Source organism: Protopterus annectens, chromosome 3.part1 (genome assembly GCF_019279795.1).
Source record: "Protopterus annectens isolate FY-2018-M chromosome 3.part1, PAN1.0, whole genome shotgun sequence".
NCBI lineage: Eukaryota > Metazoa > Chordata > Ceratodontiformes > Protopteridae > Protopterus > Protopterus annectens.
In genome coordinates this window covers 1553486152-1553630330 of record NC_056732.1, presented here as the reverse complement: position 1 = coordinate 1553630330, position 144179 = coordinate 1553486152, and positions in this window count along the sequence as shown.

Genomic DNA, 144179 nt, shown 5'->3' with positions numbered 1-144179 from the left:
TGAGAAGAGCACTCTTGGATAACATCAAAGACTGAAGCAATACTGATTACATAAACTTTAATTATGCCCTGAATTTCAAAAAAGAAAGGATGGTCCTACAAAAACCAAAGACAGTCTACAATGACAGATTAACCATATGTCCCATTGTGTTTTCTCTTTACCCACCCTGGCATTTCAGTAATGCTTTCTCAGAGATGGTCTTCATTTCCTCCCCTGGCACCAGATTATTTCAGGCATTTCAGTAAAGCTTTCTCAGCATTGGACTTCACTTCATTCTCTGACACCAGATTACTTCAGACACTTGGGTTCTGCAAATCATTCTAAAAGCGTACCACTGGCAGTACAAACCTCTTCTTCCAACTCAAGTGATTCTTATACATCCATCCAATAAAAACACCCTGTTTCCTCCTTTCCTAGATCAGATGCTATCTCAGGATGATAAAAAACATATTCCTCTTACCAACTGTTGATGAGTTTTTATTCAAGAATCTGGTACAACTGAAAGAAGGAAACCTAAATCTTCACATCAAAATCCCAATATTCAAAATGCTTTCTCTACAGTCTCTCTTGCCTTTCAGTCCACCTCTCAGTCTTCTAGTAACTCTGAATTTAAAAAGATTGTTATTATTACATTCCAGTTCTCAAATATTATAAATGGTGTGGTACCTCTTATTTAACCAGATTATTAAATAGATTATTAAGTCTGTGACTTTATCCAAGACAACATACTACATGGTTTATCTACTTCATAATCTGGTTAAATAAGAGGTAATAAGAAATAATAAGAGGTACCACATCATTATAAATTTTATTTAAAGTACATAAGGGTTATATTATTTTGACAGCTACTAAGTAGGGCAGGACTAGCTCGAATGTCACACTGTTGGGGGAAGGGATGTGTATTTAACATGTGTACCAATAACACTTTGCTTTACAGCACAATAAACTACTCCCTTGCCTGATAAAAAGTATATATATTTATGTTTTACTTAGATTGCTTGTCTGTGTACTTAATAAAGGATGTTCGACTGGAAACAGACTGCCTGCCTTGCTTGGATTAATTTCGAATACTTAGTAATTCTGTACAATTATATATATATATATATTTTTACTTAAGATGAGTTTAAGTTCGCTACTTCTACTACTGTTGCGTGATTTGATTAATATACAGTGATTAACTAGAGATATATGGACTGAAAATCTTCCACAGAGAGAAGTTTCTTGCACTGTTGTCTTTGATAAATATTAAAATTCCACCTTCTTTGGCTTTGTAGTCCTCCATTTGGGGTCTGAAAGTATGATAGGATGAGTAACCTGGTAAGGATGAGGTGCTCTCTGCAGCTTTGAACCAGGTTTCAGTGACTGCACAAAAGTCAGCGCCCTCCAGGGTGAAGAATGCTTGCAAGAGTGCAGTTTTATGCCAAGACGCTTAGTGTTTAGCAGCATGACCTTTACATTTCATTTAGAAGAATTTTTCATATTGGCAATTTTGTCCTATGACGTTGCCTAAACAATGCACTATGCAATGCAAACCAAACACATAAACACACAAAAACATACTCAGAGGCTCTAAATAAAAATCTGCCTAAGCAGCAGAGACCTCCAAAGCAGACACCCAAGCAACCGCTACCCCAAAACAAAACACGTGCAACACATAGCTCACAAAGCCAGTGTGCCGAACAGTCACAGCCCTTAAGGCTAACTGACGTCCCGCTCACCAGGCTGAACAAGGAGAAGGTCACGATGAGCTGCCTGTCGGGCGCTAGGATCCGCCACATAACACAAGCACTCAGGTCACTCCAAGGCAAGTACAAATATGACTCAGTCATTGTCCATGCTGGTGTGAATGACCTGAGACGTACCTCCCTGGACTACATGAAAAGAGACACAGAGGAGCTCTCTGAGCATGTAGCCCAGGCCGGTATGACCTTGACCTTGAGTAGCATCTTACCCTCACCGAGAATGATGCCACAATATGAAGACAAGATGATCAATTTCAACAATTGGCTTAAGTATTGGTGTCATTCAAAGGGGATCCAATGCCTGTCAGCCTGGGATGACATGCTCGACAAGCCACGATGCTTCGCTAGGGACGGCTTGCACCTGTCACCCCTGGGCTTTCGGATATTGGCAAAGGCTCTTGCTACCCCCATAGTGCCTTTTTTAGGCAAGGATCAAAAGACAAACCCACCTCCATAGGTATCACAAGGGATAAAAACTAAGAGTAATGCTACTCAATGCCAGAAGTCTAAACCTCAAGATGCACGCACTCGAAACTCTCCTTAGCATGCAGAACATCGATATCTGTGCAGTAACAGAAACCTGGTTCAAGGCTCCCGAGAGCAATCCAGCACTACCAGGTTATACCTCATACCATGCTTTTCAGCCCCAAAACTTGGACCGAACCACAAAAGGAGGGGGAGTATCAATATTCGTCAAAGATACCCACACCTCCAGGTTGGTGGCAAAGCACAAAGCATTAGAGACTATCCATGTGCAACTAACAGTGGGTAAAACTGCCTTCCAGTTTATAGCCTGCTACAGACCACCCTCCCGAACCCAGGAACCCCACCCGGCCTTCCTGAGAACACTGGAAAATATGAAGGTCTCTCCAAACACCATTATATTGGGCGACTTCAACTACCCAAACATAGACTGGGAGCATTACTCTAGCTCCAACACCCTAGCCCAAAGGTTCCTAGCATTTATAAACTCAAATGCTATGGAACAACTTGTTACCACTCCCACAAGAGGGGACAACATACTGGACCTGATCATCACCAACATGGGGACTCTATGCTCCAGACCAGAAGTGTATCCCTCACTGGTAAGATCAGACCATAAACTAATCTCACTGGATATTCACATCCCAACTCCACCCCCTGCCCTGAAAACCACAGTGAAATCTTCCCTAAAGCAAATTTCACACTCCTCAAAACTGAGGTGGAATCCTTCAAAGCCCCCGGGCCTGTGGAAAATACAGCCCAGACTGCAGAATCCTTTATAAATGCATTCTATGAACACTTTCAGGAATGCATGGATCATGCAATCCCAAATAAAACCAAGACCCAATCCTCCAAAGGCAGATGTCCTGTCTGGTGGACCCCAGCCATAAACAAACTATACAATAGAAGGAGGAAGCTACTACATGATAGAGCAAAATCCCAAAAAGGGAAGACATCTCTGATCAGTATTAGCAAAAAACTACGGGCATTCATAAAATCATCTAAGGCCAGCTTAGAGAGAAAAATTGCACAGGACACTAAGGATAATCACAAGGCTTTCTTTAGTTATGTTAGGAACCTGGGTGGGAATTCCCAGATATGCTCAGAATTAGTCCAAAATGACAAAAAATCCACCGAACCCACAGACATTGCCAACATCCTAGCTGACAGGTTCAGCGCAAACGTCTCCCCCCCCCTCACCAAAAGGGCAAATATCTATCCCAGCAGAGTGCTGCCCCCCTGACACCTCAGATGCTCAGGTAAGAGCTGCCCTCTCCAAAGCAAAAAACACAGCATCAATGGGACCAGACGGTGTCCCAGGCTGCGTCCTACATGAACTCCAAGAAGAGCTAAACCCAAACATAAAACTACTGTTCAATCTCAGCCTTACTACAGGATATGTACCCAAAGAGTGGCGTACAGCAACAGTGGTCCCTCTCCACAAAGGTGGTGCCTCAACGGATCCTGGAAACTATCGCCCCATAAGCCTGACTAGCTTGGTCTGCAAAGCTATGGAAAGGATCATCATGGACCTCATAAATAAAGATATTGGGAACCTACAGACACTGGATCCTACCCAGTTCGGCTTTGTTAAGGGCAGATCCTGCCTCTTAAACCTGGTTGATTTCTTTGAAACAGTCACCAAGGATATTGACGAGGGGAAGGTGGTCCACACAGCCTATCTGGACCTCGCAAAAGCCTTCAATACAATGACCCCACTCGGGCATTATAGATAAGCTCACCAGCTTAAATATAAACCCCTATGTCACTAGATGGGTTGCAAACTGGCTCAAGGACAGAAACAACATGGTTAGAATTGCTGGAGCCATGTCAGACTCCAAACCAGTTACAAGTGGCATCCCACAAGGCTCAGTCCTAGGACCTCTCTTGTTCGGTATATATTTCTCGGAGGTACAGGCCAACATGGAAGGACTGTGGCTGACCAAGTTCACAGATGACTGCAAACAGGGCGCCATAATCGACTCTCCAGCCGACACAAGCATCCTCCAAAAGGGCCTCATAGAAACAGACAACTGGTGCCAGAGCCATGGCCTCAAGCTAAACGCCAAAAAGTGTATAGTCATCCCCTTTGGCAAAAACAAAGTGCCCACAAATTACCACATAGGTGGTAATCCATTAAGTACAGAAGAAGTTATTAGGGACCTGGAGAACCAAGTTGATAGCAATCTCTCATTTGACAACCACGTGACCAAAGTGGTTAGAAAAACATTTTATATAGCCCACCTAATCATGAAGGGATTCACATCTAGATCAGGGGAGGTCATCGTGCCTCTTTACTCATCCCTCATCAGGTCCATAATTGAGTACAATTCCCCTTTTGGGATGTACCTTACCAGACACCTGCAGCAACTGGAAAGACCCCAAAAGTACCACGCCAAGAGGATCAAAGGGCTCAAACAGATGCCATATGCTGCCCGGTTAAAGAAACTCCAGCTCTACTCAGTGGCATACCGCCTGCTCAGAGGTGATCTGTGCCTGACGTATAAAGCCATGTCCAACCCCGAATTAATGGACATGCTGCACCTCAGAAAATCCAAATCCCATCGAGCTACGCGCTCGAGAGACTTGAACCGCAGCACTGAAATAAACAGGACATGCTGGAGGGACAGATTCATAACCCATAGGCTCCCTTCACTCTGGAATAAAATCCCAGTCCAGGTTAGGCAGAGTCCCTCATCGACTCTCTTCAAGAGGAATCTTGATGAGTGGATGGGAGATCGTAGGTTTACCCCGGGTATCACTTATGTGTCACTGTTAGACAGAGGCACAGTATACTAACCTCAAAAAAGGGCATAGCAAAATTAATTTAAAATGGGTGGCAAAAGCCAAACACACTCTGGCTAGGCTTATGCCTAGTATGAACCTATGAACCTATGAACCTATGAACCTATGAACCTATGAACCTATGAGGGAGGCAAGAGCCTTTGCCAGAAGTCTGAAGCCCAGGGGAGACAGATGAAAGCCATCTTTGGCAAAGCATATGGTCTTGTGAATCATTTCCTCCAGGCTGTCAGGTACTGAATCCCCTTGGAATGATACTAGAAAGTAAGCCAGTTGTTAAAGTCAATCATTTTATGTTTGTACTGAGGCATCATTCTGAGTGTCAGTAGGATGCTGCTTAAGGCTAGGGACATACCTGCCTGGGACACATATTCAGTGAGGTCAAACATGTCTCTCTTCATATAGTCCAGAGAGGTATGTCTCAAGCCATTCACACCAACATGGACTATGACAGATGTATAACAGTACCTGCTGTTAAGAGACTTGAGAGTGTGTGTGATATGGCAGATTCTAGCACCTAACAAGCAACTTACCGTGACTTTCTCCTTGTCTAGTCTGGTGAGGGACACATCTGTGTATCTCACATTAAAGTCTGCTTATGACTAGTATTTTGGGTTTGTGGCTGGGCCTTACAGGCTTTGAGACACAGGTGTGTGTACTATGTGTGGTGCTTAGTGCTGTGGGTTGTGATATGCGTGTGTGTTTTTATCTCAGAGGTCTCTTGATTAGGTATGTTTTTGTTGAGAACCTCTGCATATGTATGAGTGTGTTGTGCTTGTGTGGGTGATATTAAATGTGTGGTGTTTGTAGTGTTTGTGCAGACAACCTTCTCAGTGCCAGATGTAATGGCTTGTGATTGAGACAGTGAGGATTCTAGGTTCTTAATGTAATTGCATTTCTCACATATTGTGTTCCTAGGTGGTAGTAGTAGATGGTTGTATGTGTATATGAGGCAGTTACTACACTACCTCAGGATGCCCACATCAACCAGACTAGCATGAGAAACCATAGGAAATTGTCTGCCTGTGGTTGTCAGAATCTGTGGAAGAGAGGGCAGGGATAGTAGAGTGGGTATTATCTGAGGAGATTATCTATGGGTGTGAGTAGGGCTGGATAAAATCAGTACAGTAGCTGCAAAAGAGAGCCTCAATTACACAGGAATGCTGGTAAGGGAAAATGTAGCTGAGATACCTCACAAAGTATTAAAACTGTGCAGCAGTGGTGCGTGACTTGCAAACAAGTGCAAACCCATGCAAAAACAGGGATTAAATGCCACAAAAATGAAAGTAAAATAGAAACATTGGAACTGACCAATCAACCCTTGCCCCTGAGCTCTTAGCTAAACTCCCTATGTCAGACCAATTCCAACCAGTTCTCTTACTCCCACTAAGTGCAAGCAGGCCCCATCCAACACAATATGGCATAGAAGGAAACACAGGAATCACACAAACAGATCTGGATACAGCAAAACCTGTAACCAGACTATGCTAAATATATTTAAATACTGTTTTGGATGATTTAACAGAGGAGAACAGATACACCCTTAAACATAACAGTAGCAAACAAAAGCAGACTAATTTAAACAAATTTAATTAATCAAAAGAGTTCAAAACTGAGCCCTGTTCCAGCAAACTTCAATCAGACGAGTTCTAACTGCATACTCCTCTCACTAGGGTGCAGGGGAACCGTCTCAAGGAAACTGATTGACTGGTTTAGTGCTTGAGTTATACAAACATGGCTAGATTCAGCAGGTCTGAATCTAGTCTGTGCTACAGCAAACAAAGTTCTGCAATTTCAGAAAAAAACAGTTCAAATAACCAGGCACAATAAGCCTTAGACCAGCAATTCCCAGTTCAGAAGGGCAGAATCTACCTTTTCCTCCCACAACAGTGTAGACTACAAACCTTCTTAAATGTAAAATAACTGGCCTAAAGCCCAAGTGCTTAAACCAGAACTAAGTCACTTTAATAACAGACACACAAAGCCTTCAACTAGCAATTCCCAATTTAGAAGGATGTAGGCTACCTGTCCTGCCGCAAGAGTGTAGATCACAAATCTTCCTAGCATAAAACAACTGGCCTGAAGCCCAAGTGCTTAAACCAAAAGGCTTAGAATAATGGTTACAAATTAATCAGACTACTAAAAAGCAGTAATACATGCAGCAGAATAAACACAATTGAATAATTTTAAGAACAATCAGCAAAAGCAAAATAAAGTAAAGTAATAAAGCAGGAAGAGACACAAATACAGTAAAAGCAGCTGAATAAAGTGTGATTTTTTTAGGTTAAGTGGGAAGAGAGGAAACAGAATAATTCAAGGGTATGCAACTGGGGGGTGGCTTCCCAAATTATCTTTCTGCACTCACTAGAATGAGCTGATGAGATGGCAATGGGAGGACTGTCCAAAATGAGATTTATAGTAGGGGCAGCCAGCTCAAAAGCCACCAAATTTAAGAACATAACACGAATTTGGTGAGTGGGAGGGAAAAATGCAGCCAAAGATCAACAATATTCAGAGCAAGCAGGCCAAACAAACACTTCAGCTAAATAGAGATATTTCTAAACAAAAGAACAATGCTGTTTCTCAACTCCTCCCACTGATTAACCAATGTATTCACTGTTTGCAAAAGGAATTTGGTGTTAACTTTTTACCTCACCCTAACCAAGAATTCTTAAAACTCCAACAGAGCAGAAAACTAAAAACAAAACAAATGTAATGCTAGAATAAGATACAAAATAGAAGTGATAAAAACCTTAAATGAAAAGCTTCAATTCAAAATAAAATGCAGCCAGAGATCAGCAATATTCAGAGCATGCAGGCCAAACAAACACTTCAGCTAAACAGAGATATTTCTAAATGAGTAACAGTCATAGTTAACATTAGGAAGGTTAACACTCAAAAAGATCTCATCTAACTAAACAGACAACTAAGATGGCTAATTATGTCCAATGAAATAGCTTTTCAGATTAATAACAACTATAAGGTCTTCTTAAGCTCTGTCAGAAACCTCAAAGGCAGCACACAGCAATGTACCAAGCTGGTTGTTAATGGAGCCACATTCACAAACTCAGGTGACATAGCAAATTTACTGGCCAGCAAATTCAGCCCCAATTTTACACCCAACTCACCCCCCAGCAACTCCCAGGAAATACCTTCAAACATAACCCCGCCAGCTATCAATAGGGAACAGGTCCATGCTACTCTTACTCAAAGACCAAAAATCACAGTCTTAATAAGCCCCTGGGATCCCACCTGTGTCCCTGATGGACAGGGGAAACCGGTGCTGACTTTGAGGGAACATGGGCCAAATTCTTGGCTAGGCTTATAAGGGCCTCCGTGCTAATAGCCTAGTATCATCCTATGAACCTATGAACCTATAATATTCTAGGATGTGTTCGGAATAGCTTGAAATGTGACCTCTTATGGTCACTGGAATCACTATTCAGCTACAGCATCCAAACAGACTTTGTGCCACGGGAATGGTGGACTGCAATGGTCATCCCTCTGCATAAGGGCGATCCATCAACTGATCTTGAGAACTACTGACCCATTAGTATGACTAGTCTCATATGCAATTAATTATTATGGAAATGAATAACAATAACACAGGAAAATTTTAGACACTGGACCCAACCTAGTTTAGTTTTATCAAAGGCAGGTCATTCCTACTAAACCAGGTGGACTTTTTTGAGAAGGTCACCAAGACAATGGAGGAGGGAAAATGGTGCATACTGCCTACATTGATCTGGCCAAGACATTTGACACAGGCAACCTGTAAATGGTTCATCTCCCATCTTCCAAGCCCCTGCTTACACTTATCAAAGGTATCAGAACTTGTCAGAGATTTGGGATGCATGGCTAGGGTTAAAAAGGCCATTGTGGTCATTAGCCTAATAAACACCTATGAGCCTATGAACCTATGATACAATACTCCACTCAGACATTGTAAACAAACTCACAGAATTATAGCCAGCTGGCTCACAGATAGGACCCAGAAAGTTAGGATTGGTGAGACTACCTTCGGAAGGAGGCTAGTCACCAGTGTAGTCCCTCAGAGCTCTGTGTTGGGTCATCTCCTCTTTGGCATCTACTTTTTAGATGTCATAGCCAATGCTGAGGGCCTCTGGCTGTCCAGGTTTGCAGATGACTGCAAACTAGTATCAGTCACAGAATCCCCCTAGATATTAACATCTTACAGGAAGGTGTAGTAAAGAAAAATGGATAGTGCCAAAGCCTCAACTTAAAATTCAATGTCAAGAATTTCTTCATAGTCCCTTTTGGTAAGTTGGCCATCCTATAAATCTACATCATTGATAAAATACCCCTAAGAGTAGAGCCAGTAGTCAGGGATTTGGGAACACATGTAGATGGCAATCTGGCTTTCGAGCAGCATATGAAAAATCATTCTATTTTGCTCAACTTACAAATAAGGACATGGCATCTACGTCCAGGGAAGTCATCATGCTACTGTATTCTGTCCTCATTAGGCCCTTCATTGAGTATGATGCCCCCTTTGGTATGTACCTGACCAGGCATATGCAACAACTGGAACATCAGCAGAGGTTCCTCACCAAAAGAATACACGGTGTGAACACAATATCCTGCGCAGATCACCTCAAAGCTCTGTCTCTGTACTCCATTTCCTAAAGACTGCTGAGAGGTGATTTATACTTGGCATATAAGGCATCCTTGGATCCTGCTTTGATGGATCTTTTGCATATCTGTAGAATGAACAGAACAAAAATTACTGGATCTAAGGACCTAAACTTTGCTTATGACTTAAATAGGACATGTTGAAGGACAGATATGTATCTCCGTGAATTCCCATTTTCTGGAATAAGGTTCCCTTCAATGTGAAGCCATACCCTTTCCTATCTCTATTCATGTGTAATCCAGACCAGTGGATGGGAAATCAGAAATTCACACCTGGTCTGGCATCTATGTCTCTGATGGATCGAGGCATCCATTAAATCATCCCCTAGCTAGCAAAAACCTCTTATAGTAACATCTAAGGTATAAAAATGTGTGGAATACACTTTGGTTGCACAGTTAGACTTAAAAAGGCCCTAATATTAGTTAGCCTAGTATAAACCTACAAACCTAGGTAGGGTGTAGTATGGAAATTACAACACAGACAATGTCACATCATGATAGGTTTGTGGGTCTCAAGATAAAGTGGCAGTGGGTGGAGCAGGATGCATGTGAAAAAGAGATGCCATAGGGCAATGTTATGAACACTTCTGTAAGAAACTCACATGAAAGTCTAGTTGAAGCCGCACAGCAAGGGAAGGAGTAGGAAACAGTGGTAAAACTGACACAGGAATTGATAAGGTTGGTTAGTTCAAGAGGACCCATATGGAAACAACTGGGGTAGGTACATCTGAAGAGGATGTCTTAAGTCAAATCATTTGGACATACACACATATATATATATATATATATATATATATATATATATATATATTTATGGGTAACCATAAATTCACCTCGGGAGCTGAACCTCTGTCCCTCATGAAAAGGGGAAACATGTAAATGTCCCAACATGTCCTCATTCGTCCTATCTCTGGATTATTTGTATGCAAAATATATGGGTTAAAATCTACCTTGGGAATTAAGGCTGGGCTTCTTAATATCCTCATATATCAATGACCTAGTAAGTACCTATGAACCTTCATAAACATATATGAATTCACCAGATGGGACTTAAGGATCACTGGGAAAGTTCATAGGTTCAAACTAGGCTATCTGCCCTGGGGCAATTATAAGCCTAGCCCGATTTTGTTTGGCTTACGCCACCCCTTGATTTGAGGATACTGTGCCCTTTTTAAGGTTTAGTTTGCTGTGCCTCTGTCTAATAGTGACACGGAAGTAATCCCCGGGACAAACCTACAATCTCCCATCCACTCATCAAGATTCTTCTTGAAGAGATTCAGTGAGGTGCTCTGTCTAACATGAATTGGAATTCTGTTCCAGAGCGAAGGGAGCCTCTGGGTTATGAATCTGTCCCTCCAGCAAGCTCTATTTATTTCAGTGCTGAGGTTCAAGTCCCTCGAGCGTGTGGATGTAAGGGATTTAGATTTACTGAGGTGGAGCATGTCCATTAATTCTGGATTGGACATAGCTTTACATGTCAGGCATAGATCGCCTCGAAGTAGGCGGTATGCAACTGAGTAGAGCTGGATTTTTTCTAACCGAGCAGCATATGGCATCTGTTTGAGTCCCTTGATCCTCTTGGTGAGGTACTTTTGGGGTCTTTCTAATTGCTGCAGGTGTCAGGTAAGGTACATCCCAAAAGGGGCATTGTATTCTATGATGGGCCTGATGAGGGATGAATAAAGGGGCACGATTACCTCTCTTGATCTAGATGTGAATCCTTTCATGATGAGGTGGGCTATGTAAAAGGTCTTTCTAACCACTTTGGCAATGTGGTTGTCAAAGGAGAGATTGCTATCAACTTGGATCCCCAGATCCCTAATTACTTTCTCTGTACTTAATGGGTTACCACCTATGTGGTAATTTGTGGGCACATTGTTTTTGCCAAAGGGTATGACTATACACTTTTTGGCATTTAGCTTTAGACCATGGCTCTGGCACCAGTTATCCGTCTCTGTGAGACCTTTTTGAAGGATGTTTGTGTCAGCTGGAGAGTTGATTATGGCGCCTAGTTTGCAGTCGTCTGCGAACTTGGTGAGCCATAGTCCTCCCACATTGGCCTGTACCTCGGAAAAGTATATACCAAACAAGAGCGGTCCCAGGACAGAACCTTGTGGGACATCACTTGTGACTGGTTTTGAGTCTGACAGTGCTTTACAAACTTTGCCTCAGACAAGTTGTAAGTGAGAATGGAGCAATGCAATCCACAAATATGCAGTGTATTACTATGAATATTTAGTTTTTAAAGCAATTTTATTAAATTTTTGGTGATTCACTACAAGCTTGGCTGAATAAGAAATAAGTTATAACAGATCTGTGCATCAATATATTCTGCTGATTGACTTGGCTGTAACATTATGCTTCTGAAAATCTTTGTGACTGTGTCTGAAGCTTTTGTTTTGACATTTATACTTCACTTAATATTCTTCTTCTGTATATAACTAAGAATGAGTATCTAAAGTTTAATTAGTAGATACTAATTCTAAGACATCCTTGTCAAGTGATATTCAGGTGCACAATTCAGTGTGGCTTACACTTTCTGGTAAACTAAAATACTGCTTTCCAGTCATTGTTTTATAATTCAATGCCTAAAAATGATATAACATACTGTGGCTTATAATGCATGGAGAAACCAACATCTGATACTCTCTGTTGCATGACAGCAGTGTGTACATGCTATGGCCTAATTTTCTTATTTTTAGGCCTGTTCTGTAGCTTGTGTGCTAAGTCTGTAATGGCTGCTGCTGGCCTAACCCCTCTCTCTCTCTGCCTCTTATCTCATGTACAGGATTCTTAGTGTGGCCTTCTAGATGGTCTTTCTTTGTCTGTATACTATTGATTATGCTCACTGTGTGGTGGGGTTAGTATACTACTGATTATGCTCACCATATGGTGGGGGGTCAGTATACTATTGATTATGCTCACCATATGGCAGGGTCTATATACTACTGATTATGCTCACTGTATGGTGGAGTTAGTATACTACTGATAATGCTCACCATATGGTGGGGGTCAGTATACTATTGACTATGCTCACCATATGGCAGGGTCTATATACTATTGGTTATGCTCACTGAATGGTGGGGTTAGTATACTACTGATTATGCTCACCATATGGTGGGGTCAGTATACTATTGATTATGCTCACCATATGGTGAGGTCAGTATATTCCTGATTATGCTCACAGTATGGTGGGGTCAGTGTACTATTGACTATGCTCACCATATGGCAGGGTCTATATAATATTGATTTTGCTCACCGCATGGTGGGGTTAGTATACTACTGATTATACTCACAGTATGGTGGGGTCAGTATACTATTAATTATGCTCACCGCATGGTGGTGTCAGTATACTATTGATTGTGCTCACCATATGGTGGGGTTAGTATACTATGGATTATATTTGAGGGTGGCTGGTGATACAGTGGTTAGAGTTATCGCTTCACAGTAAGAGGTTCTCCAGGTCGATTTTTGGCTGGGTGCCTTCTGTGCGGAGTCTACATATCCTCTCTGTGGTCACTTGGGTTAACTCTGGGTGCTTCAGTTTCCTCCCACATTCCAAAGACGTGCAGTAGGTGGATTGGACACTCTAAACTGGCCAAAGGTGAGATTGTGTGCGTGAGTGGTATGAATTAAGTATTGGGTCAGGGCTAACCACCTGGCAGTGTAAATCATGGCTCGAGATGATTGTCAATGAGGATGTGACACCCTGACCCCATGTGCAAAAATGGAAAAAAGATTGAGGATGGATGTTGTATACTATTGACTATGCTTACCATGTGGTGGGGCATTATAGTATTGATTATGCTCACCATATGGTGAAGACAGTATACTATCGATTATGCTCACCATATGGTGGGGGTCTGTATACTACTGATTATACTCACCATATGGTGGGGTCAGTATACAATTGATTATGCTCACCATATGGTGGGGTCTGTATACTATTGATTATGCTCACCGTATGGTGGGGTCAGTATACAATTGATTATGCTCACCGTATGGTGGGGTCTGTATACTATTGATTATGCTCACCATATGGTGGGGTCAGTATACTACTGATTATGCTCACCATATGGTGGGGTCTGTATACAACTGATTATGCTCATGGTATGGTGGGGTCAGTTTACAATTGATTATGCTCACCGTATGGTGAGGTCAGTATACTACTGATTATGCTCACCATATAGTGGGGTCATTATACTATTGACTATGCTCACCATATGGCAGGGTCTATATACTATTGATTATGCTCAGTGTATGGTGGGGTCAGTATACTATTGAGTATGCTCACCATATGTTGGAGTCATTATAATATTGATTATGCTCACCACATGGTGGGATGGGGCATGCCAAAACTTCCTGAGGTCAAGAGCTCATCTTTATCCATCCTCAGCTGCATCTTGTTGAGCTTTTCCATTGTACACCTTCCATCTCTCTCTCTTCACTCACTCTTTCCCAGCCCCTATCAAAGTCTAATCATTTCTTTTGCCGTCTTCCTAAATATACTCCATCCACAATGAGCTCTGCACATCAAAGTGTCTTATTCTTCCAATGATACCTGTCAGGTTTCTTCTCAACAAACCCTCCATTACTACTGTTGCTGCCACACTGCCACTACCAACTTTTCATCACAACTGTCAATTTTTCATTTTGCCCATAAACATGGCAGCCTTTATCACATGTAGTCTCTATCTCATCCTTTTTCACCAGCCTTCCTTTCCTTCTACTACAATATTGGTACCTTCTTCAAAAACAATATACTTTTTCCTCTTTGACTTTTGTTTCTATGGAAAACTTAATTTACCCACAACTGATTTCCTGCACATAGGACAAAGCCAAATCAATTTATAGCAATTACTCAAGATAATTTTAGTGGTGGTGCTTTGGTACCATTGTCGCCTCACAGTTAGACGTTGCCCATTCGATTCTCAGTTAGAGTGTCTTCTGTGTGGCGACATGCGTGAATGGGTGTTCCTTCGTTGAAGGTTGTGCGTTAGGCCCGGCAAGCCAGCACGTAAAAATCTACTGCCAATCATTAGCGGACCAGAGTTCTGCTGTGGCGACCCCTAACCGGGAAAAGCTGAAAGACACAAACAAACTCAAGATAATTTTAACTTTGATCTCCAGTTGGAAACCTCACTTACCTGGTATTGCTAACCTTTCCAAATAACGTAATGTGGCAAGCATTGCTATACTCTGTCCATCAAGTTACCCACTGTTTACCTTTAAAAAATATATTATAGTTTTCTGGTGATAAAAAAAAAACTTGATCAAGGAACATTGTGATCAACAAATTCATCACAGAGTAATACTAAAGTCTCACTGTCGGACTTTTAGATGAAATTAATGCTACAATTAGATCACTAACTTACTCCCTGGCTATTGCCTCCTCAGTCTCGTTAGCATCTGCAATAAAATGAACCAGCTTTTGGCAAGGGCAAACGTATGTATATAAAATGCGCCTTGTCTTTAAGAGCTTAAACCAGACTCAATTGCTTCACTGTTGCATCTGGAACAAGTCACTCACCACAAAAGTGCTAGAATAGCATTATGAACAAGGTGATGAAACACTTATTCATAGGTTTTGTTGCCTGGGAAAGTCCAACTCTGCAACCTAGGTAGAAAAGATCCACAAGATACAGAGTTACAGTTACATTCATACATACATACATACATACATACATACATACATAGTGTGATGAATTGTCTGAGCACATAATAATGAGAAAAGCAATTCCTGAACATATAATACTGAGCAAACAAAAACATTGGCAAGATATATATATATGTATAGTCAATGTACAAGCCTCATAATAATGATACAGGCAATACAATTATATGAAAAGTCATTGAAGGCATTAAGTAAAGTTTAAAACCACAGTATTTTATAACAGTAGGGCAATAGTAAGGTAAGTGACTTTTCTTAACAATGCAAAGTTGAGGAGAGTGTGGTACAATCTATGTGTCCAAGTAGACATAGAATAGGATAAGTTAGAAGATTAATGGTCAGGTAGTAGAACAGGATGAGATAGACTGGATAAAGATATATTAGGGGGATTAGTCAGGGGTGGTGCATTAGCAAAGCCATGAGACCTAAAGGTGTTGCTTCAATAGTAGTTTGAAGGATTACAATTTGTTAGTTTGTCTGAGTAAGAGTTGAATGGAATTCCAAACTTTAAAGACATGAGAGTAATACAGTGAATCATTTGCAATATTGTTGATTTAATTGGGTGCAGGAAAAAAATGTTAGTACAGGGAAGAGTCCTTCATGGAGAGTAATTCTAGATATTATGTTTTAGTGCTTGGCATTTTTCAGGTTGGAAAATTAGACTGCGAACATTTTTTTAGTTGTATGAGTATTAAATATTCAGGGAATTCTAACCAATTGATCTGTTTTAGTATCATGCAGTGATGGGGTCTATAAAGAGCATCAGTTGTGAATTTAGCTATTTTGTTGTAGCATTTTTCTTGCATAGTTATTTACGTAGTTTGCAGGCTGACAAATATAGGAGCAGCAGATAGGAGGGTAAGCATCAATGATTTGCCTAGCCTGGTGAGTATATAAGTTGCCAACATGTTTGTGGGTTTTGTTGATAGCTTGCTTTATGTGGTCGGCAAATGCCACAATATCATCTATGATGACACCTGGGGGCTTGGTATAATTTACAAGTTCAATTCTTGTTTGGTCAGAAGAACTGATGGTAAAGCGAGGCTTGCATTAGAGCATTTTTAGGTGAGAACAGAATAAGTTTGGTCTTTTTGGTGTTTGATAGCAACTGAGAATTATGGAGTTGAAGGATTTCTGTGTTTGGGTATAAAGTTGTTGCAGGTTTTTGGTAGTGCATATGAGCATAAAATCATCAGAATCAAAAACCTTAAACGTAACAAAGCTCTCGGCATAGATGGCATCATAGCAGAGGTTTATAAGCTTTTTCCAGATTCAATTATATATTTACTTCATAATACCCTGGTTGAAGTACAAACTAAAAATTTTATCCCTCCCTCTTGGAGATACCCCTTGATGATCCCTATTCTTAAGTCCAACAAAGAATCACAGCTATGTAAATTGCATAGACCAATTTCTTTATTAAATAATGACTACAAAATCTTTATGTCTATATTTGTCAACAAAATAAAGGTTCCACTTTCACATTTAGTTCATAGTGACCAAACCAGGTTTATTTATAAAAGGCACACTCATGATAATATCAAAAGAATATTAACATTAATAAAATTCTTAAACAAGGAAAATGAAGAAGCCTTGTTGGTGAGTCTAGACATAGAAAAAGGATTTGATTCTGTAAACTGGGATTTTTTGTTTGAAACATTAAAAGGATTCTTGTTTCCAATACTTTTCATCTCCATGATAAAGGCTATTTATAAAGATAATTTTGCATACGTCAAATTAGGCCCCTTCACTTCAAAGTACATCCCCATAACCAAAGGCACCAAACAAGATTGCACTTTATCCCCAATATTATTTGCCTTTAGTGTCATCCGTAAGAAATAATCAAGAAATCAAAGGCATTAATATTTATAATCAATACATTTCTAAAATAGCGCTATTTATAGATGATATTCTGCTTACCTTACCTACATCAAATCAAAATTATTAGAACTTATCACAATAATAAATCATTTCAAAAAATGTCAGGCCTCCACTTTAATAAGCAAAAATCTAAAGATATTATTCTTGATGACAAAGGGAAATTTCAGCTAGTTAACCAAAGCATTATTGAAGAACAAGTTAATACAATAAACTACTTAGGGATAACCTTATGCAAAAACTTGGAAAAAAAAACAAGAAAAACAAATGACAAAAGCATATCTCAGGTCAATACATATATAAGTAACTGGAACAATATTTTTTTTTTATTCGAGGACAGACTGCAACTGTTAAAAATAGCTCTCCTTCCAAAAATTGTATATATTCTGGCTCTAGATGCATATCCTGGGAGTAATTATATTTAACTCATAAATAAAACTTTATTAAACTTCCTATGGTACCTAAACAGAAACAGGACTGTGTATGTGCATCAATTAGATTTTGGGATGATGGTGGTTTAAGATTCCGACTTGGAAACATATATCAAAGCATCATTACTTAAAAGTACATTAAATTGGATTAACTCAAATTATAACTCAAATTGGAAAGACCTTCATATTGCTATAATACAGAATGAAAACTCACTGTCATGTAAAATTCCTTCCAAACATCCCTCCAATAAGTTCTGGGTTTTTCTTAGTCACACTGTTCAATATAATGTGACAAAACCCATGAAACTGAACTATCTGAATAACATTATTAACAACTTCAGAAAAAATAATATACTCAAATGCAGATATCAAATCCTGGTTTGACCTAATAATCCCCTTTAAAGTCAGAAAAAAAAATTCTGGATAAAGTTCATATTAACATCTTTAATGAAAGGGAAACTAAAAACTTTATTTGTTGGAAACAATGTACTTGGAAACCTTACAACTTCAGTAAATTATGAAAGACTATCCCCCGGATTCACTAATCTTCCATGCAGGACTAACTTAGCCCTGCACGGAAGCACCCATGTAGGAGCAGAATGGCAGCACGCCATGCATATTAATGAAGGCGCGCTGCCCGAGCTCCCAGGCTTACACGGAGTGTGTACGAGTGCAGGGGGTGTGTCTGAGATCAAAGCTCTCAGAATAAACATGCCCCTGCAATGTAGAACAGCAGAACGTGTTAAGAAATAAGCAAGATCGCTCATAGGTCTCAGCATACCCACCAACAGTCCCCCATGTGTACAACAGCAACAGTACATATAAATTAAATGAAGAAACCCTCTTATTTTTGTATTAAAAATCTGAGTACAGCTAACCATAGGTGAGTGGGTTTGTCTATTGCTTAGCTACATTTAATGCAGCTTAAATAGCAGAAAGAGGATAAAAAGCTAAATATATGCAAATGAAGCAGTACAGCAATAGTGTAGTGGGCAGAGCATTTGCCTTATAAGCAGTCATTCCTGGTTCAAGTCCCACTGTAATACATTCCATTTTCCCTTCAAATCACTCCACGGTAAATAATTTTTGTGGCATAACCTAATAAATAACATACATTTATGAACTGTAGTACTGCATTTAATGCAGATGTGAGATGTCAGTGTCATAATGTTGCAAAGTCCACAGATAGTCACATGTGCTCCATGTAGTATCACAGATACAAATGGACGGTAAACTGTGTAATGAATGATAACTCATTACATTTTCCTAATCACCCACCTCCCCAAGAACCATTACACCATTACCATCTAAAATGTAGGAATAGTAACTGGTAGTAAGAGGTAGTAAGAATATTTAAGCACTAGTAAGTGGGTTTAAGCCCATTTGCACGGGGGTAAGCACTGCCTACACAGATTAAGCAATATGGAAGCTAAATGAGTATAAAAAACTGTAACCAGAAGTTAGCAATGCTTACCTCCACACAAATCCACTATCATCTTCTTTAAAGTGCCTTAATCACTCTGTATCCAACGGCCTGTGTTCTGCCCAGCAACAAAATAAACAGCCTCTGCAAGGCTCAAACCCAGGTCCCTATACACCCTATACAAAGTAATGTAACACTAAGCCATGACAAATATACATAAATATGATGTTTTCAGAAACATATCATCCAACCCAGTCACGCAACAGTACAGAGAATGTATACCATCTAGATGTATGTGTGTGCAAATATATTAATATCTAAACAGATACAGCATATCTATATATATGTATATTTAGAAATATTTACATATATATGGACATATATACATGCAAATGCCTACAGCGACACATGTATATGTCTACATATACACAGCAAGGTACATATATGTAGCTATATATGGACATAGTCATACATATGTAAGCTGATATATATATATATATATATATATATATATATATATATATATATATATATATATATATATATATATACACATATAGGTATATGTGGCCATGCATATAAGAAACATGTGAAACCTTCTCCACATTGGCCATAAGTGTCACACTCTCACAACCACCTCCACACAGGATACAAGTTACAAGCACACACACCTGTTATGTCTGGGAGTAGAACCCTTACCTAATTCATGTATTACACTACAGCACTATGCAGTTACAGTATGCGCCATGGAGATTACTGGAGTACTTGTTCCCCAAAGGTGTATATCACATTAGATGACATCAGCAGGATTGCCAAAGTAGGACATTCAAATTGTAGTGAGCATGACTAGCCTAAAATGCATTGCTCCCTACACAGTGACACACACACAAAGCATCCACAACTGCCATGTGTAAGTATAGAACCCCTAACAGAGGTCTGTATCACACAACAGCATGGAGCTGTTACAGGAGCACCATGGGGATTACTGGAAAACCCCTTCCACAAAGGTGTATTTAACAATGAATGACATCAGCAGGATTGCCAAAGTAGGGCATTTGAAATGTACTGCATCTGACTAGCCTAAAATGCATTGCTCCCTACACAGACAGTAACACACAAGACATCCACAACCAACATGAGTGGGTATAGAACCCCTAACAGAGGTTGATATCACACTACAGGACGGAGCTGTTATAGGATGCACCACAGGGATTACTGGAAAACTCCTTCCCCTAAGGTATATTTCACAATGAATGACATCAGCAGGATTGTCAAAGTAGGCCATTCAAAATATACTGAGTATGACTAGCCTATAATGCACTGTTACGTACAAGACATTGTAACACACACAAAACATCCAGAACCACCATGGGTGGGGATGGAACCCTACCCCAGTTGTAAATCACACTACAGTAGTACACAGTTATGGCATGCGCTACAATGATTAGTGGGCTGCAACCTTCCCAGAGGTGTATTCCTAGGTGGGTGACATCAGAAGCCTTGCCAAAGTTGAGCATATGAATTGTAGGCAGTGTGAGTACCATAAAAAGCATTGCTCTCTACACAGACAGGCAGATACACACTTGCCATGTCTGGGATTAGAACACCTACCTAACTACTTCATCACACCTACCTAACTACTTCATCACACTACAGCAGTACACAGTTACAAGATGCACTACAGAGTTACTGGGCTACAACCTTCCCAGAGGTGTATTTTTAGGTGAATGACATCAGTTGCCAAAGTTGAGCATTTGAATTCTTGGGAGTCTACACAGTCAGAAAGACACACACACAAACACACACAGTTGCCAAGTCTATATTAAAACTCCGCTACCTAACTAGTTTATCACACTACAGTAGTACGCAGTTATGGGACACACCATGGCGATTACTGGGTTACAACACTCCCAAAGGTGCATTTCACATTGGATGACCTCAGCAGGCTTGTCATAGTAGGGCTATGGGGAGGGCAGTGTGTGTGCGCAGGCCATAACCCATTCATCTAGGGTTGACACACCACATGCAGACACACACAGGGTCATATTTCACAGGTATGTGTACACAACTGCTAGATGACTACTTCCTTGTACAGTCATGTTGCCCAGTTGGCACATGCACCACATAGTCTGTAATGCTGACAGATACTGCTGGCTAGTATCTACAGTGAGTGACATCTGCACATCATGTGTTTGGGTCCCTTTGGCTGTGTGCTTGGTGAGACAGGCCTGGATGGCTGCTTGTCACACTCACCCACCCTCTTCCACACATCTGTGTCCGTCTACCTTTGGCTTATTTGTTTTATTTTTTAGTTTTTTACATTTGTTAACTGGGAAAGTCCGACTTGGAACAAAGCCAATTTTCAGCAGCAGCCCAGGGAGAAAGGCTCCAGATGCATGTCTTTGTAACATGGGAGGAAACTGGAGCACCCGGAGGAAACCCACATGAACACAGGGAGGACATACAGACTCCGCACAGAAGGCACCCCAGCCGAGAATCAAACCGGAGAACCTCTTGCTGTGAGGCGAAAATGCTAACACTGCATCACTGCACCATCTATGAGATTATAGTGTGTTGTCCTTAGATATATGTCTGTATTCCTATCCACTGTGTGTGCAAGTCATGAGTGGTGCATACTGAGTGTCTGCACTAACAACTGCGACTGCCAGATATGTCTGGTCCACTGGTGTTTGCAGAGATGGCCTTCATGTGTTAAAGTGTGTGAGCATGCCCAGTATGACTAACATTGCTTTCATTTCTCTAAGTGTGTGTGGCCATCTGTAGTGCATGTGTTGATCAAGTCCAGGTAGTTTGTACTGCAGTGCTGACCTTTGTGTTGTACACCAACAGGTAGCATGCTGTCTCTGCAAGGTATCCATCCATCATTTGGCATTGACTGTTAATACATTTCTGCATAGCAGTGGGGGCAAACCCGACTGTTTCTACATTTCTATACAGGTTTGGGGGGGCACACCTGACTGTTACTATATTTCTATGTAGGATGGGGGGGCACACCTGACTATTTCTACACAGGATTGGGGGGGCACACCTGACAAGTTACTATATTTCTATGTAGGATGGGGGGAGGGCACACCTGACTATTTCTACATTTCTACACAGGATTTGGGGGCACACCTGACTGTTACTATATTTCTACGTAGAATGGGGGGCACACCTGACTATTTCTACATTTCTACACAGGATTGGGGGGGGCATACCTGACTATTACTATAGTTCTACGTCGGATGGGGGGGGCACACCTGGCACTTGTACACATTTGCTAGGACTGTACTGGTATGTCGGGTACTCCATTTCAGTCTGCAGTCTTACCTATCATGATGGCTAGAGACATGCCAGTGTACTACAGATCTTAGCTTTTAATTACCTACATATTCGTTTCTGACTTCCTAGCCTTCAGAACTGATATCCCACTGCCTGACCTGCTGTAGTCTGTCTGTGTAGGCCTGGGGGGGAGGTTACCCATAGGACTCATTCAGAGGCCATAGCACAGCCTTTGTTTGTGTTTGTCTACACCTGTCCTGCTGGCTGTGACTGTTGTTGGGTATGTGACCCCCCCCCGAATGGCATGTGTGAGTGACTTACCTTGTGGGTGTCCCAGTATTGAGGGTGGTGCTGCAGGGCTGCCTATGTTGGATGCACATAGTACACTCCCTACACATGGTTAGGCACAGGTAGTGTAATGTTTGGCATCTCTTTTACTGTATGTTAGAGTCAGAGAGAGGTGTTATTCCTGGGTCCCTCCCATGTCAGTGTATGTGCTATGCGTTGCCTCTTTGCCAAGGCCAGACCATACTGGGCACGCCTCCTTCTGCCTACTGGGGCAGGCTCAGGTCATTCCTCCTCCAAGTCACTCTGTGCCTGTGCAGGCCTTGGCAATGGTGGGGGGCTGTGTGGCCCTGCCCCGTGCTGTTCCTGCTGCAGCTGTTTCCGCAGGATCATATTGTGTAGCATGGCACATACAAGGACAATTTGGGTACATGTAGCTAGTGAGTACTGCAAGACTTCACTGGATGTGTCCAGGCACTGGAACCATGATTTGAGAATCCCAAACACGTGCTCTATTATGATTCCTGTTTGTGCATGTGCCTCATTATGGAGTTCTTGTTTGGGTGTATGTGTATTTCTGATGGGTATCATCAGCAACGGCTCCAGTGCATATCCAGCATCCCCCACTTGGTGACTGTGTGAGATGTCCCCATTGGCAAATCTTTGGTACAGCTGCGTCAGATGCCAGGTGTAGGAATCATGATAGCTTCCAGGGCAGCCAGCACAGAGGTTCATTGTTATGCCCTGGGCATCGCACATGACCTGGCAGTTGGAGGGGAAGCCCTTGCAGTTGATGTGGACCCTACCCTGCTCACGGAGTGGTGCTTTGATGCATATGTGCATGCAGCCTATTGCACCCACTACCTCAGGGTATTCTGCTATTTAGTGGAAGAGAAGCATATTGCTGGACAACACCTCACAGGTGTTGGGGAAATATACGTGCTCACCGACATTTGCTGACATGGCATCCAGGAACTGGTGGAGTAACCTGGATGCTGATGTCTGTGAAATCCCTATCATATCTCCAGCTGGCCTTTGGAAGGTACCTGTAGCTAGTATTCTTAGGCCTACATATACCTTTGTATCCACTGGGATAGGTTCCCCTCTGTTAGTTCTGTGTGTCAGGCGTGGCCGGCACAGCTCAACAATTTACTGTAGGAGGTCCCTGTCCACCCTATAGTGCTCCACTATCTCCAGCTCATGTAGCCCTTGGTAGATTACCCTGGGTCTGTACACTCTTCTCTGTCTCCTCACTGTGGGTTGCTTGGCAGCATTCACATCCTCACCACCTTCAGCCTCTTCCACAAGGTGTATGATAGCTATTGAAGCCCCTAACATTTTGCTGTTGTGAGTGTTAAAAGTTCCCCCGCTTGTTTACACCAGTGGTGTAGAGTGTGGAAAAAACCAGAGGGGAAGGTGTTTGCTTAGTTTATAGTAGTGTTCTGGGCTGGGCTGGCCTGCTGCCTGTGTAATTGTCTGATTCTGATACATTTCACCTGATAGCTAAGCTAGTTCTTGATTAGCTTCCTACTGCTGTTTTCCCTTCCCATTACCTTCCTGTTTAAGCCCGTGTGAGTGCCTCACAAATGGAGTACTCAAATGTGCACACTGCTGCTATTTCCAGGTTTAGCCTCTTTTTTCTTCCTGTAAAGCCCGGTGCACGGCACGCACACCCGCTTAGGCTTTGTGAAGAGGGCTAAGAAGGTTTAGACACAGCCCTAGCTTAGCTATGCTAAGCTAGGAGCAAACCCGAGCCACAGGGCTCCAGTCCACTTACAGTATGCCTGACACACACCCCCATTATGTCACCTAACTCCTAGGCTTGCACCAGGCTATTCCTACTCTTACACTGTTGGGACCTGACTCTGGGATTCACTATTCTTCCCCTTATTTGCATAGGATTGCCTGCTAAAACATAGTTACATGTCTCACACTGAGGCTCCCCCCTTAGCAACCACTACTCACTGGCTGGATTGTCATCTGCCTGCTATTGATTTGCATGTCAGAATACTGATTTTAGTTGGAATGCTTATTTTAGGTTTATTTTATTATTTTCCCCCCAATCCCATTTGTGCACCACTGTCATCCACTTAAACGGTCGAGATCGGCTAAAAAAATTAAAGTTGATTTTTTTATTTTTTGAACTGTTTGCAATGCCAATGGTCTTATACTTGGTCATTGGCATGCTTACTACATGATATGCAGCCTTTATTTGGAGGTGTCATAGCTCCATTTTGGATTTTGCAGAAATGTACTCGGTTACTAACTGATTTTCTTTCAGCTTAATTTTCAGATAACTTCACATTAACTAAAGCTTTAATTTTTCTTAATGTTGATGAAATCTTTTCTTTGAATAAATGAGAGTCATACTTATTATGGACAATATTAGCAGTAGCCAGGAAATGTATTACAAGGAAATGGACCTCTACCACCTCTCCAAATCTTGGTGAATTTCTCTCCTTACTAGAAGAAACCATAAACAAGGAAGTCAGAACTAAAGAACTTAGAAAATATCTGAGGAGATTTACTAACAATCTATGGACAAAGGTTTCAAACCTAATTGAGACTTTCCAAACTGATTTTTAACCCTGTTTAATCATTATTTGTTTGCTTCACTGAAAGTTTCTTTCTTTAAATATTTGTAGTATTCAAACATTTTTCAGGCCTATGTAAATAATGTAAAGAGTTGATTTAATTTCACTGTTGTTAAAAGTTGTCTGTTCAGTATAATCAATGTATTTGACAGTGTTTATTCTCTTATTTTATCCTTAATAAAAATATTGGGGAAAAAAAAGAATCATCAGAATATTTAATAATGGCAGTTTGTTTACTTGTGGCATGTGGGTCATTTATAAAAACACTAAAAAGCGATGGACCAAGGATAGATCCTAGAGGCACCTGTATGTGCACTGAGAGAACTGGAGAGATCTCATTATCAAATTTTACAGCTTGAGGTCTATCGTTGAGGTAGTTGTTGAACAGATGAGAGACAAGCTGAGAGGGGTGGGAGGTTGGCATAATGATCAAGGTGTTTACCTTACAGATACAAGGTGCAGGGTTTGATTCTCACATTGGGCAATTGGCTAGGCTTAAAATGGCCCACAAGGGTAATTAGCGTAGTACTAATCTATGAACCTATGAGTGTTGAAGTCCTATGGAAGAGAGTTTACAGAATAGTTTTTAGTGAGACGCAGTGCCAAAAGCATTTGACAAATCAAAGAAAAGTGCTGTAACTAAATTCCTTGCTTTTCTGTTGCTGTGAATACTGGTAGTAAAGCTGAGAATACCTATTACAGTGCTGTGGTGTGGCCCCAAACCATATTGTGTGGGGCTCAGTAAGTGTTTTGTGATAAGTACCGAGGTTTGGAAACATTTTTCTAAGACTTTTGATAAGGAGAACAGAATGATTATTGGTCTGTAACTGGAGATATTAGTAGAGGTGCCATCCTTGTGTAGGAGAACGACAGAATATTTGTTTCCAAATTTTAGGGACATGGCTTTTTGTGATAAAGTAGTTTATTAGGATGGAGACTAAGTACACTAGCAGGTCTGCTGTAAGTTTAATATTCTATGCACTAAGATTGGAGTTGGTCTTAGAGTGATAACATATTTCTTGATGGTAGATGTGTGAATGGGCTCAAAATCCAATATTTTTATTTTATTTATCCTTTGTTGATTTGGATAGTCACACTAGGCTAATAGAGTTTTGTTTCTGGGGAGACCCAAGGTGGTATTTATATTAATAGGGAAAATTTGGCCAGGACATCAGAAAACTTACCCTAGTCTTTCAATAGGTACCATGTCATCTTTTATATCATCTGAACTAGCACTAATTCAGGCATATGGGATCTCAGTTTAGCATCTATTCTGAAGGATGGTATACTCAGGAGTGCAGTACCCCCCCCCCCTTATACTTCACTGCAGTGTTAGTAATCCATCAACTTGATGTGGGAATAGAGCCCATAGACTTCTGTAGCAAAGTTGAGTGTGTTACCTGTTGCACCACTGACATTGCAAATAATTAAAACATGCTGTGATTGTTTGTTGATTCTGGAGAGGGTTGGATGATACAGGTGGTAGTTTTGTTTAAGAGGGAAGTTACTGTGTTTATTAAATGTTTATTGAATTGTCTGGCAATGTTGTCATTAGTGTAGCTGACAATGCTGTATCTATTATAGTTATCAGAAGATTGAATTGGCTGACAATGCTGTCATTACTGTAGTTATTAGAATATTCAGTTGGCTGGCAGTGCTGTCATTAGTGTAGTTATACTAATTATGAAAAATCTTCAGATAGAAGTGATTGCCAAATATACATTTGATATTTTAAGTTTTTAGGTGGATGTTTCATTTACAGATGAACAGCAGAATTAATAGGCATGGATGTTGTCAAATATTATTAAAAAGCAGAAGACCTAACTGGCACATCGACAAGCACCTAGTCAGTAGAAGGTATAAAAGATGGCTTCTTGTTGATGTAGTACCTCACAAACTTCGTGACTCCCATGCATTCCTCTCCCACTATTAACTGAAAACATTCTCCACTCCCACTCCCATCTTTGTCACCTGTAAAAAGATCTCAGAGCATAAATTACCTGAACTCCGATCAACCCCTTCTAATTCACACTGGTCTCGACTTTCAATAGCAATACAGAAGATGCCTCCAGAAAACTATGCAATACACTCATAAGCCTTCAAAATACTAATCATAAAAATATTTTCTTTGTAGAAAGCAGGCATGCAAAACCAAATACCAAAGAACACTGTGGGTCTCCAAGCCAACAGACTAAGATAGCACCTTTGGAAGATGAAAGGTTACAGACTCACTGCACTAAAGGCACCAGTATCTTGACACGTGAATAATGTCACATAGCATTTAAACTTAATATATGTGCAAGTACCTTAAAGGTAAACAAAAACAGATCTCCATTTGACCAAAATAGTTCTAGATTGAAATTAGAATAGAGATAAAACAACTGGAATTGAGATGTTTAGAAAAAGGTAGAAACAAATTACATAAGAAAAAAAAAATGGGAATTGTGGAAACAATACATACAGGGGAGGAATGAGGTTTAAAAGAAGGCAGGACTTAAATGAAGTATGTAATGTCTGGCTGAAAATGATTGGGTAGATTATAAGTGATGTATAATGTTTGCAATTGGGAGTGTGTCAGTATGGTTTTGATGTAAAATGCTTACAACTAGGATTGTGTCAGTGTGGTTTGTTTTCATTTATATAAATGCATGCTTGTTTATGTCTTAAGTGATGATTTAATAAAGATGTTTCTTGTTTAAAACAAAAGAGGCAGGAACTGAATAATTGTATGTAATGTTGCTTATATATACATATATAGGAATATATGTGAAGCATAATGTTTGTTAATTTTAACTTGTCAATACAGTTGATTACTTTTATATAAATGTAAATGTGCACAGTGTTACAAGTGATAATTCAATAAAGGTGTTTAAAAAAAGAAAAAAAGAAATTAGAAAACTAACTGATGACTTCATAAGCACAGATATAAGCCCTCATTTGTTGTACCACTAATATTTTCGTATTCTCATCACTAGTCCAAGGGGTCTGGACATATAATAAATCAATTTTTATTTATTTCTGCAATATATACTTACATATATTCCAAGTAAGTGCAATATTTATTTATTATAGCAATAGTCACCGTATCATTTAACCCACTCGCGCAGTATTAGAAGACACTGTTCAGTCTGTAGTGTGTTTAGTATTACTTTAAATAGGGTAGTTAATTTAACTCGGGGAGGGTATTCTTTTCACATACTAGTGTTGGTAAATGTCTCCGCTCTTTCCTGCATGTATTGGGAGTAGTATATTTGTTAGTTATGTTTATTCCTCTACTTGTATGTGTTGTTTCACTTTCCATTGTAATCACAAGAACTGAGCTGATGCACACAATTTTGTTTAGGACACACGTATACACGTGTGTAGTTCTAAATGACAATAAAGTTTACGTTGACTTTGAATGCATTACTCACCACTGTTTTGTAAACTGGACATAATAAAAATAACCTCAGACAACAAGAGATTACTTCCCTGGCTGATGACAACATGGATAACAGTCTTCATCTAAAATTCCATTTCAAGAAGTTCCCGTTATATCTTAAAAAGTCCAGTTTGGAATCAACACTTTTTATCCTCAGTTCCTGCAAATGAAAGCATCATTCATAGCCACTCAACTGACTCACATTTTGAACCTTTCTACAATCCAATATGTTAATCCTCAACATATGAAACAAGTCAGTATCACACCTGATCCAAAACTTAAGAACCTAGATATCCTGAAGACTTTAGTTCTGTATCCCTTCCTCTGTTTTAAGGTAATATTCTAGGCAGAACACTATGCAATCAACTATTCAACTGTAGCACAGCCTACAGTCTTACTGATGCTGTTGCCTACTGATGATCCATGTAAATTAAGGCAACAGCAGTGCACCCACACTGCTTTTCTAGTATGAAAACATGAGAGTAATGTTGCCTGGAATTGCTCAAATATGCTGGTTACCAATGTTTTTCACATCAACAGCCAAGACAAAGGTTAGTATATATGAAAACATTATACACATGGGTATATGGTTAGATTGCATAATGTGGTTCATCTTCCACTTAAAGTGGATCATCAATAAAATTTGAACTCATCCAAGACTAGCCTACTATGGGATGATTCTACTTATACAGGAAACATATGCCACAATTAGGAAAATTATTCTGATGGACACAACAGAATATGCTCTCCTCATCTAACCATACATACTAGTAGGAAACAACAATGACCTCAAAGTCCTGCTTCATCAAATGTGCCAGTTTATCAAACTCTCTCTTCTCTTAAACAGCATTTTAGTGTGTTGAGTACTATGGCTGCTCTCCAAATTTATAGGAAAAAGATATCTTTTTTTAATTACTTTTCAGATATAAAGAAGCTGCTTAACAAAAATTCAGGACTGCTGACATACTCTCATTAACAATGGCCACTAGAGAACAGTTTATGATGCATTATCCCAGCTTTAAAGCTGTAATATACTTTGCTGTCACACAGTCATACACACACATGGACACATGAGAGCATGCGCGTGCACACACACACACACACACACACACACACACACACACACACGCACGCACGCGCGCACACACACACACACACACACACACACACACACACACACACACGCACATGGACACAGAAAAAACTGTGGCAGAATAAGGTATTTAATAGTAGAGGTGTAGCTATGGTGAGGAGAAGGGTCAGCTACCCCAGGTAAAAAGTGTTATGGGGTGTGACTGTTAGATCCCACTGAGTCTTCAGTGCATGTTAGTGTAATACTGGCACCCAGAAATGATTGCTGGTATTGCATGTGCAATCAGAAATTAAGTGGTACAACAATTTGTATGCTGAATAAAATGTAGCAAGCATTTTGCTACACTTTAAAAGGTGAGATTTTGTTGTTTGCTGCTGGAGTCCTGTAAGGTTTTTTGCTCCTCAACTTAAAATTACAGTAGTGTCAAATCTAGTGATCGGACTGGGCACAAGAATAGCTAGCTATACCTCTGTGTAATAGCTTTTAAAGTTGTTCATTCCTCAGAGGGGCACTTTGCCTATAGTCATTGCCTGTGTGATTGCTTTAAGTGTTTTATGGCTTCCAATGTTGCAAAACAATTCATGCTAGAATGTGTTTTTTTCTATAACTTTTAGTACATCAGGATACATAAATCTAAGTACTACTAAGAATTATGATCAAGTTTCTCCAATCTACTTTGTTATATGTTCTCAACAAGGATGTGAATATTCATCTTTGAGCTTCACTTAAATCTGCTCTTGAGATAAATTTCTTAATATCCATGTTTCGAAGACAATCATAATCCTCTGTGCTATGCATTTCTTAATAAAGGGGAGCAGTTACCTTTTTAAGTGAAAAGATCCTTCCTGCCAAATTTACTACAACTAAGATTCTTTTACAACTCATGTAATGTTTATTTCTGAGAACCCTCCTCACATTCATAACACACTTTACTCACTTGATACCCTGAAGATAGTACCATCATTCTTAATAAACATACAAGTAATATTCTACTTGGCAGGACAGCTAATACCTTATGCCCATTTTAGAAGTATACATTGGCAAAGTGCATTCCAAATTGACTTTCTCAAGTACTGCAACACAATCACTGCAATGTGTCTGCTTTTCTAGCAGAATTCATGCTACTCTCTCTCTCTCTCTCTCTCTGAAGTTTCTGCTCACCAGCTTCCTGATTTTAGAAACACCCTAAACTAAATGCAGTGACAATGATCTGACTTTATGCGATTAAATTCTTCTTACTCTTATACTGTCTACTGCATTTCTACATATCGTACATTATGAGATACTCCATTTCACATCAAACCAAAGTACAAAATATGTCACCTAAGTTGGGTCTTGGCAAATTAGCAACGGATTACCCATGCCACCTCCTTCCTTCCCAGTTTAATGCAGATTTAATACATATCATTGATATTTTAAGGCCATTTAGTCTTATGACCATTTACACCTTGCCAGAACCTTTCCTCTGGCCACACCTTTCTCCAGAAGGGCCATACCAGTCAATCCCAAATACTTCCCTTATCATTTTTACAGCTACTTGTTTGATTTGGATGAGATCTATGAAATTCTATGTTATACAGCTCTATGCCAATTGAATATGTTCATGGGATGGCTATCTAATAATAATGGAATTAATAAGATGGGGATGAACTTGACATAACCATGAATATTTTATTCATCAGGCCCATAAAATGTCTGCAGTAAATTTGACATTTATTTATGGTTCATCCCAAACAAACCTGTATTCAGACATGTATTAAATGGACATAAGGAGTGAAATCATATGTGGTTAACAATGAACCAAACCAGACTTGAAAACCCATAAGGCATATGTTTGGCTCTGGCAACCCTACAATTCACCAGTAATTGGTGATACTACTGTGTGTATAATAAGCACACTTCTCGGTAGACTTTGTAAGGACTTTAGGAGAATCACATGACTACATGGAGCCAAAATTAGAGACCTTTCAACTAAGTCAAAAATGATAAAACATAATTATGACATGGCCATTGTTCTTGTGGAAGTTAACAATCTAAGGATATCCTATTCATTCAAAATGCAACAGGATATTTTCGGATTACTAATATCCTAGCAAGCTTGGAAGATGGCTACACATGGTATCATATTTAAGGGATTCAGTGTATATGAACCACTTGAGCTTCACCTCTTTCTTCTGGTATTTCTAGTACTGAACTGGAAATTTTCCATCCCCAAATTTTTGCTTTTAAGACCTATTCAAATTTCAAGTAAAAAGATAAAAAAAACAGAGATGAACATACATGTTAGTACATTTTTTTCCAATCTGAAAGATGATTTGAGGGAATTTTTTTTTAATTAATCTTACATTTATTACACTCAGCTTTGCCTCTCATCCACACAACAATCTGTGCCAGTTGTTTACCATACTTGAAAAATGTGTTGAATCTATTTTCCATTGAATGATAAAGCATTAACTTAGGCTAAATCCAGTGACAACCAAAGCATTACTAGTGCATGCCACTCCACATTTTACATCTTCCTGTCCTATCCTATAAAGATATACTGAAGCAACTGATTTGAATTTATATCCCAAATCTATAGTCTTTGCATGATTTTGGACAACTGGTGGAAAATTCATCAAAGGACATTTCTCAGATCCAGAACTTTATACCCTCTACAAACCTCCTAAGAATGAGTCATGCATTGATACTGCCCAGACTAGGCCAGGTTTAGAAAAAAATGGTCTGGAACAGGTTTCCAGGCTCCTTCTTTCTTTCTTTGGTACAAGATTATTGAATAAATCCCTTTCCATAGTTGTTTGGAAGGATAGGTTCTATAACTCCATGAGATAGCGTTTGATCTAGGATAGAAGAAAACATGGAGGTTTGGTTGGATAGATGTACAGAAATCCCTTGAAAAGGTGGAAAGGACTGGTACTGCAGTTGTACCCTTTTTGAAGGATTCTCAGATCCCAAGTGTCAGAAGTTATCTATTGCTGTAGGGGGAAGTGAAGTCCTATACTATGAAAAAGAATTATTGGAATGCTAGGAGAAAAGCATGATGGGGCATATAGTCAGTTTATTCTCCCTGTTTTTGGAAGATCCTCCTTTCTTTCTTTTTTAAACACCTTTATTGAATTATCACTTATGGCATAGGCAGCCTTGCATTTATATAAAAGAAAACAAACCATATTACCATGTTCACAGTTACAAACATTATATATTCTTCTGTACAATATAATAAATCCAACATTATATAAGTTGGTCAATTCCTGCCTTCTCTTAAACCTCATTTCTCCCCAAAACATTTTTCTGCATGCATTGTTCCTGCAATTTCCATTTTTTCTATGTAAGTTGCTCCTACTGTTTTCTAGAGATCCTACTTACAGTTCTTTTATCTCTGTTACATTTGCTACTTCAAATACAGTTGGTTTAGTCTTTGATTTCCATTTTCTAGTAATTGCTTTTTGTTAGCCACCATAATTAAACTTAATAAGGCCTTACTATGTCTAAACAATTCAGATTCTGTATCCCAGCTAAAAAAAAAAAAAATAATTTCCTTAGTTACACCCATTTGTTTACCCAATATTTGACAGAGTATTCTGTAGTGAATTTTTAAAGTCTGCCGACTCATTATGCTCCCAAAATATATGTTCCAGTTACCAGTTTCTTGCTCATGAAACCTCCAACATTTGCCATCTACCGGAGTAAAAATTCTTTGGTGTCTGCTTGGGTATAAAAATACCTATGAAAATACTTCCATGCAAAAATCCTAAATCCTCTAGATTTTGTTGCACATTTGGGAGCCATATATATATATATATCTCCTCACAATGTTTCTTTGTGAACTGTTTATCCAATCTCTCTTCTCTGTTTGATTCCTATAATTATTGTGCAGTATTTTAATTGTATACTAATTATCCATTTTTTAACAGTACTGTCTGCTCTCAATTCAACTTAGGATTCCCCTATCCCTTTCTCTTTGCCTATACTCTGATATCAGTCCCTGATAGGGAAGGCAGTCTCTAGCCTGCAGTCCAAATGTCTTCTTGACCTGTTCTCATTTTATTAAATTTCCCTCTCTATTTATTCTCAGTACCTTGTTTCCTTTGCCACTTTCCTCCAGTAAATTCCAACCCCCTTTTGCCTATTATCTATACCTCTAATTGCAGTCATCCCTGTCAGCAGAATCTCCTTTCTCCATTCCCATGTTGGTTTGGTTCATAGAATACTTTCTGCTACTTTATGGATATAATATTCCATATGACTGTTATTACTGTCCTTATGGATCTGCTCCAAAATCCTAGTCTCTCCTTATTTCATGAATCTCCCCTTCTGCTTCATCATCATCCTTTTCCACTTTGAATTGTAGCTTTCTGCTTCTGTTATGCATAAGAGCCTGAACTGTGTAGCTGTAAAATATCCCTTCAAATCAGGTAATCCTAAAACACCTTCTTCTATTGGAAGGATACATTTATCTCACTTTACTCTGCCCCTCCTCCCCTCCCAGATGAACTCCTTCATCTCTTTATTAATTACTATCCACAACTCTTCCTGTGGTTAATAACACCCCTCCTTTCTTTCTTGAACCTTCTTGCCATTGCTTTCTGAAATTCTTTTTGCCTGAACCTTACCAGGATTTTTTATTCAGTTTCCAATAAAACACACCTGAAATGGAAAAAAAGTTTCTATTATATGATGGCATAAAGAGTTAAAACATTAACTTTCCCCTTTTGTCAAATATTTTAAGGACCTCAGCAGGGGAATGACCATATAATACCTCTTTACCCAGGGAGGCATTCAAAAGCTCAGTTTGGCAACCTCTGGCAAATTCTGAGAACGTAGCCAGGCAAATCTTCACATCACTGACTCAGTGGCAACTGCTTTGGAAACAGCTTTGTCAGTGTTATAAGAATATTTTAGAGAGTGTTTGATTACATGAATCACAGAAGATACTAAAGAATTCAGACATGTTTTAGTCTCTGAAGAAGGAAATTCAGAAAATAATTGTTTCACGTTGTCAAAGGAAGCCAGCAAAAATGTAAGCATGGCAACGTGACAATTTACAGTTCTGAATGCTAAGGTGGAAGAAATACAAACTTTCTTCCCAAACCTATCAAATACTTTCCTATCTTCGGCAGAAGGAATAGAGTCAGCTGCCTTACGATGTTTGGCAGAAAAGAACTTTGTCAGAAAAATTACTGCAGGGTCTGATCTAGGGTTTAAAAAAGAAATTGGTGAGTCTTTGGCACCTTATATAATTTATGAAACTCTCTGGGATGGAGGTGAGGGATGGGAAGTTGGTATAATGGTTAAGGTGTTTACCTTACAGCCAGAAGGTGCAGGGTTTGATCCTCACATAGGATAATTGGCTAGTCTTAAAATGGCTTGCAAAAGCAGTTAGCCTAGCACTATCCAATGAACCAAACAAACTTATGGCTGTAAGGAAAGTATCCTGTAAGGCTGGAAAAACAGGAGGAACACCTGCAGGATGAGGAAATGCCACCTGTAGAAAATCATAATATCCTGGCTTGGACTCTGGCATTTCTTTTATTCCCCTCAGAAAAAAATCCTTAATTCTGGCAACAGTATCAGAAATGACAAAGCTTCAGGTAGGGAATCTGAAGAAAAATTTTCCTCATTTAGATTCCTCATTCTGCGGGATAGAAACTTAAAAAAATACAATCTCAGTCTAATTCCTGTCTATCAGACTGAGAATCATCCGAGACAGACAAATCTTTTTTTTTTTTAATGAAGGGAAGACTCTGAATGTAAAGACTGAAAGGCTTTAAATAATCCTGTAGCAAAGCTCAGCCAATCCTCCTTGTCTCCTTTAGCTGCCAGAAACTCAGAGGAGGAAAAATGACTAACTTTATGTTTCCTTTTCCTGGAAGAGCCATCCCCTCAGGAAAAATAACCTGTAGAAGGTTCCTTTCCCTGGTGAATCAAGCAGCTCAGAATGGCTTCGCCAGTGAACAATGTTCATTCCCTCCACCACTGCCAACACAAGTGGTTCTCTTTTGCCCAAGCAGTACAGTCAAACAGCTGCAGTGGACGTGCCTGCCTCTTGATACTTAGTGGCTTCCTGGTTTCAGGAGATACAAACAAAGCTAATGAGTGGTTTGAGAAACCCAATATGGCCACAGTAGAGACATTCTTTGAGGCAAAGATTTAGCCAGAGTCAAGACTAAAACCTGTCATACAACTCTTCACTTATTCTGGCTTAGGGATTGAACAACTTGAGGACATGTCTCTAATGAAAAAAGTGTCTGTTAAGCAGGTAACTGAACTTTGGTAAGCTTGTCTTACCTCCTGAAAAAAAATAAGTTTTGAGGTAAATTTCTTTAGTGACAACCACCAAAAACAATTGCCCTACATCTAACAACACATTTTGGCAAAAAAAGCTAAACTTTTCCTCACAAATAATGGTAACATTGGAAGTTATTTCTCAATAGGGTACTTATCTGTCTAACTTTGAAGAAGCATTAACTGTCCAACAATCACTTGAAGCTCAGAGAAGCAAGTGCTCTTCAACAGCAAAAAAAAAAAGAAAATAAAGTTTTCAAGGTTTGGCACCCTAACCATTGACTTTATACTATTCTCCTCAAGTTATACAGAGGTTAGGACATGTGGAAGGTGATATAAAGCTTTAGAATCTGGCTGGTTGTCCAGTGATCAACATCATCATCATTGTGACACCCCTGCACTGGCCCAATAATCAAGGAGACTCAATCCTCACCACTGGCAACACTGGGAGAAGTACACAATGGGAGGATGACAAGTACACACACAGTAAAGTACAATTTCCCTTAAGAGCACACAGAGATCACAGTTTCTCCCTCTTTCTCTAGATCCCCCAATAAGATTCCCCACTAACACAGCTATAGGGTTGAGATCTTAGCCAATTGACCAAGCTAAGATGTCCAGCACTCTCTCTGTCCAACCAGTGCTTTGTGTCCCTGCCCAAGTAGCTGACACACACACACACACACACACACACACACACACACACACACACACACACACACACACACACACGCACACTTTGAGCTCTGATTTATATACAAGCAGACACACACACACACACACACACACACACACACACACACACACACACACACACACACACACACACACACACCTGGGGAAGGCTGGCACAGGTTTACTAACTATTCCCCCTTTTGTCCAGACTATAAGGTAGCTATCACTGCCAAAAGCCAGCTCTTTATCAGCCACATTAAGGCCCTTAGCAAAGCGTGTCCAATCTTACTGTGTAATGTTCATAGGTGTGTACTAGGCTAATGGCCCTGGAGCCTTTACAAGCCTAGCCCAAAAAAAAATTGCCCAGGCACTGTGCCACCCAATGTTAGTTCACAGTGGCCATATACTGGGCATATACTACTATTAATCCAAATGGCAGTCTGGCCAAGACTTGCAAAGCTATTTAGGAGTGGCCTGTACAGTGTCACCAAATACATATGCAAGTACTCTCAGAGCTTAAATATGTCTCACAGATATCAGTCACATAAAAAGAAGTTAAGTTCTTACCAAACATTCCATCTGTGTTGTCGATCTTCATTCATTCTTGACAGCTGGGTTTCAGTTCTTTCCTTGGAACCAACTCGGCCAATTTAACAAGATCGTGCCAGCCTGAAACTCTCAAGCTAAGGTTACCCATACTGCCTCTCTTCCCTTCCCTTCAGATCAAGTTTGCCCGTAAAGACAATAAAGAGGAAGATTTGTCTGAGCAACTGCCCTATCAGAAAACCAGGAGTAGTTTTGAACCTCCAGGAGTCTTTGGAGGGGGTATGAGGGTGAGATGCCAAAAATGAATGAAGATCGACAACACAGATGGAACGCTATGGTAAGAACATAATGTCTTTATCTTATGTTATCAATCTTCATTCATTCATGACAGTTGGGGCAAAATCCCCAGCTACTTTATGTCCTGGGAGGCCCTATAGAAGGATATTCCTGAGAACCATTGAGCCAAAGGATGCTCTTCCCCTGGATACTATGTCCAATTTGTGATGAGTGATAAAGGTATGAGGGGTAGGCCAAGTAGCTGCTGTGCAAACGTCATCCATAGAGGCTCTTGAATGAAAGACTATTGATGTGGAAAGTGATATGGTGGAGTGAGCCTTGGCTTTAGCTGATAGACTCATTTTATTTTGTTGATAAACAAAGGTGATGCAATCTCTCAACCATTGACAAAGTGACTTTGGAAACTGGCTTGCCTAATCAAGGACCCGAAAAAGACAGGAACAGTTGATCTGATTTTCTGAATGATTTAGTCCTGTCTAAGTAAAGACGTAATTGTCTATGCACATCCAACAAATGCAAAGAATATTCTCCTTTGTTTGAAAAGTTTGGGAAGAAATCTAGCAGGTCAATGGACTGGTTAATATTTGAATCTGAGATAACTTTGGGTAGGAAGGAGGGGTTAGTCAAAAGGGATACTCTCTCTTTGTGAAAAATGATGTATGGGTGCTTTACACACAAGGTCTGTAATTCTGGTATTCTCCTGGCTGAGGTGATGGCTACCAGAAATAAGCTCTTCCAAGACAAACATTTTATATCACAGGTAGCTGATGGCTCAAAGGGTTGATGAATCAAAGTTTGTAAGACTAACGTCAAACTACAAGGTTCAATGGGTTCTTTAATGAGTGGTCTTAAATGCATGACTCCCTTTAAGAAGGTTTTGCAGAGATGGTGAGATATCAAGGAAAAATCACTGAAGACATTGTGGAAATTTGAGATAGCTGCTAAATGCACTCTGATAGTAGAAGCTGAGGCTCCTGAGTGGAGCAAAGTTGACAAATATTCTAAGACTGTATGAATCAGGGCTGAAAAGGGATCGAGTTTTTGATCTTTTATTTATTTTATTTTATTTTACATTTGTTAACCGGGCTAGTCTGGCTGGATACATGTCCATTGTCAGCAGAGGCCCGAGGAGAAAAGCTCCACTATCAAAAAACTAAAATACACTACAGTTTATAACGTCACTAGTAATACTAACTATACAAAATAAAACTAAACTAATAAAGTATTATACGGCTACATACAAGTACAAGTACAAATACGTTTTTGATGTAAAAACCTGAGTAGAATACAATTTAAAAATCAGTTGGACACTGAGGAGAACAGTTTCAGTGTCAACATAAATATTTAAAGTAGAAAAATGTCCATAGTAGTTAGTCATGAACAACAAGTAGGTATCAGTTGTAAGTAAAAAGTGGTTAAAAATACAGTGTGAACCTGCAGGTTAGTGGTGAAAAAAGATTTTAAGAGGCTAAAGAAAGTATAAAGGCAAGAATGACGTAAAGAGAAAGGAAAAATAATGTAAGGCTACTATTGGGTACAGGAGATCTGAACTTAGTGAGGTCAGGAACTAGCAGAAGGAAAGGGAGAGGGGGAAATAAAAGTTAGAGAGGAGTTGTAAGAGGTAAAACAGGATTATAGGAAGTCAGCTAAAAAGAAGCAGGAGACAGACAATAAAAGAGGTGAGGAGAGTCAAGCAGAACTAAGAACAGGAGAACAGAAATAAATAGAGGGACCGTGGAAGTCAGTTTAAGTTAGAACAGAAGAGCAAAAGTGCACATGAGCAGACTGAGGAGAAATAGTAAGTTTGCTGGGGTCAGTCAGGATTGGAGCAAGGGCATAGCCAGTGGGTTTTTAGGTGCATTTTCATCTGTTTTTTGAAAAGCTGATATGAGTCTAGGGAGGTCAGTTCTGGTGGGAGTTTATTCCAGTAAGAGCCAACAATGTTTGTAAATAAGGAATCTCCTGATTTATTTTGAGATTTCACAGTAGTAACTAGTACCTTGTTGGCTGATCTAAGTGAAGTGAGATTGTTGTAAGGAGTGATGAGTTTATTTAGTATGGGTGTGTTGGAAGGGTGATGTAGAATTTTAAAAGTGATGATTAGCTGCTGTAGTAGTATTAGGTTGGGAAGTTCAAGCCAGTTTAGTTTTTTTAAGTTAAGACAGTGATGAGTTTGGAATAGAGAGCCAGTGGCAAATCTGGCTATACTGTGGTAGGCGGTATTCAGTTTTTGAAGATTAGCTTTAGAAATATTGATAAAGGAAGGAGAGGCATACAATAATGTAGAAATGAGGTGAGTTTGGGCTAGAGTCTCTCTGGTAGTAGTAGTAAGGAAGGGCTTAAGTCTGTAAAGAGCACCCATCTTTTTATTGACTGACTTGATAGTTAAGTCAATGTGATAGTCAAAATTTAGCTGATTGTCTATGGTTATGCCTAGCAGCTTAGTGGAGGAATCAGGTTGGATGACAGTGCCATTGCATGATACAATGGAGAAAGTGATAGGGGTGGATTTAGAGGTGGGGGTGAACAGTAGTAGTTTGGTTTTTTTGGGGTTTAGGAGGAGACAGATATGTTGGAACCATTTTTCTGCTGCAGTGAATACCACCTGGGTAGCGGAGTGGAGTTGTGCAGGTGATGAAGCAGAGCAGATGAGAGTGGAATCATCTGCATACTGAATACAAGTGGATGAAGGGAGGGAAGTGGACAGGTTATTTATGAAAATAGAGAAAAGTAGGGGACCTAGGATGGATCCTTGTGGAACGCCAATAGTAATTGGGAGTTGAGAGGATAGATGGCTGTCCCAGAGGACTGCTTGTTTTCTATTAGTCAGGTAAGAGTTGAACCACTGTAGTGCTTGTGAATCTAGTGAGAGGGATTGTAGGGTATCGAGGAGAAGTTTATGGTTGACCATATCGAATGCTTTAGAGAGGTCTAAGAATATTGCAGAGGTGAACAGGTTGTTGTTGCGGTTTCTATTGATAGAATCAGTGAAGGAGAGAAGGGCAGTTGAGGTACTGTGGTGGGGTCTAAAACCATGTTGTGAGTCTACAAGCAAATTGTTATTTAAGAGGTGGTGTAGAAGTTGATGGTGAATGCAGCGTTCCATTATTTTGGAAAGTGGAGATAGGAGGGCAATAGGCGAAAATTGGAGAGTTCGTTGGAGTTACCTCCTTTATGGAGGGGGATAATATGGGAGATTTTCCAAAAGGATGGTATTTTGGATTCAGTTATGGTTCGGTTTATTAAGATGGAGACTGGGTAGGCTATCTCGGCTGCAGCTAGTTGCAGATATTCAGCTGGAAGCTTATCTGCAGAAGGGGTGCAAGGTTTGAGTTTGGATAGTAGCTTGTGGATGTAGGTTGTTGAGACAGTATTGAGCTTTAGTATGTGTGTGCTGTTTAGAGTGGGGGTAGATTGGAGGGTTGAGGGGGGAGTCATGGTACTTGCAAGTGAGGTGACTGTCTGAGAGAAGAAGTTGAAATTGTCGGCTATTATGTTCGGTTCGGATTGTGCTAGGCTATCTGGGGTAGGTGTTTTGGTGTTGCCTGGGTGGAGTAGTTTGTTAATTCCTGACCAAAATTGTTTAGGGTTTTGGTGTTGGTTCTGTTGGTATTGAAGGTGGTAGTTTTTCTTGTCCTGAATGGTAAGCCTCTTGGTTTTATTTCTCAGTTGTTTGAAGTTTAGATGGTCAGTTGGATTTTTTGTGGACCTCCATTTAGACCATAGTTTATTTCTAGCTCTCATAGTTTGTCTAGTTGTTTTAGAGAGCCAAGGGGCTGCTTTGGATTTGACTCTGACTAAGCGGGATGGAGCATGTTGGTTAAGAATTTTTAGGAAGGTATTGTTGAAATGGGTTACAGCCTCATCTATTGGGAGGTGTTTTAGAGAAGACCAGTTGTATTCCCTGAGTTCATTCTGAAAGGATGCTAGGTTGAAGTTTGTTTTGTTGTGTTTGGTACGATAAGTAGTTGGTTTGGGATTGTTGAATTTTTGTTTCGTGATAAAGGTAAGGAGGTGGTCACTAATATTGTCAGGAGTATTCCTGTTTTGTAGGAGAGGGGATTGTTGTTGGTCAATATCCAGTCTAGAATGGTTTGTTTGTGGGTGGATTTATTTATTCGGGTAGGTGAGTTAATGGTTTGATGAAAGTTAAAGAGATTGAGGTGGTTGGAGGGTGTGGGGGATATGCAGGAGTTCCAGTCAATGTTAAAATCACCTAGGAGTATGGTTTCTTGGGGAAAGCTACAGGAGGCCCAGCTAAGGATATTTTCTAGGGTAGTGATGTTTTTACCTGGGGGGATGTAGGAACATATAATGTTAATAGATTTGGATTTATTTACTTGGAGTTTGGTGCAAAGTATTTCAGCATTTGCTGGGGAGGGGGGCAAGGAGTTGATTAAGGCTACCTGAAGTTGAGATTTGTATAGGATGGCGACTCCTCCACCTTTTTTATTAGGATGATCTAGCCTTAAGGTGCTATAGCCTGGGGGAGTAAATTGATTATCTTTGGTGCTGGGTTTAAGCCAGGTTTCTGTGAGACAGAGGATATCAAAGGAATAGAAATCAATTAAGGCGTGGAGTTGTGTTATTTTATTATTAATGCTACGAATATTTAAGTGAGCAATGGAGAGGGAGTCAGTGGAGAAGGCGTGCTAGCAGCGTTAGCTATATGGCTTGTAGGAGTGGGATTGGGGATGGTATTGGGACCTGGGTTGGGGTGGATGTCCCCATGTATCAATAAAAGTGTTTGTGTGGTTTGAAAGATATTTGTGTACTTGATGGCTATAAGATAGAATCGTTTGGAGGTTGTGAGTCTGTAATGGTGTAATTTATGGAAACGAGGGGGAAGGTAGGGACTGGTTGAAAGTATATTAATGTGGGTTTCGTCAGGACCAGGAAGTGTAGTTGTACTATGTTTGGTTCCTGCAGGAGTTTGGCTAAGCCTGAGATGTTCGTAGGAGGTTAGAGTGTAGTAGTAAAGCAGGATGTTAAGTAGGAGAAGAGGAATTATTGAGTTAAGGGTTAAAGGCATAATTATTATAGAGTGAAAGTTTGTAAGTATAGGACTTCACAGTGTAAAGTAATAGGATACGTTAGTATGGATGTGCTAGATGAGAGGGGGTGTGGTTATGTGAGTAAGGGGTTAAGTGGTGGGTGTGCAGGATGTAGAGATAGGTTTAATGATAATTAGGGGTGTGTCAAAGTATGTATAAATGTAGGACCCCTGGGGGTGTGTGGGAATTGAGGGAAGTGTGGAGGGCGGCGTGAGAGTAGCGAACGAAGCGATGAACAGAACAAAAGTTGCAGAAAACAATCAGGCAAGAAGAGAGAAACAGGTGTAATGGTAAGGGTGAGTTCAGCAGTTAGGAGTTTGAGGAGATTGAAAGGTAAGTGGGGTAAAAGAAAAGTGCTGGGTAAAGCTGGTAAAGGTAGATAAAGGAACAAGAAAGCACAGTAGGTAAAGGTAGACTAAGGAACAAGAAAGGACAGTAGGATTTGCAGTGGGATAGTCAGAAAATGTAGTAGGATAAGTTATGGTATGAAGGGCGCCACCTAGTGGCCAGGTTAGGAAAAATCTCAGATAGAGCAAGCAGGGCCAAGTTAGGAAAAAATATAAGGGCCAAGATAGGAAAAAATATCAGATAGAGCAAGCAGGGGATTAACCAAGATAAGAGAACTAGAAACAGGGTGGAGAGAGAGGATTGTACGGACTAAAGGCAATAAGGAGAGAAGGAGAGGGGACCAACAAAAGGCCAATCTAGAAGGGGGGGGGGAGGCTGCTGGTTAACCTGGCAGGGAAGTAGAAAATGTCCTAGTGAGTAAAACTAAGCAGTATAATGATAGGACATACTTTCCACAAAAAAAATCTGGGAGGACAGTCTGTTAGGAGGATATTTAATCCTATTCAGGATATCAAGAGTTTAGAAGATGCCCACTGGGCCTCTTAGGATAGGGAAGGGCAGGAATCCAGGTGTAAAATCTGTTAATGGTTAAGGGTAGAGAGAGAAAGAAAAAACAAGTAAGGAAAAATAATATATTAATCAGTAATATGAGTACAATAATACAATCACTGATGCTTTAAATCCTGGCAATACAAAGAATAGTAATAGAGGTATGCTCTAGGGCACACTGTATGAAGCAGAGTAGCTGGATAGCTAAATACAGTGAGGGCCCAAAAGAACAAATCAAACAAATCTAACAGTAGTTGTTAGTTACAAAAACCATTAGGCAAAACAGCATTTCCCCTAATAACTTGGTACAACAATATACTAAGCATAGATATCTGGCAGTCAAGTTAGACAAAATGCATAGGCAGGCAGCAACTATCCTAGAGATTGAATACCATCAATATAGCAAGCATAGGCACCAAGCAGTCAAACCAGTTCCCATAGAACATATGGGTAAAACAACATTAAGCAGTTATGGATCTAGGTCTAATATTACAGTATACCAAAGGGTAATGTGTGTTGAAAAAATACATACGTCATATTAGGTCAAATAAACCTGAACAAAAATGCAGCTCTGATATTAGGCGTTACCAATGAGCATTGCATTTCCAACGACAAAATACATTAGTATTCAGCGACATTTTTCAACGCTATTGCCCATCATGGACGCCATTAAGATAATTGAGGGAGACCACGAGGAGGCTGCCTAGGGAGGGACACTGTTAAATGGTCCAACAGGGGAGAAAAGTAGTCATAGATAAGAGTAAGAGGGATATATAAGGATGTCTACAGTTGCAAGGAGCGAAAAACAGTTGAGTTAGGCACATAAAGTGATAGACGGGTGATGAAATTGTGAGCTACTACTTTACTTCCCAGAGTCAGGGCACCAAGAGTACAGGGGTAGGTCTAGGTCACTTGCTAGCAATATCCTAAGAAGAGGGGGGAAAAAAACAGCCTGCCGAGCAAAACTGCTGCTAGGCGAGCTTAGTACAAAGGCGCTAAGGCACTGCGAGCCCTTCAAGGACACGCTGTTAGCGCAGTCTGAAAACAACGCTATCACTGGGCAGTCTGGTTTGTGTGCCGTGGGACGCCCAAAGTATAGTTAAAACCAGTGGAGTGAAAGTTTAACTAGGTATAGTATACGCTCCGTTGTCACAATTGCCCATAAGCAAAAGTGGACAGTAGTCCGGATACAAGGCAGGCGCCTATGGAGCGACTTTAAGCAGTAAATATCATAGCAGTGGTGAAGAGGTTACAGCAAGCGGGAAAAAGAAAAATATATATAAAGCAGCCGTTGACTCAGTTAGGCTGATTGTTAGGATCGGGGACAGGCACAGGTATAACTAGTAACAGGAGGGTAGAAGGGGGATGAAACCACCTTCCGAGGTCCAAATTAAAACGGCGTCCCACGTGGTTCCCAACGCCTTTCATACAAGTTTCATGACAACTATACAGGTATACCCAGTGGGTTAAGCACATAGGATTGTTTGAAATTTGTAACAAAAACGGAATATTCACAGCAGGTACAGTTAATAAATGCCAGTGTGAGACCAGATCACAAATCTGTTCCATTTACTATGATAATGTTTCCTGGTGGATAGTTTATGAGAAGCCAGAAGTATCTTTTGTACTGGGAAAGATAGATTATTCTGCCTGTCAATTACCAGAAGTGGAGGTACTAAGCTGTCAGCTTGAGACTTGGTAGGTTGGGATGGACCAGCCCCCATTAATGAGATAACAGTCCTGGAGTTGGGTCCAGAGTCCACGGCGGTGAACTAGGTAAGGCCAAAGAAAAGGGAACCAGACTTGACAGGACCAATAGGGTGCAATGAGGATTACTTTGCTTCTCAACCATTGCACTTTCTTCAAAAACTGTGGTATCGGGAAATGGAGGAAAAGCATAAACCAGAACCGGGGGCCAATCATGTATCAGAGCGTCCCTCGGTGACTCCCCCTGAGGGAGAATTAGGGTGAAGTAGCTGTTGCATTTGTGGTTTGCAGGAGATGCAAACAGATCGCAGCAAGGCTGACTTCAACGATGAAAAATCTCTGTCACTACTATGGAATTGAGAAACCACTCATGAGGTGGGAGGATGTTTCTGCTCACTTTGTCTGCAATCACATTGGAATTCCCAGGAATGTGCATTGCTATCAGAAAGCGGTTGAAAGCTATCACCCATTGACATACTCTCATAATGGGTAGGATCTGCTTCCTCCCTGTTTGTTGATGTACAAGATGACTGACATGTTGGCCGATTGGATAGCAATTGTCCCCGATGGAAGGGGTGATTAGAATGCTTGCAATGCTAGAAGCACCATCCTCAGTTCTAGGACATTGATATGCAAATTGAACTCTAAGGGGTCCAAATGCCTTGGACTATTTTTCCCTGAAACTCAAACAACCCCATCAGGGATGCATCCATGGTGACTACAGCCTTGGGTTGAAGGGGTGAAAAGGGGTGACTCCATACCTCATGTTCTGGCTTCATCCACCAGTTCAGGTCTTGTTTGCAATGGTTTGTTATATGGATTGGGTAAGACATGGGTTGTGTTAATAGAGACCACTGTGACACTAGGAGCCACTGAAGCAGCCTCATGTTGAATCTCCCCAAGGGAACTAGGGTGACTGTCGATGCCATTGACCCTAGCAGTTGTAAGACTAAAAGGACTGGGATTAAGTCTTGAGAGAGTATCACTTGGAGTTGAGATGTTAACCTCTGTAATCTGTGATAAGGAGGAGCAACCAGACAGGACCCCATGTTGAATGTTGCTGTAATGAATTCTAAGCTTTGAGTGGGTGCCAGTTTTGACTTCTCCTTGTTTATTGAGATGCCTAAGATCTCTGCCAGTTGTAGAGTGTAGCGTAAGGCATGAAGCAGTAGATGCTTGGTGGGAGCGGTAAGGAGCCAATTGTCTAAATATGGAAACACCCGTAATCCTTGCAGTCTCAAGTGAGCTGTTACTACTGCCATACATTTGGTGAACACCCTGGGGACTGAGGTGAGACCAAAGGGCAGTGCCCGAAATTGGTAATGATTGGCTCCCAGCTGGAAGTGGAGATATCTTCTCGAGCGCTTGTCCATTTTTATGTGGTAATATGCATCTTGAAGATCTATTGAGCACATCCAATCATCTTTTTCCAGAAATGGTAGGATAGACTGAACCATGCCCATCTGGAATTTTGCCTGCCTGACAAACTTGTTCAAGATACTGAGGTCCAGGACTGGCCTCCAGTCCCCTGCCTTTTTTGGCACTAAAAAGGACCTTGTTTAAAATCCGGATCCTATTTGGTCTGGTGAGATTGTTTGGATGACTCTTTTTTGAGCAGCTCTAGAATTTCTTGAGCTGCTGCATCCCTCTGACTGGGTGGAATGTTGCAGATTCACCTTTGTGGCCTTGGATAAAGATCAAAGGGGATATGGTAACCTCTGGTAATTATCATCTGCACCCAGGAATCTGATGTTATTGAATGCCCGGCTAAATGGTGCAGAGAGAATCATCCCCCAACTGCTTCCAGGGTTAAGCAATCGGTCCGCTCTTCAAGACCATTGATAAGGTTGGCCAGAGAAGGAATCCCTGGAGCCTTGTTTACATGGGCCCCCTCTGCCATGGGTGGAACATCTTCCTGATGAGTTCCCTCCTCTGTCCTGGGGAGAAAACCCACCATGTCTGTCATGAAAAGGCTCTTGGGACTTCCTGAACCACATCTTTCCACTTCTCTGATTCCTGGTATAGGATAATTGAGGAGTGGAAAAATGCACGTCTACAGCAGACAGGGTCTTTCTGTCCTTCTCACATGTGGCTAATGTGTCTTTAGGTTTTGGGCCAAACAAAGAAGAAACATCAATGGGAGCATTGACAAAAGAAGACTTGATGGGGTCCACAAATTCACACAAGCAGATCCAGGCATGACATCTCATTGCAACCCTGACACCCTCTGCTCTGGCCGTCCCTTTGGTTTTATGTGCAATCAACTGCATGGATGAGTTAGAGATGGATTCTAGGGTGGCAAGCTGGAAGGCAACCTTGGCATGTGTTTCATCAGCTCCTGCTAAGGTTCCTGAGACTTCTGTGATCAGGTCCCTTTGAAGACAGGTAAAATGTGCCAAATAGTTAAACGAATGTATAGCAAAGGTCATTGAATCATAAACCCACTTCCCTAATCTGTCCAACATCTGAGACTCTCAGTTTGGAGGATGGACAGTAAGACTCTCCTCTGTGAGTTCCTTCTTTGTGGCCGCCACCACCACCATAGTGTCTACTGCCAAACCCTTGGACCAGTGGGGCTGATCCTATTTTATCAGGTCTCTAGGGGATTGGCTCAATGGAGTCAGGGGCCTTCCAAGCACCCTGCACAATGAGCTAGATTAACTCATCTGCAGGCAGAGTCAACCAGGAAGTAGAGGGTCAGGCATAGAAAGCCTGCAAGAAGACAGATTCCTCAGAGGAAGGGTTGGTGGGCTTCCAGTCACCCCTCTGTTTTAAGATCTCCAGTATGTCTCCAAAAGAGACATCTTCAGGGGGTGATGTGGAGACCCTTACCCTTCATCATAATCCATATATTCAGTGAGAGATTCTTCTGGTGAATCAATGAGCTTCCTCTTGCATGATCTCTTATGGGGTGGCTCATCAGGGGTGAGGTCTGAAGAGGACTCCGAAGAGAAGGCACCCTGTGGTAGGTATCTTGCTGCTCCCATGCCTGTTGCCCTAGTGTAGCAGACTGTGACAGCTATGAGCCAGAAGACACATATATATGACATTTCAGTGCAGATGGTGTTAACTGTGAGCCTGTTGAAGTGAGTGCTCTCTCCATAATCTGGAAGGCAGGCCCGCCTGAAGAGGGATGGGAACCCAGAACTAAAAAAGACAACTTCAGAACCTGGGTCACACCCAGCTCCAATGAGAACACCTTCAGAGAAGGAGCCACAAGAGGACTCAAAGCTGTCAAAGCAACCAGAACCATAGATGGCGCCATGGAAAACATCGGTGCCGTACTAGGGATCATGGTGCCAGCAGCCAAGTCACAGTCTTGTGGGTGGTTTGGCTCTGATTGAGCTGAGGTCCACAGAGTAGGTGTGGAACCAAGGTGAGATCCACCAAAAGTACCGATGAAGCTGGCACTGAGAGGGACGTCGGCATCGAGGGTTCCAAATCCTGCAAGGATGTTGAAGGAGGATGATCAGTTGGAGTCTGTGGAGAAAAAAACCTTGGCTCCAAGAAGGAAGGAGGTCCTAGATGGGGTTGGAATGCCTCTAGCCACTAAGAGCTGATCTACAAGTCTCACTACATCAAGCTCCAAAAGGCTTCGGGTGGAATGAATGGACATCCCCGATGGAGATTCTGGTTGGTCAATAAAGGGACTGAGCTGCTATCCAACAAAGGGGTCAATGGATGGGGAATGTCAAGTCCTGGCTAGTGTTTCAATCTTCGGCATCATGGTCGAATGACCAGAAGGTTGTGATGGAGGGGAAGTGACCAATTTCAATGGGGAAGCTATTGTTGGTGCTGAGAGGGTTTGCAGTACCATGGAAGGGGTCAGTACCATGGCCATTGTAGTAGTCGGCTCCATGGTAAAGGATGGCACCGTGGAGGGGGTATTAGGCTCTGGTGTCGAGACAGGCATCAGTGCCAATTTTGGTTCTTTAGTCATCGGTTCAGTATGAACCTGACCTTTAGATGTATTTGGTTCTTGTGAATGAGAAGATGATGGGACCAAGTGGCTCCTCTTCTTTGTTTCTTTCTAAGGAGATTTAGACACTTCCACCTAAGACAAAGCCTCTAAAACATTTTTTTTAATAAGCCCTTTAAGATTAGCTTATTCATACGCTGTGCTAACATACAGGTACTAAAGCCCTTACAGAGCTCACATGGAGGTTGTACCTGCAAATGTGGCACTCCTAAACAATTTACACAGGAAAGATGCCTATCAAAGTTGGGAATCTTCCTGTCACATTTGTCACACTGTTTAAAGCCAATAGTATCTTTTTTGTCAGGCATTTCTAAAACACCAATCACCAGACAGAAAGACTTCTAACTGATCACAAGACACATACACAGAAATAGAGAGGAAGATTTTTTTTTTAAATACCAACAATGGTAATACAGGTATACCCACAAGTGTAAAGAGAAAAGGGGAAGAATGTCTACAATGGTATTAGAAATTTACCTAGAGGTTAGAGGGAAGGGAGGGGCCTGTTCCAACTATGGTATGAAGAAATACCAAAAAAGGTAATAAGGAAAGAAAACAGCAGTCACACAATTATTTAAAAAAAAAAAAAAAACTATATATATATATATATATATATATATATATATATATATATATATATATTTGGTTCCCATTCAGAAGCCTGAAACATCATAAGCCTGAAAATCAAAATCCTGAAACCAAAAGCCTGAAAATTCAGAATCCTGAAAACTCAAAATCCTGAAAGCCCAAAATCCTGAAAGGCCAAAATCCTGAAACTCAAAATCCTGAAAACACAAATAATGCTAATATGTCACTATAAAGACACTAATATCTACCAACTGACCCTGACCCTAACCCTAACCCTAAGGTCCGTCACTATCGCACACTCACCTGACCAGCTCTAAACCTAACTCACTTAAACCGCCCTAACCCCAATATTTGTCACTATTGCATACATGCCTAACCTGCGCCCTAACCCTAACTCACTTAAACCGCCCCTAACCCTAAAATAAAACCAACCGCACACTTACCTGACCCCAACGCATGACCTAACACCACAGGGCTAACAATAGCAAAGCCACAATGACATCAGTATGTCTATTTTGTGTTTTCAGGATTTTGAGTTTCAGGATTTTGGTCTTTCAGGATTTTGGGCTTTCAGGATTTTGGGCTTTCAGGATTTTGAGTTTTCAGGATTCTGAATTTTCAGGCTTTTGGTTTCAGGATTTTGATTTTCAGGCTTATGATGTTTCAGGCTTCTGAATGGGAACCATATATATATATATATATATATATATATATATATATATATATATATATATAAACGCAACTAAGAATAAGTTTTATGAAAGACAAACAGCAAAAACTTTTTGAAAATAGTGAAAAAACATAACACTTAGCTTGACAGCAGGCCTGACACATCTTGAAACTCTAGGTGGCAAATGAGATCTGAAGGGAAGGGAAGAGAGGCACTGTGGGTAACCTTAGCTTGAGAGTTTCTGGCTGGTGTGAGCTTGTTATATTGGCTGAGTCGGTTCCAAGGATGGAACTGAGACCCAACTGTCATGAATGAATGAAGACTGACAACATCACATGATAGGTTTAAATATATTTAATAATAAACAATAAAAGAACAAGACAATACTCAGTAACTCAACATGACTTCAGAGTTCAAAACCAGAGGTAGCATTTAAAACAACATTGCAGGACAGTCTCAAATAAATACAGAAAACATCTAAACTAATCTTTACTATATTTCTATCTATAACTAAAAGAGATACTATCCCTAAATAACTTACTTACAAGCAAAGCAAGTGCAGATGGTGATGATGAGTGGATGTTCTTGCTAGTTCTTAAATCAATATCAAATATTACTGTTAGGTCAGCTTGGATGACAGCATTCTTTATTACCTGACTTTAATTCCCAGGCTTAACAGAAACTTAACAGAATTTAACATCTGTGTAAGAAATACATATCTATCAGAACTGTGCAGCTGCTAGTAAGTCATAAAGCAATAAAACACTTTTTACATTTTAAACTTAGTAAGTACTTCTCTCCAAGACATTAGAAAAATGAACATACATTAAATACATACACACCTCCAGGCTGGTCAAACAGTATCATGCACAGGAGACATTCCAGGTACAGTTAACCATTGACAAGACCCGTATTCAGATCATAGCTAGCTACCGGCCACCAAATCTGACTCAAGATGTCCAGTCCGCTAATTTGGACCTGTTCGAATCTATCAAGATTCAACCCTTTACCCTGAGCCTGTGTGACTTTAACTTTCCAAACATAGATTGGAAGAACTACTCATGCCAGAACACAAATGCCCAGCGCTTCCTTCATTTTGTCAATGCAAATGCCTTGGAACAGCTAGTCGGTATCCCCACAAGAAGTGATAATATCTTGGACTTGGTATTAACCAACATGAGTAACCACTGCAGCATCCCTATACTATCATACTCCCTGGTAAGATCTGACTACAAAGCAGTCACTTTTGAAGTCACCATCTCCCCCACTCCCTCTAGCTAGGATCAGACAAAAAACTTCTCCAAAGCCGATTACAGCCTCCTGAGGGATGGTATAAGCAGCTTCACAGCCCTCTCCTCCTCTGTAGGAACTGGAAACAATATTCAAAATTACACCAAAGCACTATATGAGCATTTATATAGATGCATGGATCAGGAATACCCAACAGGACTAAATTATCCTCCGCAAGGAAGAGCAAACCTGTCTAGTGGACATCTGCAATAAATAAACTCTATAACAAAAGGAAAAAAGTTGCTGTCAAAGCCAAAAAGGAGCAAGTGCCCAATAGGAAGCAATATTTCCTTAGCCTGAACAAGCAAATAAGAGCACTAGTGAAATCCTCCAAAGCAAACTTTGAGTCCAAATTGGCCACATCTACTAGAGACAATCATAATGCCTTCTTCACATATGTCTGCAACCTCAAAGGAAGCACCCAGATCTGTTCAGAACTGGTGGTCAAGGACACCACATGTACAAATGCCATTGATATAGCAAACTTGCTGGCTGACAGATTCAGCGAAAACAGTAGACCTGTAAAAAACGGCGTAACCCAGGGTTCGGTCTTGGGGCCTCAGTTATTTGGGATACACTTTTCTGAGGTACAGGCCAAAAGCAGTGGGCTATTTCTGACCAAGTTTGCAGATGACTGCAAGCTGGGTGCTGTCATCAGTTCCCCTAGTGATGTGGACATCCTCCAAGAGGGTCTCACTCAGACAAATGACTGGTACCAGAAACATGGCCTCAAGCTGAATACCAAAACATGCATCATCATCCCCTTTGAGGAGAGTGATGTCCCCACAAATTATCACATTAATAACAATGTCCTAAGCACACAATCAGTCATGAGAGATTTGGGTACTCAGGTTGATAGCAACCTGACTTTTGACCACCATGTTGCTTCCGTTGTACGGAAAGCCTTCTACATGGCCCACCTCATAAGTAAGGGTATCTCATCCAGGGACAAGGAGGTCATAACATCCCTGTATTATTCCCTTATAAGGCCCATTATTGAGTACAACACCCCTTTTGGCATGTACCTCGCAAAGCACATACAGCAGCTGGAGAAACCACAGAGGTTCCTCACCAGAAGAATCCAGGGCCTCAAACATCTACCATACACAGATAGGCTAAAAGCCCTATCCCTCTTCTCAGTTTCATACAGACTCCTCAGAGGTGACTTCTGTCTGGCATACATGGTGATCACAGACCCCAACTTGATGAGAGTGTTGCATGCATGCAAGTCAAGATCCACTCGAGTAACCCACATGCTTGGCCTCAACCTGGTCTGTGACATCAACAAGACTTGTTGGCGGGACAGATTTGTGCCCCAGAGACTCCCCCATCTATGGAATAGACTCCCTCTTCACATCAAGCAGAGTACCTTTTTACCCCTTTTTAAGTGCAACCTGGATAACTGGATGAGAAACAGAAAATATACCCCTGGGATTCCACCCGTCTCCCTGCTGGACAATGGCATTGGGTTCTGATGTTTCTAAACATGGGCTAAACTCTTGGCTAGGCTTATAAGGGTCTCAAGGCCAATAGCCTAGTAACCTCCTGTTATCCTATGAGCCTATGAAAAACATCTAGCTCTAGATATCCAGTCTCCTTGTTGCATTAAAACTAACTTTTATAGCACATCATAAAGCGCTTAATTTCAACTTATTTTCTTGAAGTTTTGTAAGTTAATTTTCTATGCTCCAGCAGGGTGTGCTGTGGTTACTTTCTTGAAGTTCAGTACATAACATACAGTTCTGTTCCAGATAGCTGGGCTGGCAGTGTCACACTTCTTCCCTCCGCAAAAACTCAAGCTAGTTTTTCAAGTAGCCCTTGAGAAACATGGTTTGAGAGAGTTGAGCCTATCTGGTAATACCTTAACCCATTCTCTGTCCTGAGAGCCCACCTGCGTTGGCATTGCTAACCCCACTGCAGTGCTGCACTGTTATATCATATCCTTGCAACCCTAGGCTCCACCTTAGTAACTTGGCATTTTGATGGCTGTCTTGATGTAGCCAGGTTAAAGGATTGTGGTCTGTAACTACAGTGAATTTCCTTCCATACAAATAAGGCTGAAGTTTCTGCAGTGGCCACACTATGGCTAGGCATTTCTTTTCTACATATCGCATTCTTCCCTGGGTTGGAGCCTACAACTGAGATATACCACTGGGTGCTCTTCTCCCTCTGAGGAAACCTGGCTAAGTGCAGCCCCCACCCCATGGTTTGCTACCTGCACAGCAAATTATTTACTGTAATCTGGACTGGCTAACACAGGGGGTCATCCCAAAGCTCCTTTCAGCTTCTGAAATGTCTGCTCACATGCTGGGGTCCACAATACCTTATCTGGCTTGTCTTTCCTTCTCAGGCCTGTGAGGGGGAGCAGCTATGGTACTATAATTGGGAGCAAACTTTCTGTAGTAGCCCACTGTCACTAAGAATGCTCTGTACTGCTTTTTGGTAACAGGGGCAGGCCATGCCTGAATGGCTTCCACTTTGGCAGGTTCTGGCCTGATCTTACCACTCCCCACTCTATGTCCCAGGTAGGAGACCTCTGCCATACCCACCTGACATTTGCTGGGCTTAATGGTCAGTCATGCCCTCTGTAGTCTGCCCAGCACCTCCCTGACATGCTGAAGGTGCTCTTGCCAGGAATGGCAGTAGATGGCAATATCATCTAGGTAAGCAAGGACAAAATCTCCTGCTCCTGCTAGGATATGATCTACCAGCCTTTGGGAAGTCACTGGGGCATTTTTCATCCAAAAGGGCATCTTCATGATCTCATACAAGCCAAAAGGAGTCACAAAGGCTGACCTCTCTACCAATGTGAGTCAAGGGCACCTGCCAGTAACCCTTGATAAGATCAATAGTAGTAAGATACTTGGCCCCACCTAGCTGCTCTAGGGCTTCATCTGTCCTAGGCATGGGGTAAGCATCTGACTCTGTGTGACTATTTAATTTCCTGTAGTCCACACAGAACCTGGTGATGCCATCCTTCTTTGGTACCAGTAGCACTGGGGAGCCCCACGGATTGCTGGACTCCTGAATTGCCCCTAGTTCCAGCATTTCCTGTATCTCCTCGGCACCCTATAAGGGGTCTGCTTAATAGGCCTTTGGGGTCCTGTATGCACATGGTGCTACACTAGGTGGGTGCACCCTGGTTTCCCATTGAACATGTCCCCAAACTCCTGTAACACTTCTCAGATTTCTCAAACCTGGGTAGAGAAAACTGCTGGGACATTGCTTCCCCTTCCACTGAGGTGTAAGTTTGAGCCTCACTGGTGAGATCAGTCACCAGATGCCCTTCAGACTCCTCCTGCCATCCACTGCAAATACTCAGCACAAGGGCCTTCCTATCACTGTAAGGTTTCATCATGTTAACATGGTACAATTTGTGCCCCTGCCTCCTGCCTAGCAGTACTACCATGTAGTTAACATCACTGACCTTCCTTACCACCTTGCAGGTCCCTCCCAAGCTGCCTGCAGCTTGTCTTGTCTAACAGGAATGAGAACCATTACCTGCTGCCCTACAACATACTCTCTAGCTTGAACATTCCTGTCATACCAGACCTTCTTCTCCTGTTGGGATTCTGCCAGGTTCTTCTGGGCCAAGCCCATGAGTTCCCTAAGCCTTGTCCTGAGATTTAGGATATATGCCACAACAGACTCCTTGTGGGATTCACACTTACCTTCCCACTCATCTCAAATCAAATCTAGAGGTCCCCTCACCCTATGCCCATACTGCAACTCAAAGGGTAAAAAAAACTGTGGATTCCTGGGGCACCTCTCTGCAACCAAACAACAGATGGGGCAAATATTTGTCTTAGCTCTTTGATATTTTCTGCATTTGGAGCTACTTTAGCTTCTGCTCTTATGTCCTCATTTCTCCATCTGCCCCGAAGTGTGCATCCTACCACCCATCTCAGGCACTTAATTTCCATCACCTCTGGCTTCCTCATCTGCTCTGCCTTTACTGCCTTTCTGTCCATATAGTAGTACTAGTTGCACCACTGTTTTGTACAACTTACTTTTCAGCTTCTTAGGAATTCTTTTGTTATACACTACACCAGGCACTCTATGCCAGTTGGCTCCAGCCCCTCTGATTCTACATCTGACCTCTTAATTCAGACTTCCCTTCTCCATAAAACACCCCTCCCAGATACTTGAAGCTGGTAACCTGTTCCACTGTCATTTCTCAGCTTCTTCTGATTTCTCCAGTTTGCTGCCCTTACCACTGTCCTGTCTGTACTCAGTTTCATTCCACGTGCCTGCAGTTTTGCATTCCATTCCCCTATCCTTTGCTGAAGTTCTTCCTCTGAGTCTGCTTGTAATGCTGCATCATTTACACACAGCAACTTTATTGATATGGCCAGTCTGATCTGTTTACTAATGTAATCCATGGCCAGTACAAACAGCAGCAGGCTCAGAGCTAAACCCCAATGCACACCCAGTCCCACTGGGAACCCCACTCTGAGACTGAACACTGTTTGTACTTGAGCCATTGGGTCCTTGTACATAGCTTACTCTAATTCTACCACCTTGTCATATGCTTTCTCCAGGTCTAGGAATGCCCAATCGGACTCTTTCCTCATCTCTAACTTCTCCTCAAGTATCTGCCTCACTGCAAACAATGGGCCACTTATGCTGTCCAGTCCCTGGCAAAATATCAAAGTTCTGTGTTGTAATGGTTATCACATCTGCTTTACACACAGAGGTTCCTGGGTTCAATTCACAATGCGTCCATTAGGTGAGTTTGGCAGAGTGGTTAAGGTCGTCACCTCAAAAGCATAAAGTACAGTATTTGATTCTGATCTTGCTTATTGACTTGGCTTAAAATTGACCCTTCAGGGCAGTTAGCCTAGTATGCCCTGTATGACTTAGGCTTGAGTATACTATTTACACAAATATTACTAAAGCTAAGTAGAGATAATATTTAGGTTATGCTATATTTTAGTGAAAAACAGAGTGTATGTAAAGAAGTACTGAAAAAAAAGATTATAGAGTGTGTGAAATGGAATTTACATAGCAGATCCAATGCATTTTCAGACAGACCTCTGTTGTATGTATGATTTTAATAACTTAGAAAAAGAAACTAGAGTAAAAAGGAGGCATAATGTGCATAAAAAAAGGTTCTAGATGAATGAGTCGATATGGCAGGAAGTTCTATCAGCACAGACTAGAAAGATTAGAAAAGTGATAAGATTGATAGCAGAGGAATACAAGGAACTAAGTGAGCAGATAAATTCCTTAACAGGGGTGCAGGTAATGTAGGGCCTTGCACTGATCCAAAAGGAAAATGTTATTAGACCCATCTGCAACAACTGGAAAAGCCACAGAAATACCTCACTAAAAGAATCACAGGCCTAAAACAGATGCCCTATGCTGACTGTCTAAAAAAACTCCAGCTATACTCTGCCGCATATTGCCTACTCAGAGGCGATCTCTGCTTAACATACAAGGCCATGTCAAACCCAGTGCTGTTGGACATGCTACACTTAAAGGAATCCTAATTCCCTCAGAGCCACATGCTCCAGGGATCTAAACCTGGTCATCACAATGAACAAGACATGCTGGAGGGATAGGTTCCTGACCCAGAGACTCCCCATACTCTGGAATAGACTGCCCATACATGTCATGCTGAGCACCTCTTTGGCCCTCTTCAAAAGGAACCTTGACGATTGGATGGGAGATAGGAAATTCACCCCGGGGACCACATCAGTCACCCTGCTAGGCAGGGGATCAGGGAAGTAAATATTTTGAGAAGAAATAGCCAGGGAATTGTAATGGCTAGGCTTGTATAGGCCCTAGGGCCGATAGCCTAGTACTGACCTATGAACCTATGAACTTATGTTATAGGTGAGTCTGATAATGAGCAAACTGATTATTAATGTGATTCTTGGGAAAATGGGAAGACAGCCTTCCTGTTTAATTTCAAAAAAGTGATGCAACTTTCTGCCTGCTTCAAAAATGAAATGCCAGATGTAGCTCTACATTACTTGTAATTTTTGTGCATTTTTTTCACAGAGGCAGAGGCTGTGTTAAGTGTATTCTAGTTTGGGAAGCAATAATCTGTACCAGTAGCCAGTAGCTCAGTACCTAGTGTGTGTGTGTGTGTGTGTGTGTGTGTGTGTGTGTGTGTGTGTGTGTGTGTGTGTGTGTGTGTGTGTGTGTGTGTCTGTGTGTATGTGTGCGCGCACGTGTGTGTGTATGTGTGTGTGTGGAAAAGGATAAAAAAGGATCTAGCCTGATGCCACGATATTTTAGAAATTTAACTGCTTTCGAGGGGCTTTCCATAGGAGCCTGTAAGGTTTCATTTGTCAATACATGAACTCTGAGTTTTCTGAGTAAGAGCCACTGCACTTGTTTTTCATGCTCACCTTAAAACATTTATTATACAATGACTGGCAATTAACATTCAAAAATGAACACACAATGATCAGTCAGCCCAACCAGTGTGCTTGTTGTAAATCGAGCATATACCAATGGAAAAAAAGTCTGGTTCCCCCAGACTTTCTTCTACTAATATATGCTACGGAAACCCTTTTTTTTAAATATCTTTCAGAAAACAGAGACTTCAAAAGAATGAGACAGACTGGACAGAGAAAAATAAAAGGATTATCAGATACCTTATGCAAAACTAGAGAAATACACCTGATAATCCTTTTATTTCCTCTGTCCCGTCTCTCCGTTATGTTGAAAGTCTCCCGATTTCTTTTTTTGTTTTTTTGGGGTTTTTTTTATTAAAAAGAGAAAAAAAAAAGCAAAGGAGATCTTTCTTTCTCTCTTGCTTCCTTTATACAGCACTGATGTACTGTAAGTGTGGGAACGAAAGTCCCATACGTATGTGCAGTACATCAAGAAACCCCCAGGATACTGGAGAAAAATGAGGAAAGGCAGCACAGCGCCATTATAAAAGGACATTTTCTAAGAAAAGTAAGTACCTTGTTTCTTAAATATTGTTTCTGTATAATAGCAATAACCTATGGTTAGGTGTGGGTAATGCTGGCTTTGCCCATGGATGGCTTTGTTTGGTCAACTGGTCTTTGTCCTTATGACAATCCATGCCAGCAATGGGTAAATTCAATATTAAGGATGAAAATCAAAAGCTCAGTAGACACCAATCCAAACACAAGCAAGCAAAATAATCCAATAAAATTTAAACGATTTTTAATGAAGTGCTTTTCGTTATAGCAAATGTAATAACTTCTTCTGATCACAATAAATACAATTATCCGCATTTAAATACCATATTTTAAAAACCATGTGACAGTAATACACCAACCAGCTAATTGTGCACTCAATGGCAATTTGTGATTAAATCACCCACTATATAAATAAAAAGAGTACTGTGTATAAATATATTTCAAAACATACACTACACAGTAAAAGTACCTTATACTAATATAATACTCATACTGTTTTAAATATCATTGTATAAATCCTAACAACATTTGCCAGTAAATATACAAGGCAAATCTTCATATAGTAATTTACCTGTTTAAACTCTTAAGTTTTAACAGGCACAAGATGTTACATGCTTCATTTAATCCTGGGTTATAAAATGCATTTAAAGTTAACTGCCAGAATAACTCTAGTTCTTCCAAAAGTAATGATGTAGGACTGCCTCTTGCATCCATTTGTATTTGGTCAATAGCTTTAAAAGTAAATGTATGCCCTCCAGTCGCTTGGGAATGTCTTGCCAAGGCATTGTCTATTTTATTCTTATCAATGGCATACACATGCTCATAGATTCTGTCATGTAGACTATGTTCGGTTTTCCCTACGTAGAATGCTGTGCAGAATCTACACTTAGCTAAGTACACCACAAACCTGGAATTGCATGTCAGCTTAAAATTACGTTGATATTTCTTGTCATTAATAATAAATGACTTTCCTGTATCAATCAGGCCACAAAATCTACATGTACCACAAGGTGACATGCCAGTTTTATTATTCACACCTGGAATGTGTTTACTATTTAACAAATCCTTGAGGTTACATCCTCTTCTAAACATTATTTTAGGTGAATGGCCTAACTTTCCTAACAAAAATGTATCATTAATTATTAATTCCCAATTCCCAAAAAAAGTGGACAAGATCATTGCGGATGATAAAAACCGCAAAATAAAAAAAACTTGACAGAGATATTAGAGCCTATCAGTCCGGTACAGCCTACCCTAGACCAACAGCCACTCATGTTCAAAATACTTCATACATTGACTCTCCTGTTGGTAGGGGTCCTGTGAGAGGTAGAGCCGAAGAGCAACCGGATCACCGAGTCCCTGTAGGGGAAGAATTGTTGAGGAGATCGGAAAGGATATGCAACCAAACACAACAGGAGAGTTACAGTCAACATCTGCCCTATGTGAACCAGGGTTATCAGCGGAATTATTTTCAACAGAACACGAGGTGACAACAATCCAGAATTAAATGATTTGGTAACTGGTTTGTATTTTCATACATCTTTTGATGTTAGTTCTTGTCTCAACTCTGAAGACGTGTGTTATGAGTCAGGGGATGTATGTACCGTGTCCTCTTCTATTGTTTATAACACAGCAGGTGACTTCTCAGTTTATAACTTTTCTAATCAGTTCTTTGACACTGACATAGCTAACCTGTTATGTAAAGGCTTTAACTTTGTACCTGCAAAACATTCTAACATTGTACAACTAATTCCTATCTTGAAACTTTTTATGCATAAGATAAACTTACGTTTATTGTTTGATTCCATTTCGCAAAGTGTTCATGGTAAAGCTTTAAGAAAGAAAAGCGTTTTTAATCCACCCCTTGTCAATTTTTTGACTATTTTTGAAAGTATGGTTGAATTTGAATTTAGAACTCTTTTGAGTTCAAGGTCCGTTTGTGATGATGCTGGCTTGAATTTATCCAGCACTGAATATGTTTTATTAAGAAAATGATGTGTGGATAAATCACTCAGAGTCATGAAACCGGACAAAGGGAGCAGAACAGTGGTCATGACTAGATGTGCCTACAACAACAGAATGAATACTCTGCTTTTAGATGATGCTATGTATGAAGAAGTTTCCCTGAATTTTGTCAATATTTCACACTATAGGATTGATTTACTTCTTAAAGACTTGTTTGATCAGGGACAAATTGATGTTGAACTTTATGAATTTCTCACAGTTAGATTTCCTAGGGTGCCGAGTATTTTCGGCATACCTAAAATACATGAAGACAGGAACAATCCTCCTATGAAACCAGTTGTTAGTGGAGCGGGATCTAAAACACATTTTATGGGTAAATATCTTGACATTATGCTTAAAAATGTTTTAAAAGATGTGGAACACATTTGTATAGATTCCTGGCACTTTTTGACAAAACTTAAAAACTTGCCTTTTGATAAGAATGTTAAGTTTTCTAACTGTGGATGTTATCAACTTGTTTAACATCATACCACACTCTTTGTGTTTGGAATGGTTTGAAGAATTCTTGTTTGACTGTAATTTATTTGACAATAACCAGGTTTCTGTTTTGGTAACACTAATGGAAATTATTTTAAAGTTTAACTTTGTTTATTTTGACGGACAGTTTTTTGTACAGAAGAGTGGGGTGGCTATGGGGGCCTCATGTGCCCCCATTTTTGCAAACATTTTTATGTACCTGTGGGAGAAGAAATTTCTCTTGCATTCTTCTTTTTCTAGTCAATGGGCTCTGTATGTACATTATATTGATGATTTATTCTTTGTCTGGAATGGTGATCCAGCAGAAGTGTCCCATTTTTTGATCTATATCAACAGTACAACACAGTTTTTAAGATTTACTTCAAAGTATAGTGTAGATGAAATTCACTTTTTGGATGTTTCTATAAGAAAGGATTTGACCAACGCTTCCTTTGTTAGTGACTTGTACAGGAAGCCTACATATAGCAGCAGTCGATTACACTATCAGCGTAGCCATCCGGAACATGTCAAGAAAGGAGTTGTTAAAGGTCAATTTATTAGAATTTCACACATGGTTAGCAGCATTGAATATTTTCATAATCAGATTAATTGTTTAAAGGGTATGTTTTTGGCTAGAGGATATCCTCTGGAATTAATTGACGACGTCATTAGTGAAGTTTCAAATATGAGACTAAATGGGAAATTATGCCCGTTACTTTTAGACAATACTTATGCAGTGAATACGACTAAAAACATTGCTCTTGAGTAAGTAGACTACAAACAAGTTTGTTCCTTTATTACAAATTTCTCTTTAGACCACAATGAGATATATTGTATTTTAAAGAAGTATTGGATAATTTATTATGGACAGGATACTGTCTTGAGTAAGGTTGGTGTATACACTAGGGTTGTTTACAGGAGAGGGGCTACCATCAAAAATTTACTGGAGAGGGAATTTCATCCCATTACAAGTAATGGTGGGATAGGCACCAGGAAGTGTGGGTTTTGTTCACAATGTTCTTACATTTTGAACACAGACAAGATCATTATTAACCACACAGTTATTAAGTCCAAGGGTAGATTTTCTTGCAGCACTGCGGGAGTTATTTATGCAGCTTTGTGTATTAATTGTAAGGGGTTCTACATTGGTAAAACCAAAAGGCACTTTAAAGACAGGGTATATGAACATCTTAGGGCTATAAGAACCCAGAACAACACTAGTGCTTTATTCAAACACATCAATAAAAACCCTGGACATGATTTTAGATTTTGTGTCATTGAAAAAGTCCCACAGAACCCTAGGGGTGGACCATGGGAAGATTATCTTGATTTCAGAGAATTGTTTCGGCAGATTAAATTAGACGCCACTACCTTCCCTGGCTTGAATGATGCAACAAATTTCACTAGCCTACTTAAATTGCAAGCATATGAAATTTAAAGTTGTTCAATTTTTAATATATTAATTTCTTATTTTATTACCTACTGCTAATTTTATATCATGTCATTTCTAGGGTGTAGATTTGTTTGTGTTTATATACTATGTTGTTTTTTTATAGCTATGGCATTTTTTATAGCACTTGGCACTTTAAGTATATAGAACTATTTACTTGATTGTTTAATTGAATCAGGTGATGCTTTTATGCTATAAATTAAACATGTTTTTGTTTTATTTCAGTTCTGATGAAGTCAGCCTGTGGTTGCTGATGAAAGCGCTTAACTGTTGTGGTTTCCCGAATAAAAGTTTTTGAGTATAGAACTGTCAGTTTTTTTTTTGGATTTCTGTCAAGTTTTCTGTTGGTTCTTGGTTTAATGTATTAATTGTGTAGTAAATACATTTAGGAATGAAAGAGAAGGAAAAGATGAATTTACTCTGACAGGAAAGGCAGACTTTGATACACATGTACATGGGGTGCAGATGCATAAATGCTTCTTGAGCCCTACATAGAATACACTGCCAGAGAGTACAATTCATAGTCATAAACTGTGGTAGTCCTGGGGTTGGGGGGCACAATCCCAAACTTACTAGCATTAGTATTTTAGGTGCACCTCTGCTCAGGAATGATATATAGCTCTCTGCAGCCAGACAGGACTATTCAGTACTGTTGGATAAAGCAGATGATTCTGTGCAGCATGCCTGACCATGTAACTACAGTCGTCAGCTGCCTTATTCAGAAGTCCTTTACGGTACAAACAATTCTTTATTAATTACGTAATTTGCTTGTTTATTTAACATTTTTTAACTGGGAAAGAACTCCTTTTCAGACATAATCTGGGCTGTGAAGACAAAAGCAGCAAACAAACATGAGATGTTACAAAGTCAGTTGGCAAGAGTCTTTTAAAAAGTGGTACAACACAATACACATAAGCCATGAATAAAGAAAGCATTATAATAAATATAACTACAGCATTAACATGAAAAAGCACTAAGCTACTAATGTGCAACAATGTGTACACAACAAGCATGGATGACTGTGATTCAAAATCACAGTCTCTAGGAATCTGGCAGTGATATGGTCACCAATATATTGTCACCTGGCACCATACAAGTTCCCATTGGTAGAAGCCCACCAGCATCACACTGTGGGGGTGGAACCGGGTAGTGTGTGGTAGGTTTGTCTGCAGATTAATGGACCTTGTTGCCAGTTAGGAACTTCCTCCCATGCAACAGAGTTTTTTTTTTCTTTGGCACTGCTTTGTTGCTTAGCACTGTATGTTCAGCAACAACCTGGCAGTGCAGCACCATTGTGCAGCACACATTTTCTGTTGCATTGGCCCTTGTACAAAAAGTTAAAAGGAGTTCATGTGAATGCCAATGGAAAATAATATGTCAGACAATGAATATGAAATTGTTGGTGACAAACTGCAAGAAAAAGAAGTCATGTCTTACCATAACATTCCATCTGTGTTGTCGATCTTCACGAATTCTTGACTGTGGGCTTAGTTCCAAGCCTCAGAACTGACTCAGCCATTTATTTCAGCTCATGCTTTCCAAACTCTTTAGCTAAGATTTATCCATAATGCTCCTCTCTAAATTACCTCAGATCAAGTTTGCCTAAATTAGTGGCAGACAATAGCAGATAAGAAAAAGAGACCAGATATGTGTCCCCAATATGAAGCCAGGTCTGGGAAAATTTGATCTACTAAGAATCTTGGGCTGGAGGAAAGAGGGAGGGAATGTCAAGGATTAGTGAAGATTGACAACACAGATGAAACGTTATGGTAAAACATAACTTCTTTATCTGATGTTGTCAATCTTCATGTAATCCTTGACTGTGTGACAGAGTCCCTAGCTACCTAAATCTTGGGAGGTCACACAGAAGGATATTCCTGACCACCATTGAACCAAATGATGGCCAATCCCTAGAGACCTGATCCAGTTTGTAATGAGTGATAAATATATGAGGAGAAGACTAAGTGGTTGCTGCACAAATATCATCTAAAGAGGTTCTGGCATGAAATACTGCAGTAGCTGCCACCGCTCTATTTAAATGGGCTTTTGCTGGGCGTGGAAGGCAGAGCCCTTTCAACTGACACAAAAATGCAATACAGTCTCTGAGCCATTTCGCCAAGGTGACCTTTGAAACTGGGTTACCTAAAGAAAATGAGGAAAAGGTAACAAACGGTCAGATTTTCTGAAATCCTTTGTTCTGCGAAGATAAAATCATAGCTGTCTGTGGAGTCCAATAAATGATGGGAATACTCCCCTTTATTGGAAAAAAATTAGGAAAAAAGACCAGTAGTTGAAGTGTCTGATTGATATTAGATTCTGAAACCACCTTTGGTAAAAAGGATGGATTAGTCCTAAGGGAGACCCTGTCTTTGTGAAACATTATGTAGGGTGGTTTGTAGGACAAAGCCTGAAGTTCAGATATTCTTCTGGCAGATGTAATAGCCACTAAAAAAGTCTTCCACATCAGAAACTTGAGGTCACATGTAGTTGATGGTTCGAAAGGAGACAAAGTAAGGGACTGAAGAACTAGTGTTAAATCCCAGGGAGGAATGGATTCTTTAAAAGGAGGTGTTAACATTAAGGGTGCCTTTAAAAAGGCTTTACAAAGTTTGTGTGACATAAGGGATGCCCTATTTAAACGCCATATGGAAATAAGAGATTGCAGCTATATTGACTTTAGTTGTTGAGGTAGAGGAACCAGACTGATAGAGGTTAGCCAAAATATCCCAAACTTTATGAACAGGGGTCGTATAAGGATCAGGTTCATTCATAAAGGCCCAACATACAAATTTTTCCCATTTACTTTGATACAGTTTCCTAGCTGAAGGTTTGCGATGGGCCACATTGATTTGTCAGACAGGAGAAGAAAGAGAAGGATGCCTGGCAATCATGGGAATTGGAGAAGCCATGCCATGAGCTTGAGATGCTGGAGGAGTGGATGAACCATGCCCTCCAGATGAGACAGCAGACCAGGAGCTGGGTCCAGAATCCATGGTTTCCAAAGAAGATGTGGCCAAAGGAAGGGCAACCAAATTTGTCAAGGCCAAAAGGGGGCAATGAGGATTATTGAATTCTCTGACCTCTTGGCTTTCTTTAGAAACTGAGATATCAGAAGAGTTGGGGGAAAGGCATAGAGAAGACTGGGGGGGTGCAATCATGGAGAACAGTAGGGCAAAGTAACTGCTGCACTTGCTGTTCAGAGGGGATGCAAAAAGATTGCAGCAAGGTTGGCCCCATTGATGAAAAATCTCTTTTGCCACCACAGGATTGAGAGATCACTCATAAGGGATGAGAATAGTTCTACTCAGTTTGTCCACTATCACGTTGGAGCTCCACAGAATGTGTGTTGCTGTGAGAAAGGGATTGGAAGAAATCGCCCATTGCCAAACTCTGAGAGCTTCTCGACACAATGGGTAAGATTTGGTTCCCACTTATTTGTTCATATACCAGACTACTGACATGTTGTCCATCTGAATTGCTACTGTTCCTAGAGAAAGGACATCCTGAAATGCTTGCAATGCTAACAGCACTACCCTTATCTCCAGAATATTGATATGCAAGTTGGCCTCCAGTTGGGACCATGTGCCGTGGACTGTATTTCCAGATAATGCCACCCGACCCTATCTGGGAAGCATCTGTGGTCACTATGGCTACGGGTTGCGGAATGATGAATGGTAGGCCCCAAAGAAGCTTATTAGAGTGGAGCTACCACAAAAGATCCTGTCTGCAGCGATTGGCAATCAAGATGTGGTGAGACACTGGCTGGTCTATCAGAGACCACTGGGAGACTAGTAACCATTGTAAGATCCGCATTTGATATCTTGCTAAGGGAACAAGATTGATTGAGGCTGCCCTCAAGCCTAATGCACAATGGACTAATCTGGCTGGAACACTTCTGCTCTGGATAATTTGGCTGACCTGAGATCTGATCCTTTATAGTCTTTCCAGTGGTAGGAAGCACTTCCTGTAACTGTGTCCAATAGGGCACCAATGAACTCTAGTTGTTGTGAGGGTTGTAAATTTGACTTTTCATAATTTATTGTGATGCCTAGAGATGCACAGAGATGAAGAGTATAATCTCTTGTCCATTCTATTTAATGCCTGGTGGTAGTGGTGAGGAGCCAGTCGTCGAGGTATGGAAAAACTCAAAATCCTTACAGTCTGAGATGAGCTGCTACCACTACTATACATTTGGTGAACACCATGGGGGCTGAGATGAGTCCAAAGGGCAGTGCTCTGAATTGAAAATGTCTGGCTTCCAGACAGAAGTGCCGACATCTCCTTGACGGTTTGTCCATTTTTATATAATAATATGTGTCCTGGATGTCTACAGAGCACATCCAATCATCCTTTTTCATGAATGGAAGTATAGACTGTACAGAGAGCATCCAAAATTTGGTTTGCTGAACTGCCTTGTTGAACTGGCTAAGCTCTAAAATGGGTCTCCAGTCCCCTGTTTTCTTGGGCACTAAAAAGAACCTTGAGTAAAACCCATATTCTATTTGGTCTGGTGAGACTTTTTGGATGACTCTTTTGTCAAGCAGTTTTTTGAATTTCTGTGACTGCTGCTTCCCTGTGATTGGGTGGAGCATCCAGGAGTCTTTTTTGGGGGTTTGGACTTATAGAAAGTGAAATTGTGTAACCTCTGGATATGATTCCCTGCACCCATTTGTCCGAAGTTATCAGTTGCCAGGGGAGTTGGTGCAGGGATAACCTTCCCCCGACTACCTCCGAGGAAGGCAATCGGGCTTCTCTTCAGGGGTGCAGGTAGTAAGTAAAAGAGAATCTCTGCACCCTTGATTCTGTGTGCCACTTCTGCCCCTAGGGTGGCATCTTCCATTACTTCATTCTCTGCCCCAGGGAAAGTCTTTGCCATGTGAATCCTGGAAAGGCCCTTGGGATTTTTTAAACCATAGTCTTCCACTTCTCTGGTTCCTAGAGTAATGCTGTTGAGGAGTGGAGAAACGTATGCCTACAGCAGAAAGAGTCTTTCCATCTTTCTCACATCTGGCCTGAGTGTCTTTTACCTTGGGACCAAAAAAGGATGATCCATCAAATGGAGCATTGATGAATTATGCTTTAAATGGCTCTGCAAAATCACTTAAGCACATCCAGGAGTGCCTTCTAATGGCTATGCCTGAACCCGCAACTCTTGTCGGCCCCTAAGCTGCATGGGCAATCAGCCTCATGGCCGAGTTAGAAATTGCTTCAAGAATGGCAAGCTGAGAAGCAACTTTGTCCCATACCTCTTCAGCTACTGCTCCTGACAGGGTATCTAAGAGCTCTTTGATTAGATCCCTCTGTAACCTTGTAAAGTGCACCATGTAGATCAAGAACCTGAGAGCAAAGGTCAATTAAGCATGAATATGCTTCCCAAACCAATCCATAGTGCTAGACTCCTTGTTAGGAGGATGGATAGTTGGACTTTCCTCAACAAGTTCCTTCTTAGCAGGTGCCGCTATCACCGTGGCATCCATGGTTATGCCTTTGAACCAATGTTGTTCTTCTTTGGGGGGGTGGGGGTGGAAAGATACATTCAGGTCTGTTTGGGATAAGTTCGATGGAGTCAGGCACCTTTCATGCCCGCTGAGCTATCAGTTTAATGAGATCATTAGCAGGCGGAGAGATCCAAGAGATAGAAGGTTGGGCACGAAAAGCCTCCAGGTACACCAACTCCTCCAAAGAAAGTTGGAAGAAAGACCAGCCACCTCTCTGTTTCAGGATATCTAGGATGTCCCAAAGGAAACATCAACAGGGGTGACCTGGAGGAACCTCCCCTTCATCAAAGTCAGGACCTTTGGTGAAGGACTCCTCCAGGGAATCTAAGTGCTTTCTCTTGCACTTTTTCTTCATAGGTACTTCCTCAGGGGGATATTTCAGGGAAGTGTCTGAAGGGAAAACCACCAAAGAGGGTCTTTCCTGGGGCTTTTGTGCCTTCTGCTCCAGGGAAGAGACTGATGGAAGCACAAGTCAAGGAGATGTAGAAGTCTGTCCTGACAGGGATAGCAGAGACTGTGAGTCCCCAATGAACAATGCCTTCTCCATGATAAGAAGGCCACCCCCCATAGAGGGATGGGAGTTCAGAACCAAAATAGACTCCTTCAGAATTGAGGTCCATATGATCCAATTTCAGACTTCCCCTGGGGAAAATACAGCATACAAATAGTGAAGTGAACAAATGTATGAGTATAATTATAGTAAAGAAATATATGTATGGAGAGAACTAGAATGCCGTAAAACGTAACAATGTAAAATAATTATTGGGAAGAAAAAAAATACAAGACATAATATACATATTCAATTTCTTGGGGTAGCAGGATCAGAAAATTGTCAATATTTTCTAACGCCATTTGTCTTTTCAAACTCATTTTATATCTTCCTGTGCAGAAGCATATTGGTCTGTATGCTTATTTTTTTAAGTGTATTGCTTACAAATGTCATTATTCAGTGTCATAAGCTTGTAGTTGGTTATTTACTAATTTAGATAAAGGTAGTCAACCAAAATAGTAGATTATAACTGTTGGCATCAATCATTTGAAGTCAAACTGCTCAGCCATAGCTGCCACAAGTTAGTAGTATGGATGGCTAATTTTAAGATTATTCAGTAATTGCATCTTGGAGGTGTCAGACTGATCTAACTGGAAGCAGCATGTTACTATAAAGGTTGGCAACACTAGTGGCACTGAAAAGGAAATCATTCTGTACATGTGCACATGCGGATGTGTGTGTGTGTGTGTGTGTGTGTGTGTGTGTGTGTGTGTGTGTGTGTGTGTGTGTGTGTGTGTGTGTGTGTATGAATGCATTTGTTTTAACCAAGAAACAGTTACTATTGCTAAGATAGCATTGAAAGGTACTGGGCTGAGAGTGAGGTAAGAAATAGCTTTACTCTGGAGTGGTACACTATGAACTTTATTTGAGTCTGTTACTCAGTGGTCAAAACATAATGCAGCAATGTTCATTTGTCATATAGTCTTAAGGACAAGTACCTCACTTTATTGTTGAGAGCCGAACAATTAATAGGACTGTTCCTGACAAATTAATTGGTTGCAATAGTAGAATTTTATAAAATTGGATTTGTAGAGCCTGAAGAACATTTTTTGCTCCAAAAGGTGTGTGTGTGACCTTGCAGCCACAAGTTAAATATACAGAAGTATACGTTGTACAGTTAATGTTTCATTTATTTTATTTTTAGACACAGTACATTAGGAAACAGGCCATAAATTATCTCTGTACTGTAGGGAAAGATAGCTGTGACACAATGGGTTAAAGAGTGTGAATCAAAAGGACTTCCACATGCTGATCTGATGAATGGTAAGTTGACAGCCACCTTGTGTGTAGTTGAACTTCCCTGAATAATGTTTTAGCTAAACATGCTGTATCATCAGGACAAAACTATACATTTAAGTTTATGGTAATTGATAAGGTTGAACCTACAGTGCATGATGGGGGTATAAGGAACCTTACTGAAAGCAGGGAAGTTAAATGGGTACTAAGAATGAGAGCAGACAAAGGGAAAGGCCTTAATGAAAGGCTTCGATAAAACCTGCACTGAAATATAGAAAGCTTAAAGTGAAGTAGATTTTAATATAATTTAGGTATACCTGCCTCTATGAGGTCCTTGAATAACCCCTATATTATCTCTATCATCTCTAACATATACATGTATTTTTATGTGTGCCCTCCGTTTATTATTATGAAACAGAAGCTTATTAATAATAATATAAAGTTGTTATAGTATATACTTTTTATTTTGCCCTTGCTTTGAGAAGTAGGGTCTAAGTCTATGCATCCGCATGCACTTCTTATGTAATTTATATGTTTAACATACACTGCTTATAGATGCGGTGAAAGCTCCATTTATTTTTATATTAATTTATGTGAGGTTCCTGGGTTATCCCTTTCATTACTATTTTTTGTTTTGTGTACACTTTCCTGTTTGTTATAATGGTATATGATTTTTAATTCTTTTTAATTCTTTTTATCCCGACAAGTAGGACCTAAGGTCTGTGCTTCTGTATGCTTTTTTATGTAATATAAATATATATATAATATAATATAGATATATATATATATATATATATATATATATATATATATATATATATATATATATGTGTGTGTGTGTGTGTGTGTGTGTGTGTGTAATGTACATTGTCCATAGATGAGGCATATATTGTTTTATGAGCATATAAGTCTCTTAGTTATGAGTTTGAAACAGTAGATTATATATGTGTGCATGCCTTGTAGCTTTGGGATTTTTACATGTAGTTCATTTTATTTTTATGCTCACAATATATTTGATGTGTACCTTTTTAAAAATGTCAGCTATGAGTTAAGTGGAAGTATTTGACTGGATAGTGATCTTCATTTAAATGATTTCATGGCCGCTACTTTGTCAATGGACTGATGAAACTCTAAGTGAAAGCGCTTACCTATCTGTAATAAAAGAATATTTTTAATAGCTTGGAGTGTCGTTTGAATCCTGCTATAATTCTGCTGCAGTTTTACTATAAGAGAAGTCATAGCCTGCCTGTTCGTGGATTGTTCATGATACTGGTCATTTTTTACATATTAATTAGTTTGAACGCTTCCACATTAATCCTTGCTGTGCAGTGTTCGTTTTGGTGCTTTTTACAGGTATACATTTGTTCACATGTTCATTGAGTTGTTCTATGCTGAGGTCATGATAGATGTTACTTTTTTACAGCTGCTCTATGTAAAATACCTGTTCACACTTTTGTTACACTAGCATGTGTGCATACCTGTAATGTACTTGGGTGAGCCATGTATTAGTGTTATTACATCAGCTCAGTATTGTATGTCAATATTAAGTGCACAGTTATACTTCAGATGTTATGTATATGTTACATATCACACATTATTATAGTTACTGCCACTGTGTTTCCTTCAACAGACCCTGCACATGCATTTCCATTTGAAGTGCAGGTTACTTATGCTGACACGTATACAGTATTGCATACGCGCTTCCATACATGTTCTGACCTTAATGATTCACTGATAAATCATTCCATAGTTGTTGCTACATACATGTCAACTTAGTATTGTTACACTGAACTACATATGCACATGACTAATTCAAGTTTTTGACCACATATGTGATGTAAAATGAATGAGGAGACAAACATGGCTTGTATAATAAAACTTTAACGCAAAATAAAACAAGTGAAGACTTTCACGTCTTAACATAGACACTTATTCAGACTTAATATGCTCCAGTCTAAACCCCATCTCCCATATCAACCTACATGGACTAACTCAACTAATAACTTCCCCCATCAGAACAGACAAAAGAACCAAACATCAATCTTTACTTGACTGGATACTAGTATCTCATCCTTCCCATATATCTCACGCTGGCTGCCTGCCAGATGCCCTCAGCGACCACCTACCTACATTTCTAATAAGAAGCAAAACTCCCCAACTTCAACCAACTCGACTTCAATAGTGACCTAAAACTATGTAACTGGACCCCCCCCTAAAAACGTTAGACCTTGATGTAGCAGTACTATACTTCAATACTTCCTTCATTAACATACTTAACCACCATGCCCTGCCTAGAACTATAAGAATCAGAACTAAACATGCACCTTGGCTAACTTTAAATACTAAAACATTACTCCAAGATAGGAACAAAGCATGGACAAACTATCATAAAAGCAAATCTCAAATAGACAAACATACCGTCAGTTACATAACAAAGTCAAACAACATACTCGGAGGCTCTAAATAAAGATCTGCCTAAGCAGCAGAGACCTCCAAAGCAGATACCCAAGCAACTGCTACCCCAAAACAAAACAAGTGCAACACATATCTCACAAAGCCAGTGTGCCGAACAGTCACAGCCCTTAAGACTAAACAACACACCTGATACACTTGTAATAGGTGACTCTATCGTCAGGCACACTGACGTCCCGCTCACCAGGCTGAACAAGGAGAGGGTCACGGTGAGCAGCCTTTCAGGCGCTAGGATCCGCCACATAACACAAGCACTCAGGTCACTCCAAGGCAAGTACAAATATGACTCAGTCATTGTCCATGCTGGTGTGAATGACCTGAGATGTACCTCCCAGGACTACATGAAAAGAGACATAGAGGAGCTCTCTGAGCATGTAGCCCAGGCCGGTATGACCCTGACCTTGAGTAGCATCTTACCCTCACCAAGAATGATGCCACAATATGAAGACAAGATGATCAATTTCAACAATTGGCTTAAGTACTGGTGTCATTCAAAGGGGATCCAATGCCTGTCAGCTTGGGATGATATGCTCGACAAGCCACGATGCTTCGCTAGGGATGGCTTGCACCTGCCACCCCTGGGCTTTCGATATTGGCAAAGGCTCTTGCTACCCCATAGTGCCTTTTTTAGGCAAGGCTCAAAAGAGAAACCCACCTCCATAGGTATCACAAGGGATAAGAAACTAAGAGTAATGCTACTCAACGCCAGATGTCTAAACCTCAAGATGCACGCACTCGAAACTCTCCTTAGCATGGAGAACATCGATATCTGTGCAGTAACAGAAACCTGGTTCAGGGCTCCCGAGAGCACCTCAGCACTACCAGGTTATACCTCATACCATGCTTTTCGGCCCCAAAACTTGGACCGAACCACAAAAGGAGGGGGAGTATCGATATTCATCAAAGATACCCACACCTCCAGGTTGGTGGCAAAGCACAAAGCATCAGAGACTATCCATGTGCAACTAACAGTGAGTAAAACTGCCTTCCAGTTTATAGCCTGCTACAGACCACCCTCCCAAACCCAGAAAACCCACTCGGCCTTCCTGAGAACACTGGAAAATATGAAGGTCTCTCCAAACACCATTATATTGGGTGACTTCAACTACCCAAACATAGACTGGGAGCATTACTCTAGCTCCAGCACCCTAGCCCAAAGGTTCCTAGAATTTATAAACTCAAATGCTATGGAACAACTTGTTACCACTCCCACAAGAGGGGAAAACATACTGGACCTGATCATCACCAACATGGGGACTCTATGCTCCAGACCAGAAGTGTATCCCTCACTGGTAAGATCAGACCATAAACAATCTCACTGGATATTCACATCCCGACCCCACCCCCTGCCCAGAAAACCACAGTGAAAAACTTCTCTAAAGCAAATTTCACACTCTTCAAAACTGAGGTGGAATCCTTCAAAGCCCCCGGGCCTGTGGAAAATACGTCCCAGACCACAGAATCCTTTATAAACGCATTCTATGAACACCTTCAGGAATGCATGGATCATGCGATCCCAAATAAAACCAAGACCCAATCCTCCAAAGGCAGACGTCCTGTCTGGTGGACCCCAGCCATAAACAAACTATACAATAGAAGGAGGAAGCTACTAAATGATAGAGCAAAATCCCAAAAAGGGAAGGCATCACTGATCAGTATTAGCAAAAAACTACGGGCACTCATAAAATTGTCTAAGGCCAGCTTCGAGAGAAAAATTGCACAGGACACTAAGGATAATCACAAGGCTTTCTTTAGTTATGTTAGGAACCTGGGTGGTAATTCCCAGATATGCTCAGAATTAGTCCAAAATGACAAAAAATACACCGAACCCACAGACATTGCCAACATCCTAGCTGACAGGTTCAGCACAAACTCCCCCCCCTCCCCACCAAAAGGGCAAATATCTATCCCAGCAGAGTGCTGCCCCCCTGACATCTCAGATGCTCAGGTAAGAGCCGCCATCTCCAAAGCAAAAAACACAGCATCAATGGGATCAGACGGTGTTCCGGGCTGCATCCTACATGAGCTCCAAGAAGAGCTAAACCCAAACATAAAACTACTGTTCAATCTCAGCCTTACTACAGGATATGTGCCCAAAGAGTGGCGTATAGCAACAGTGGTCCCTCTCCATAAAGGTGGTGCCTCAACGGATCCTGGAAGCTATCGCTCCATAAGCCTGACCAGCTTGGTCTACAAAGCTATGGAAAGGATCATCATGGACCTCATAAATAAAGATATTGGGGACCTACAGACACTGGATCCTACCCAGTTCGGCTTTGTTAAGGGTAGATCCTGCCTCTTAAACCTGGTTGATTTCTCTGAAACAGTCACCAAGGCCATTAATGAGGGGAAGGTGGTCCACACAGCCTACCTGGACCTCGCAAAAGCCTTCGATACACTACCCCACTCGGGCATTATAGATACGCTCACCAGCTTAAATATAAACCCCTTTGTCACTAGATGGATTGCAAACTGGCTCAAGGACAGAACCAACATGGTTAGAATTGCTGGAGCCATGTCAAACTCCAAACCAGTTACAAGTGGTGCCCCACAAGGCTCAGTCCTGGGACCTCTCTTGTTCGGTATATATTTCTCGGAGGTACAGGCCAACACAGAAGGACTGTGGCTGACCAAGTTCGCAGATGACTGCAAACTGGGTGCCATAATCGATTCTCCAGCCGACACAAGCATCCTCCAAAAGGTCCTCATAGAAACAGACAACTGGTGCCAGAGCCATGGTCTCAAGCTAAATACCAAAAAGTGTATAGTCATCCCCTTTGGCAAAAACAAAGTGCCCACAAATTACCACATAGGTGGTAATCCATTAAGTACAGAAGAAGTAATTAGGGACCTGGGGACCCAAGTTGATAGCAATCTCTCATTTGACAACCACGTGGCCAAAGTGGTTAGAAAAACATTTTATATAGCCCACCTAATCATGAAGGGATTCACATCTAGATCAGGGGAGGTCATCGTGCCTCTTTACTCATCCCTCATCAGGCCCATAATTGAGTACAATGCCCCTTTTGGGATGTACCTTACCAGACACCTGCAGCAACTGGAAAGACCCCAAAAGTACCTCACCAAGAGGATCAAAGGGCTCAAACAGATGCCATATGCTGCCCGGTTAAAGAAACTCCAGCTCTACTCAGTGGCATACCGCCTGTTCAGAGGCGATCTGTGCCTGACGTATAAAGCCATGTCCAACCCGGAATTAATGGACATGCTGCACCTCAGAAAATCCAAATCCCACCGAGCTACACGCTCAAGAGACTTGAACCTCAGCACTGAAATAAATAGGACATGCTGGAGGGACAGATTCATAACCCAGAGGCTCCCTTCACTCTGGAATAAAATCCCAGTCCAGGTTAGGCAGAGTCCCTCATTGACTCTCTTCAAGAGGAATCTTGATGAGTGGATGGGAGATCGTAGGTTTACCCCGGGTATCACTTCTGTGTCACTGTTAGACAGAAGCACAGTATACTAACCTCGAAAAAGAGCATAGCAAAATAAATTTAAAATGGGTGGCGAAAGCCAAACACATTCTGGCTAGGCTTATAAATGCCCTAGGGCAGATAGCCTAGTATGAACCTATGAACCTATGAACTTATTAAAATAGACAAAATCTCCTACTACCAAAATATGCAAAATAAATATATTAACAACCCAAAAAAGTTATGGGCTGCTGTCAACACTGTACTGCAACCAGGGGAAAACAACCAACCCCACCCCCAGAATAGTGAGCAACCATAACAACATTCCCACTCAACTCAACAAATTCTTCACAGAAACTATCCAAAACCAGCCAACAACCAACTAAGCCCCAACAACCTGTCCCCAACTAAAACACCCTCTTCACCCAAAACAAATCTCAGTTACCCCATCTTCACCTTCAACCCAGTGCCAACGAATATCATACTAAAATTACTCCTTAAACTTAAGCCAGCCTCTACAGCCGCCGATAATATACCTTCCGAATAGCTGTAACTAGCATCTGAAGCAATAGCCTACCCTCTCTCCATATTAATAAACAGATCTATCTCAGAGTGCAAAGTACCCCATTTTTGGAAAATATCACATATTACACCACTGCACAAAGGGGGTACCTCTGTAGAACTTAATAACTATTGACCCATAGCTATACTATCTCCCCTATCTAAACTTCTAGAGAAGGTTGTCCACATGCCACTGATGAAATACCTCTTAGAAAACAAATTACTATCCACTCAGCAACATGGTTTCAGACCCTTCCATAGCACCACCACCGCAGTTACATCATTCACTAATACCGTCAATAACCACAGAAACAATGGACTACTAGTATCAGCAACTCTCTTAGACTTATCTAAAGCCTTTGACATGGTTAACCATGAAAAACTGATTCATACACTAACCACCCTAAATCTCAGCTTCTCTACTATTTCTTGGTTTACGAGCTACCTAGATGGTAGGCAACAAGCTGTAAAATGGCAAAATCCGCTCTCTTCCTTACTGCCTGTCTCCCTAGGGGTACCCCAAGGCTCCATCCTGGGTCATCTACTCTTCAACCTATTTACTAATCAACTACCATTCACCATACCCAAAGCCTCAATAGTCCAATATGCAGATGATACTACCATTATCTGTGCAGCCAACTCCCTTGACCACCTCCTCTCCCTAACACAAGAATGCTTTTCCCTGGCAGAAACATGGATCACTAACCAAAACCTCATTCTAAACCTAGCCAAAACTAAATTACTCCTATTCAGCCCTCACAGATCTCCACCCACCTCATCTAAGTTTTCAGTCTCCTCTCATAACAACATCACCATCACACCCAGCAGTCACGCCAAACTGCTAGGCCTTGAAATTGACAACAGCCTTAAATGTGACATTCATATCTCCCAGACCATTAAAATAGTCCACAGAAAAATGGGCTGACTCTACCGCAAAAAACAGTTTCTCATCAGTCACTCTAAGGCTACCACACCTAGGACACACCTCCTATTGACCCTACTTTACGCCTCTCCCATACTTACTAATCTTCGAAAAACTGAGCTCAATAAACTAGATAGTTGCTACAATAAAACAGCCAGATTCGCCACAGGCTCACCTTCTAAAACCCACCATTGTGAAAGCCTCAAAAAACTCAACTGCCTAGAACTCCCCTGACCCTTCAAGTCAGCCAGCTAGCACTTTCTCACAAAGTACTACATCATCCAGGCAACACACCAGCCCTGCAGCAACTACTCTAGCCTTACACCACTACCAGATCCCTAATATCAAGCACCCAACACCTCCTTAAGGTAACAAACTTTAAAAATGAGGCAGGTAGATACGTTTATAGCCACTTCATTTCTAAAATCTGGAACTCCCTTCCAGCCCACATAATAAATAATAACTCCACCATCCAATTCAAATAACTACTCAAAACACACTTCCTGAATCACAGATTATGTACCTGTATTACCCCGGGCTAGTAACTCATATGTCTCTGTTTCCAGCAACTAGAGTAACAGCTTATCTACTGCTTTTGTAATGTCTGCATGGGGTAATCATTAAACACTGTAATGAAACCTAAAGGACACAGTATATCTCTCATGTGTAGAAATGAGTTATGGAAGTTATCTTCTCTATCTTCCTACTATACTTGTTGCTAAACACCTCTATAACATATATATATTAATGTAACCTGTGAATGTTGGCAAATACACTCTGGTTAACTCAGTGGGCAGGATTCACAAAGCCTCCGTGTAAGAGATACAAGGCTTACACGGAGGCTGCAGTTAAATGGTATGACGTCAGCATGTCATGCATATGCATGAGAGCAGGCTGAATCACTCCTAAGGCTAACACGGTCCGTGGAAGACAGTAGGGGGTGTGTCCATAGGCCGAGCCCTGCAAGCGGACACCCCCCCAGAAGAGTAAAAGTGCCCAAAGTAAACCCCCACGACAGAGTACATGGAAATGTGAATAAACACAACACAACACATGCCCCCACAGACTATGAACATAAAATCATATAAATGAACATGTTATATATATTTTTTAACTGTAAAGATGTTTGCCCGTGAGTGCGCTCGTTTGCGTGGGCATGCCCATAGCTCAGCTACAGTTAGCAGTAAGTGGAAAAGCATATAAGAACTAACTATGCAAAGTAAGCCAAAAAGCAATAGTGTAGCGGTAGAGACGTCAGCTGAAAAGCAGGCAGTCATGGTTCAAGCCCCCACAACATCAATTTTTATTTTTAGTGAAATAAGCACAAAACAAGTCCCTGACATATATGTACACATATAAAATTATATTTTATGTAAAATGTAATGAAATAGGCCATTTATTTTGAAGAAATGTGAGATAACAAAATAATAAAAAATGACAGATGTGCCCATAGCTGAGCTATAGTTTAACAAGTTGAGTGCATCTGCCCGTAGGTGAGCAATGGTTTAACAGGTGCAAAATGAGTGCCCGTAGGTGAGCAATGGTTCAACAGGTGCAAAATGAGTGCCCGTAGGTGATCTGTGTTTTAACATGCTGAAACTGTGTGCCCTTAGCTGAGCTGAGCGTAATATGCGTGCTGACAGCCAAATGAAGCGTAAACCAGCGTAACCCATTTGCGCGGAGCTGCGCACCACGCCATCAAGCTAACCGACGGGCAACGTTGAGCAAGCTGAAACAAAACTGCCTTTACACAGACACACCCCCTAGCCTGTCTAGACAGTCATAAAATATAAAAAGCAATGGCCAGGTTCGAACCCAGGATACCATGCACCATAGTCAAGGTACTGAACCACTAAGCCATGACAGCTGTACTTAGAAATGCAGTAATAGCAAATATATAGGAATGAACAGAAAGAGGCGTATGACAAAGCAGGTTTTGTGAAGCTGATACAATTCCAAAATGGCCAATCACAGATAAGTGTGGAAAAATGGCATATATAAGCCCCATAGGCGAGAATACACAGCATAACCAATTGTAGAACTAACTTGCAGCCAGAATGTCAGGAGTAGGTGAGGGTAGCTGCTTCCAAGAACAGAGGTGGGGCATTGAGGAGTCCAGATATATGGTCTGGTTCCTTGTCCACAATCATGAGGCCCAACTCATGCAGGACCAGGTCCTGTGGGGAGCATATAGGGCTGAGGCGTGGGACCGGTTGGCTCATGATCTCACCAGTGCCACAGGGATTCCAAGGACTGGTGAGCAGGTCCGTCACCACCATGTGGACCTGAAGAGATGTAAGCAGGACCAACTGAACCTTTGGATCCAGGAGGCCCGGCAAATGCCCAATGCCCCACTACTGAGTAAGTTACATTTAATTATGTATGTAAGAAATTAACCTAGCTGATATTATGGAGATGTGTATTCTAATATTATTTTATTTATATTACAGCTGCAGGTGTCCGTTCTGCGAACCGCAGAGCCTATGCGATAGGCTGGTGTGGTTGCACCACCAGGCAGGTCAGTAATCCTCTCGCTGTAACTGTAAAGAAATATAAAAGTATGACAGTTAGCAAAAGAGTGCAGTGTAGTCACTATGTAATAAAATGTGCAAGTAACAGTGTAAGAGTGTTTGCAAGTATTGCTTGATTACAAAAGTGTGTTGCAGTCTGTAATCCAAACAGAAAAATGAAAATGTCTGAAATAAAGTCTGAAATAAAGATGCCCCACCTGTAATATAATAGTACACAACCTGCAGCAGGCTGAAAAGTACAGCTGCAGAAGATGAGCAAATCACATGTGTGAAATATATCCCTGTTGAAATACTGAAACATGACAGAAGTGAGACTGTTGGAAAGGATTGTAATAACCACAGGTAAAACATGTCAATAAAGCCTAGAAGTAAGTACCATCCTGAATTGTAAAATTAAAACAAGCGAGAGAGTGTGAGAAAGAGTTATGAATCCACCAATAAAGTAGCAATAACCCCTGAATAAAGTATACTGCAGTCAGTACAGAATGAAATGAATGTGACAAGCAGAACCAAACTGCGAAATGTGTTCAAAATGTTGCTGCAGCTGGAATGTGTATCCCAAAATCTGGATATGTTGCTCTCAGTCTGCAATATGCAGAGAGTATGATTGTCTGAAATACCAAACATCCACAGTTGTCTATAGCTATATAAAGCAAAAGTAGCAGGATGATGTAGCTGAACAAAGCCAGATATGAACGTGTATGAATAACAATAAAATGTATATTGATGTAGCCATAACAGTCCTATCACCAACTTGAAGTAGTTATCACATAGGAAACTATAGGTAGAACAGTAGTGTGTATATATCTGCAGCTATTAGAAATGTACAGCATATGTATTGGTATTTGAAGGTGTTAATTATATTTTCTTCACCCTACCCTATAACCACATATAATCCATTCCACATGAAATTGGTATGTGCAATGCAATGCAGTGCAATGTGGACATTTGTCCTGTTGGGTCATACATATTTGCATGTACGTTGATGCATCTGCCCTGTTCATACATCCACACCTGATGGCCTGTTGCCATCAATCAACCCTGCATGTTGTTGGACTGTGTATTGCTGTTCAAATTATGCATGTGTTATGCCGCTGTTCAATGGTGTGAATATCTGGGTGTTTGGTTAATGGGAATACTAATGCATGCTGTTACAACTAATTGCGAATGGTATTGTATGTTACTAACCCAAACTGTCATGACATAATGCAAAACATAGGACGACAGGGAAGGCGGGTTCCAGCGGACCCACCTCTCCCACCTCAGCTGGCGAGTGCACCTGGCAGTAGTGCCCAGTCTGGACCCTCCTCCGGTGGCCCTGTGCCACCTGCAGGTGGAAGCGCTGCAGGGGGATGGGGCTCATCCCCCTCTGCAAGTGTGGCCGGAGGAGAACCACCACTCACCCTCCGTAGCGTCTGGACTGTGGTGCATAGGGAGATCCAGGAATCTGTTCTTGGGCCCGTACGCCAGCTTGAGGCACAGGTGGCACAAAGTACAGTTGTGTATACCTACCATAAATGTAGATGTTTGAGTGTCTTCACTGTTGCAGTCATAACTGTAGGGTACTCCTGCCGGCAGGCAGCCCGAGGTTGGCCAGAATATCAAAGTCTGGGTCCGGCGTCGGCTGTATCAGATAGAACCCTGACGTCAGAGCGTATGGGTATAAGGCTGACAGCCAACGCCATCTTCTCCAGCCTTTCTTGCCCCTGATGTCAGAAGCCCCCATAAACCAAAAGGTGTCCCAAAGGAAACACAAATACACCAAAAAGGTAGTGGAAAGGAAAACACAGTAAGCAAGTAGAAACAAGAGGGGTCTGGAGGGAGGGAAACACCGACTGCAACAGTGAAGACACTCGAACATCTACATTTATGGTAGGTATACACAACTGTACTATGTTCTTCGTGTTTCACTGTTGCAGTCATAACTGTAGGGTAGAATCCCAAAGCTGAAAATACGGGAGGAGGTTATGAAGAAGAAGGAGCAGCTAGAAGACCCTGCAAAACAGCAGAGGCAAAGCCTGCCCTAGACTTAAAGTACAAAAGGAGGTTATAGTGCTTGGAAAAAGTATGCACCGAGCTCCAAGTGGCAGCCTCCAGAATGTCCTTGGTAGGAACCCCTCTGAGAAAGGCTGCTGAAGTGGCAGCTGCCCTAGTAGAATGAGTCCTGACGGAACCTGGAATTTGTTTCCCATGATGAGAGTAACACTATCTTATACCATGAGCAATCCATTTGGAAATAGTTTGCTTAGAAATGGCTTTACCAAGAGAACAGGAAGCAAAGGAAATAAGCAATTGATCTGATTTTCTGAAACTTTTAGTTTTGTCCAGGTAAAAACGTAGCTGTCTGTGTACGTCTAATGAATGTAAGATCCTTTCCCCCCTATTTTGGGGTTTAGGAAAAAAGGTAGGAAGGTGAATAGTCTGATTTAGAGCCACTCTAGAGACTACCTTAGGCATAAATGTAGGATTTGTCCTCAAGGAAACTCTGTCCTGATGGAAGATGAGGTATGGTTCCACGGCCATGAGGGCTTGAAGCTCTGACACCCTTCCGGCAGAAGTCAAGGCCAACAGGATAGCTGTCTTCCAAGATAAGAACTTAATGTCCGCAGAGGCAGCAGGCTCAAAACGAGGCAAAGTAAGCTTTTCCAAGACATAATTGAGATCCCAAGAAGGGACAGGAGGAGTTCTAGGGGGTTTTAAATTCTTAGCTCCTCTCAGAAATTGTCTGACCAACTGGTGGGAAAAAATGGGAGGATCACAATTGAAATGTGCTGAAATAGCAGAAGCATGAATTTTAATGGAAGAAAATGAAAGACCTTTAATCAAAAGGTCTGAGAGATAAAGTAAGATAGATGAGATATCTGGTATTAAAGGATCAGAGCCACGATCCTGCATCCAAATAAAAAATATTTTCCATTTAGAAGCATAAGATTTCCTAGTACTAGGACGCCTAGCTTCCAAAAGAACATCCAGAACTTGTTTAGGAAGAGAAGAAGGGATCAATTGCCTTTGATGAGCCAAGCTGCCAGACAGAGAGTCTTGATTTGAGAGTGAAATACCTGACCCTGATGCTGGGACAGTAGAGAATGGGTCAGAGGAAGATTCCAAGGAGGTACCAACAAAAGATGCAGTAGAGTAGGGTACCAAAACTGACGAGGCCAAATTGGAGCTATCAAAATGATTAGACTGGGTTTGTCCAGCTTTATCTTTAGCAATACCCGAGGCAGAAGAGGAAGAGGGGGGAAGGCATATCTTGAAAGATTCCTCCAACTGAATGACAGGGCGTCCACTTTCCAAGCTGTCTTGTGGAAGGACCTGGTGCAAAAGAGAGGCAACTGATGGTTGAGATGAGATGCAAATAGATCTATCTGAGGACAGCCCTAAACTGCAGTTATCTTGCTGAATAAGTTGGGGTCCAACATCCATTCGTGAGGATCCAAAATGTTTCTGCTTAGGCTGTCTGCTAAGAGATTTTGTTTTCCTGGAATGAACTGTGCCTGAAGATCCAGATTCAACTTTAGGGCTGTATCCCATAAGGTCATGGCAAGCCTGCAAAGGGGGTAAGAATGAGAGCCCCCTTGCTTGTTTATGTACCACATGACTGTGGTGTTGTCTGTTCGGATTAGCAGAGGTCCTGGCTTCAAAAGGGCCTGGAAGGCTAGAAGAGCATTCGGGACTGCTAACATTTCTTTCAAGTTGATGTGCCATAGAAGGTGTTTGTTTGTCCAAGAACCCTGTTGGCATTTGTCTTGAAAATGAGCTCCCCATGCATAATCCGAGGCGTCCGTGGTTATGGTCTGAGTAGGTTGAGGCAGACGAAAGGGCTTGCCTTCATTCAAAACACACGCCTTGGACCACCAAAGGAATTCCTTCTGGAGGCAGGGAATCAGTGGTATCATTGTATCCAAACTGTGGCAATGTTGAGACCATACACTCTTTAGGTACCATTGAAGTTTCCTCATGTGAAGCCTCGCATTTGGAATCAACAGGATGCAAGAGGCCATGTAGCCCAGAGCCTGCAGGAATTTCCTTGCAGTGAGCTGAGTTAATGCTGCCAAGGTCTTGAAGATTGAAGCCAGCTGTAACTGTTTTTCTGGAGTGAGGAATGCTTTCTGTAAACTTGTGTCCAAAAGAGCTCCCAAAAAGATAATTTGTTGAGATGGAATCAAATGTGACTTTTTTATGTTCACTGAGAATCCCAGTAGTAGGAGAAGACGTTGAACAAAATGCAGATGTTGTAGTAGAAGGTCTTTGCTGTCTGCCTGAATTAGACAGTCGTCCAGATAGGGGTAAATCTGAATCCCCTGAAGTCTGCAATAAGCTACTACTGGAGCCAGGCATTTGGTAAAAACTCTGGGTGCAGTAGATAAGCCAAATGGCAGTACAGAGAATTGGAAGTGTCTCGAGTCTGTCTTGAATCTGAGGTACTTTCTGCAATGTTGCCTTATGGGGACGTGTAAGTAAGCCTCTTTTAAGTCCAATGTTACCTTCCAAGAATCTTGTGCGAGCATTGGAAGAAGTTGTTGAAGTGTAAGCATCTTGAATTTTGGAATTTCCAAAAAGGTGTTTAATATAGAGAGGTCCAGAATAGGTCTCCAGGAGTTTTGTTTCCTTGGGACCAGAAAAAGTCTTGAATAAAGGATGATTTTTATAAATATTATACACATGACAACAAGAATAGAAAAAGGAACAGGTTTTATAATATGACCAGCCCTGAATTAGCCTCATTTACTAAATTGAAAGAGGATGATATGCTAACCATAAAGCCAGCCGATAAAGGAGGTAGCATAGTCCTTATGGATACAGCAAATTATAATGAAAGCATGTATATACTTCTGAATGATACCAAAACATACAGAGTTATATCCGGGATTGATATATCTAAGATTATACAAAATGTGCATGATAACATTTACGACCTCTTAATGTGTAGACAAGTAGATAGAGAGCTATATGACTTTTTAGTTATTGATCTACCTTTGATACCTTCTATGAAAGGCCTACCCAAGGTACATAAGGGAATATTTCCTCTCCCAATGCGCCCAATTGTTTCTGGTAGGGGATGGGTCACTTCCAATGTATCTATATACTTAGAAACCATATTAAGACCCATAGTTGACTCCATCCCCACCATTCTTAAAGACACATATCATTTACTGGATGATATTAAAGAGTTTAATGAGAATTACATAAAAGCATTGGATGGTTGTATCTTGATAACCTTAGATGTTAAAAACCTCTTCACTAGTATACCTAATGAAGAAGGTTTGCAAGCCATGATGGAAGTGTTTAATTTGGACACAGACTTTGATACAGATGAGAAGATTTTGTTACATTTCCTTTTACAAATGGTTCTTGAGAACAATGCATTTATGTTTAAAGATAAATATTATCTACAGCAATGGGGAGTAGCCATGGGCACCCCCGTTGCCAATACTTATGCTAATTTAGTTGTCTTTAATTGGGAGAGAAATAATCTATTTAATGATGCAAGGTATACTGAAAATATCAGAATGTATAGAAGATTTGTAGATGACATTCTGATTTTATGGGAAGGCACTTTGGATGAATTTAAAATGTTTTTAACATATTTGGATTCTACCACTCAGTTTTTAAAGTTCACTATGGAGTGGTCTTATACTTGTATTAGTTTTTTAGACATCAACATTGCAATGAATGGGAACCGGATGGAAACTAGTTTATATAGGAAGACATGTTGGGTGAATAACCTTTTACATTATAACAGTATGCATCCTAGACATGTGTTCCCAGGTATAGTCAAAAGTCAATATATTAGAATAGGGAGGCTATGTGACAATCATCAAGTGCTCATTCATGAAACAGACAATATGGAGAAGCTATTTTTAGATAGAGGCTACAATAAGAAAATGCTAAATGAAATCAAGAATGAAGTCTTTCCAACGAATGACTGTGCAGCTAAATTAACAGTAGAACATAAGAAAGTATTTAACCAATCTAGAGCCAATGAAAGGACTTCTAGTGCTAAAAACAGAGTAGCATATTTGATGCAATATACAAATGACAATTTTGATTTAAAGAACATAATTAAACAAAATTGGAAACTCCTAACTGTAGATGAAGAAATTAAAAATATAGTAGGTGAGCAACCTAAATTTATTTATAAAAATTCACCTTGTTTAAAACGACTGTTATGTTTTAAAGAGGAGAAAGGCAAGTCAAATGAACAGATACATCTTAAAACCGTAGGCACCTTCCCATGCACCAGATGTAATATGTGTCGACACATCAGTGACAAACAATTATATGAACACCCCAGAATGGATTTTACATTCAAACCCAGATTTTATGCAAGCTGCAACTCTATGAATTTGGTATATTTAGCGACATGCACAAAATGTGAAGCATTCTATGTTGGCTTAACTAAGAGAAAATTTAAGCAAAGGATATATAATCACATTTATGAAATAAAGAAGAAGAATGACAAGAATGCTTTAGCTAGACATATAAATGAATTTACAGAGCATAGTTTTAGATTTAGAGTACTGCAGCTAGTAGGTTTAAATAAAAGATGGGGTAATGATGTGAACACTTTAGCAAATATTGAATTGTCATGGATTTTAAAATTAGGTGCCCACTTATATCCAGGTCTGAATCAGAGCATTTGTATTAAACCAGTTTTAGACAGCAGGATATATAAGTAACAGGATGTTATATTTATATGTAAATTCATTTATGCTCACTGAAATGTTGCAACTGCTGTACATTAACATTCATAGACCATGAATGAAGATGTCTCTAATCTAATGGCATTATTGACTATATGTTTATTACGAATATAACATATGAAATATTTTATTACTTCATTTTATTGTAATATTTTAATAATATTATTCTAAATATGACACAAATGAATGATCGCATTGATTTATAATATTATACTTATATATATTTATTTATTTATTCATCTATTTATTAATGACTCATTTATATATTTGTATTTATATCTATATATATTGTGTATACCTTATTGGATAGTATACAACACATATATATATAATTATTTATTTATTTATTTATTCATATTTGAGATTTCATATATATTTACATACCTTTAAACATGAAAGTACATAGAATTTGAAACACATATTTGAGATTTCATATATATACCTTTTAGCATGAAAGTACATAGAATTAGAAACACATGCTTATCCATATACTTTGGTTTTGTAGTTCCACAGATACTTTTACATAGTTTTTGATATCAACATACCATAGAATATGATGTCCCTATAGGACAGCTATGTTCCATATATAGGAACATTTTCTATATATGTGCTTACATGGGAGTTAAGAATTTTATATTTTATATTTCATTCATTCTTGTATACTTTTTACATGTATTTATATTTATATTTATTTATATACAATATATATAAAAAAATCTTTGTATATGAACATATATATGTTTTATATATTTACAAAAGGCATATTACTACACAGCGATCAAAAGTTTTAAATGTTTTAAATGTTTTAAAATGTTTTAAAATCAGAACGCTTTGTTTCTGATAGATACATATAGTCATTGTGATAATTCACTTGAATTTGTCTCTTACTGTTTCTTTATATAAATGTGAGCACTATTCACTACCCTAAATTAAATTAAATTAAATTAAGTAATTGAATGATTGAATGAATTAATCTGATTTAATTGAATTTTACTGGCTATATATACTCTTTGCAATTGTTGTTTGAATGTGAAGATCTGAGGAAGTGCACTCCAAGTGCGTGAAAGCGCTTATCTGTTTGTTTTTCGTGAATAAAGAGTTCGTTTATGGTATTTTGAAGAAGTACTTATTTCCTGGTTGCTGAATCCGTCAGTGTTTTTTACAACATGAAGTGTAAGCATCTTGAATTTTGGAATTTCCAAAAAGGTGTTTAATATAGAGAGGTCCAGAATAGGTCTCCAGGAGTTTTGTTTCCTTGGGACCAGAAAAAGTCTTGAATAAAAACCTTTCCCCACCTCTAGAGGTGGAACAGGTTCTATGGCCCTTAAGGCTAATAAGGCGTCCACTTGATTTAAGGCCTCTGTCCATTGATGTTTTGGCAGATCTGGCCAGCCTGAAGGCCTTGGCAGAGTGTAAAAGTGGAATCTGTAACCTTTCAAAATCACGTCTAACACCCATTTGTCCTGGGTAATGTGAGTCCAATTCTGGTAAAAAAGAGTAAGTTTTCCTCCAAGAGGGGCGTCCAGGGAAGGAGGACCTGGAGCCCAACAAAGGGAGTCATTGAGTCTATTTTCTTTGGGTTTGAGATCTGTCTTCTCCCCTTCGAGGTGAAGAAGCCATCCACTGTCTAGGTCTGTAGGAGGCCTGAGCCTGCGTCCTACCTCTGAAGCATCTATATCTTCCCCTTTGAGGCCTGTCAGAGGAGGGAAAAGACCAATTTTTGGAGGGCCAATTCCTAGAAAATCTAGGAGGCTGAACTTGCAAGAAATCTTTTACAGTCTGCATATACTTGGCTTTTTCTTCCATCTTTTTAATAACTTCCTCAGCCTTAGACCCAAATAGGACATCATGCTGAACAGGGGCATCTAGCAATTTTGCCTTAACTTGTTCAGGTAGATTCTGCTCACAAAGCCAGGCATGTCTCCTGATAACAGTACCAGAGGCAGCCGCCCTGCAAGAAGCCTCTAAGGCATCAAAACCACAATGTAAACTATGTTTGCTGACTTGTTCAGTAGCATGCAACACATCCTGTAATTCCTTGTCCTCAGCACATGCAGGAAAGGCAGAAATCCTTTGTTTTAAAACAGATAAAAGAAACTGCTGATACTTAAACATGTGAAATTGGCAGTTTAAAGCTCTAATAGAAAGGGTGGCTGAAGTATAAACTTTTTTGCCCCACATGTCCAAAGCACGAGAATCCTTCTCAGAGAGGATAGGATTCTTAGAGGAGGCAGCCTTAGCAGCCTTGGAACCTTGCAAAATAGTTTCAGGATCAGCAGAAGGGTTCTTGAATAAAAATTGATGAGAATCAGGGACCCTGTAAAATCTATCAGGCTTAGAAGGAGCAGGAGGCATGGAATCAGGATTCAAGTTAGCTTCAGAGAAGGCATCATCCACAATATCAAGTACAGGAGGAATAGCCAAAGGCCTGTGCTGAGGGAGAAGAAGGAATTCCCTGAGTCTCTTTTTGGAAGCAGAATAATCCTGACCTTCCCAATGAAAATGCTCCCTCATCTCATGCAAGGTTTCCCCAAAAGAGAAATCTTCAGGGGGGGAGGCAGAGGGAACAGAATCCTCCGCATCCAAATCCTCATAAGGAGGGAAGGAATAATCCTGATCAGAGGAGGAAACAGAGGATACAGAAGCCTGATCAGAGGAATCATAAGGGATATCCTGTCTAGGCCTTTTCTCAGGAGGAGGGTGAGAGCCCCTTATCATAGTTAATAAATCCTCAGCCATCCGAAGTAATTGTTTCTGAGTCTTGGGAGCTGTATCCGAAGAAGCTTGAGTAGAATGTCTGGGTTTAACAGGAGTCTTTGACTTAGCTTTTGTCTTTGTGGATATAGTAATGTGTGAAGGCCTGAAGACCCCCTCAGAAGCCGGTACCTGCACAGCGGTTCTGGACCCATCTGAAGGAGCGACGTCCGAAGGTCCTGCAGCAGACAAATTACTAGGCCTAGTTGGCTCACCATGTGAGTCCGTGTCGGCCATCGGTTCTGAAGTGGCGGACAGGCTGCAAAAGCGCCTCACTGACGACCGAACCCGCTGGCTCCTGCTGCAACGTGTCCTGTTTGGACCTCGGAGGCCTGTCCTTGTCTTTGTGCTTCTTCTGTAATCCGGTAGTCGGTTCCGACGACATTCTATAATTAAATCGCCTACCGAAGTAATTCAAGGCCCAATCGTACCTACGCTTGATAGTGCGAGAATTAAACCTGGCACAGAACCGACAACAAGAAATGTCGTGGTCAGGGCCTAAGCAAGGTAGACAGTAAGAGTGGAAATCTTTATGAGGTATTTGTTTTCCACATGATACACAATTATTAACTTTTTCTGACATCGGAGGAGCAAGAAAAAAGTTTCCCCAACGGGGTACTTAGCTTTGAGAAGAGAAGTAGAAACTTCGGACCGACGACAATCACACCATGTTGTCTTGAAAACGCCAACCAACAACTAGCGAACTGCTTTGCACCGCACGGCAAGAAAGACTGGGGAAGATGGCGTCGGCTGTCAGCCTTATACCCATACGCTCTGAAGTCAGGGTTCTAGCTGATACAGCCGATGCCGGACCCAGACTTTGATATTCTGGCCGACCTCGGGCTGCCTGCCAGCAGGAGTACCCTACAGTTATGACTGCAACAGTGAAACAGAAAAAACATCTTACGGGCATGCCTGTTGCCCGGCCTACACAGCCCCCAGCACAACCTCGTCCTGGGCAGTGAAGGAACAGTGGCAACTGCCCATGGGTGGGGATATCAGTTCCACTGTTGCCATCTGTGGGCTCATGGGCTCTGGATATCCAAACATCCATCCCCGTCAATTGTGTAACCCACCCACACGTGTCATACACCGCCCCTGTATGCGTCTTATTTGTCTTGTCTGTTGACCTACCCAACCTACCTCCCCAGCTATACCAACTTCCTTTACCTGACATACCACTCTCACCTGAAAAAAAAGGGCACTCTGTACCCACAAAAAAATTACGCCCCATACATAGCTGCCCATTCCGCACACATGTCTGCTGAACATGGAAACTATCAATTACAATTGGCTGTACCACAAGTATTATTGTTGTCCTGACACCTCTCTCAGGGGTGGAAGGTTTCAAATGTCACACCAAATTACAAACATATGCACAGCTGTTGCTGATGAAGAAATGGGCAGCTATGGGCCTTACCTACATCCCTCCTGCAAAACCCAAGCTTGTTTCCCTACTGTCTTACCCTCTTTGTGACCCCTTTTTCACCACTTTCCTGTCTCCCCATTTTCATTTCTTTCAAAGAAAATAGTGCAGGTGTGCGCCAGAGTAAGCACTGTTAAGCAGTTGTAAGCGGGTGTGCGCAGAGCTGAACGCCAGTGCGCATGCGTGAGCTCTGCGCAAACCAGCGCTAACCCGGTTACAACTGCTTAAAAGTGCCTTAGTCACTCTGATTGACAGGTCCTGTAGTCAGCTCAAAAGCAAAATAAAATCCCACTGTCAGTCCCGAACCCAGGACCTTGGAAACAGTAGTCTGCATGACTTACCACTAAGCCATGACTGTTATATAAGAACATTGTGCTACAATAAATATATCATGTAATAGTAGGAATGAATGTAAAGGGAATATAGGATGTGTAGTACACAAAGCATGTCATGTATATTTACTGTCAAATCTAGTGGATTTCTATAATAGTAGTGTGTGAACAGAAACAGCCATGCTAGTTGGTAGCTAGTAGGTAATAATGTCAGTTATTATACATCTATATATATATATATATATATATATATATATATATATATATATATATATATAGTTGTAGGTGTCAGTGTACATACACACTTAGTACAGGAAACAGGAGAGATGAATGGAGAAATGTTAATCTACAACACAGCCTGAATTATGAGAGAGATACTAACCTTTACACTCACAGAACAGTGTCCACAGCATACCAGCATGGTCCCTGCCCTTACAATCTGAAAGGGCAATGCCTATCTCACATACCCTTTTATAGCACTGTCCTGAAATCACAGTGAGAACTGCAATTAGTACACAACTGGCTGCATGCAATTAGCAAATGCTAGCTTACAATTGGTGCACAGGCCATCACATGGACATATGCAGATACCTACAAAAGCATCCTGTACTCCCACTCCACGCATGCAATACTTTCATTGCACTGTCTGGAGGCAGAGAGAGAGAAAAGAAAGAAACAACGAAATTAAAAACACAAACAAAAACCACATGTAAGACAAACTAAGTTGAAGCTGTCATCAGTGTCAGTATCAAGCTGGGCTAGCAGCAGCAGGAACCTATACTAATGGTAACACAACCAGCTGCAACAAACACAGGTAATGTAAAGTAACAATTTAATAGTCTACATACTGTGAACCCTCCATATGTGTTATTGGTCTGTATCTGTATGTATGTCTATGTGATAAGTTGTGTGCACGTTGTTTTACCCAAAGGGGATGACTATACATTACATGTCATTCAGTGTTAGGCCATGATTCTGGTACCAGTTGTCCATTTCAGTGAGGCCTGTCCGTAGGATGTGTGTGTCAGCTGGTGTAACGACTATGGCGCTTAGTTCGCAGTCATCTGGGAACTCTGTCATCCACAACCCGCCCATGTTTGCTTTCACATCTGACAAGTAAATGCCAAACAAGAGGGGTCCTAGGACAGAGCCCTGTGGGATAGCACTTGTGACTGGCTTTGAGTCTGACATGGCTCCCGCAATTCTGACTTTATGGATTCTGTTGTTCAACCAGTTTGCAACCCATCATGTGACATATGTATTAACATTTAAGCTGATGAGCTTGTCTATGATGCCTGAGTGGAGTACTGTGTTGAAGGCCTTAGGCAAGTCCAGGTAGGCTGTATGGACTGCTTTGCTCTCATCAATGGCTGTAGTGACTGCTTTGAAAAAGTCAACCAGGTTCAAAAGGCAGGATCAGCCCTTCACAAAGGCAAACTGGGTGGGATCAAGTGTCTGCAGGTACCCAATATCGCTGTATATGAGTCCCATAATGAATCTTTCCATAGCTGTGCAGACCAGGCTGGTTAAGCTTATGGGGCGGTAGTTCCCAGGGTCAGTAGAGGTGCCTCCTTTGTGGAGTGGGACCACTGTTGCTGTATGCCAGTGTTCAGGTACATATCCAGTAGTAAGGCCAAGGTCAAATATCAGTTTTATATGCGGTTGTATCTCCTCTTGGAGTTCACGTAGCACACATCCAGGGATACCATCAGGTCACATTGATGCTGTGTGTTCTGCTTTGCTGAGGGCGGCCCTCACCTGGACATCTGAGATGATAGGGAGGTTACATTCAGCTGTGATAAGTATTTCTAATGTTGGGGGAGAGGGAGGGGGGGATATTTGCACTGAACCTGTCTGCCAGAATGTTGCCAATATCTGTGAGTTCAGTGAATTTTATATAGTTGTGTACTAACTCAGAGCATATCTGAGGCTTTTGGTCCATGTGCCTAACAAAACTGAAGAAGAGCTTGTGGTTATCTATAGTGTCCTTGGCCATTTCCCTCTCAGAGTTGGCCTTGTATGTTGTTATGAGAGAACTTAGCTTATTACTAGTGCCGACCACAGATGCCTTCCCTTTATGTGAATCTGCTCTGTCCTGCAGTAGCCTCCTTCTATCGTTATACAATTTGTCTTTGCCTGGGGTCCACCAGACAGGATGCTTAACCTTTGTGCATAGGGTCTGGGTTATAATTGTGTGTGCATGTTCCATGCATTCTTTGGGATGTCCTTGGGAAGCATTTGCAAAGGGGTCAGCATTGTGGGTTGTGGCTTCCACTGGCCCAGTGGGCTGCATGGATACTATCTCAGTCCTAACAAGTGAAAATCTGTCTATTCACATATATATCAAAGTAGTCCACTGTGCTGGTGGTGGTGGTGGGATATGTATATCCAGGCCGATTATTTTGTGTCCAGATCACACTAGTGGATGATGTTCCACATACAGTACCTTGTTATGAACCCCCAGAGTGAGGTGGTGCATTGGACCTGTCTCAGTGTGCTGACCGATGGGCTTGGTACTATGTTGTATGGAATGTGGCAGGTATTGTTGCACAGGTGTTGGCTGAGCACTGATATCTGGCCATGTACGTGTGTATCCACCAAGAGACACACACGTGCTACATATGGGAGTAGTAGTATATCACTACAGTTGAGTATCATGTATAGTATGTGTGCCATATTTTGCTGACATAGTTTGCTGATATCCTGTTTATGTTCTCTTTCAGGGACATGGCGCGTCAGCGAAATCCTGCCTACTCTGCTGCAGAAGATGAAGAGATACACCAGAGCCTGGTGCGGGATTATGACATACTGTTTTCCCACACCAGCCAGAATCAGCAGGAGAGGGCCGCACTCTGGCAAGACCTTGTCTGTAGGGTTAATGACATTGGCACGCATAATAGGACATATGAGCAGGTACGACATCACTGCAGTGATTTAATCAGAAATGTCCGTCAGCGTGCGTCAGATATCCACAGGCAACAGGTCGCCACAGGAGGTGGGGTGGCCACACATCCCCCCCTCACCAGACTGGAGGGGCTACTACTAAGTGTTGTGGCTCCAGCTCAGGAACATCAACAGCAACACACCTGCATTATGATGGAGGCTGGATCCACACAGCAACATGACATGGAGCATGCAGGTAATATGCCATATGTACACTTGACTGTTCTGTACACTGTTAGTTTATGCATGTGTAAGGTGTGTCCTTGGTATGTAGCTGTCAACATAGTATGTAATTGTGAAGGTGTGATATTGCCAATAACAGCAGCTGACATGTGAAAGGCAACTGGTGTACTACTGAACTGTATCATACACATGTATCAATGGCACAGTTGTTCCCACTGACATTAATCCCCTCATTTCTGCAGGTCCCACCGGTGTTACAGCAAGGCAGCCCATCCATGCTGGTGAGTGTGTTTTAACAATACCTATAATAGTCCTGATAGTGCTAGTAATAATAGTGTAACTCAGTAGTGCTCTGTGTGTATACTGCGGGGTGTGCATGTGTGCATGTGTGCATGTGTGCACATGTGCACGTGTGCATGTGTGCATGTGTGAATGTGTCCACTTGTGCATGTGTGCATGTGTGCATGTGTCCACGTGTGCATGTGTGCATCACTGGTAACATTGTGTAGACATTGTAAACTGTGTTTCCTGTCTTCCTCCCACAGGTTCTGGTGCTGCTCAGGTGTCTTGCAGCAGGGAACCTGAATCTGGTCCCACAGGTACTGATAATGATGATATCTGTGTAATGGCACAGGAAGGTGTGTCAGGGTCCGTCATTGGTCAGCCAATTGACAGTACACAGCTGTCAACCCCATCATTGCGCACAGTCATCCTGCCAGTACATCCTATGTCACCAATGTCCCTAGGTGATGGGCAGGATACAGTGGGCATTGACCAGGGTAATGTGGTATCTGTGGCACATGCTTCCCCACACAGCAGCCATGGGCAGGGTCCTGAGATGGTACCACACAGACAGTTGCCCATGGGTTCTCGTGGGAGCATCCGTGGGTGTACTGCCTCTGGCAGACATGCCCAAAGAGGTCTGTCAACCTCAACTATGTTTTGGGCTATCATGCAGGCACAGTCACGTATGGAAAGGTACACCAGACAGGGTCTGAGGGAGCTGAGAGCATGTCGCACATCCATGACTGGCAGTATGTGTGACATCGCGGATGCTATCCGTAATTTCACTGATGTCATAGACAGACATTGTGGGGACATATTACAGCAGTTCCACAACTACATGTCCATGAGCCAGGGCAATGGTGGACGGTTGCGGTGTCGATGTGGCCGTATGCCAGCAACAGCAGCAGCTGGCAGTCGGCGCGGATGACAACAGGCCCGCGGACGCCCCCATAGTGCCAGCAGCAGCCACAGCAATGCTGGGTCTGTGCTGTCATCAGACCGCCCCAGGAGACCATGTGCACGTGGCTCTGGACAGTCCCAACAGGGACCTGTGTCCAGTCAACAAACTTCCGCTTCTGATGACAGTACCCAGTCTGGCTTAGTACTGGATACGGTCCATAGCACCCCTGCCAGGCACAGGTACCGTGTCTGTGGCCACAGACACTGATCTGTATGACCTGCCAGGTGCAGTCTGTGGCTGTCCACAAACACCAGTATATGGCAGCCATGAAGTGGAACTGTGTGCATGCATACACACATGCAAAATGTTAACACCTAGGGCTACCACATACATGCACACACTGCACCAACAGTGCCCCACCCTGTACTGCTGTCCCTCACCAACACACATACATGTCAATTTGTGGTATCACTGGTAGACTCAGGCATACCTAGTTCACACCCTGTGCATATGATGACACTGTGCCACCTCCTGCAATCACCAACATCAGTGCAAGAACATGTTAACATGTTGCAGATGCACAGGGTGACTACATAGAAGTGTATTACTAGTATCATGTTGGTAACAGTACAGTGTGCTGATATGATTGTGTGTATATCCCAGCATGCCTGATGCAGTAACTGTATGACTGTCCAGAATTGTTATCTACACCCATAGTAAGTACCATAGTGTAACAGCTGCACATTATTGCATACCGGTAGTAAGGATGTCAACAGATAGCCACATACATAGGCAGCACTGGGGAGAAGGTAATGCAAGTAGCGATATGCAATGATGGACATGTATACTAATGGTGGCATGTTGTCCACAACGACTATGCAATGTGGATGTTTGCACATGTTGATATGTGTGCAGTACCAATTTAATTTAAATTAAATTAAATATTAAATAATATCAGTTTTACCATGGACATCTGAGCTGTGCATTCCTGGGTACATGTTTATAGTGCCTGCATATTTGCACTGTTACCTACTGGAAGTGGTTCCTCTTCTTTGTTGTACAATGGACTACTTCCAGCCCTGCTTACTGTAGCTTTGTTTGCATGCATGTTTGCTTGAGGTTCCCTGGAACACTGGTTCCACCTGCAATGCAGATTTACAGAGCTTCTGTGGATTCCTAGTGACATCTGCATAGTGTACTATACGTATGTCAATCTTCCACTTGACAGAACGTCACTGTCTGTCCTATTCGCATGTATGTTGCCTGTGACACATTGCATATGACTTACCTGGCATTTACCCACATGTGCAGTCATATATGCCAGCGCTATGAAATCAGTAGCAGTACACCCACACATACTCACCTTCAGTATGTTGTTCCCCATTGGCCCTATGTGTTGGTAATCACCATGGCAATCACACTACTATGGTAGCATGTGCAAAGGTAACCTGTGAATCACCTCTATGGTCCAGTTGTGGTTTATGTGAGTCATGTGGCAATGTCACAGCTGCCACATGTATGCAGTCAACCCTCTCCCCTGGTGAGGAACGTACAACACATGTGTGAAATGCAACCACATAGCCAATCTGGGGACTGAGCACTCTGAACCCAGTACTGCTATACCCTGTCAGGTGGCATGACATACTACAGTGACTACAATACCAGTCTGACATAGACCCGCACTGACAGCAATCCAAACACACTGGGGCATACTTGGAGCCTCAGAATAGCATCCTGCCTGAGCATCACACACCTCCGCAGCTGGCACACAGGCATACGTTAAGTCGGAACAGAGCACATGCCACACATGGCACACATCCCGTGTGCCACACACTCACAGCCTGCAGGGCTACACAACACACCTGCTACAGATGTGTCAGGTACCCCTCTTGGCCGCTGCAGTGGGGTCCCGCTCAACAGGCTGTACATGGTGAAGGTCACAGTGATATGCCCATGGGGCACTATGGTCCAACACATAACACATGCATACAGGTCAGTCAGAGGCATGGACACATATGACTCAGTCATTGTCCATGCCACTATGGATGACCTGAGACGTACCTCCCTGGACTACATGATAGGGAACATAGAAGGGCTTTCTCAGCATGTGGCATGGGCCGGTATGAGCCTGACCTTGGTTGCCATCATACCCTCACCAGGTATGCTACCACAATATGTAGGAAGGGTGTTCTATGTCTACATTCTGCTCAATCTCCAATGTCATTCATAGAGTATCCAATGGCTGTCAGTGTGTGCTTACATGCTAGGGAAGCCACAATGATTTGCAAGGGGCAGCTTGCACATGTCACCCATGGGCCATTGTATATTGGTGAAGCCCCTTGATACACACATAGTGCCTTTTGCTGCAGGGCACAGATTACATAGCCACCTCCGCGGGTATCACACGGGATAGGACACTAACAGTAATGCTACACAACACCAGCAGTGTACACCACAAGATGCATGCACTGGACACTGTCCTCAGCATGGTAAACTGCAATATCTGTGCAGTAACATATTCCTGATTCACGGCTCACAGGTGCAACCCATCACTGCCAGGTTATACCTCATACCATGCCTGTCGTCCCCTACACATGTACCACACATGAACAGGGGGGTGGTATCTCAAGGCACCACAGATACACACACCTCCAGGTTGTTGACACAGCACAAAGCATCAGGGCCTATCTATGAGCAGCTAAAAGTGTGTTGGACTGCCTTCTGGTTCATAGCCTGGCACACACAACCCTCCCATACACAGGAAACCCACCTGTCCTCCCTAACAACACTGGGAATATGACAGTCTCTAGATATGTCTTTATATGGCTGGACTGCATCCAGCCGAACATTGTGTGTGAGCATTACTGTAGCTACAACACACTAGCTGAAAGGTTCCCAGCATGTAGTCACTGAATTGCAGTGGAACAACATGTTACCACTCCCACAACAGGTGGGAACATGCAGCACCTGTTCATTGACTACATGTAGACTATATGGCCCAGACCAGATGTGTATCTCCCGCTGTTAGGATGATACCATATACAACTCACACTGTATATACACATACCGCATGCAGCCCCTGCACAGTAAGACACAGTCATAATGTTATGCATTGCAAATACCATTTATCCACTTGAGGCACGTGTCAGACATGGTAACTACTGAAGGTCACAGGTATATATGTGTATGTGTCACACACATACATCATGTGTGCATTGCCATTGCTGGTTTAAGCAATGTCATGCATTGTTATGAACAACAACCCACACATGGTCATTTTGTGTGACACAACCACACGTGGCAGTTGTGGGGTTCCAAAACATACCTATCTGTGCTCTGACAGTGGTAATAGACCCAGTAGTGGAGCGCACTATTGGCATTACTGGGCAATTAGCCCTGTTTGGCTGTACTGATAGTGTGGAGACATCACCTGTGTTTACTGGGGGAATATGCAGCATCTGGTGTATTGTAGTAGTTGCCAAAAGGAACTGTTTTCTCACACTTGCAATTACACACACCCAACTACTGAAGGTCACAGGTATATATGTGTATGTGTCACACACATACATCATGTGTGCATTGCCATTGTTGGTTTAAGCAATGTCATGCATTGTTATGAACAACAACCCACACATGGTCAATTTGTGTGACACAACCACACATGGCAGTTGTGGGTTTCCAAAACATACCTATCTGTGCTCTGACATTGGTAATAGACCCAGTAGTGGAGCGCACTATTGGCATTACTGGGCAATTAGCCCTGTTTGGCTGTACTGATAGTGTGGTGACATCACCTGTGTTTACTGGGGGAATATGCAGCATTTGGTGTATTGTAGTAGTTGCCAAAAGGAACTGTTTTCTCACACTTGCAATTACACACACCCAACTACTGAAGGTCACTGGTATATATGTGTATGTGTCACACACATACATCATGTGTGCATTGCCATTGCTGGTTTAAGCAATGTCATGCATTGTTATGAACAACAACCCACACATGGTCATTTTGTGTGACACAACCACACGTGGCAGTTGTGGATTTCCAAAACATACCTATCTGTGCTCTGACAGTGGTAATAGACCCAGTAGTGGAGCACACTATTGGCATTACTGGGCAATTAGCCCTGTTTGGCTGTACTGATAGTGTGGTGACATCACCTGTGTTTACTGGGGGAATATGCAGCATCTGGTGTATTGTAGTAGTTGCCAAAAGGAACTGTTTTCTCACACTTGCAATTACACACACTTGCCATTTGCAGGATTCATACCCCTACCTAACTATGTTATGACACGTGAGAGAGACACATTAGCAAAGCGCATTATTTGGATTACTGGGAGGTTCCTCTTCTCCGGCTGTACTTATAGGGTGCTGACATCATCAGTGTTTGGAAAGGGTAATGTGCATCATGTAGTGTGTTCTCCTGATTGCCAAAATGCACATGTCTTTCATACAGAATTGCACACACACAAACTCCCCTCATCCAAACACACACACTTGCCATTTGCAGGATTCAACCCCCTACCTAACTATGTTATGACACTTGAGAAAGACGCATTAGCGGAGCGTGCTATTTGGATTATTGGGAGGTTTCCCTTCTCCAGCTGTACTTATAGGGTGCTGACATCATCAGTGTTTGGAAAGGGTAATGTTCATTATGTAGTGTGTTCTCCTAATTGCCAAAAAGCACATATCTTTCATACAGACTTGTAAGCACACAAACTCCCCTCATCCACACACTTGCCATTTGCAGGATTCAAACCCCTACTTAGCTATGTTATGACACTTGAGAGAGACGCATTAGCAAAACACGCTAGTTGCATTACTGGTAGGTTTCCCTTCTCCTGCTGTACTTATAGGGTGCTGACATCATCAGTGTTTAGACAGGGGAATGTGCATCCTGTAGTGTGTTCTCCTAGTTGCCAAAAGGGACATTCCTTTTATACAGACTTGCACACGCACTAACCCCCCTCCACACACACTGGGCATTGGCAGGATTCAAACCCCTCCCTAACTATGTTATGACACTTAAGATGGGCGCATTAGCAGAGCGATCTATTCACATTACTGGGTGGCTTCCCTTCTCCTGCTATACTTATAGGGTGCTGACATCATCAGTGTTTAGAAAGGGGAATGTGCACCCTGTAGTGTGTTCTCCTAGTTGCCAAAAAGGACATTTATTTCATACAGACTTGCACACACACTAAACCCCCTCCACACACATTGGGCATTTGCAGGATTCATACCCCTACCTAACTATGTTATAACACTCGAGACGGATGCATTAGCAGAGCACACTATTCACATTACTGGGTGGTTTCCCTTCTCCTGCTGTACTTATAGGGTGCTGACATCATCAGTGTTTAGAAAGGGGAATGTGCATCCTGTAGTGTGTTCTCCTAGTTGCCAAAAGGGACATTTATTTCATACAGACTTGCTCACACACTAACCCCCCTCCACACACACTGGGCATTTGCAGGATTCAAACCCCTACTTAACTAGATTATAACACTCGAGATGGACACATTAGCAGAGCTCGCTATTCGCATTAAAGGGAGGTTTCCCTTCTCCTGCTGTACTTATAGGGTGCTGACATCATCAGTGTTTAGAAAGGGGAATGTGCATCCTGTAGTGTGCTTTCCCAGTTGCCAAAAGGGACATTTCCCTCACACAGACTTGCACACACAACAACCCCGCTCACTCACACATACACACACACACTGAGCATTTGCATGGTTCAAACCCCTACCTAACTATATTATGACACTTGAGGGAGACACATTAGCAGAGTGCGCTATCCGAATTACTGGGCATCTGCTCTGCACCTGCAGTATTTATAGGGTGCTGACATCTTTATTTCTACAGAGGTATGTACATCTAGTACTACCTGTCAGGTGGGGGATAGCATATATATGCATTTGCAGCCACCTACTTCAGGGTCAGATATGCACATCGCACTGGCAGGTTATGTTCTATACCATGCTTCGTGACCACAGGACCTGTTACACACAACACAACCAGTCCAGAACACCCCTCCCACATCCAGGACACACACTTTGCTTCCCTGGGATCAGTGCCGGGATATGTAGGTGTTCACATACACCATTCCAGTTGTTAACGTCAGGTACAGACATATTGTGTGTGGGAACTACTCAGGCCTCTACATTACAATACAGCCACTACAATTTGTGGGTCCTTGTGCTATGGCAGAACCACTCAACACAGCCACATGGGGGAATACATATTGCACCTGACCATCTGCCATATGGGTACTCACTGTTCCACACCAGAGGTAGACCACCATTGTTGATATCTGACCATACTCACCTTTCCCTGGACATCCATATCCCATCCCCACCCCCAGGCAAGGTTGTCACTGCAAACAAACTGTATTTATCACAAGCAGACTCTACACTTGTGAAGACTGGGGTGGAAGACTTCAAAGGACCCATGCTGGGGGACTATACTGGCCACTCTGGATAATCCTTGACAATTGCATTCTATGAGCATGTGTAAGGTTTGCATTGATCAAGCTATCCCACATATACCCATGTCTGCTCTTCAACAGGACACCTGTCAGGTGTACACCAGCCATATATGAGCTGTCCAACAGACAGAGTGAGCTAATACATTGCAGAGCTGTAGCCCACAGAGGGAGGATATCTCTGAACAGTACCGGCATGACACTTCAAACCCACATAATCATCACGACACAGTGTTGACAGTGAAATTGTCCAGACAATGCAGATAAGGCTCCCCTCAGTCTGTTATTGACGCCCACTTACTGTTAGAGGTCCTCAGTAACCCTCTTCCAGCACACACCAACAACATGGATGTGGCTTAGCACATTCAAACCCTGGGATCTCCACTGTGTCCCTGCTTGACAGAGGCACAGCACTCTAGCCTCACACGATGCCTTATGTGACCTACTTTACAGTGGCACAGTAGCCTACTGTACTGGGGATGCAGACGCCAAGCACACTCTGGCTAAGCTTTCATTCCCTAGGGCAAACAGCCTAGTATTGACCTCTACACCCATATGTTTAATTGTCAGATGCACAATATTTGTTGCTGATAGACTGTTTGCAGGTCTTTATTGCTATAGCATTCCCTGTTTCTATGAACAACTTGTGTATCTGTGGAAGATGTTTGAATATGAGGGGGATCCACTATATTACTTATGTCTCTGTAGTCATTTAACTGTGTGCACTGGGCAGATTGCTGTGATGTGGTTGGTTCCTGGAATGACACGTACAAATACCAGATATGTGTGGCCAACTGCTAAACGGAGATATGGCCTAAGTGTGTGAGCATGCCCAGTTCAGCCTTTCCATGGCATGTTGTCTGAAGTGTGCGAGCATGCCCAGTGTGAGCTTTCCATATGTTGAACTCTGCAGTCCACCACATATGTGGATGAGTGTGAACTTCAACAATATCTCATGTTTATGGTTGTGTGTTGGGTGTCATGTTGTGTACTTACTGGCCAACTGCTTCGTGTCTGATCACAACAGGGATTATACTGTGCATGCAGGGTTTGCATGGGATACTTTGCATACAGTTGTCCACATCCTTTCATACTGACCTAACACTGTAGTACGATTTATAGTGTACTGGTTCAGTACTTTCACTGTGGTGGACAGTATCCTGGGCTTTAGTCCTATCACTGCTTTAAATTTTCATAGTGAGCACAACAGACTGTTTAGGGGCCACTTGTGCACATATTATCATGTTGCATTATGTTCAGATATGGACTACTTAAACCAGGCTTGTCCAACATTGGTAGTGCATTCCACAACATAGGTGGACATTGGCAAACACTAGCGATGTGCCCTAGGCCATTTCTAATGCTAGTCAGGAAGTGTGTTTGTCCTTCGACACACATTGCAACTGGAATTTGCCATGCCATATGTCATGGTTAGTATACTGTGCCTCCGTCTACCTGTGACATAACAGTGATACCCAGGGTAAACCTACCATCTCCCATCCACTCATCAAGATTCCTCTTGAGGAGAGTCGATGGGTGACTCTCTGGCTAACCTGTACTGGGAGTTTACTCAAGTGTGGGGGTGGCTTCTGTGTTATGGATCATTCAGTACAGCTTGTCCTATGTATGTCAGTGCTGGGGTTCAGGTCTCTCATGTGCATAGCTCACTGCCATTCAGATTGTACATGGTGTAGCATCTTCATTGATTCCAGCTTGGACATGGCTTTATACACCAGGCACAGCTTGCCTCTGGGTGGGCAGTATGGCAGTGTGTGTAGCTGCATTTTGTTTAATCAGGCAACACATGGCATCTGTTCAAGCTCATTGCTACTCCTGGTGAGGTACTGTTGGAGACTTTACAGTTGATGGAGGTGTCTTCTGAGGTACATCCCACAGGGGCTATTGTAGTCAATTGTAACGCTGATGAAGGATAACTGCAGAGCCACAATGACCTCCCCTTATCTAGATCTGACAACCTTCATGATTAGGTGGGTATATGGTATGTTTCTGTGGACACTACAGCCACATGTTTGTCCAATGCAGGATATCTATCACCTTGTGTCCCCATGTCTCTTATTACATGTTAGGTACGTAATGGGTTAACACCTATGTGGTAATTGGAGGGCATTTACTGTATATCCACGGGGGTTGACTATACACTTTTCTGCAATTAGCTTGCTGAAATGGCTATGGCACCAGTTGTCTGTTTCTATGTGGCCCTTTTGTGGGATGCTTGTGTCAGCTGGGGGTCAGATATGGTGGGCAGTTTGTAGTCCTCTGCATACATGTTCAGTCACAGTCCTTCCATGTTGGCCTGTACCTATGGGACATATATACCAAATGAGGGAGGTCCCAGGACCAAGCCTTGTGGGATGCCACTTATATCTGGTTTGTAGTCTGACATGGCTGCAGCATGTCTGACCATGTCAGTTCTGTCCTTGGTCTGGTTTGCAACCCCTCTACTGACATAGGGGTTAATATTTAAGCTGGTGAACATATCTATACTGAATATGTAGGGTATTGTATGGAAGCATTTGCAAGGTCCAGCTACGCTGTGTGGACCACATTGCCCTCATCAATGACCTTAATGACAGTTTCAAATGGGTCAAACATGTTTAGGGGCAGGATCTGCACTTAAGACAGCCACACTGGGTAGGGTCCGGTGTCAGTAGGTCCCCGATATCTTTATGTCTGCGATACATGCTGATCCTTTCCATAGCTGTGCAGACCAAGCTTGTCAAGATTCTGGGGTGGTAGTTTGCAGTATCCATTCAGGCAACACCTTTGTTGAAAAGGACCACTGTTGTTGTACACTGCTCTTTGGGTACATATCCTGTGGTAAGGCTGACATTGAGCAGTAGTGTGATTTGGCATTCCATTCTTCTTGGAGTCCATGTTGGACTCTGCCCAGGACACCATCTCATACCATTGCTGCTGAGTGTTTTGCTTTGTAGATGCTGGCTGATACCTCAGCATCTGCAATGTCAGGGGGCCAGCAGTCTGCTGGCATAGATATTTTGCATTCGGGGGGGGGGGTTTGCACTGCACCTGTCAGGTTGTATGTTGGCAATATGTGTGTGTGTTTGGTATGTTGTTTGTAATATTTGTGTGATTCAGAGCATATCTGTGAATTCCCAACACGGTTCCTACCATCAGTTGAGTAAGCCTTGGGATTATCCTTAGTGTCCTGTACAATTTGTATCTTCATAGGTTCATAGGTTCATACTAGGCTATCCACCCTAGGGCATTTGTAAGCTTAGCCGGAGTGTGTGTGTCTTTTGCCACCCCTTGCTATGTGAATATTATGGCCATTTATGATTTACTTTACTGTGCCTCTGTCTGGACGTGACACAGTGAAGACTCCCAGTGTACATGTACGATCATCCATCCACTTGGCAATATTCCTGTTGAGGAGTGTCAGTGAGGGGCTCTGCCTAACATGGAGTGGGATCCTGTTCCAGGGTGTGGGGAGCCTCTGGGTTATGTATCTGTCCCTCCAGCACATCCTATTTCATTATGTGTTGAGGTTGACATCTGTCACTCTCACAGCTACAATGGCTTTGGTTTTTCTGGGGTGGAGCATGTCCATTACTCCTGTGTTGGACATGGCCTTGTACAACAGACATACAATGCCTCTGTGTAGGCAGTATGTGACTGCATTCAGCTGGGGTGTCTACAGCCAGGCAGCATATGACATATATTTGAGACCCTTTATCCTCTTGGTGAGGTACCTTTGAGGTCTTTCTAACCGCTGCAGGTGTCAGGTAAGATACATCCCAAATGAGGCATTGTACTAGATTATGGGTCTGATAAGAGAACAGTACAGGGGCACAATGACCTCTGTTGACATAGATGTGAATCCTTTCATGATACGGTGTCCAATATAGACAGTCTTCCTAGCCACATTGGCAATGTGAGTGTCACATAACAGGTTACTGTCCACTTGTGTCCCTAGGTCCCTGATTACTCCTTGCATACATAATGGTTTACCACCTATGTGGTAATTTGTGAGTACCTTGTTTGGTATTTGGTGGGACATTCATACTGTCCAGTGTCTTCAGGACGTCTGGGTGGGGTTCCTGTGTGTGAGAGTGTGGTCTGTAGCATGCTACAGACTGTACAGCAGTTTTGACTACAGTTAGGTGCACATGGGTGGTCTCCGATGCTTCGTGCATTGTCAGTTACCTGGACGTATGGGTGTCTGTGCTGCATATGGATACTCCCCCTCCTTTTATGTTTTGGTCCAGGTTTTGGGGACATAATGCATGATATGAGGTATAACCTGGTAGTGCTGGTATACTGTCAGTAGGCTTGCAGCAGGTTTCTGTCACTGCACAGACATCGATGTTCTCCATACTGGGGAGGGCCTCAGGAGCATGCATATTGCGGTTTACACATCTGGCATTGGTCAGCATTACCCTTATGTTTCTTAACACTTATGTTTTCTAGGGTGGTGGGTTAGTCTTTTCAGCCTTGCCTACATACGGCTCTATGGAGGTGGCAAAAGCCTTATCCAATATCCAGATGCTCAGGGGTAAAAGGTGCAAGCCATCCCTGGAACAGCAGCATGGCTTGTTATGCATGACATCTCAAGCAGACAGACATTAGATCCTCTTGGACTGAAAGCTGTAATTGTGCCACTTGTTAAAGCTGAGCATTCTGTGTTTGTACTGTGGCATCATTCTTGGTGAGGGTAGGATGCTGCAATCGGCCAGTGTCATACCGGCCTGGAGTACATACTCAGAGAGCTCATCCATGTCTCTTTTCATGTAGTCCAGGGAGGTACATCTCAGGTCATTCACACCAGCATGGACAATGACTGCATCATAATTCTACTTGCTTTGGGGTGACCTGCGTACTTGTGTTATGTGGCGTATTGTAGCAGCCTACAGGCAGCTTACTGTACCCTTTCCCTTGTTCAGTCTGGTGAGTGGGACAGCAGTGTGTCTGCCTATAGAGTCACCTATTACAACTGTATCAGGCATGTTGTTTCTTCTTCTGGCCTGTGACTGTTTGGCACACCAAATCTGTGTACTATGTGTTGCATGTGCTATGTTTGGAGGTTGTGGTTGCTTGGGGGTCTGCTTTGGAGGCCTCTGTTGGTGTGGTGTGTTTGTAATTAGGGCCTTCGGGAATGTTTTTCTGTGTTTATGTGTTTGGTTTACAGTTGTGATAGGTCTATGTGGGACTGGGTTTGTGGTGTGTGTGGTTACCTCCTCCTCCTGACTAGTTTTGACAGTACTTGAGTTGAGGGAGCTCAGCCTCCGGTTTGGATAAATGGTTGCATCTCTCACATATATTTGTATTTATTGGGGGGAGTTGAGGGTTGTCTGTGTACTTGGGGCAGGTGTAACATTGCCTCATGATTCACAGATTCTACTTGTTGTAGCTGGCCTTAGTGGATTGTATGTGTGGACATATTTTATTGCCATACTACTGATCAGTGATTACTTCCCTTTTTATGTTTGTTCTATCATGTAGTAGCTTCCTCATTCTCTTGCATGGTTTGGTAATAGCTGGAGTCCAGCATGGGAGATGCCTGCATGTATGGCATTGTGTCTTGTTGTTATTTGTGATTGCATAATTCAAGCATTCCTGGCTGTGTTCATGGAATGCCTGTATAACAGGTTCTGCGGTGTGTCCCATATTTTGCATCCGCACAGGGCCTTTAATGGATTCCACATCAGTTTGGAGGGGTGCAACTTATGCTTTACACATGTTTTTCACTGTGGTTTTCTGGCCAGGGACTGTGGTCAGGATGTGTATATCCGGTGTGATTACTCTATGGTCTGGTCTTACCAGTGAGGGATACACTTCTCATCTTGCCATCCAGTACCCATGTTGCTGATTATCACATCCAGTATGCTTACCCTTCTTGTGGGAGTGGTACGTTGTTCCTGGGCATTTTGGTTTATGGATTCTAGGAACTTTTCTCCTACAGTGTTGGTGCTAGTATACTGCTCTCAGTGTATGTCTGGGTATTTTCAGTCAACCAATATAATGTGGTTTGGGGGGGCTTGATATTTTCATGTATTCCAACATACGCCAGGTGCAGTTCCTGGTGTTAGGACGGTGGTCTGTAGCAGGCTATATACTGGGAAGCAGTTTTAGCCACTGTTACTTGACCATGGCTAGTCCATGCTGCTTCTTGTTGTGGTACCAACATGGGGGTGTGGTTATCCTTGACAATTATTGCTAGTCACCCTCCTTTTGTAGCTTGTTCCATGTTTTGAGGCTGTACAGCACAGTATGTGGTGTAACCTGGTAGTTTTAGGGTGCTGTTGTGAGCCTTGACCCAGTTTTCTGTTACAGGACAGATATCAACATTCTCCATGCTGGGTGCATTTACACTGCATGCATCTTGCTGTTTAGACTTCTGGCATTGGGTAGCATTACATCTAGGTTCTTATCCCTTGTGGTACCTATGGAGGTGGGTTTGTGTTTTGAGCCTTACCTATTCAGGGCACGCAGTGGGTACTGACAGCCTTTGCCAGTATCCATGAGGCCTGGACTGATAGGTGCATGCCACCCCTAGCAGGTGGTGCATCATGTCATGCTCAGCATGTCATCCCAGGCTGGCACACATTGGCTCCCCTTTGACTAACTGCATTACTTCAGCCAATTATTGCAATTGATCATCCCATCGTCATATTGTGGCTTCATGCTTGGTGAGGGTGGATGTTAGTCAGGGTCCTCAAGTGTGCATATAGTACATGGTGTTACATTACTTAACACGTGGCATTCATGCCTCAGGTGGTGCTGCAGGGCTGCCTCTGTCGGATGCAGATACACTCCCTGTACATGTTTGAGAGCAGGTTATGTCATTTTAGGCATCCATGTTATTATATGAGTGACTCAGAGAGGGGTATCATTCCCAGGGTTCCTACTGAGCCAGTGTATGTGCTATGCATTGCCTCTTTGCCAAGGCCAGGGCATACTGGGCACGCCTCCTTCTGCCTACTGGGGCAGGCTTAGGTTGTTCCTCCTCCGAGTCACGCTCTGCCTGTGATGGCCTTGGCAATGGTGGGGGGCTGTTTGGCCCGGCCCTATGCTGGTCCTGCTGCACCTGTTTTCACAAGATCATATTATGTAGCATAGCACATACCATGACAATTTGGGTACATGTAGTTGGTGAGTACTACAAGGCTCCACCAGATGTGTCCAGACACCGGAACCGTGACTTGAGCAGCCCAAACACACGCTCTATTACATTACGTGTTTGTGCGTGTGCCTCATTATGGCGTTCCTGTTAAGGTGTGTGTACGTTTCTGATGGGTGTCATCAGCCATGGCTCCAGTGCATAACCTGCATCCCCCACTAGGTGTCCGTGTGGGATGTCCCCATTGGCAAATGTCTGGTACAGCTGCATCAAATGCCAGATATGGAAATCATGGTAGCTCCCAGGGCAGCCAGCACACACATTCATTATTATGCCCTGGGCATCACACACGACCTGGCAGTTGATGGAGGGGAAGCCCTTGCGGTTAATGTAGGCCCTACCCCGCTCACCGGCTGGTGCTTTGATGTGTATGTGCGTGCAGTCTATTGCACCCACTACCTCAGGGTATTCTGCTATTTGCTGGAGAGATGCATATTGCTGGCCAATACCTCACGGGCATTGGGGAAATATACATGATCACTGACATGTGCTGATGTGGCATCCAGGAACTGGTGCAGTACCCTGGAGGCTGATGCCTGTGATATCCCCATCATATCACCAGTTGGTCTCTGGAAGGTACCTGTTGCTAGTATTCTTAGGCCAACACATACCTTGGTTTCCACTGGGATGGGTTCCCCTCTGTTGGTTCTGTGTGTGAGGCGTGGCCTGCACAGCTCGACAATTTGCTGCAGGAGGTCTCTGTCCACTCTATAGCGCTCTACTATCTCCAGCTCATGTAACCCGTGGTAGGTGACCCTGGGCCTGTACACTCTTCTCCATCTCCTCACTGTGGGTTGTCTGGCACCATCTGCATTGTCACCACCCTCAGCAAGTCGCCTATGTCTCCTTATGATAGCTATGGCAGCCCCTAGCATTTCTGCTCTGAGTTCAGCTTTTTCAGTTTTCACTTCTAATAGCTTACTCCTAGCTTCTCTTGAGAGATACATCCTGCACTGCTGTTTGCAGGGTTTTAAGTGCTTGGCTGAGCTACTATTCTGCCTGTGTAATTGCCTGCTTCTAACTGTTTTCACCTGCTAGCTCCAGCAGTATTCCCTGCTAGCTTCCTACTAATTCTGTTGCTTCCTTTTTCCTTTCTGTTTCCTCAGGGGGGAGCAATGTGCATACCAGCAAAAACATGCTCACAGTGGCTTACACACGCGCACACATGCTTACACGGTTCGGAATCTGCTTATTCGGGTTAAAACGCGTGCACACCAGCGCAAACAGTGTTACAAGTCTACCAACAGACTCCCACATGCTCAGTCTGCCCTACACGCGCGCACACTAGTGTAAACAGTGTTACAACTCTGCCAACAGGCTCCCACATGCTCAGTCTGCCCTACACGCGCGCACACTAGCGCAAACAGTCTTACAAGTCTACCAACACGCTCCCACATGCTCAGTCTGCCTTACACGTGTGCACACTGTCTTACCCACGCCTCATGGCGTGCACACGTGTGCATGCACGCCCAGCAAGAAACTTTGGTGTAAGTAACAGTGTACACCTTCCATTTCTTGACTTTCCCATGCTTATCTTGTGGCACTCCTCTTTCCATGATCTGTGTCTGACATCTGTCATGTAACACTGACCTCCAATGAACTGCATTTCTTTCTACCATTCCCCCCTGTGATGTCACCTATCTCCTACTCTATTCCTCCCCCTTATGTATCTCTTACACTACTCAGAATGTGCTCATTTGCTATGTGACAGTGGGATTCAGTATCCTAACCCTCATTTACATCAGCTTGCCTAATAATGCTTAGTTACATGTCTTAGATTCAACTTCCCCCCTTAGCAACCACTAAACGGTGGCCATGTTGTTTTTGGTCTGCTGTTCCCTGTATTGTACATCCATGTATTGCATAAAACCCACATTTGTGGGTTTATAACCTTCATTTTTATGTTTTATACAGCGCAGCCCATTGGCAAAACCATTAGGGCACTTTACAAAAGAATCTATGAGCATTGCTTAGCAATTAAAAACAAAGATTTAAACAATGCTTTAGCTAAGCATGCAAATGAATGTACAGACTTTAAGAAATTTGTTTTCTTTGTTTTAGATTCTATCAATGTGTTGCCCTATGTTTTTGAATTTAACACCGCTTTAGAAATTAGAGAATTAAGGTGGCAAGTATTTTTAAATGCTGATAGGACACCTGGTTTAAACAGCACTTTAAATGTTGTGTCTTTTGAATGACAGGCATTATTATTGAATCATAAATTTCTTTAATGTGTTTTAAACATTTGTATTGACACATAGTATTGTATCTTTAAAATTTTAATTATTTGCATTGGTATGATTGGAGAACTAACTAAGGATGATGTATTTAAATTGTTGACTTTGAGATTGTTATTAAGTTCTGATGAAGTTCGTTGTATTAAACCGAATTAAATTGCTAAACTTTATATGTTGGTGCTGGCAGTGATTTATTTGTTCTAACATCACGTTTCCTTTTTTATGAGAACAAAATGTACTGCAGATCTGAGGGCAGGCTCTTTCTGTTATTATGACATTGTTAGACAAAAAACTTTAAATAAGGAATATGCAGCAGTATAATTAGGCAGACATAGTCGGAATGGGTAATAACAGCCACGTTATGTACTCCGACTGCAGCCATAGGTTCACAGGTGTGTACTAGGCTAATGGCCCTAATGCCTTTACATACGTAGCCCATAGAAGTGCCCTGGCATCGTACTGCCCGAAGTTAGTTCCCAGTGCCTCTATGAAGTAGAGCCACTGGAGTGATCCCCGGGGTGAACTTTCTATTACCAATCCACTCATCAAGATTTCTCTTGAAGAGGGACAGCAAGGTGCTCTGCTTGACATGTATTGGAAGTCTATTCCAGAACATGGGCAGTCTCTGGATGAGGAACCTGTCCCTCCTGAATGTTCTGCTGATTGTGGCAATGAGGTTGAGGTCTCTGGAGCATGTGGTGTGGAGGGACTGGGACTTCTTTAGATGTAGCATTTCTAACAGAGCTAGGTCAGACATGGCTTTTTAAGTCAAGCAGAGATTGCCTCCAAGTAGGCAATATGAGACAGAGAATAGCTGGAATCTTTTGAGTCTGTCCATGTAGAACATATGTTTAATGCCTAGGATCCTCTTTGTGAGGTACTTCTGTGGCCACTCCAGCTGTTGCTGGTGTCTAGTGAGATACATGCCAAATGGGGCATTATACTCGATGATTGGTCTAATGAGGGAAGAGTAGAGAGAGATGATACCTCTTTCTTCCTGGATACAAAACCCTTGGTAATGAGATGTGCCACATAGAAGGACTTTCTGACCACAGTGGCAATGTGGTGGTAGAATGAGAGGTTGCTGTCAGTCTGTGTCCCCAGATCTCTTATAACACCGTCAGTGTTCAGTGGGCTCCAATCGTTGTGGTAATTAGTGGGAACTGAGTTTTTTACCTAAGGGGATGATGATGACACATTTTTTGGCATTAAGCTTAAGGCCATGGTTTTGACACCAGTCATTGGTCTCATTGAGGCCTTTCTGTAGGATATCTGCATCACTTGGGGAGTTAATAATGGCTCCTAGCTTACATTCATCTGTGAACTTGGCCAGCCAGATTCCCCTTGTGTTGGCCTGGACTTCTGAGAAGTAGATGCCAAACAGGAGAGGACACAGGACTGATATGAGCGGGACTTCACTCATGACTGGTTGGCAGCCTGACTTGGAGTCCACTACTTTCGCACTGTGTGTTCTATCTTTGAGCCAGTTTGCAACTCACCTAGTGATATAGGGGTTGATGCCTAATTTGGTGAGTTTATCAAGAATTCCAGAGTGAGGAATGGTATCAAAGGCCTTGGCCAGATCGAGGTAGGCTGTATGCACTGCCTTACCTTCATCCACAGCCCTGGTGACTGACTCAAAGAAGTCAACCAGGCTGAGCAGGCATGATCTATCTTTCACAATGCTAAACTGCATGGGGTCCAGAGTTTGGAGATTTCCTATATCTTTGTTAATCAGGTCCATGATGATGCACTCCATAGCTTTACATATCAGACTCATCAGGCTAATGGGACAATAATTCCCAGGGTATATAGTCACACACCCTTTATGGAGAGAGATGACTGTAGCAGTGTGCCATTCACTAGGCACAAAGCCTGAGATGAGGCTGTGACTGAACAGGGCACACTGGTGCCAGTTCGCTTTGTAGTTCATGTAGAACACAGCCAGGGATATCATTGGGTCCCATAGAAGCTGTATTTTTGGCCTTGGACAATGCAGCTTTAACCTGTGCTGCAGTAATGCTGGGTGCCTGGCATTCTTCTGATATTGTGATTAGTCCTGGGGGGGTAAAGTTGGCACTGAATCTGTCGGCCAGTATGTTGACAATATCTGTTGGCTCAGTATAGAAGGTACCATTGTGCAGTAACTCAGAGCACATCTAGGTATTGCCGTGGAGGTTCTTGCTATAACTCTTGAAGGCTTTGCTATTGCTTTTAGTGTCTGCCACAATTCTGCTTTCATAGCTGACTTTAGAGGATTTGATGAGGGATATCAACTTTTTGTTCAGGCTAATAAGGGAGTTTTTCCAGTCTTAGGACTTCACTTTTTTCTGCAACAGTTTCTTCCTTCTGTTGTAGTTTATTAATGGCATGGGACCACCACATTGGCTTCCTTTGTTTGGAGGAGAGCATTTTGGTTCTGTTGGGTATGGCTAGTTCCATGCATTTCTGTACATGTTTGTACAGTGCATTGGTGTATGATTCGGCAGACATGCAGCTATTTTCAATTGGCATGGGTGCCATGAGGTTAACCACCTCTGTTTTTAGGCATCCAAAGTCAGCTTTGGAGAAGTTTTTCAAGGAGGTTACCTTTATGGGGGGGGTGAGATGTGGATTTCCATGGTGATTAGTTTATGGTAGGATTTGACCAGGGAGGGATTGACTATTGATGTAGAGAAACACACCCATGTTAGTAATAACCAGGTCAAGGATGTTGCTTTCTCTAGTGGGGGTCAGAATAAGCTAGTCCAGGGCACTGGAACTGATGAATTCCAGGAAGCATTAGGTCAGTGTATTGGTGCATGAGTAGTTTCCCAGTTGATGGAGGAGTAATTGAACTCTCTTAGTATGAGAGTGTTGGGTTGGACCTTGATAGATTCCAGGGTGCTCAGGAATGTGGATTGAGAGTCTAGGGACATGGTCGTGGACCTATAGCAGGTTATGACCTGGTTCGCCGTCTTACCCGATGTTAGTCATACCTGAAGTATCTCAGATGCGTTATGCTGGGCTACTAGTCTGGAGGTGTGCATAGCCTTTATGAATATGGAGACACCACTGTCTTTGGAGCTTCGGTCCATGTTTCGGGGACGAAAGGTGTGGAATGAGTTATAGCCTGGTAGCGCAGGGGTGCTTTCTGCTGCTTTAAACTAGGTCTCCGTTACAGCACAAGTGTCGATGTTCTCCATTTTGAGGAGTGCTTTGAGCGACTGCATCTTGAGATTTAGACTTCTAGCATTGAGCAGCATGACCCTCAGACTGCATTTATTTATAGCTGTTACGGTGATAATTTGGTCTTTGCAACATCACCTAAAAAGGCACTGTAGGGGTGGCAAGAGCCTTAGCCAGTACCCAAAAACCTAGGGGTGACAGATGCAGGCCACCTCTGGCAAAGCATTGAGGTCTGTCAATCATGTCATCCCAAGCAGACAGATACTGGATCCCCTTAGAATGACACCAGAAACTTAGCCAATTGTTGAAGTCAGTAATTTTTTGTTTGTATGGCCGTATCATTCTGGGTGATGGTAGGATACTGCTCAGGGCTAGTGCCATACCTGCCTGGGCCACATAATCCGAGAGCGCCACCATGTCTCTTTTTATGTAGTCCAGGGAGGTGCATCTCAGGTCATTCACACCCATATGGACAATGACAGAGTCATACTTGTACTTGTTGTGGAGTGACCTGAGTGCATGTGTTATGTGTCGGATTCTGGCACCTGATAGACAGCTGACTGTTACCTTCTCCTTATTCAACCTAGTGAGTGGGACATCTGTGTGCTTCACTATTGAGTCACCTATGATTAGTGTATTGGGCAAGGTGTTTAGCCTTAGGGGCTTAGGTTGAGGGGCACGCTGTGGAGGTGACCTATGTGTCCTGTGGTTTGTGCTGTGTTGTAGTGGTCGAGTGCATTTCTGTCTTGGGGGTCTCTGCTGTTTGGGTTCATTTCTATTGACAGCCTCCGTGAAGGTGGGTGTGTGGTTTGTGTTATTATGTGAGAGCTGTGATAGTTGGTGTTCTGGAGGGCTATGTGTTCCATGTGGTGTGGTGCAGGTGATGACCTTCTCCTCTTGACCAGCTAGTCCGGTCTTGGCTGGAGAGTGCATAGCTTCCAATTTGGTGATATAAGTGCATGTCTCACAAGTCTGAGTGTTGGGAGGTAAGAGGAGAGGGTTGTCTGTGGCAGTTGCTACACTGCCTCAGAATGCCCAAATGCACCAGGTTAATAGGAGAAAGCACAGGGAGCTGCCCTTTAATCATGCCAGGAGGGGTGGTCATAACTACTAAGTACTGTAGCTATTTCCGTGAAGAACGACTAGTGCTGATGGCACTTAGGTGTGCTATAATAATTGCTACAAAAACCTATTGAAGTTCCAAAGGATTAGGCTAGTTGAAGTGCAAGAGAGAAAGAACTAGGAAGGTCAATGGAAAAAACTGAAGAGCAGACTTTCTGGCACCAGTAATAATTTAGCTCAGCTCGGGGCCGCTGAGTGGAGCTTAAACAAGTGCAAACCCGCACAAACCCGGGCTTTTAAACCAGAAAGTTGAAAGGGATGGAAAAACTGCCCAAGCGGCCAATAAACTGCAATTTCTGTCCCAGAAACCACTACTCTTGATGTTAATATTTCCTAGAGTCTTGGGATGAAGAATCTTGAACACAATGTGACAGTATGCTTGGCTTTGGCATCCCTAGATGTGCCATAAAGCTACAACATGCATTCAGATGATGTGTAAAAAGTTCTGGCACCACAGGTTCACAATAACTTCATGCTGTGATTAGATAAACAAGATTCTTTACAAGGTGCTAATCACTAAGGCTGTATGAATAATAGTTTCTGCATATTCAGTTTATGGCTCCAAGACAGCATATATATGTATATTTCATTTACTGGCTTGCATTATCCTCAGACTGCTTGCATTTTATAAGTTTATGCTAAAAATAAATGTGATTTAATTTTACAAACCTCTGAGGGATAATGCCTGATAATGTAATGATTCCTACAGCAGGGGTAAATACAGGCATGATATTACATTTGTAATGAATAAGGTAGAGTTCTCAGTGTATATTATGTTATCGTAGCTGGTGCTAACATTTTAGCTTGCAGTACAGACCAGACTGCACATTGCTACATATATTGCTTATAGAAGTAATGACTTTGTTCAGAAGCTGCTGTTGGAGAAACCATTAAAAAATGATTTTCTACTCAGGGAGTGTTGTGTCTGTTGAGGACTGGAGGATGAGTCTTTCTTATGCTACTGATATATTCTGACGCATCCATTCGAGGCTACCTATTCTGCTTATTCACTTTCTCTAGATTTATTTTCAGTTTGTAAAGCACTGGTCAGCTCTTTTGGCATAGAGTATTAAAGCCCTGACTGTTTCTCATCTGACTCAAGTTTGATTAGTGGAGTGGGCACCTGCTGGAGCTCTTTTGGCATAGAGTGGTAAAGCCCTGACTGTTTCTCATCTGACCCAAGTTTGATTAGTGGAGTGGACACCTGCTGGAGCCATCATGGAATCAGGGAAGAAGGATGGCACAATGCCAGGTTTACCTGTCTTTGGGGAGGGTGTGTGAGCATATATATGTGACATATCTTGTCATGGTAGAATCCCCATTGGAGACCATGGACCACATGAGAGTATGGGATATAAAGGTGTTCAGGCCACAGTGAGGTGCACTCACTCACTCCTGCCCATTGTATTCCATACCCTGAGTGTCTTATTAGACATGCCCTGTGGGTTAGTGCTTAAGGAGAAAATCCCACTCTCTCACAAAGATTACTACACCACTCATGCCTGGCCTGACCCTCACCTCCACACTCACAAGTACTCTATAAGGTCCACCCTGAAAGTGAAGTGAGTGGGCCATTTGACTGGCAGGAGTGAGGCTTGATAAATGGGGGAATCAGAGCAAAAAAATAAAATTATATATTATTAATTTCTTTTAGTCAAGCCACTGGATATTTATTTATTCATTTATTTATTTATACATGTATTAATTTATTGATAATGGTAATACTAGTACTAGTAATAATATCTGAAGGATAAGCAAAGTAAAACATAAGACTACAAGAATCATGTATTCATAGATGTATGCAAACAAAATAATTTCAAATATTCCACTCTAGTATCCACTGACATGCTAAAAACCACCATTTCTCGTCAAAGTTTCAACATTTTTTTTCTATAGGTGAGTATGCCTCTGGACCCATACATCTCAACTGCCCATATTTTCTCAGAATATCAAGATTTTTGTCTCATATTTTGGTCTGTTTGCCCTAAAATTTGCAGTTTTATGGCAAGTCATTGACTGAAGTTGGTAAATAATGACAGTTATTTGAGTTTCAGAATTCATATCCTTCAGAAAATACATCCTAACACAAAACCTTTTATTATAGCAACTTTCACTTTTTAAGTTTATAACAGCAATATTTAAAAATAACTGTCCTTATTTTTGTGCCTTTGTCCCTCATTTATTTTTGGCTTAGTCCCGATTTCTAACAGGTTGAGAGTTATGCCCCCAACCCCACACATTTATTAACTGTTGGAACCTCTCTCTGAATTCTTGACACCACTGAAGTCTCCCGCTAAAGGCTTGTTACTCATTTGCCTAATAGTCACATTTTTAGCCCATTGTAAAATATTATTTATGTTAGCTGTTTTCAGAAACAATGTGTCTGTTATATTCTAAGTCTTTCATATGTAGACCTCTTATGTTTAGGTAATGTATTGTTTAATTCTCCTAACTATTATAGGTTCATAGGTTCATAGGTTCATACTAGGCTATCTGCCTTAGGGCATTTATAAGCCTAGCCAGAGTGTGTTTGGCGTTCGCCACCCATTTTAAATTAATTTTGCTATGCCCTTTATCGAGGTTAGTATACTGTGCCTCTGTCTAACAGTGACACAGAAGTGATACCCGGGGTAAACCTATGATCTCCCATCCACTCATCAAGATTCCTCTTGAAGAGAGTCAATGAGGGACTCTGCCTAACCTGGACTGGGATTTTATTCCAGAGTGAAGGGAGCCTCTGGGCTATGAATCTGTCCCTCCAGCATGTCCTATTTATTTCAGTGCTGAGGTTCAAGTCTCTCGAGCGCGTAGCTCGATGGGATTTGGATTTTCTGAGGTGCAGCATGTCCATTAATTCCGGGTTGGACATGGCTTTATACGTCAGGCACAGATCGCCTCTGAGCAGGCGGTATGCCACTGAGTAGAGCTGGAGTTTCTTTAACCGGGCAACATATGGCATCTGTTTGAGCCCTATGATCCTCTTGGTGAGGTACTTTTGGGGTCTTTCCAGTTGCTGCAGGTGTCTGGTAAGGTACATCCTGAAAGGAGCATTGTACTCAATTATGGGCCTGATGAGGGATGAGTAAAGAGGCATGATGACCTCCCCTGATCTAGATGTGAATCCCTTCATGATTAGGTGGGCTATATAAAATGTTTTTCTAACCACTTTGGCCATGTGGTTGTCAAATGAGAGATTGCTATCAACTTGGGTCCCCAGGTCCCTAATTACTTCTTCTGTACTTAATGGATTACCACCTATGTGGTAATTTGTGGGCACTTTGTTTTTGCCAAAGGGGATGACTATACACTTTTTGCCATTTAGCTTGAGGCCATGGCTCTGGCAGCAGTTGTCTGTTTCTATGAGGCCCTTTTGGAGGATGCTTGTGTTGGCTGGAGAGTCGATTATGGTGCCCAGTTTGCAGTCATCTGCGAACTTAGTCAGCCACAGTCCTTCCGTGTTGGCCTGTACCTCCGAGAAATATATACCGAACAAGAGAGGTCCCAGGACTGAGCCTTGTGGGACGCCACTTGTAACTGGTTTGGAGTCTGACATGGTTCCAGCAATTCTAACCATGTGGGTTCTGTCCTTGAGCCAGTTTGCAACCCATCTAGTGACATTGGGGTTTATATTTAAGCTGGTGAGCTTATCTATAATGCCCGAGTGGGGTATTGTATCGAAGGCTTTTGCGAGGTCCAGGTAGGCTGTGTGGACCACCTTCCCCTCGTCAATGGCCTTAGTGACTGTTTCAAAGAAATCAACCAGGTTTAAGAGGCAGGATCTGCCTTTAACAAAGCTGAACTGGGTAGGATCCAGTGTCTGTAGGTCCCCAATATCTTTATTTATGAGGTCCATGATGATCCTTTACATAGCTTTGCAGACTAAGATAGTCAGGCTTATGGGGCAATAGTTTCCAGGATCCGTTGAGGCACCACCTTTGTGGAGAGGGACGACTGTTGCTGTACGCCACTCTTTGGGTACATATCCTGTAGTAAGGCTAAGATTGAACAGTAGTTTTATGTTTGGGTTTAGCTCTTCCTGGAGTTCATGTAGGACGCAGCCCGGGACACTGTCTGGTCCCATTGATGCTGTGCTTTTTGCTTTGGAGAGGGCAGCTCTTACCTGAGCATCTGAGATGTCAGGGGGGCAGCACTCTGCTGGGATAAATATTTGCCCTTTTGGTGGGGGGGGGGAGTTTGTGTTGAACCTGTCAGCTAGGATGTTGGCAATGTCTGTGGGTTCGGTGTATTTTTTGTCATTTTGGACTAATTCTGAGCATATCTGGGAATTCCCACCCAGGTTCCTAACATAACTAAAGAAAGCCTTGTGATTATCCTTAGTGTCCTGTGCAATTTTTCTCTCGAATCTGGCCTTAGACGATTTTATGAGTGCTCGTAGTTTTTTGCTAATACTGATCAGAGATGCCTTCCCTTTTTGGGATTTTGCTCTATCATGTAGTAGCTTCCTCCTTCTATTGTATAGTTTGTTTATGGCTGGGGTCCACCAGACAGGACATCTGCCTTTGGAGGATTGGGTCTTGGTTTTATTTGGGATTGCATGATCCATGCATTCCTGAAGGTGTTCATAGAATGCGTTTATAAAGGATTCTGCGGTCTGGGCTGTATTTTCCACAGGCCTGGGGGCTTTGAAGGATTCCACCTCAGTTTTGAGGAGTGTGAAATTTGCTTTAGAGAAGTTTTTCACTGTGGTTTTCAGGGCAGGGGGTGGAGTCGGGATGTGAATATCCAGTGAGATTAGTTTATGGTCTGATCTTACCAGTGAGGGATACACTTCTGGTCTGGAGCATAGAGTCCCCATGTTGGTGATGATCAGGTCCAGTATGTTTTCCCCTCTTGTGGCAGTGGTAACAAGTTGTTCCATAGCATTTGAGTTTATAAATTCTAGGAACCTTTGGGCTAGGGTGTTAGAGCTAAAGTAATGCTCCCAGTCTATGTTTGGGGAGTTAAAGTCGCCCAGTATAATGGTGTTTGGAGAGACCTTCATATTTTCCAGTGTTCTCAGGAAGGCCGAGTGGGGTTCCTGGGTTTAGGAGGGTGGTCTGTAGCAGGCTATAAACTGGAAGGCAGTTTTACCCACTGTTAGTTGCACATGGATAGTCTCTGATGCTTCGTACTGTGCCACCAACCTGGAGGTGTGGGTATCTTTGACGAATATTGATACTCCCCCTCCTTTTGTGGTACGGTCCAAGTTTTGGGGCCGGAAAGCATGATATGAGGTATAACCTGGTAGTGCTGGGGTGCTCTCTGGAGCCTTGAACCAGGTTTCTGTTACTGCACAGATATCAATTTTCTCCATGCTAAGGAGAGTTTCGAGTGCGTGCATCTTGAGGTTTAGACGTCTGGCATTGAGTAGCATTACTCTTAGTTTCTTATCCCTTGTGATACCTATGGAGGTGGGTTTGTCTTTTGAGCCTTGCTTAAAAAAGGCACTATGGGGGTAGCAAGAGCCTTTGCCAATATCCGAAAGCCCAGGGGTGACAGGTGCAAGCCGTCCCTAGCGAAGCATCGTGGCTTGTCGAGCATGTCATCCCAGGCTGACAGGCATTGGATCCCCTTGAAATGACACCAATACTTAAGCCAATTGTTGAAATTGATCATCTTGTCTTCATATTGTGGCATCATTCTTGGTGAGGGTAAGATGCTACTCAAGGTCAGGGTTATACCGGCCTGGGCTACATGCTCAGAGAGCTCCTCTATGTCTCTTTTCATGTAGTCCAGGGAGGTACTTCTCAGGTCATTCACACCAGCATGGACAATGACTGAGTCATATTTGTACTTGCCTTGGAGTGACCTGAGTACTTGTGTTATGTGGCGGATCCTAGCGCCCGACAGGCAGCTCACCGTGACCTTCTCCTTGTTCAGCCTGGTGAGCGGGACGTCAGTGTGCCTGACGATAGAGTCACCTATTACAAGGGTATTCATATAGAATAATATTCTTTTCTTTTTGTAACAATATTTTTATCAGAGCTTTTCTCTCTGAGCCTCCACTAAAAATGGGCCAATGGCTCAGTCGGACTTTTCCAGTAAACAAATGTAAAATAAATAAATAAAATAATAACTATCTCTCTTCTGTGTCTGAGAGTCTGTTGCTGTTTATATATTGTAATGGGCCTGCAGCTTGGGAAACACCCTCCCCCCTCAGTGACAAAATTTGTTCTTAGCAGGGGACTTTCCTTGTCACTACATCCAGGTTGGATGCCTTTCTGCTGTTCCTGATTTTCAGGAACATAATAAAAATGTTTGGATTAAGCATTGTGCTATCTCCTTCAAGTTCACTATTTTTTAAAACTGTAGATTAGATTATACTAATAATGACAGTCATTAGTCATTAGTCATTACAGTTGCAAATTTACCTCAGAAAATGGATGTTAATCTGTGTTATTTTATAAACTCTGTAACTTGGCAGTACCAATAATTAAAAAGCACCTCTGACATAGGGGTCTTTCTAGTTGATTATTTCTGGATTTGTCCTAGATTCTGAAGGTAAGGTGGTGGGGTTTAGGGAATGAGCTATGAGGTCCAGTGCTTGGTTTGTATAAATAAAACAAAAAAATGTAAATAAATGTTTTATTGTATTTCTGAAAAGGTTAACAAAAAAACAGTTTGCAATGTAATTGTTTCTTTCTTACTGTGATTGTTGATGCATAATTTCTGCCTGCACCTTCTTAGCTGTCATTTTATTATAAGGCTGTCTTTTTCAAAGGTCCCACTCCCCAGAGTTTGCAAATACTGTGGTTAGGGGCATCATGCAGCTAGTCCTTTTGAGTGAGCATTACAATTTAATATTGCTAGGTGGGTTCCCAAACCTCTCAACTGTCCAGATTTTCACAGAATGTCCAGAATTTTGCCTCATATGTTTGATTTGTTTTTTTATAAAATTTGTAGATTTCTGGCAACTCACTGAGGACTGAAGTCCCTAATATTAACATACGTTTGAATTTCTGACTTCATATCCTCTAGAAAATGCATGCTAGCATAGATACTGTTATTCTGGCAATTTTCTAAGTTCATATTCAATATTTAAAATCGATCCCTATTTTTGGGCCTTTGTCCCCCATTATTTTAGAGGTTGAGAGAAATGGATATGAGTTCTGTCCTTTCCTTTACATTATCAGTGCTGTGAGCTCTTTGCTAGAGGAAAACATTGCCAGTAACATGCCAGGAAGCCTGCCGTTTGCATGGGTTTACATGGGTTTGCACTCTTTTAACCCGAGCTGCTCAATGTTTGGCAACTTTTGCCAGAGGTCTATAGAGATTCTACTAAAATTCAAAGCATCCACTGCTAAAATAGAAAAAAATAAGTACCTTGTGAGTTTCCTCTGCTGACTGTATTTTATCATTTTGCTGATATTTACTATATTTTTCTGCACTTTAAAAAAAAGCTGTACTGTTGCTTTAAGTAGCTAGTACATGGCATAGATTAGATTCAGATCTGTTGAATCTAAACCCAAAAAAAAGTGAGACAGTGTGTTAAATATCGGACACCAAAATGCCAAATAGAGATAAGCACACCACAGAGACCAAGTCAGATGACAGGCAGTAAATAAGCACTTTAATTGAGCAAAAAAATGGAAGCAATGCAAAAATATTAATGCCTTAACTTTTTTCACTGTGTTTTCATCTAAACACAGCAGACTTCATCAGATAATAACATCAAAACTCAGTTCCGTATTTATGTACTCAGAAAAGCCTTAATTATTCAATTAAAGTCACTCAATAAAAGTTAACAAGTTATTCATAGACATCCTGCCTACACAAGTATATATAAATGCAAAATATAACATTTTAATCTTTAAAAACATCTAAATATAAAAAGATCTTAATACAAAAAAATCTAAATACAAAAAAGAAAGAAAAGTTCTACATAAAATAACTTGTATCCAAGAGTAATAATGTGGCGTTAATATTTTTGTATTGCTTCCATATTTTTGGCCAGTTTAACTGCTTATTTACTGCCTTTCATCAGACTTGGCCTCTGTGGTGTGCTTGTCTGCTGAATCTAGACTGTATTGTTACACTTGAGCACTGTTCCAGGCATCTTAGATTAGGAGGGCCCTGCTCACACCCTTATGGCAGAAGTGTGTAGTTTGAGCCTCATTTGAGTTGGACATTACTGGAGAAAAGCTCATTGTATGCTTTCCCATTGGTAGTTTAACTTAAAAAGTGCTTAATTTCACCTGTATTTAAACCTTGAATTTGAGCATAGCTGCACACCATGCTGTGGGGTTTAGCAGTGCCCTGTATAGATGCAAACGCCTTGAAAGATAAGGTTCCTTGCTGCAGTGTGGGAAACTCAATTGCACACTAAGAAGTGTTGCCATAGTTTTCACCCTTAACCTTTAATAAAATAAGCCCCTTTGTTAATCTTAGAGCAAAATCTGGTCAAACTAGCCCACTCCCCAATACTAGTTACAGTAAAAACCTGCCATAATGGACACTCAGTTTCTAACCATTTCTCCAGTCAACCTGATTGATATGGTCATCCTAAGGCAATGTAGTAATTACCACATGTATACTGACAACCACTTACTCCTAAAACAAACATACACAATATGTGAGAGATGTAATTGCACTATGAATTTGGTATCAATTCTCTCACATGACAAACCGGACACCAAACAAGTTGTCAGCACATACACATCACCTCTCACACAAAACAAGGTCACAACACATAAACCCACGTATGTGGAGGTACTCAATAGAAGCTTATCAAAATATCAGGGACCTCCCAAGCACAAACCACCTGCATGCACTACAAAGCAAATAGATTCCACTACACATAACCTAGCAAGACACACACTGGTGTCTCAGCAAATAACCCCATAAGACAAAACACCTCAAAACCAAATATCTTGGTCATAGGCGACTACATAGTGAGACACACAGATGTCCCCCACACCAAACCTGAGAAGGAGAAGGTCATGGTCAACTGTCGGTCAGGTGCCAAGATCCATCAAATCATGCACGCACTCAGGTCACTCAATAACAAGATTCTGCAAGAAGCGTTATGACTCTGTTATAGTACATGTTGGGATGAATGACATGAGACATACTTCTCTGGACTATATGAAGACATATATCACTGAACACTTAGATTATGTGTCCCAGGCAGGTATGTCCTTAGCCCCAAGCATCATTTTATCTTCACCCAGGTTGATGCCACAATGTAGACAAAAGTAATGAATTAACTTGAACAATTGGCTTAGCTCCTGGTGTCAGTTCAGGGGCATCCAGTATCTGTCAGCCTGGAAAGATATGGTTGACAGATCACACTGCTTTGCCAGAGATGGTCTGCACCTGTCTCCTCTAGGCCTTTGGATACTGGCAAAGATGCTTGCCTCCCCCATAGTACCTTTTTTAGGCAATGTCAAAACAACAAAATTTCTGACATATAAAAATCCACTCAAGACAAACTCAGTGTTCGTCTGCTTAATGTGAGGAGCCTAACCAGGAAGCACTCCTCACCTTTGAAGATGCAGATGTCTGTGCAGTCACTGAGGCATGGTTCAAGACCACAGACAGCACCCTGGCCATGCAAAGCTACATCTTCCACATGTTCACACACCAAAATGAGTGTGAAAGAACCAAAGGTGGAGGTGTATCCATCTTCATTAAAGCCAAATACACCTCAAGACTGGTTAAACAGTATGACTCTCTTGACCTACTCCAAGTCCAGCTAAATATAGGTAAAACACCCTACCACATCATTGCTAGCTACAGGTCTCCCTCCATGAACCAAGAGAAGCACACCACCTACCTGGACTTACTAGAGTCACTCACTATACATCCAAACACTTTGGTCATGGCAGGTTTTAACTATCCTTCCATCGATTGGGCAACATACATGAGCACAAACACGCTCACCCTGAGGTTCTTGGACTTTATCAATACAAATGCCCTGGAACAGCTTGCCTGCACCCCCACAAGGGGTTCAAATGTCCTAGACTTAGTACTTACCAAATATAGGGGGTGGTCATTGCACTACCCCCTGTATGATGCCCTGCCTGGTAAGGTCAGATCATAAATCTGTCTTGGTCAAAGTAATGATCAAACCTGACAACCCACAGGAGCAAAAAAAATGAAAGTTTTCTCTAAACCAAACTACAGCCTACTAGGCGATGGTATAAAAAGTTTCAAACCCTCTTCTATACCAGCCAAAAATGACTGGTGGACCTCAGGTATAAATAAGTGTATATAACAAAAGGAAGACTCAAAAGGATAAAATAACAAATAACAAAAGGAAGAAACCGATATCTAAGAACAAGAGGGAACTTACTCAGCAGAAGAAGAATACTCTCTACAGCTTGAACAAGTAAATCAGATATCTTGAAAAGTCTTCTAAAGCTAGTTACGAATAATCTTAAGGCATCCTTTAGCTATGTCCAAAATCTAAAATGGAATGCCCAACTATGTGCCAAACTTATAGTGGACGGTACCACTCATACTGAACTTGAGGAAATTGCCAACCTGCTACTTGACAGATTTGGCACAAACTTCACAATCTGTCCCCACCAGCCATACCCCAATGTTTACCTGACACCTGTTCTTTATATAGTATCTCCAAAGAGCAGGTCATATCCACATTCTCCAGGGCCAAAAACACAGCCAATATGGGACCAGATAACATCCCAGGCTGCTTACTAAAGAACCTAAAACAAGACCTAGTGGAACCAGTTGGCACTCTCTAACTTCAGCCTGAGCACTGGCTTTGTTCCAGCAGAGTGAAGAACAGCAACAGTAATCTCCTTGCACCAAAGGGGGGAGGGTCCATCAACTGATCTGGGAACTATAGACCCATGATCCTAACTAGCCTTAACTACAGGGTCATGGAAAGAATCATCATGGGCCATATCAACAAGGACATAGGCGACCTTCAAACTCTTGACTCAACCCAGTTTGGCTTTGTTAAGGGTAGATCATACTTACTGAACCTGGTGGACTTCCTCAAGAATGTCACCAAAGCCCTGGATGAAGGCAAAACAGTACATACTACCTATCTTGACTTAGCCAAGGCTTTTGACACAATCCCCCACTCAGGTATCATTGAAAAGCTCTCCTAGCTGGAGATTAATTCATATATCACTAGATGAGTAGCCAACTGGCTTACCAACAGAATGCATACTGTCAAAGTTAGAGATTCCACATCTACCAGTAGACCAGTTACCGTGGCATACCAGAAGGATGTTTTCTGGGTCCTCTGCTGTTTGGACTCTTCTTCTCAGAAGTCCAGGTGAAAGTAGATGGCCTGTGGCTTACCAAGTTCACTGATGATTGCAAACTGGGCGCAATCATTGAGTCCCCAAAAGATGTCAACACATTACCAAAGGGGCTAACGCAGACAAATGACTGGTGCCAAAGCCACGGACTTAAACGAAATGCAAAAGTGTATTATTATCCCCATTAGCAAAGTGGAAGTCCCTGCAAATTACAATATTGACAGCACACCCCCTAAGCTCAAACCCAGTGGTGTGAGATTTGAGAACACAGATTCATAGCAATCTAAACCTCAATCACCACATGTCCACAGTGGTAAGGAAAGCCTCCTATGTTGCACATCTCATAAGTAATAGCATCGCATCCAGTACTAAGGATGTTACAACTCCTCTGTACTTGACCCTCATCAGACCACTAATGCTCCCTTTTGCATGTGTCCCACCAGACACCTGCAGCAGATGGACAGACCACAGAAGTTTCTCACCAAGAAAATTCAGGCCCTCCAAAACATGACCTACATGGAAAGACTGAAAGCCCTGTCATTGTACTTTGTATCTTTCAGGCTGCTGAAAAGCAACTTCTACCTGGCCTACAGAGCAGTCTCTGACCCTGCCCTAATGGAAATGCTGCACATCTACAAATCAAATGGGACTAGAGTCACTCACTCCAAGGATCTCAACCTAGCCTGTGACATTAACAGAACATGATGGAAAGACAGATATATCTCCCAGAGATTACTGGTCCTCTGGAATAAACTCCCCATTCACATGAAGCAAAGCTCCTCAATGACTGTATTCAAGCATAACCTAGACAATTGGTTGGGAGACTGTAAATTCACCCCAGGGGTCACTGGTGGCACCTATATCCCTCGTGGTCAGGGGCAGTTGTTGCTGATCATAGACTCACTTTATGAATAATGACCATCTAACCAAGGTCAAGTAAGGAACATGGGTATAACATGACGAGGCTTGTAAAGACCCTAGAGTTATTAGTCTTGTAACCTCCTATGAACCTATAAGGAACAGCCATTTAACTTCTTCTGAGCAATTGCAGAATCATAGACTAACTATGTGGTCACAAAGCTGATGACATCAGTGGAGGAACAGAGGGGAGAAGCATATGATAATTGGAAATTAGGCAGCGATAACTAAGGAACTTACAGGAAAAAATAGGAAAACTAAAATTAAAGAAAAATAAATGCTGCTACCGTCTGAAGGTTGTAGTTCCCAATGAGAAAAGTATCAAAACCAAAACTGGACACAACCACCACGATGTTATAAACCAGTATTTAATGTTGAAGTAAAACAAAATAAAATGAACGCTTTCACATGCTACACAGGCATGCTTCTTCAGATTTCACAAACACATTTTCAAACAGTTCTTAAATACTAACTGCATAACCAAGTAACTGAATAATGGATTCAATAATTGAATTCAATAATGGAATGATTGAGCAAGCAATATTTTAAGGCAACCAGCTCCTAGTTTAAAGCCAGATATAGAGTGAATCATGTATAATGAAGTGTGTGTATGTGTATCCTGAATACAAAAAAATGCAATGTAATAAATAATATAAAGTAATAATTAACTAACTAAAAATTGATAATTTAAACAAAACACAATTTACAACATCATATTACACTGTCCGATGTAAGAAATATAAAATATATCAAAACACTATTTACTAAAATGCGTGTACTAACGTACATCTAAAACCAAGGTATAAATTTCAGTCCTTAGTCATGTCCAGCGCTTATAACTCATTGCCTCTTAAAACATTAATGGATAGAATATTAATACAGAAGAAAAAAACTGCCAAAGTGGATCCAACAAAAAGACGCCAGTCGAAGTAAAAATCCCAAAATACTTTACTGTTTGTGAGCACTTTCATGCATAAGATACATGCACTTCTTCAGACAAACTAATAGCAAATGCTTCAGTACTATTATAGTCCCTCTAACTTTTCACATAATTGAATCATTGATTTAATTAGTTAATTAACCATCCCTTTAAAAAAACCTACTGCAGTTGAACATTTCTCAATGAAAAATACTAAGTATATATATTCAATCTTGACCTTGACAGAACATTAAAAAATCAGGAAGTTTTTCCTAAACAAAGTATATACTTCGTACCCTTAACTTTATTTTAATTTATAAACATTAACAATGTATTTTCATCTAAAACACACCCGCTAAAATACTAAATGAATTGTTATTTTGTTATGTATAAATATTATACAAGGAAGAAAACTTTACAAACTATTTTTGATGAAATAAAAATACATTACATTAAAAACAATATACATTATACATTCATTACCTTCATCTCATAAGAGATTTTAATTTTAACAGACATTTGATGGAACACATTTCATTTATGCCTGGATGAATATAGGCACTAGTTTTGAGCTGCCACAATAGCTCAGATTCTTCTAGTTTGAGGTGCCAAGGGCCACCTCTGGGATTCAACTCTATCTTTTGCACTACTATGAATAAAAAAACATGAGTTGGGTTTTCAGAAATATGTTTCGCTAAAGCATTTGTTAATACTCCCTTGGAAATTGCATACAGGTGCTCATATATTCGTTGTTTTAAGTGATGTTCCGTCTTCCCCAAATAGAACGCAGCGCAGTTTTTACAACTAGCGAGATATACTACGCCTTCGCTATTGCAGTCACACTTGTTGTTCATATGGTATTTTACATCCCGAATTGTAAAGGAGGTACCTGTCTTTATATATTTACAGTATCTACAACGGCCACATCTATACATTCCATTATTCAGTTTTTGTTCCTTAGGTGTGCGTTCCAAAAGAACTTTTAGGGAAGGAGCCTTCTTGAAAACAACTAATGGTTTTTGTCCTAAATTTTTACTCATGTGAGCATCCTGAGTGATAAATTCCCAATTATTATTAAATATACGTCTAATTTCTGGTGACAGTATATTAAATTGTATGAGAAAACAAGTACTGTAATCCACTTGTTTTGAACCTACATTAACCAATGGGCATACTTCACTAGTCAAATTTTCATTCACAGTAAATGTATTAATCTGGTCTGTTTTTAGAATTGGTCCTAAAAGGCCAGTCTGTCTTTTATAGGGACTATAATAGTACTGAAGCATTTGCTATTAGTTTGTCTGAAGAAGTGCATGTATCTTATGCATGAAAGCACTCACAAACAGTAAAGTATTTTGGGATTTTTACTTCGACTGGCGTCTTTTTGTTGGATCCACTTTGGCAGTTTTTTTCTTGGTTATTTGAGCTTTGCTTGTCTGTGTTTTTCATGGCAGAATATTAATATAGTATATAATATAAAAAATACAATATCAAGATATATATATATATATATATATATATATATATATATATATATATATATATATATACAGTTGAAACCAAAAATACATCTAAATACATGCATCCAGTATTGGTTTGATGCTAATAGACTGGTTGAGCCCTGGTTCTACATGTGCTCTCATTCTAAAAATCCATTCAAGCTTAACAGATTCTAGGTGATTCAAGTTGCTACCCCCTCGTTTATTCTGCAATATCATCTGTAACACCCTGAACCTAAAAGTATGACCTACATTTAAACTAACATGTCTGGCCAACGCGTTCTGGTCGTCATTTTCCTGATATCGTATATATGATTATATATTCTGTCTTTTAGCCTCCTCGTTGTCATGCCCACATAAAACCCTGTACATTTTGTGCATGTAGCTAAATAAATTAGATTCTTACTATCGCATGTAGCATAAAACTTAGGTTTAAACTCAAACATCATGGTAGGATGAACAAAATGTTGTTCGAATGTTATATATCTACACATATTACATCTCATACAGCAAAAAGTACCCATTTTATTTATACTTAATCTATTGATTCTATCTTCTGTGTGTTCCTTACATAATACCCTCTTTAAATTCTTACTGTTTCTATAGTTGAATCTTGGTTTATGTCCCACTATATTCAACGTTTTAGCATCTATAGTGAGTACACTCCAATGTTTGCTTATGTCCACCACTTTCCTATTGTCGTTAGTATATCTCGTAATAAACGGGGTTATAATATGATAACTCCCTCTTGATCTATTATTTGCATAATTCCTGGTAATTTTAGTATTCTCATTTATATTATCCATAATGGAGCATCTAACTTTATTTATCATAGAATCATTATACCCCCTGTCTAAAAACAGGGTGTGTAAATCATCAAGCTGCCTCTGTAGGTCAGGATACTCTTTACATAACCTATATATTCTGACAAACTGTCCTCTTACCACATTAGGAAAGACATGTCTGGGGTGCATGCTACTATAACATAAAAGTGTATTCCTCCAACATGGTTTTCTGTATAGACTCGTGGAGAGACCACCATCCATCATCCTGGTTATTTTAACATCCAAAAAACATACTTATCTTGCAGAGATTTCTGAGGTAAATCTCAGAAAATCAGTAGTCGACTCCAAGAAACTGATAAACTCTAAAAGATCCATCTCAGTTCCTTTCCAAAATAGTAGTATGTCATCAACAAATCTTTTATATATTAGCACTTATTGGTAATATGTGCTACTAAATAAAAACTCCCTCTCCCAATAATGTACCACTAAATTTGCGTAAGAGGTGGCACAGGGGGTGCCCATTGCTACCCCCCACTTTTGTGCATAAAGTTTGTCACAATATATGAACACATTATTGTTGAGGATGGTATCCAATAAAGTACATACCAATATCCCTTGTTCATTCGTTACCCCTTCTGTTATTGATAGCATACTCCTAACGGCTTCTATGCCGTAGTCATTGGGGATTGCTGTAAATAAATTCCTTACATCTAAAGTTACCATTAAGTAAGAAGTATCTTTAAATTTATCCTTGATGGTTGATATATCATAGATTAGCTGGTAGCTATCTTTTAAGATGCTCAGAATGTTACGAACAATAGGTCCTAGTACGCTCTCTAAATATTGTGTTATCCTTTCAGTCACCCAGCCCTCACCTGCTACAATAGGTCTCATGGGGAGGGGAAAAACATCTTTATGTATTTTGGGAAGGCCCTTAATACATGGTATTGTGGGAAATTCAACCAGAAAAAAATCATATAGTTTCTTGGTGACCTGCCTGACCATCAGTAGATCATAAATATCATCATATACTTTGTTAATAATTTTCATGAGTGATCCAAAACCTATCTCTACATAAGTATTAATATCACAGAGCAAAGTCAAAATTGCATGGTCATAATCTACATCATCCATTACTACTATCCCTCCCCCCCTTATCAGCAGGTTTTATTACTATGTCATTATTAGAAGTTAGGTTACTCAAAGAGCTTCTCTCTTCTTGGTTTAAATTAAAGTACATGCATCTAGGTCCTTGTTTAGAAAAATATGCATAGAAATCATTCTCACATAGATTAATATAACATTCAACATTAGTTGGTATTTGTGGACAAAAAGAACTTTTACGTTTAAAACGATCTACCAAACAATCATTATTATTCTTATTGTTAGCGTGCATTAACTTTAATGCCACTGAGCATCCAAAGAGTCTGAGATCGACTAAAAGTTTGCTAAGTTTACTTGCCTGAGAAGGAATAAGACAGTCCCTTATTTGAAAGGGAATAGTCAGCAGTGGTAAGTTCAAGTCGTGAAAAACTGTAGGCCAGCTGGTTCAACTTTGTAACCTTCGTCTCACACCGAAGTTGTCCCCTGAAAACTTGCGTTTCTGACGACCACGGCTGTATGATCTATCCCTTTCTCTGTCGCGGAACTTCAGCGGTAATGGAAAAAAATCTTCCGGCTTCCTAGATGATACCTTCGGTCTTGCCCCTGGTCCTTCACTGTCTCTCGACTCCATTAGGGCCTCTTGGTTACAGGGAAGAGCAGAGGATGCAACATCATCACGTAGCTCTTTTGATGACGTAATCACATCAATACTGTGTGAGCCTTTACTTTCCTCATTACGAACAGCAGTTGAAACTGTTTCTGTTGTTATATCAAGTTCATAGACATATGCCTTTTCTTTATCTAAAGTTTGGGGAACATCATTATTGTCCGATGTTTGCCCTGAACGTTGATTATATTTGGGCCAAACAAACACCTGACCAAGCAGAAAATCCTTGTGATCGCATTGCAGCTTACGATATTTGACTTGCTGTAGCCTGTCACTATATAATGTGACTTGAGTGTAAACGCTATCAATTCTTTTCTCAAACATCGCTCCCTTGAAGCGGTGTTGTAAATCTCTATTCAGAGACTCTACTTTTTGTGTAAGTTCCACTTCAATAGGGGAGAAATATTCAATCGATAATTTTATATAATTAAAACTTAATTCTAGATTTAATTTCTGCCATCTCTTCAGCAGTTCGGGATGATTATTGTCATAAGTAGGCATGCATAAAATTCTCATGCCTCTAGGTACAATGCGAAAATGAAGGCATGCCTCCATATGCCTTCTCTGCCATAATAGCCTTTGCAATTTGTATGAATCATTCTCCAGCCCTCTAAGCAAGTCATTAAACTCTCTCAAATTATCCACAGTACCTGCAGTAGTCGGCGTTGATAAATGATGTAATTCTAAGCCCAGCAAGGGATTATTCTGCATTTTTACAATGTTGTTCCACCTTGAACTCCTGGAGGCATTATCAGGATTATAGTCCAATTCTATAGCTGTGCTTTCCATCGTGTGAAGGTAGCCAGCACAGAAACAGGAACCAAGATAAAGAAAAATAAATGCTGCTACCGTCTGAAGGTTGTAGTTCCCAATGAGAAAAGTATCAAAACCAAAACTGGACACAACCACCACGATGTTATAAACCAGTATTTAATGTCGAAGTAAAACAAAATAAAATGAACGCTTTCACATGCTACACAGGCATGCTTCTTCAGATTTCACAAACACATTTTCAAACAGTTCTTAAATACTAACTGCATAACCAAGTAATTGAATAATGGATTCAATAATTGAATTCAATAATGGATTGATTGAGCAAGCAATATTTTAAGGCAACCAGCTCCTAGTTTAAAGCCACATATAGAGTGAATCATGTATAATGAAGTGTGTGTATGTGTATCCTGAATACAAAAAATGCAATGTAATAAATAATATAAAGTAATAATTAACTAACTAAAAATTGATAATTTAAACAAAACACAATTTACAACATCATATTACACTGTCCAATGTAAGAAATATAAAATATATCAAAATTTATATATCAGGAAAACTAAAAGTCATAGCATTTTAATTAAGTACAAATTATTATTTTTTTTCCTTTCCAGCATTTGATAAATGGGTGATTAGGATGGTCAACTGAAACTCTTTAGCCATCACCAATACCAGTAGAACATCAAATAAAATTAGATATATATACCAGTTTCATGCTCTCTTCAACAATATGAGTTAGCATGTTCACTCTGTCAGATGGCTAAAACACAAGAAATGTAACATTGTTATCTGTCTTCATTCACATTCCTCTTCATATATAGCTGTTGCATCAGTTTGAGGCACAACACACATGCACTACAGATGAAACGACATATGAATTTTGTTATAATTTTATTGAGCAGATTATAAAAGCATGTTTTGTCAAGTTTATAAGTTCACAATATGTCAGATTTGGAAATGAAATGTGGGCATAAGACTACCTGGGTGGAGTCCATAGTCCTGCTCATTGTAAGTGCACAGTGGGATTTCTGTTGATAGGGCTGTTGCACCATTATGTATATCTGTTAATCACAAATAAATGACGCCAGTTTTGGACCATTGTTGGTCTATGTGGAAATGCCATAACATTGCTGGCAGTTTGCATATTCAGAAAATTGATTTACAGTAGTTTGGTTAAATCCAGAAGAAGCCGTGTGTGTGCATTTACATGACTGTTTTCAGCATTTTCTATCATCTGGGAGCAGACGTGGCCTGCACATGCAATTTTTTGAAATTATTAGGAGAGCAGTGCTGAGCACAGCATAGCAGGGGTTAATTAAAAATTTATAACATTTATTTATGGAAATATTAAGGTATCTTTATGTGGACACCCCTGATTTGTATTTTATAAGGTTGGAAAGGGGGAAGATAGGAAAGCTGGAAATAAGGGAGACAGGAGACAAGGGAAAAACAAATGGAACACATTAACAGAATTGTGCTAGAAGAGTTTGGAAATGAGGGGCACCTTCTTTTTATAGAGACAGCCCCCCTTCCCTTTCATTTTTTTTTTTTTTTTAATATAGTGGAGAAGTTGGGGAGGGTGTAATAGAAGATGGTACAGAACAGAGGATTAGGGAAGAGTGAAGGAAGACACAAAAGCATAAAGCACAGATAAGATAGGGTTACTGTGGTGGGCTGACATATGGGGCAGACAAAAGACAAACAAATGGCATACAGTCACAAAATGGGAAGAATGAGGTGTTCCACAGACAAGTCACACCCTAAAATGAATGACCTGAAGTCAGCAAGACTTGAACCCACTGAAGGAGGGTTTGAAATGGTTGAAGGGACCTCTTCCCTGCTGCTTCTACCAGCTCCCAAAACTCCTTATTATGGTGGCTTATCAGCCTGCCATGCACCAGGGGGCTCATAGAGTCAGAGCTACTGCCCTAAACCTGTGAAGACATCTCCTGGTGGGCAGAGGGAGGTGGTGATCTTTCATTGGCCTAAGAGGCATATGGCTGGACTGCCCCTGGGATCTCTAGATCTGTGGAAAAAAGAACAAAAAAGGGAGAAGAAAAAATAGGAAAAAAAAGAAAGAATAGATCCAGAGGAAAATGTGGCTATAAGAAGGATTCATAAGTGATTTTACATAGTCAATTTTATTTACTTTTTGATATAAAAAACAAGCTATTTATTTATATTCCTTGCACTACTACCCCTCCCTGAGCTGAATGCTTTCTTTATTGTCCTCATCAGTAAATCAACTTACCTTATGTATATCAAGTAATTTCTACTATGTAGTGGGATACTGGTTAAAAGAGGTAGGATGCACTTTAATGTATTGACTAATATTATCTTCTTGTCAGATATGAGTGGTTTATAATCCTGCAACTTTTCATTTTGGAACATGTACTTCTGCATTTATTTTATTATTTGAATAATTATAATAATAATATGAGTAATGTGTGTACTAATGAGCACCTTCAGTCAAACACTCCAACATCATTTGCAATTGCCTAGCATCATAGGTACGCTCCTTCTCAGCTAAGGAAACATAATAAATATAATTAAATTTCTTTACCCTTGAAAATGTGTGAACATATCACATGAAAGAAATGTCTGGGGGAAATTCATAAAAGTTACCACTAACTTTTTTGTAATTCTGAGACATCCCTAACATACTGCTTTTGCATGAAGACATGCAGCACTCCATTGGGCTGTCTCCCTGTGGTCATGCTACATGCTAATGAGGCAGTCTGGGGAGAGGCATATAATTAGCCATGTACTCTCGGCTGCAGAACTATCTCCAAGAAGGCATTTGCAGTGGCAAGGTAGGGGTAGGAGGTCACAGGCGTGTGTGTGTGTGTGTGTGTGTGTGTGTGTGTGTGTGTGTGTGTGTGTGTGTGTGTGTGTGTGTGTGTGTGTGAGAGGACCTCCATGTGTGAGTGTGTGCATGAATGTATGTCTGCCTAGGAGGTTGCAGTTTTGGAAATTAGCGAGGGGTTAAGCATGCGCGCGCGCGTGTGTGTGTGAGGACCTCCATGTGTGAGTGTGTGTGTGAATGTGTGTCTGCCTGGGAGGTTGCAGTTTCGGAAATTAGCAAGGCGTTAAGTGCGTGTGTGCACGTGCGCGCACGTGTGTGTGTGTGTGTGTGTGTGTGTGTGTGTGTGTGTGTGTGTGTGTGTGTGTGTGTGTGTGTGTGCGTGTTTTGAATGTGAGTGTGGTGGGGGTGTGGATAAGGGCCTATATTAGCATGCAACTCCTGCAACATGTGTTGTGTCATAGGGAACCACTAGATGCCAGGGAAAACTCTATAACTGTGCCCGAGCAGTACTTTACCAATACAGGGATTGGGGGTTGGTGGAACCACTGGCAACCAGGCAAAGATCTACTGTATATCCTTGTCTGAGTGGCAGATTATAAGTACAGGTCTCGGGATGGGGGAACACTAGACACCAGGGAGAACTCATACTGTTTGTGTCTTAATGTCCCTCCACCCTACTTTGAGTGTGTTGGTTAGCTGTTGTCAGCCATTTTGAAACCAGATGAATCTTTTGGAAATCACTACAATAAATTACAAAAATGTACATAGTTGCTACCTGCTAAATGACTTTCACCTTAAAATGCCATAGTCATTGCTAAGCAGAACAGTTTGTTAAAGAGTTGTAGTGTACTTACTTATTTCTACAATGGTGATTGGGGGTGGAGGGCACTAAACACTAGACAGAACCCATATTTCTCATCCCTTAACACACTTTATGAATATAGTAATCAGAGGTGGGAAGAACACTAGACACCATGGAAAACTCATATTGCTTGGACTGTAACAGTACAGTAAAGTTATCAGTGGTGGGGAGAACACTCAACACCAGTATACCTCTCAACCTTTTATAGCAAGAAATATGAACAAAGTCAGAAATCATGGGGGGACAAAGGCCTAAAAATTGGGACAATTTTTAAATATTGCTCTTATAAACTTAGAAAGTTGCTTGAGCAACAGATTCTGCATTAGCATGAATTATCTGAAGGGTATGAAGTCTGAAATTCAACTGCCAGCCATTATTTTCTGACTTCAACCCAAAATGAGTTGCCAATGACTTACTATAAAACTACAATTTTATAAGGAACAAACCAAAAAGTTGAGACAAAAATTTAGACATTCTGAAAAAATCTGGGCAGTTGAGAGGAAGAAATACCAGGGAGAACTCATATTGCATGTGTATTAATGGCACTTTAACAGTATAGTGCTCAGAGTGGGGAAGAACACTAGACAAAAAGGAAAAGGTATATTATTCATGTCTTAATGGCACTTTAACAGTACAGTAACTGGGGTGGGTAAAACACTAGACACTAGGGAGAACTCATATTACTCATGCCTTATGGCACTTTAACAGTACAATGATCACAGTGTAGGGGGAACACTAGACACCAGGAAGAACTCAAACTGCTCACGCCTTAATGGCCCTTTTTTAAAGTATGGGGATGGGGGGACCACTACATATCATGGGGACCTTACAAACTTTATTGTCTGGGATTGTGTGACTGCAGTCTTCTGTGATTTACTAGGGAAGGAAAAGGAGACACTGGGGACGTTCACTCAACTCAGGGGCACGCATGGGTTCTGTGTGTGTGTGTGTGTGTGTGTGTGTGTGTGTGTGTGTGTGTGTGTGTGTGTGTGTGTGTGTGTGTGTGTGTGTGTGTGTGTGTATTGTATGTAGGATAGTGTATCGGGGTGGCACTGCTTTCTCAATACGTCTACTAACACAGTTAGCTATCGTGGAATTGATGAACTACATTTTGCGGTAGTTAACTGTAATTCATTAACATGGTAATTAGCCTATAATGAGGTTTTTCTTCACTACAGCTAATGCGTTTCTGAACTGCAAAATACCACATCTTGAATGCATATCCTTTTTACCAAGAAGATTATGACTGGGAATCTTAAAGAATCCTCTAGACTGTTTTATTCGTTATCTTTTCTAATGACTGTATTTTACTTATATGATGGATATACAAACAGTGAACAGTGTTTTCCAGAATGTGACTACTACTTTTCTGAAATAATGAAAAGTTGCAGAAACATTTCCCCGTTTTCATACAACCTTTCATTTTTCTTTCTGTCATCAACATCATCATCATCACCCTGCTTTTCCCCATTTTTTTTATATGGGGTTGGAGTATTGTGTTAACTGTCACCATCTCTTTCGATTCAGTGACACACTCCTGCCTTCCTCAACACTCATGCCTGACAGTCACAGATCTTCTCTCACAAATCCATCCATCTCTTTGCTGGATGTCTTAGTTTCCTCTTACCTCCTTCCTTTCTGTCCCAAATCTTCTTCTCCAGCTTGTCTTTTGCTTTTCTGCATATTTCTGAACGATAATAATCTGCTCTCTTTGATTTTTTTTCTGCAATTGAAATTATTTTGGCTTCTGCTCTAATGCAAAAATTTCTTTGTCTGTCCACATTGTGCATCCTTCCAGCCTTCTCAGGGGGTCTATATTACAACGTCATATTCACAGGAGTTCGAACATTGTAATATCGAACCCAAAAGTCTGAAATACGAAAATAGTGAAGCCACGGCGCACTGATTTTTTCCCAAGGAAAAAAAATGGTGGGCCGGTTTTGGGGCTTTGCTATTTCCTCCACTGTGGTGCGATCTCGGAATTGATATATTTAAGTAGAGGGGGTGTGGGGGCACAGCCTTCATGTTTAGTTTAAGTTTAAATTGTGTTTTTTTTGTTTGTTTGTTTTTTTGTCACGGAAAAAAATCGCTGTTCTGTGTTTTCGTAATTATTGGGTTTCGAACTTCACAGCTCGATATTACAACTTTCAAACTCCTGTGAGGTCGACATTGTAATATAGACCCTTCTCAGTCATTTCATTTCCATCACCTGTAGCTTCCTCATCTGCTCTGCCTTTACTGCCCAGGTTTCTGTACCATACCATAGTACTTGTCGCACTACTGTCTTGTACACCTTACGTTTCAGCTTCTTTGTCATTCTTCTGTCATAGACTACCCCTGAGATTCTTTGCCAGTTGGCTGCAGCCCCTCTTATTCTAACTTTGACCTCTTCATTCAGAATTCCCTTCTTCTCAACCACCCATTCCAGATACTTGAAGCTATTAAAATGTTCCAGTATCTTCCATTCTATCTCAATTCTCAGATTCTTCTGATTTCCCCAATTTGCTGCCATTACCACTCTTATCTGTGCTTAGTTTCATCCAAAGTGTCTTCAGTTTTGCATTCCATTCCCCTATCCTTTGCTGAAGTTCTTGTTCAGAGTCTACCTGTAATGCCTCATTGTCTGCATACACCAACTTTGTTGACCTGTCCCCTCTGACCTGTTTGCTAATGCAGTCTATCTCCAGTGGGCTCACAGCTGAACCCTGGTGCACACTCACTCCCACTGGAAACCCCTCTGTGAGACAGAACACTGTTCATACTTAAATCATTGGGTCCTTTTACATAGCCTGCACTAATTCTACCAATGTTTCTGTGACTTTGAACCACCACAGTACTGCCTAAATCAGCTTACTTGGGACCTTTTCAAATGCTTTCTCCAAGTCTAGGAATGCCCAGTTGGACTCTTTCCTCATCTCTAGCTTCTTTTCAACTGTCTGTCTCACTGCAAACATCAGGCCATTGTGCTCTATCCTAATCTGAACTCGCACTGCCCATCTCCTACTACTCTGTGTATCTGTTTATCAATCACGCTCTCTAGAACTTCCATGCAATGTGACATGAGATTGATGCCACTGTACTGTCCACAATTGTGGATGTCCCCTTTGTTCTTTTACACTGGCATGAGTATGCTTATTCTCTAGTCATCTGGGATACACCTTTCTCTCCACACTGCTATGAGTGCCCTGAGGAACCATTTGTCCCCTATCTTACCTAGCATCTTTATCATATCTACTGTGACCTCATATGAGCCTGTTGCTTTCCCTGACTTAATTTTCCTTACTGCTATTCTTACTGTTTCTAGGGTGGGCTCCTCTTCTTCTCTCATTGAAGACTGTTTCAGGGGCAGTACAGCTTTTGTGGGGTTTTCTGCATTCAGAAGCTGCTGGAAATACTCTTTATATCTGCCTTTGAAGTCATGGACTGGTGAGCAGGTTGTTGCTGGCATCCTTTATGAAGGGGTCTCTGACTATCCTCTTTAGATTTCTGTCTTTGCCTTCCAACCTAACGTAGTTTCTTTCTGCCACCTAGTGAGCCACTTTCCAGAAGCTGGTAGAGTGTCTCCAGTCTCCTGTTCTTTGCTATTGCAATTCCTTTCTTAGCTTCTTTGTTAGCCAACCAGTACTCCTTTCTAGCTTGGTCAGTCTTTTCTCTCTCCAACTTTTTCCTGCACTCCTTCTTTCTTTTGATGACTTCCTGGACTTCTGCATTCCATCACCAGCTTTCCTTATGTACCTTATTTCCATACTGGCTCTGCCACATATCAGTTCTGTAGTCGTCACAAATGCTGCCATTCTTCTTCATCTCCATATATTTCCTCCAATTCTTGGGATTGCTATAGCCCTGAGAAATTCCTTGAATTGTTGTACTTTCTCTCCAGTCAACTTCCATGTCTTCGGCCTGGTCTCTGTTGATCTTAGAGTCTTCTGTGACCACTGCTTGCAGTTGAGTGTGGCAATCAGTGGTTTATGCTGGGGCTGACTGTTTCACTGGGGATGACTTTGCAATTACGGATTCTACTTCAGTGCCCTTTCCTCATTAGGAGGAAATATACCTCAGTTGCATGTTAGCCACTCTTTTATGTGATGCTGTGACTGTCTGTCTTTCTGAATCATGTGTTGATTACTATCAAGCCATTTGCCACACAGAAGTCTAGAATGATCTCCTTCTTTATTCTTATTGACCCACCCATGTAGACCCAGGCAGTCCTCATATCCTGTTCTGTCTGTCCCGATATGTGCATTCAAGTCACCCTTTATCAACACCAATTCATGTTGTCCTGCTTTATCAATCAGATCCAGCATCTGCTGTCTGTATTCACTTTTTTCCTCACTATCACAACCCTGCTGTGGGGCACAGGCTTTGATTATGAATACTGTCCTACCATTACACTGCAGTCTGATTTCCATGAGTCTTTCACTAATTCTCATGATATCTCTTACTGTCTTCTGAAGCCTTTCTCTCACTACAATTCCCACACCATTTCTAGCCTATCCTCCTCCTGAGTAGTAGACTCTGAATCCCAAGCCAAGCAGCTTCACTACACTGCCCTTTCATCTTGTCTCTTGGATGCATAGAATGTCCAGCCTTCTCCGTATCATCACATCATCCACTTACAAGCTGCATCCTGTCTATGAACCTACATTAAGTGTAGCAATTTTCATTTCACGTTTGGCAGGTTGATTAGTTTTACATCCAGCTTTTACCCAGCAGAGCTGTCCCAGGGAACCCACGCTGGGCAACTAGACACCATCTGGCCCGTAGCTTATTTCTTTCTATGTATTGCTTAAATTGAGCAAAATGGGTCTGCCTGTTAAGACCTTTTACAAATTGTTGCATTTACAGGCACCAGTTTGTCTCGTAAGGGATGGTGATTGGGGAAGCAAATTTAAGAGCTAGTTTTTTGACTGGTTACTGTTTTAAATCAGTGTATTGCTGTGCAATAATTTCACACTGCTTCCCATAATAGTGATTATTTATAAAAAGAAGTTATGTACTCACCATAACATTCCATGTTTGTAGTCCATCTCGCCCTTCATTCTTACACATGGGTTCGGAGCCGATCCTCGGCTCTGACTTGGCCTATTAGCAAGCTCAAAGTCTTCTAGTTGGCTCGTTGCTAGGTATGTATCCCATGGTGCACCAGTATAATCCCCAGATCTTGTTTGCTGCTAAACTATAGAAAGAAAGAACAAAAACTACCCAGAAAGAGCAACACTAATAAAAAGTCTCCACCTGTTTAGAAACATTTTCTGTTTTCAGATCCTTCCAGGACAGGGGTAGGAGAGTGGGTTCATAAGTATGAAGGTCGAGATGGACTATAAACATGGAACGTTATGGTGAGTACATAACTTCTTTATGTTCTGTAGTCCTATCTCGCCTTCATTCTTACCTATGGGACAGTGTCCCTAGCAACTTATTCTTGGGTGGCTCACAGAAAAATACTCCTGAGTACCATGGAACCAACAGAGGCTCTAACCTTAGAGGTCAAATCCAATTTGTAATGAGTGATAAATGTGTGAGGGGTAGCCCATGTTGCTGCAGCATAAATATTATCAATTGGAACCCTGGCCTGAAAGGCAGCAGAAATAGACTGGGATCTTGTAGAATGAGCCTTAATTTTTGAGTGGTAAAGGCTTTCCATCGGAAGAATAAATGTAAGATATACAACTGGAAATCCAATTTAAAAGGGTCACTTTGGAAACTGGGAGACCTAATCTGGAGTCGGAGAAGGAAACAAACAATTGGTCAGACTTCCTGAATTCCTTGGTCCGGTGTAGACAGAACCGTAATTATCTGTGAATGTCCAGCTGATGAAATCTGTATTCTGCTGCATTGGAATGATTAGGGAAGAACACCGGAAGCACTATAGTTTGGTTAAAGTTATTATGAGAGCACAACTTGGGGACAAAGGATGGATTTGTATGAAGAGATACTCTATCTTTGTGGAAAATCAAATAAAGGGGCTTGATAGACAGTACTTGTAACTCTGATACTCGTCTAGCAGATGTGATTGTCACCAGAAGCAAAGTCTTCCAAAACAGGAACTTCAACGAACATGAAAAAGAAGTTATGTTCTTACCATAACGTTCCATGTGGAGTGTTCATCTCGCCTTTGTTCTTACACACGGGTTTGGAGTCGGCCGCATAGCAAAGCTCTGCATCTTAGAGAAGCTCGAGACCAGGCTATATCCCACAATCCTCCCTGCCATTACTCAGATCTAGTTTGCAAGCAAACCAGACCAACCATAAACCTCAGGTGCTAAGGCTACACACAGCCACAAAAATCAGAGAGACTATCTCACTGACAAATTAACTAAAGGGTAGTGAAATATACCCCATGAGGTAAGAGACAATATATCCGGAAGAGGTTAAGGCATGTGGACCAGACTCTAGTCCTACTCGTTCTTCCAAACACGTGGGGGAGGGAAGGGAGGGAATGTAAGAATAAAGGCGAGATGAATACTCCACATGGAACGTTATTGTAAGAACATAACTTCTTTATGTGAGAGTGTTCAATCTCGCCGTTTGTTCTTACACATGGGTAGCGTCCCTAGCTCTGTCACCCCAAGTGACTCATGGAAGAATGTTCCTAAGCACAGTGGAACCAAAAGATGTTCTGTCTTTGGAGGCTTTGTCAACCCTATAATGAGCAATGAAAGTATGTGGTTTAGACCACGTGGCTGCTGCACAAATCATGTCCAAAGGCAGACAAGCTGCATGAGCCAAGGAAGTGGAAACAGATCTGGTAGAATGGCCCTTAGGTTTGGTGGGCAAGGCCTGATTCGACTTAGAATATACAAAGGCTATACAATCAGTAAGCCATTTAGAAAGTGTACGTTTTGTAACTGCCATGCCCTTTTTATTGTCTGCAAATGCGACAAAAATCTGATCTGTTTTCCTGTAATCTTTAGTCCTGTCCAAATAAAATCTTAGCTGTCTGTGGACATCTAACTTGTGCAGCATATATTCCAACTTGCTGGTATGGTTTTTGAAAAAGGTAGGGAGTTCAATGGACTGATTAATATTTATGACAGAACATACCTTAGGAAGGAAAGACGGGTTTGTTCGTAAGGAGACTCTATCTGGGTGGAAAATTAAGTAAGGTGGTTTGACTGATAGTGCT